Below are 144,179 nucleotides of genomic sequence, written 5' to 3'. Positions count from 1 at the left end.
GCTATACAATGTATGTGGCAAGTTCTTGCTTACGATACCTTGTAATACTTTTTGCAACCAACCGTCCCAACCTTATTGAGCACATCATTATAAGGTTGATTTCCCCCGTGACAAATTTTGTCATATATCTATGGTTTTTAAAATCTTTCCCTTAAATATGAATTGACACTGACAATTGCTCAAAAAGTTGAAAATATCTGTAGGAAGGACATTCTTGCGCAATCATAATACATTTATGTGCACTTGAGTTTTCTTTTTGGCTTGAAATAAATGCCACATTAAATACTATTTGTTCCATTTCATAAATCCCGCATTGACACTACACTGTAGGTCCCATTTCACAGGGACAATCAAGAGGGATCTGATCATTTTATACGACTCAACATCAACATTATAATTGTATTGGGAAACCCCCAAATAACGAGCCTGCTTACAACAAGGTTCTACATTTAATGAGGTGAATACGACGGTCCGGATTATCCACTGCAGTGTTCAGCTGGTCTTTGTTTTACTGTATACGCTGTATATTTCGCGAGGTTTTTATTTTCGCGAATTTCGCGAGTCGGGTGCTATTCGCAAAATTAAAGACACGCAAAAATATTAACTCTGATCCCGATGTGAATGTGACGTACGCATGTACATTTGTCCGTTCAGTACAGGACTACAAGATTGCGAAATTAACAACTCGTGAAAACGACGGGAGTGTCTGATTCGCGAAAATTTAGACTCGCGAAATGTATGGCGTATACAGTAGTTCATTCTAGTACAACAAGATATCAATTATGACGAGGTAAAAATTAAAGGGTCCTTGTAACCTCCTGTATAACAGGGTTTCCCCGTTCCTATCAACTTTCCCCGCACTACGGGGACAACTGCAGTTTGAGGCTCAGCCTGCAATTTGACACCAGAGTTCACAGATGATCACATTTGATAAACACAGCTTGGCGCTTATCAATTACACACCCAAGGTCACTCTCTCCTCCAAATTCTGTCCCTGGACCCGACATGTTTTGAACGGACAGCGTGAGAAGTCCTGTCAAGCGTCGATACTGCAGGACTTTCCCCACAGTGCGGGACGTAGTGTATACATAAGGATAGACAATTGAAGAGTTTGTTTGCAAAAAACCGATAAGTCCATATTTGCCAAATGGAGATATTTGCGATTAAAGGTCAAGAAAAATAAAGAGAATAATAAGAAATTTTTTTGCTTCTTTTTACCATAACTTCAAAAATATACCTTTATATGCAGTGACCAATATATCATTTAAAAGGTATTATTTTGCACCTTATGACAGAGATCGTACTTCAAAATCTTCAAAAATGGACTTATCGGTTTTTGCAAACAAACCCTTCAATTATTCTTAATCACTCTATCACATGTCATGTAAGTCTCATAAACCAGTATGGCTTCCATATCAGTTCTTCAGCATGGGTAATGATAAACTTGTCATTAGGCCACTTCAATATCACACAGTGAAGTACAAGGTTGTATGTTAGTTTGTAATAACTGATAGTAAAGTCCTATTTCATGCATATACATATCCATAATATTGCAATCTCCATTGGCACACCTTGCATAAACCTCTTTAAAGTTAGGCAGAGAATCTTAGTCACTGACCAACAAAATATCACAAGTCTAAAAACATGGATCTCCTTGTATGTGAAGTTTACAATGTAAAATTTTCATAGCACAGAAAATAATGTCTGATTTTTCTCTATGCAAGAGTTCCTGAATTTTTGTCTCGCAAAAACAAACAGACTGAGAAAAAGGCAAGGTAGTTTAGTCATGTGATGAAAACTAAGCATCAGGTGATCAAATTTTCACTTTTATGGTGTCTAATATGTGCAGAAAAAAAAAATGGTCAAGAACCATGACACACACAATGTACCCTTTTATCATTTATGTGATGTCTGCAACACAAGAAAAAAGTGAGGTTTAATGTGAGAAAAGAAGATAAGACGCATTTTATAATGTATGTTCCCTGCCCCCACCCCCCCCCCCCCACAACAAAAAGTCACTAAATTTCTAATAGAGATTGCACAATACACAAGGATAAAACTAACACTGGTTGCATACATTGGATCAGAGTGATAATGCCACACTGTTTATGATGGAGTGAAGTGTAACCCTGCATTCATTCCACATTCCCAAACCCACTCCTTATACGGTATGTGACAGTAGAGGGCGCCATTACCCCATTTTCCACCAACCACCTGTCCAACACACCCCATCCCCAATCCATACCACTAGGGCCCCATTCAATAAAAGAAGTTAGGATGGCAACTCTTGCTGGAATGACAACTTCCAATGGCAACAGCCAATCAGGAAGCTGGATTCTTGTTGTTACTATGACAATTGCCATTCCAGCAAGAGTTGCTTTCATATCAACTTTTTTATGAAATGGGGCCCAGATCCTAACTCACAAAGAACTATTTCAACTCAATTGCTGATTGTCTCTACTTTGCTTGTTTCATTCTTAACTTGAGACTCCTTCACAAAATCACTCACATATCTTCTTCTTTTTTTTTTTTCCTCGTAGTTGATGTTTTTCTAGGGGACATTTCACGAAGGATTTGGCTGAGAGCAAATTTGCCTTCCTGAAATACTCCCTTATGCTTTCCTTCCTAGAGGATTCACCCTTGCTCCTACATGGAATGTCGACAAGCAAACAGCATTGTGATGCTGCCAGCCCAAGGAAATTAAAAATGAACACACAAAACTTTGACTGAGCTCCTCAATGTTGCAATCTGACCATAAGGTCAAAGCTGAGATACTATTAACTCCTTGTGTGCCATGTTCGAACACCCAACTCATTCGACAGCTTGCCAATTTTGCTCAACCTCATGACCATGCACAAATCAATTGTTAAATCTCCATACAGTGCACTCCTTTATAACGAAGTCCTCAGGACTGGTGTTTTTGTTGATTTTTTTTTTTTCGTTATGTAAAAATTTCGTTATAGTCCAACGGTAGATCACATAAAGAAATATAGATGATAATTTTGAGTCTTAAATTCTTATTTCATCACATTGAAATTTTGTTATAATCGTGTTCATGATAACTTGAGTGCACTATTACACAAATGATGCACAGGATAGAGTGCGTTAGTGTAGGCGTAGCGCACTCAAGGGTATTTACAATTGTGAAACATGCACTCGGCTTCGCCTCGTGCATGTTGCACTACATTGTAAATACCCGAGAGTGAGCTGCGTCTCCACTAACGCCACGAAATAATCCTGTGCATCATTTGTTTTATAAAATGGGTTGAAAACTAACAGCATTTTCACGTACCTTTGTGGGTCAATAGTCCAGTCAGCTACATGTAGCACTCGCTCGAGAGAGTCGAGTCAAGCACGTCGCACTCGGAAATCCCGCACATGTAAGTACTGTACGTATCAGAGCATACTGTATACGTACGCCACATAATATGTTATGCACACAAGAAAGGCCGGCCCGAACTAGAAGTTATTGTTTACAGGTATTGACAGCGCGTATAGTAGCGCGCGACGCACTTGTAACAATTGATTGAGTGCGCATTGGTACTGCAGTGCAATGGTACTAAAGTAATCAAAGCCCACGTGACTCATTTCAGCGCTTCCTATTGGCTACGTTCTTGAACCCATTTTATAATATGTCACAGTACACTGAAAGCATCATAGCCATAGATTTGCCAGTAAGTTTTCTTTCAATTTTCACTACAACTTTGCTGTGCTGCATTTCTAGCATAGATGCATCTATAAAAAGTTACATGGCTTTGAGAAACAGAATGTTTTCCAAAAGCGCACGTGCGTTGCAGTCTCAGAATAATGTGGCACACTGGAGGTTTACACTGTAGTACACAGGGAGGTAACAGGTACATTTCTCAAGAAACAGATAAAGTATTAATTAATGTCATCTGAGTGTGAAACAAAAAAAAATACCAATTTCAAAGTGGCAACTTAGGCCAACTTTCTTCATCATCAGAGACTAAGTGCAATGTTAAATTTATCCCTATAAGTGAATGAACAGTCAGCACTTACATTGTCCGTTTCATGCAGCCCTCCCTAATAACACAGTTGACCCCAGAGTTTAACTTGTTAAAAGCAGTACATGTACTTCATATTGAACAAACCTGCCAACTGTATAAGTTATTCAATCACCCAATATCATGATTATCAAGTTCCAAAGTGTGAATAAACCAAGTTTTCTACTTTCACACCAAGGGAGACTGATTAAAATGTTTCAACAAAATTCTCAACTGCTGAATACACTTTCTGTGTTGTTTGTAATTGTAAGAAGGGCTAGTAACAGTCCATAAAAGGGGCTATAAACTTTTCTTTATTTTATCTCCATGGTCATCATGCACTGCTGTGGTCATCCAGGACTTCAGGCTTTGAGGAGTGCATTGACCACTGCCTGGACATTCAGGTTGCGGAGGTCACGGTAGGTCTGACCTGTCCCCACAAAGACGATGGGCTGACCTGTGGTGTAGGTCATCGAAATGGCTGCACCAACCTGGTTTGGCAAGAAATAAACATAGATTGTCAGATCTGAAATACCCTGTTTGCATTCAACTATATGATCAGTTTTATCAATTTCTGAATGAGAAATCACATAGTAAAACTACATAAGGAGGTGTTATACTGCCCAGATTCATGTTATACTTTATATCATGTTAATGTCCACAAGCAAAAAATCATATTGTCTTGCATTGAAGCAAAGGACCAAAATTACTACAAGTAGTACAATCACCATCCAAATCTTGCAAAAACAAGAGTGAGAATTTTCCATCATGACTTGATATTCTGGCAGCATAGCAATGCACTGTGAAATAGAGCTATCCAAACTGGCAAACTCTCTCGGCACACTACAGCAATGACAAATTATCAAATCAACTCTGTCATACAAACCATCATGCTCATTTGGATTGTGCAGTGTTACATTACCTGAAAAGAATTTATTCACTGGATACTACACAATTATGTAAGCTGTATAAATTGTGTTAATGTTTTGATTCAATGATATTCTACCTATTATCAATTCTGCAGCTCAGATGAGTTTTCAATCAATTTCATTGCTCCTGACTGAAAGGCTCCCTTTGTATAAAGTGCACTCATGTTATAAATGAAGCCCTTGGAATAGGCAATTTTCTTTTGTTATATCGAAATTTGTCATAGTCAAACAGTAAAGTGTATAAAGATATATACATGCAGATTGCTGATTTGGGGCCCTGAATATCTACTTCGTTAGTACCAAGAATTTTGTTATAACCATGTTCGCTATAGCGGGAGTGCACTGTACAGTTCTGGGGTACACAGAGCAGCATGAACAGTCCTTTTTCCATTCTACAAACTTACTTTGTCGTCGATGGTATCAAACTTTGTCAGGACTATTCCATCGATGAGGCGGGGGTTTTCAGAGTCGGAGTAGTCTGCCAGAGCCCTGTTGAATTTGGTCAGCTGGTCCACGGCCTCATTCCCCACCAGGGCCTCACCCACAAAGAGGACCAGATCCGGCCGGTTCACTTTGATCAGCTGGGGGCAGGAAGAAGACACATATCGAAGTCAGCAAAGCCACTCTGTTTTCTCTTTGGACTGGGAACTTTGACTTTCAGTTTGTTTTATTCCAAATTCAACAGACTTCTGAGTCAGGACTTGACACTTCAAGATAAATTCAAATTTGATCCAAACTTCACGATGCGCCAGTGGAAGAGGGCTTGTACATATTGCTACTATTAAACAATTATTATTTGTTGCCTGCCTGGTAGAAGGGCCCTAAGGCTTGCATGTGCTACAACTTGCTAGGGCCCTTCTTTTCCACAACCAATATGGCGACCACCCACAACCGTGATGTGACTGCACTTTCTCCGTTTGTGCCCCCCTTCTCTGGAACAATCTCACTACTCATATTCAGTCCTCCACCTCCATTGACATAATATTCCTAAACAAACTAAAAACTCATTTATTTCAAAAAGAGAACTCATTATTATATACTGTGGATTATTTTTATTCATAGTTCACTTACATGTTTATTCTCTTTTTGGAAATTGTAATGTGCATTGAAACATGTTCACCAAAACGTTTAACTGCAATCAGAAAATTATACAGAATCTCCTTCCACAGACTTGCTATATCAATTTTCCACATGATAATTATTATCTTCAAATAAAAGAATCTACACATAGCATTGCCAAATGCAATACAGGAGCATGCTGTCAATTATCACTGTCAAAAATCTTTTCTGTGATGTAACTGTTGACATCAGGATATAAGAGAAATTAAAAATATACATGCTGATATCATTTTTGAACGCATACTCTTGAAATCACAATTAATTCACTAATGCTAGATATTTAAACCAGCACTAGGCTGCTACATCACAGCTGGGCAAATCCCTCTACATATAAGAGTAGACTGTCAACTTCTCTTTTAAACCTATGCTATCTATTGTCACATACCTTAGACAGGGCCCTCATGAGGGGTTCATTGTCCTGCATTCGTCCAGCCGTATCAATGAGGACAACGTCGAAGCGGCAGTCGCGGGCTGCAAGAAGAACAATGCAGAGAAAACACTCAACATGCTACGCTGTACCTCCTACAAAGAATCCCTACCCCATACGACAACTTTTGTATTAATATTCTTTATCTAGCCAGATCAGATTACATGGAATTGGCTTTAAAGGGGCATAGTCCCGGTAGTGTAGATGGCGCTGCTGATGATACTGCCGATCATCGTTAGCATTGATACGAAGATTACCGAAGTTGAGCTGTCATCAAGAGTAAAGTGCGTAGGTGTTGCTAAGTAACGTTGCCTTTGTTGTCTTCTTTGCGCATTGCGCAGTCTGTAGTAATGCCAGGGTGCGTGCATATGTGCTTGTTATTGTGACATCACAAAAGAAGTTTGCTAAAGCTGTCATCCCCCTCAGCCGATTCATTAGCCGAACTGTGATCGGACCACTGACTACACTGAATCGGACTTCTTCGGACTCGGGAAAGTGGGCCAAAGCGTAAGCGCCAAAGAGAAGTCGATAGCGTAGGTCTCTATAGGAAACTTGCACCATGCGCCCGCGTACGCATTTGACTAAAACATCGAGACCATGCACCTTTAAATGGACCAAATTTTGAACAAGACTGCCATCATGGTATGTTTTTTGTTGACATACCTTGGCCTTATGAGCCAGCTATAAATCTTAACCGAAGCTCTTTATTATTTTAACCTGCTAAAAAAAAGTCAAAATTAGAGTTTTGGGATGTACCTTCTTATCAGCATCTACGCCCTTATAGTACCAATAGAGATTTGATCCTTAGCTTACTGGAGTCTACACATGGCAAGTATTTACTCTGAGGTGAATTCCCATTACTTGTAGTCAAGGGTTTAGTCATGAGTCCTCTGCTAAAAAAAGAAGAAAAAAAAAAAAAAAGAGTCCTGTGCTCAAAAACTTCGGCTGACATGAGAAAATACAACCATGGCACATTACAGGTTCAACAAGACTGTCCTGATTATTCCCCAGTAATGGTTTGTTTTTTTATATGCCTTTTAGACCTGTCAATAGAGCTAATCGACGACATATTTAAGAAAGATCCTCACCAAACTTGATGGCTTCCATGGCTATTCCTGCAGCGTCCTTCCCGTAGCCTTTCTCATAGAGCTGGACAGCTGCCTGACCGGCGTGCTTCTCTGGGGGGTGCAGGGCGTTCAGGTGGCGCATGTGGGTACGAAGCTGCTCAACAGCTCCAGCTCGGAACGTGTCACAGGCAGCTATCAGCACACGGAAGCCATTCTCTATCAGCCAGAAACAGATCTACGGAAAGGGTTGACGTAGAGAGAAAATTTTGAGTCAATTTCCATAAAAAGTTGGCAAAAAAAACTTCACGATTTCAGCTGCACTGCTTGATGAACTGTCTCTTCCATTGCTAATAGTGATTTCTTGTTTTTACAAACTCTAAGAAATGCAGCTTTGTTCTCTAAAAACTTTGCATTGTGGGCATACAAAATATTGCAGTATAGAAAAAAAAAATATCTGGATTTCAGCATCTTGTGATACCACTGATAAAAGTTTTGGCCTTAGTTGTTAGAAAGCTTTAGATTTTGACGCGCGGACGTTTGAGACGACGAGTGCGCTGGACATTCTCCTCTCCCCTGCGTCGTGTAGAAAAGTAGCTTTAGATTACGCTGGGATGCAACGTATAAAAAATAAAATCGCGCCCCCATATGATCGGTGCATGAAGTAGTTCTCTACATTGCAACCTGTGCGGACGTAAAAATAGCCCAGTACGCATACTGAAAAACTCATGCGACGCAAGCTAAAAATAGATCAACTTGACGCGCGCTTCTGCGCACGCTCAGAACATGTTTTTTTTCCTTTGAACGTTCGCGCGTATAAAATCTAAAGCTCCCTAATATAACTTTGATGCACAAGAGGAATGGTTTATGTGTCATCTACATGTATGTGTTTTCAAGTTGTGAGAATACAACCACAAAGTACTGGGATGATAGTGACCTGCATGCCACAAGCTACGATCTCCACGAAAACTAGACTTTGCACACCATGCAGCCAATCTAGAATGATCCATAATAACCTTTAAAACCACAAGTAACTTCCATAAAGTATTCTAACCTTAGCCAGATTAGTGGACTTGCCGACTCCGTTCACACCACAGAACGTGATGGAGAACGGCTGCCCATGAGACTTGGCTTCAAAGGCATCCCGGAGGATGTCCACTCGTCGCCGTGGAGACAGGATCTGGACCAGGGACTCCTGAAGGCCCTCCTTGACAACAGATGTCACTCCTACAGCAGGAAGAAAAAGGAGAGGTTAAAGGAGAAATCCAGTCCAAATATAAGTTAGTTTGATAAGATAATGTAAAATATTACGAGTTCAATGGTAAATTTTGATCGAAACTGGATAAAAAATAAGGAAGTCATGACATTTTGAAGTTTCGCTATTTTTTCGGGAAACAGATTGTGAGTGGTCAATATGAATATGCAAATGGCAAAGTGAGCATGTCATTCCCTCACAACTTACCATAAAGTTTGTACATAAACTTTTGAAAATTCCAGTTTTCCATTCAAACAAAATTATGCTCCGGCTCAAATCCTTGTATATCTAACTGATCACCATTCTGAAGTTATTCATCCAGGAATAACGTCATGTTTCATACTTCAATGACAGAAACATTGAATTTTCATCATTTTGTGTATACCATCAACAGAAAATTGTGAGGTTATGACATGGTTAGCAAACTAATTTGCACATTCATATTCACTGTACAAGAACTTTTTTGCAGAAATTAGGAAAACTTCAAAATGTCATAACTTCCTTATTTTTCATCTGATTTCAGTAAATTTTTTTGCTGTTGAACTCTTTTTTCCTGCTGCCTACCAGGGGCATTCAAAAACCACAAACAGTTCCAGTCAGCCACGTGTCAGCGATTATGTGGATCAAAGTATTGACCGATTTTGTGACGCGGTATGTGTATTTTTGGCATGGGCAGCGCCATTACGCGGTGTCTCAGCCGACCCCCCCCCCCTTCCCACTCCCCACCCCTCTCCCTACATTAGCACGCGCGCAGAATGAAAAACTGATGCATGGTTGCTTTAGCCAATGGGCGTCTCGTACTGAGTGCGCGAATGCTTGCTTAGTGCGCGAACCTTTGTTACAAGGGTGCGATAAACATGTTGCCCTGGGGGTGGGGGAGAGCAGGGGGGGGGGGGGGGTCGGCTGAGACACCGCAATTTGAGCACAAGGCTGCGCCCAGTGCCATAAAATGTCTGCTGCCCTCAACGAACCCGAATCGGTCAATACACTCATTGGTATCGGTCAACTCCACTCAAGATTCTTCAGCTGTGTAAAGATTTACATAGAGATCAGTGATAAGGCTGTAAACAATTTGTTACAGGGATTCTCAAATATATCCAAGCTGGGCCAGCCTTTCCACTCCATGGTATCCTAACACTGGATAGCATGGCCAGGGCAACATTTTCAAAAGGGGGAGGGGGGGGGGGGACCCACTTCTGGGTTTCATGAGCTAACAAGCAACAAAAAAAAAAAAGCCTTCAGCGCAAAAGTGCTCAAAGGTTTCATTCTATTTCTTTTCTACCTTTTTTTTCCCCCTACTACCACTTCTGCCATTAAAAAAGTGGGGGGGGGGGGGGGCCCAAAGTGATGACACCCTATGTATTCCTGTTCTGCTGGCCCTGCAGAGTCTTTAAGCTCTTCCCTCCCAGGTTTTGAAATCCCCATAGACTTTATACAAAACCAGCAAGGCTTCCATAGGTTATGAGTGTAGGTCATCAATGTTACAATTCATAAAGCATCTTTACCTTACAGCAACATTACCGCATCATTTCACCAGTCATGAATACATATGTACCTCATGAACAAAGGCACTGACAGAAGTTCATCTAAGGATGTTCATTATGAGCACTGACATTTTCACGAGATTTTGTTTTCACAAGTATCGTATCGATGCGTCACATTCTTTTTAAGTCTTGATGTCACAAGAAAATATGCTAAGAAATCATTTCATTGGTGAAGAAAATATTGATGCTCATAATAGTTAAAAAAAGATTTGATGGGGGATTCATTTCATACAGAAAGCTGGATTGAATCAGATCAATCTACCATCTCATCACACAAGAATCTTTTAAAATAGAATTTGGACGCTGTTATGAAAAACTATGTGTGCATGGGGGTATAAAAAACTAGAAATGTCGCTATGGCGACTGATGCCTCCGCCATAATGCATGATTCTCCCAATAGGTGTATAGTACAATGTCTTCACAATGTGTGATGACAGTTTCACATAAATGGCAAAATATTGAAATGACAGGTTTGTCAGAAATATCTTGAATGTTCACTTTCCTTGAACTGGATTTGCTATAATTGTCTAAGAGGGCAGGTACACATATTTGGGGAATTGAGGATTTTTACTTGACTTCTGACCGTCCCTTTTATAAGTTTATGCATTGAGTAATTCTCAATGTATGAAGAAAGAGTGTAAGTACAGTACAAAATAGGTTTTTTTTTTTGCATCTAAACCTGGCCTTTGACCCTTAACCTTTGACCTTCTGGCTGGAAATTTCCCAGAGAATCTCCATTAGGTAATACATGTACATATGTTAAGTTTTAAAACTAACAATGCAAGCATTGCATAATATACTAGTATATGGGGGAAATAGTAAAATTTTGAGGAGTTGACCTTGACCTTTGACCCCCTTGACTATTGACCCATGACCCCTAAGTTCCCTAGATAATCCCTGCCAGTCAGTACATGCGTATGTACCAAGTTCCATGAAAATACATTGAACCATTTGCGAGAAAAGTGAAATTGTAACATTTTCACCTAACCTTTGACCTTTTGACCTTTGAGCTTATGACATGAAACTCTCTCTGGAGAATCTTTACACAGTAGTACATGTCTACGCTAAGTTTAAAAAAAATACCTTCGGGCATTGCATAGATATGAGGAAAATAGCAACATTTTTAGCATTTGACCTTGACCTTTTGACCTTTGACCTCTTGCCAATGTCACTTAAATCTACTCAACTAATTGCCCCATCATACATCATCCTTGGACCAAGTCTGGTGAAAGCTGCTTCATCCAGTCTTGAGTTATCGCGCAAACAAATACAATTTCATGATTTGACCTTGACCTTTGACCTTTGACCTTTGGCCGATTTCACCCAAAATCTAATCAAGTAATTGCCCCATCATACTTTATACTTGGACCAAGTTTGGTAAAATTCCAGTCAATATTACTCAAGTTATCGCGTAAACGAATGCGGACGGACGTACGTACAGACGTACGGACGTACGTACGGACGGACGGACGGACGGACAACCCAAAAACATAATGCCTCCGGCACCACTTCGTGGCGGAGGCATAAAAAACAAATACTGTAAAACACGATATTTTCATGGCATAAAATTTTCGTGAATTGGAGCCGACGGCCTTTTTCACAGCATAAAATTTTCGTGAGTTGCCTCTTAATATTCAATGCATATAGTGCAGACAAGAACTTTTGCGTGCATTCTAACTTTACAAATCTTGGCTCTTGCGAAATTCGCAAAATTAAAATACACGTAAACATTTCTCCTTTTATAGTATCCATGACAACCATTGACCATGACAAGAATTCAAGACTTACTCTCGAAAGTGCCAAGAACCTTGCCCTCCAGTTTGGTGGCCACTGATTCACACAACTTCTCAGCAATGTCTCTGGCAACATTCTTAGCTGAAAGACAGAACAGGGCATCCATGTATAAAGCATTAAATAAAACAAAGAAAGTACTTATACAGAGGCCATTAAATTGAAGTCCAAATATGATAGTGTGGGAACAGAAGGATTCTAATATTGCAAGGTCCTACCAACAAAAGTTCTCCAGCACTTCAAGGAATGCAATACACCATTAAATCAGACATGACCCATAGATGAGGCTATGATGAAGATGATTTTGAAGCTAACATGAGAATGGATGAATGGGACTAAGAAGTAAATTTGACTGCAAGCATGCAATCAACAAGAGAGAAATCAGGATGTGCCCTCAGGAATTCAAGTAATCATCTAACAGAAGAGCTTGCTCTATATTTTGACTTTTTTTTTTCAGAGCCAGAAATGTTTCAATTCCACCATGCAAATATTAACAACATTTAGATCAATCAGACAAGAACTTTCATCAATTTTGTTCACAATGCAATATAATTCATGAATTCAGAAAGTAGCCTTTGAAGGAGAAAGCAAGAAGACATTGTATAAGATCTGAAGGACAAAAAAAAAAAGTATTACAATCACATCCAATCTCCCAATAACAAAAAAGCTACAAAATTTGTTTGTGATGTATGTATTTCAGTATCATATCCTGCAAGAAAGAACGCCCTCCCCCCCCCCAAAAAAAAAGAGAAATTGACATACACTGTATGCCTCAATCAGTGCAAATCGGGAGATATTCTGAATTACAGTGGTATTCAATGTTTACTACAGATAGCAAATACTTCACTGAACTGAAATGTCTGTGAAATTATTGAGAATTTGAGACACGGTATTGTAGCTTTCAAAGTTATTCACAAAGCCTCCACAAGAATCAGGAGATTTCGCAGCTCTGGGTGGTGTCTTATCACCATGTGACTCACCAGTCAGGTGGTCTCTCATCTTGTCCAGTACAGGGGCCATAGTCTGCTTGTCCAGAGTTTTAGCCCCCACAAGGCCACGGAACATGTTGAACATGCCAAAGCCTCCAGATCTATAAGCAAAATGAGAAAGTGTCTCACATGTGTGAACATGATTTATTTCGTGGCTGCCAATCTCTAAAGATCAGAAATACCGCAGAACAAAAAAAAAGATAAAACAGAAAGATCATGAAGACCCCCCCCCCCCCCAAGAAAAAAAAAAGAAGAAATGCAACTTCGTCAAGAAAATTGAGACATTGGACTATTAAATGGGAATGCTACATTCAACTTTTACACAACATTTTCCTACTCATTTCAAAACCACAATTTGTTTTATTTTCTGTCAAAAAAAAAAAAAAAAATATATATATATATATATATATATATATATATATATTATATATACTTAATATGATTACGAAAATACTAGTTGGCAGCTTGTGTTTGGTTGTAAAATGTGTGCATACTCATTGCCTTTCTGAGGAAAAATTTCACAATGAGGTTTACTTCTCCACAAAAATGAAAAAAAAAAAAAATGAGAGAGAAAATATGTACAGCAAGTCCACTAGTAAGCAGAAAAACCAAAACCATAGTCAGCAGGAAAAGGACTTTCATTCAAAACCTTGCCTTCAGTGATTATCATTGTAGAAGGGGATATTAACTCAGCTGATAGTATGTCACACTCAATACTTTTAGGATGCTACACTTGAGAACCAAGGTCACATGAACTTCCTAACGGTCACATGACCTTGCCACGAGGTAAATCAGTCTGCCCTCAGACAGGGCAGTCAATCGATGTGTCATGAATATGAGGACCACAAACATTCACACATCCCTAACGGATCCTGCTGCAATTACCACAAAAGGAAAAAGGTAACCGAGTGGAGTAGACAGTAAAAGCAGGTCTGTAATCACACCCACCACCATTTGTGGTTTCTTCTACTCAACCAGCCAGTAGTTTAATAGGATATCCACCCGAAAGTTGGCACTACACAAACACAGTCACTATCCAGTTTTCATTTTTCTCTTCCAAGTAACTTAATATTTCAAAGGATTCACAGACAAGGTTTCCAAATATTACAACTATCAGAAACATGTGATAAAAGTGATATGATGTCACCTGTGCAAAGAATTCCCTTAATTATTGAAGTAAAAACAAAAGCAATGCAAGATGCACATCTACTGCAGCAGCTTGGGACAATATTTTAAGTACTTAAAGGGATGGTACACCTTTGGTTGAGATGGGGATTTAGGTTTCAACTTTTAGTGAGATAATCAGAAACCACTTCTTTGAAATATTAAAGAGCATACAATTCTACTGGGAATTCAGAGTTTATTTGATGAAAATCCATTTTGAAATGGCTGAGCGATCCAACAACTTAGCAAAACATAATGGTCCTCATAAGAGGTGGGTCCAACCTTTTATTAGGACATCTTTGTTTTTGGATATCTCGGCCATTTCTCAACAAATTTTCATCAAATTAACTTTCAATTCCTCCTAGAATTGTATGCTCTTTAAAGGGACTGTACAGTACTAGTTGAGGTGAGGATTCAGGTTTATAACATTCCTAAGCGAGATAATGAGAAACCTCTTACGAAATATGAAAGAGCATGTAATTTTAAAAAGGATTCAACGTTTAATTGATGAAAATTGGTTTTCAAATGGCCGAGATATCAACGACAAAAAGTGATAATAATGAAAGGTGACAGGCCACGCCTTTATTAGGATCTCTTTGTTTCACCTTGTTTTTGGATATCTCAGCCATTTTAAAAGCGATTTTTCATTAAATAAACTTTTGATTCCCCTTAGAATTGCATGCTCTTTGACATCTCATGGAGCGGTTTCTGAATATCTCGCAAACGTTTATAGCTAAATCCTCACTTCAACCAGAACTGTACAGCCCCTTTAAAGGGGAAGGCTAGTAACTGATCAGTGGGAATCAGTGGAAATGCTGGGAGATGATTGTTTCAATCCTTATGGGATTCATTCAAGAGTTCATTGTATATCTATTGTTGTGTGAAAATGACTTGCTTCAGAATGGTCTCATATTCAAGTAATGTGCAGTTTAATGCTTCCAGGTTAGCGTCCCTGGTCAGTGACGGAGCATTAATCTGCACATTACTTGAATATGAGACCGTTCTGAAGCAAATCATTTTCACACAACAATAGATATACAATGAACTCTTGAATGAATCCCATAAGGATTGGAACAATCATCTCCCAGCATTTCCACTGATTCCCACTGATCAGTTACTAGCCTTCCCCTTTAATATTTCATTCAAGATTCAAGATTCAAGATTCAAGATAATTTATTGTCATGTATAAAATATACATAAAATTTGTTTTCGGACATACATAAAGATAGAGGTGCATAAATGAAGAATATAAATCATGAAATAAGTTAACATAAGTTTTATACCATACATACATAAAATATATACATTTAATACAAAAAAAAAAAAATGAAATATTGCAGGAGAAAATAAGCGTATATAAAGTATGCATTTTTTTTTTTTCCCTTCGCCCTATTCACCCCATCCAGGCACTTCCATATGCTAGAGCACTCCTCCAGTTGAGACTTTAACACATGTTCTACACACCACCACTACCCCCCCCCCCCCCCCCCGACTCTCAGAGAGTACACTTCCACATACACACCCACACACACACATACACGCACACACACATACCCCACACCCGCAAGTTACACCCATATAAACTTATACATACACACACACACATACACCAAAACTATCACCTAATCAACGTGAAAGAGCGCTCCAGCACACAAAAAGCCTGGGCAAGGATAGGAGACAGTAAATTATCTCAAAGAGAATTTGCTGCGTGACAAAGGCTATAAAAAAAAAAAAGAGACATTCATACACCATACTAAAATATAACAGGCAGTGTGACGTATTGCAAATACTCAATAATGTTATCATATTTGTATTTTGTTGAAAAGTTCTCTTAATTCTTTTCCTTCTTTCCTTTTCTGCGTATGTTCCAGTAACAAATACAATATATAATAAATTAAAAATGTTTCATCACAAAATCTAAAACATTCAATTCAGTCATAGGTCATAGGGTTGGCAAGACATGCAGCTCAAAACTTCCCAGGTGTACTGTTGGCTCATCCACAATTACACTGCTGCTGTTTACAAATTTGTGTACAGTTATTTTGCAATGAGTCAAAAATATGTAACAATTCAACATAACTAATGAACAATACAATTGTCATCAAGTGCACACATACTGGACTTTCACACCACAAATACATTGCACAAAGGGTAGTTAAGCTCAACACATACAGTCCATGTAGATAGGTCAGAGCCCTGCTTGGGCCGAGTCATCTGGCACTTGTCTTAAAAATACAACTCATGAATCATGAATCATTAGAACAGTTCACATATTTTAAACATATAACATATACTATAAATAACAAAAAAATAACCTCATCTGTTAAATCTGCTATTGAAAACTTTACATGCTGCGATCAGAAATGACCGTCATATGAGTGGTTTTGAGGTATGTTGTTAAAAATGAAAAACTGAATCCCCATCTCAACCTAAAACTACACATCTCTTTAAATCATCATCTTTGTCTCAACTTACTTTGGTTTCGTTTTCTGGCCGACAGTCTCAGTCACCTCCTCCTCCTCCTCTTCTTCCTCCTCCTCTTCCTCTTCATTCAGTCTATCGCCTTCATTGATATTAGGAAGATCTCCCTTCATGGTACCAACCCAGGACGCCTGTCCAGAGAAGAAGCAAAAGAGGTATTCCCAAGTGATACAAATTCACTTATAGTGGTCAACTGAAATTCACTTTTTAATAAGTGCAAGTACTGTATACTCTACAAGCTTTTATTTTCTCATACACATATTTTTTGCGTATGAAGAGGTCAGACATTTTTGCGAGATGTTGTTTTCACAAATTGAGGCTGAGGCTATCGTAAGTGCACTATTACTCGACTGCATGGCAACATTTTCGCCTGTTGTAAAATCAAAGTTCAACACTGATTCGCGAAATTTTTGAAAATTAAACCCTTGTGAAATAACAGATTGTACAGTACACCATACCTTGAGTGAAGAGGGACCTTGCAACAGATTTGCAAGTGGTTAAATTTGTTAAGTATCATCATGCACCTTTTTTACTATTATTATACTGCATACCAGTACATGTTAGTGTGCATGTCACATACATGTTGGAATCAGAGTCAATATTTTCATTCTTTGTTAAATTCACCGATGCACGAAAGTTGCAAAATAAAAACCCTGCGATGTATTTGCCGTATACACCAGAACAGAAGGGCACTTTACACTAAAAGAGCTACACTGGGTAAAAAGAACCATTACATACATCTTGCTCCCACAGAAGGAGCTACACTATATACCTACAAGACCACTTCATATACCTTGCAACACTTGAACAGTTACACTGGGTAAATAATAAATGATACCACTTCATATACCGCCATCTATGAGCTCAAAAGTAGCACTAACCTCATCCTTGAGGTCAAACTCCTTCTCTCCGTTCTGAGCGTCTGATGTTCCATTGGTCTCGGCCTTATTACTCCAGTCTAGTGATTCCATGTCCTTGTTGGTCCCACCTGCTGGCCATTTTGTGGCCTGCTTGGTTTTCTTGGTCGGCTTGCCCGTCACTTTACTGTTTACAAGAAAAACACATTAGTTAACGACAATGTTTTGAACAATGACACGTGTAATATACCATTGGCAGATGAAACAAAAACCTAGTTTTAGTGCTTCAAAATAGTTCTAAAATGTGAGTTAGGGATAGAAACAGCCAATGATGTAAAATTTTGAACCAGTATAATCAATGTTAAAGTATTGTTAAATATACAAAATGTGTACAATAGTTAAAACAAAAATGTTTTCAAACTAAACCGTCTACAGTTAGGGTTTAATGAGAAAAATGGTGATATCTTTATTGATAGCTTTATTGAAAAAAAAAATTATACGGCAGGATGTTTCGTGATACAACTGACCTACACATATGCATCAAATGTGATATCTTGAACATTTTTTCAAATCACTGCTCCAAATGGTAAACAGGACCTTTAATCAACTGCTGATAGTGCCATCACACCAGGGTCCTACAATCTCTATCATTACAAGTAGGACTAATGTATAGAGCATATTACAGTTGAATTTAGTGAGTCTAATATCTTGTGAATTGGAACTTCCTGACAGTTTCAGGAGTTGCTAAATTGGTGATCGTGGAGTGCAGCATGGCAGGAGAAATGTACATGTGCACATCGCATTCCAATGTCAGGATCAGAATTAGTATTTTTACGTTTAAAAATTTGCAAAAATAAAACCCACTGAAATATATGCCACATACAGTACTCCCTATAATCATTACTAGTACCACTAGCAGTAATAACTGATAATTACTGCTGCTATGAAATGCTACAGTTGCTACTACTACTATTACCATCACTACAACATCTACTACTTTCTATTACAACTTCCACTACTATTACTATTACTACAATCTACAGCTACCACATACCACACTAACATTATCACTACTACAACAACTATTATTACTACTACCATCACTAAATCATCTACCACTACTTCTCCTACCACTTCTATTACTACTTCTACTTTTACTACATTGCTGCAACTACTATTGCAACTACACATAGTACCAGTAAGTTATACCACTACCACTCCTACTAATGCATGTGCACTGCCACCTCTACTACTACAGTCAGACCTCTCCTATCTGGACATGTCGGGACCGGCGCTCATCCGGATGAGCCCCAGTCATCTAAAAGGGATTTTTAAAAATCTAAAAGGGATTTAGCATGATATGGGAGACTCAATGTTTAATATACTCAGCTGCCTACCCAATGGTAGCTACAAAACATGTACACTGTACATGTAACCTATTGCAGGTAGCATACGCTAAAACTCTTCTTTTTTATCAGCCCAGAATTTTTGGTAGCGTCCGAATGCACATTATTTAGATGAAAATTTGATGTAAATGTATGTTGATTATGTTGGGAATAATATCATATGTAATTCATGTAAGTTTGTGAAGGAATTTTGTTTGAGCATGAAATCCCCCTTTTTCCCCCATAATCATTTGATTAAAATTATATATTATTTTTTAAATCACACCGAGATTGCATTTGGATAATAGAGAGAGCAAGATAAAGGGCGGCCGGATAGGAGAGGTCAGACTGTATTACTATTACCACTACTGGGGGCGTAACTCACGGTGACTTCTCAGCCTTTTTGGGCTTGTTACGGTTGAACATTTTCTCCCTGTTGCGCATGATAGTCTCCTCATCCAGACTCCCCCCGTCAGTGCTGTCAGGCTGCTTGCTAGTCTTCTTACCAGCCTGAGGACTTGCTTCACTTTTCCCTGTCGAACAAAGACAGAGTGTCAAAAAGTACAGACATAGCAATTCCAGAAGACTGTACACATCTATATGTACACAATGTCTAAAATTTGCATCATAGAGTCCAAGCACACTAAAGGTGATCAGTGGTGGATCCAGAGGGAGGCGCACCCCCTCTTCATTTTTGGTCAAAACAAAAGAGATAAAAAGAAAAAACTAGGGGGGTGCGCGGGCCCCCTTTCATTTTGCAAAGGCGCCTCCCCTGTACGGAATTCCTGGATGCGCCCCTAGTGATGGAGATTAAAGTGTACATCTGTATGTAATATACTGACAAAACAAGGATTAACCTCTGTTTTTTTATGGTTGACTCCCGGTTTCAATGATTTTGTAAAATCACAACACAAAACACCACCCTGGCTGTCACTTTATGTCAATACAGGATAAGACATAACTATTAAAACATACAGGACTTGACCTTTTACGTTTCTGCAACATTCATTGTATGTAAAATATGTTGCTAGTCAAAATTTGATGATGACACACTCAACTCATTTTGACACAACTTACATGCACGCTAAACAGCTTTACATTTTTGGGTCTGTACCTGACTTTTTGGCTTTGTTACTGGCATTCTTCTCTTCCTTGTTGGGATCGATGATCATAGATCCCACGGTTTTCTTTGATTTCTGTGATTCTTCAAAAGTTCGCATCTGCAGTAGAAAGAAAAGGCAACAAATGTTTCCTTTCTTAGAACATATTGTCATATTCACTTGGAACTTCATACCACAGACACTAACTGGATTGTACATGTTTTAATACTTGTTACTCATGGTATACTATCACCACCCCCTAAATGTATGTGTATGTATTTTTTTCATCTCTTATCAGTTGAGAACTAAAACTTAAATGTCCTTATGTACATGAATTTGTACTACTCTGATATTCAAATATAAAACAACTTTGATATAAAATATTGTGTCAAGTTGTTTGAATTGTAACTGATAGTCAAATTGCCCTACATCAATGTAAATATCATCAATAATTCCTCCTTAGTTTGTATGCCAATTCAATTTCTATATTTCGGCTTCTACTAATTGACAAAGCAAATTGCACAAGACATTATTGTATCCATCATGCCTGATGTGCAACATCTTATTTGACATAACATTATACTACAATATCACCTTCTTTCATTCTCACACTACCATGGTTGTATGGGTAAGTTATGCATAGACTGGATCTTACATTTTACTTCAAGTTTAGACAGCTACATGTACTTTATTGGATTGCACATGATAATGCAATACCCATATTCTCCAAAATTCACAAAATTGAGGAAAGAATGTGATCTTTAGTTTGAACTGAGGTATTTTACAGCAACATATAGCAGAGCAAAAGATCAATCATAATCATGATGAAATTTGATCAGTATGACTATTAAACGTCATCCAGAGCTACATGGCTGTAGCATACTGTAGCCCAAAATGCTGTACATCGTAAATAAAATGAGAAAATACCAAAAGTACCAAAAGTACCAAACTTACCGGCTTCACTTGCTTGGTTCCAGTTTTCTTCGTCTCAGCTAGCTTAAGCAGCCGATGAAAATCTTTGTCAAAGTCAAATGGACCAAATATCCTTCCACTCTTCAAATCATCCTTGTACTTGTCTCGGAACTCTTGGTGAATATCATCGATGAACTTGTCAATGTATGACAGTGATAAAATATTTTGGTATGCCACCTGCAAAGAACACACCATTAAATGCAGAATATTCCTGACCACAGCAGGCTAATATTTATAACTTACAGTGACGAAAGAAGAAAAAGAAAGAAGAACCACACACACACGCACAAACACACACACAGCTCCACTGCAACATAATGCAAACATCCTGAAATGCAGCATTGCATCAGAACAGGAAGTTGGCTTTCCAGAATCTTCCCGCATGTTCTCCAGAACTGTGATATTCTGAGGGGTTTCATCAGGCCTATTACACGGCTATTACACTGGACAAGTCAATCTAGGGATCATACTCAATCACTGAGACTACTGAACTGTGGTAGGAGAAAAAGAAACTATCACATAATACAAATTTCTCAGTATATAACTTATAAATCTTATCACTTTTTGCATTAAAGGCATAATTTACCATTTGCAGATGAAACAAAAACCCAGCATTAGTGCTTTAAAATAGTTCTTTCAAATGTGAGTTAGGGATAGAAACAATCACTGTAAAAATTTGAATTGGTAAAATGGATGTTAAGTATTGTTAAATATACAAAATGTGATCAATAGTTATAATAAAAATGTTTCCAGACTAAACCATCTACAGTTACGGTTTATTGAGAAAAAATACAGATATCTTCTTATATTTTAGGCTTCATCACAAAAATGTTATATGATAGGGTGTTTTGTGGTACAACAGACCTACATTGTACATAGTATACAAATATGTATGCATTAAATGTAAACAGGACCTTTAAAATGTCATTCAACAAAAGTTCAGTGCAGGAGTCAGATTTAATTCATTTTGAATTAGTAACTCAGTCATACAATGTAGTTGGATTCATTATCTTTAAATGTGTCATACAGTGTAGGAGCAGCATTAAACTTACCACAAAAATGAGCTCAAATTCATTGTCAAGTTTGTACTTCAATGTCAGAGCGCCATGGCTGTAGGAGTTGCTGCCTCCCCGCTCCTATTCATCAAAAGAAAATACATGGTAACAGTTGGTCTATTTATAGGATATCAGGGCCCTGTTTTATGAACAGTTATAATTGATTAAATACATGTACTTTGATTTCTATCATAAGTCCATGGCAGCCTGTGTGGTAAGGAAATTGTAATTGATTATATCTTTTATAAAATGGGACCAGGGAGTCCATCTGTCTTTTTCTTAATGAACAATAAATTCTAGTTGTTGTATTTTTTTCCTTCTTGAAAGAGCTGTTTTCAGAGCTATGCAGCCTATCCAGCAGATGATTACTATACTCTTTATTCTCATATAAAAACAATCCACAACCAGCATAATCAAAAAACAAGGCAAGTGCCAAAATGTGTCTCGCCCTTGTGGTGACCATCCACTCCCCAAGGGACATCTACCATCCAAGTTTGGTCACAAACGGACCTATGGATTAAAAGTTATGACCCATAATAGAAATGCGCCACAAAAACTTAACATTGGGCTCTAAAAGTTCATTGACCCATACTTGTGACCATTGACCTTGTGGTGACCATCCACTCCCAAAGGGACATCTACCATCCAAGTTTAGTCACAAATGGAGTTATGGATCAAAAGTTATGACCCATAATAGAAACGTGCCATAAAAACTGAACATTGCGCTCCAAAAGTTTGTTGACCCCTGCTTGTGACCTTTGACCTTGTGGTGATCATCCACTCCCCAAGGGACATCTACCATCCAAGTTTAGTCACAAAATGGAGTTATGGATCAAAAGTTATGACCCATAATAGAAACGCGCCATAAAATCTTAACATTGGACTCTAAAACTTGTGGTGATCATCCACTCCCCAAGGAACATCTACCATCCAAGTTTGGTCACAAACGGACCTATGGATCAAAAGTTATGACCCATAATAGAAACGCACCATAAAAACTTAACAAATGGGGCCCTAAAGTTCATCGACCCCTGTCTGTGAGCTTTGACCTTGAGGTGACCTTCATATATGGTAAAATGTGAAACTTTGAATGACCCCTCTTCCCTCGAAGTTTGATAGCAATTGAAGCCCAGAGTAAAGAGTTATTGAAGTTTTTGTAGCGTTACGGACAGACGACGGACAGACAGACGACGGACGGACAGACGCTGCAGGCGATCCCTTGTACCCCATTTATAATAAGGAAAAAGGGAGTTCTGAAACCTCCTGTAGCCGCTTCGAGCAGGCTTTCAGCTCAGTATAAACAGACAGAATTCAGAAAAGGCGATCCGATCAGGTTGGGTTCTGAAACCACCTACAGGGGGAGGTTTCAGAGGCGGCTATAGCCGCCTCTAGGAGGTTCGACTGCAGTATAAACGCAAAGGGGGTTCGAGAAGCTGCTTTTTGGCCAACCCAGAGGTAATTGCTGAAGGTCATCACCTCCTTACATAAATAACCCAGCCATCTCGACCAATCCCCGCTGCAGAGAGCCTTTCAACTTGCACACTGTCACTCAAAAGCCCGCGCCATAAATCAGAGGGGAGGAGAAGGTTGGGCCTGCTAGGGCCTGATAGGGTCTGCTTTTGGCGAGCAAAGTTCTACATTTAAACAGACAAGAGGCTGCTTTTCAGAGTGGGCTTTCGAACCTCCTCGAGGAGGCTCTGAAACCCGCTAGCAGTATAAACAGGGTATTAGTCTCCCCTCACCTCCAGTGGGCTCGACAAAAATGAATAAATAAATAATAATTCAATAATTCTTCTGCAAAAGACAACTTTTTAATGTTACTAAACATCCTACGCAAGCAGGATAAGTAGGCCTATGTTACATAATGTAATAGACCTCTGGAATTCTAATTTAACCCGTTGAGGACGAGTCCCGAGTATACTTGGGCAGGGGTCTATGGGAAATGTGTGTTGTAGCAAAATCAAACCGTCCTCAACAGGTTAAGGAAACCATCCATAATTCAACCATGACGCCATCCAAAATTTGACCACCGCCTACATGTAAAACCTATGCTTTAGCAGGTGGTCAAATTTTGACACGCGATGTCAAACCTTGGTGCTGTTTTTTTTATGGCTGTGTTTATCCTCAAGTGTATTCACCCGTTGAAGACTAATCCCAAGTATACTCGGGCCGGTGTCTATGGGAAATGTGTGTTCTAGTAAAATCGGCCCATCCTCAACGGGTTAAAGTAGCAGAGTATGCAACTTGTAACTATACTGCACAGCCTGTTGCTGTACCAGGCCATGCTTTGCACGGCGTCTGGTCAGGCTAGTAGTAGTACAGTAGTAGTACCGTATTTGTGGGTACACTTGGCCTAACGGGAAAATTTGGCCCCTCATGACTCCGTTACCATACAAGGGGCAGTGTTTACTTATGAATATAAGGCCGAGCTTACCCACAAATACTGTACAGTAGTACTTAATGTTGTAATTTACTTGTACATTATAAACCATACCAAACATTAAAAACAGAAAAAAAAGATGCTACTTCATCAAAAACATGAAATTATTTCAAAACAATTCATTTTGCACACATCATTTTCATGTATTCATTGCAATCATCTGCTAAGGAAAATTAGAAGGCAAATCAGAAATAGAGCAGACTCGTTTTCATTCAGAATCCCAAGTCATTCCCAAAGACTAGGCTACTGTACTGTAGTCACGTCACGTCACTCAATGTGTCTGTCTGCGAGAGTGATGATCAATGGCCCAATGCCAGGAATGGGATTGGCCGATGGTGTGCAAAAATCCGTATTGGTGTAGATTCTTAATTCTACAGACCCATGTAAACTATGCCCTACTCTTCGTAAACCATCATCCACCAACTAACCAGTGTGTATTTACGCCTACGTGAACTGTTTGTCACTACTCTCTCCGTTTTTATTTCTTTTCTTGTCTTCCTTCCCCTCCTCCCTCTTGTTTTTTGTTTCCCACTGCAGCCTTTATTTATTTGGCAATAAACTTTACACTGTATGATCATGATGATGGGGGGTTGGTTTCCAAACACTTAAGTTCGCGCGTGAAAACTTACCTATTTTAGTAATTTACATAGAATATGCACCCTTCTTTACCTCAAAGACTTGATATACATGTAGACTCCTCCGACTGGGTGCGTCATTTTCATTTTATAGTTTTAGACGCACTTACAATACGCGCGCGTCCGGTCCCACGATGCTTGGTCATATATCACTTCCACTCATCTGCATGTAGCCTAGTCATTGTAGATCTAATATTTCTTTTTTTTAGGGGACCTTAAAAAGCTGTGCTTTCTCAACATGCTCAAGCCACAAGGTCCCCACGCAACATTCCATGCATGTAAACATCAACCATGATCAACACGGTCAACACTGTTCTATTTCTACTAACGCCTAAAAGGTTAGAATCTAAGTTCTAGTTCATTTTTTTTTTTTATATGAATTATATTTAGGCCTAGGTTCCTTTAAAATTTAATGTCATGACAAACAATGTAGGACCAGATGTACTTATCCCCACGTAATTTATGAATTATATTTATAACAAACAATGTAGGAGTCTAGGACCAGATGTACTTATCCCCACAAGGGGTTTGTGTTACATGTGAATGGTTTGTGAAAATAAATTGAAAATGAAATTGAAATTGAAATACAAAGTCCATACGCTATGTGTAAACGTGTCTATTACTGTGTGTGTAGGCCTACTGGAACAATCTGCAATATGCACGTGTACAAAACCGTATTGGCGTATAGGTCCTAGCTGTAGAGAGTGTAGGAGCCTCACAGTCTACATAAGCACATTGCATTGTACACTGTGTACCATGGCATTATACACAATCGCTCAATCACACTTTGATATGAAGAAAAGAAACGCATTTTGCGATAGTATTCTTACCTGGAGGATCACACTCTTGATGAGTGAGTTTACTGGGGTGCTGAAGGCTTGGCATGTTCCTTGGAAACACCAAAGAACGATGCCACCTTTACTAAAAATCGTGAAAAGATCGAGCATATTGTACTGTACCGACCCCTTCTACGTTGTTATTTCGCAATCTTCGCCTGTACGAACGGCGTACGGGTACGTACGTACCACGTACTAATACGTGTAAACAGCTGCACTATGCTCCGAATACCAGTACGTACCATAGAGCAACCTATGAGTACAGCTCTATGGTACGTACGTACACACTACGTACGCATAAAAAGGAACAGCGCCAGCTATCTGTGGTGCAAGTACATGGTGAAATGGACATTCAATAAAACAAACAGACACACAGACACACACACACACACACCAACCTCCTTGCGCACACACACAATACAAATGCGACATGCGTAGAATCATTGCAGCCTGTATGACTGAACCGACGCTGAACTCTATAGAGTTCATGATGGTAACATGCGAGAGGAAAGCGGAAGTTCGCAGAAAATAAATGACTGCGGAGGGAATTTTAGTTTTCGTTCCATATCTTATTTCTTTCTTCATTGTGGTATCACTCTAGATCGCCATCCTATTGAATGTGCGTTTAAAGCAACTACAACAGCAACAACAAATCATTCTGTCTGCACTATTTTTTTTATTAAGAAAACATGGAATTTGCATGATTCTACCTTGAAAGTTCCATTCAGTCAATGAAATACCAGATTACACTTTTCAAGAATCCCAACATCCTGGTTGATGTATAAACACACATGCATACACACATACATAGGCCTGCATAATCATTTATATACATACATACATACATACATACATATAGGGCCTACACGGCATTACATGAGTGATATCATAATTATTTATATACCAGTAACAGAGGTCCGTATATAGCTGATTAAACCCGAAAGTGGTCCACTTTCTTTTTATTCTTAACCCCCCCCCCCCCCCGGCATAAAATCCTACTACGGGCCTGTAACAATCATAACCAAGGGTTTGTGCAAACGTCGTTTTTGTCCATTTCTTGCTGTTTATCAGCTTTCCTCTTTTTATCTTTTCTTCGAAGGCTGTAGTTTTTATTTTCCTTGAGGACAGTCTTTCCATTGAACTCTTTGTTTTTAACTTCCGGTTCTACTCTCAAATCATTATTATTATTAAATCATGTTCACCTTCCTATCCATGAACCCTTATCTCCAACTCTTCCTTCCTTCCTTCCTTTTCTTCTTTTGTTCTTCTTCCATTCCTCGTGTTCTCCTTCCTTATATTCTTCTCTCTCTTTCCTTCTTCCTCCACCTCCATCAATCCTTCTCTAGGCCTTCTCCTTCTCCACTTCCTTACATCCCCGACCTCCTCCTCCTCCTCCTTCTTCTCCTCGCGATTTCATCTCCTCCTTCTTCTGGTCTTCTCCCTCCTCCTCCTCCTCGTACTCATCCTCATCCTCTTTCCACCTTCCTAATCCCCTCTTCCCGCTTCATCCTCCTTATCCTTCTCTTCCCCCATCTCCTTCTTTCCTTCTTTCTTCCCTTTATATCCTAGTCTTCCCCCTCCTCTTCCTGCTCCTCATTCCATACCCTTATTCCCGTTATGTGCCTCGTTGTATATAGGCCTACTCCTTGACTCCGATCCTTGTGATGGAGCCTCGTTTCATCGGAGGTCGCTATTATTTTGCAACCGCTGCACTTGTGTTAGATTACCATAGAAACAACATTGGTACTCACAGCTGATTGGTTGATTCCAGGCTTCTCCCTCAGCAACTGTTATATAATCAGATGATGCCAGTTACGATAATTACCACATACAGCAACAACTAAACTAACAATAGGTTTGCGGGTTGCTTCCCGGTTGTTTCACAGAAACTTAGTGCAAGGAATTGCAACTTAATCGCTTTATGAACGTGCAGCTAGTAATAATAGTCTCTATAAATCATTATTTTGCTTTCGCAATTTGTTTTGCTAGATATATCAGTATTGATTGGCTAACCGCAGAAAGCATATCAGTCTCGTTAGGGAATGTTTGATTACTTGTCATTGTAATTATAGGAATATTTCGGTACTTAAAGCCTTTTGTTTGAATGAAGTACTGATACACCACTTATGGATGTCATAAACTACCAGTATTATTATTATCCTACTTTAATTTAGTCTGATTAGTCATTGGTCCCATTTAGCCGCATTGTTGTAAGTGTTGCTTGTTATCTTGTCAGATAAAAAGGTGAGTTTTCCCAGGTGTAATGGAGTGATGGTTTCAGTTCTGGATATATCGCATAATCAGAACACAAGAGGATACACAATTGGATAGAGAGAGGGAGAGAGAGGGGGTTGGGGTGGGAGAAAGAAAGACGGGGGAGGAAATAATACACACAAACATAGTATACACATAAACATTACACGATCCACAATGATGCATGCACATGGGTTAGTAATGATATTAAATAATTACAACAACGCATAATGAATTAACTTCATTTTTGTAATTATCAAGTCGGGATAAAAACTGCCAAATCAAATGCAATATGGAATTTTATTGATTATAACTTCAATAATATTTCTTGTTTTGTCACAAGTGAGGTTTCATGTAATGGTTGATACTTTTTTTTATATTGCATGGGTTTAGCCCATTTTACGATGAAACGCTTCATTATGGACTATCTTACACACAAATTCACATGTATATCTGACACACGTATGCACATACTCAACGTTAACATGGTCAAGGTTATGTTATGTCGGCACAATGGCACATTAATAAGACACAAAGTGGGGGGGGGGGGGATAATAATGGTATATACACTATACGAACATCCTAACGCACGGGGATTATGCAAAATAAACAGCGATGCGGCGAGTATCAGGCATATCAATAAATAAGTCATACCAGGATACTGTATACAAAACTTGATCATAAAGACGAACATACGAACCTGGGCGTTGTTCATATTCAGATGTAGACAATGAGAAACATTGGCATTATAAAGCATCTTTATTATGTTAACTTTACGGGGCAGTATTGCTTGAAATATTGGATTAAAGGAAGCTTTTAAATGCTTGACTTCAATAAAATGTGTACAAACAAACGGACATCTTTCCTTTTTCCTGTAACATAAAGATATCACCATGCAAGCAAATTTTCGTCCAGAAATTAGCGAGTCAATTAACTCCTTTCTGAGAAGTAGGTCCACATTGCGACATCTTTATCATTCTCTCTACAAATATTAGTTTGGAGAGTTATAAGGATGTGATTTTTTTTTTTCATTTTGATATACGTTTCTTCGAGGGGGTACGGGGGAACATGTGAGCATGTAGGGGATTGTACCTGTATATAGTGAAAATAAACTACGTGAAACTTTGTGTATGATTTCTGGATAATGTTATGATTTTCCTTTTTATTGCAATCCTGTGCAGTTTCTACTTGAATGCAGGCTATACTCGTAAAAGTTACTGATGAAAGGCAAACAGCCTGTGCATTTAAAAAGAATAGTAAATAATAATTACATTTCATGGCCTATGTCCAAAGTTTAGTGGTTGGATAATGACTGGTTGCCAAAGTTAACATCCCTCATTTTGAAATCAGACATTAGCATATTATATATCATCAGTTGACATAATTTAAACGTTTATATTCACACATTGCACAAAAAATGATACATTTACATTTTACGTTATTGCAAATAATAGTATAAGAAGAATGATGAGCAGTCGAATAGCACACAAAAACAAAATCAAAAGCAGAGAGAGAGAAAAAAAAACAACTACCAACAACTAATAACAACAGCAAAGTTATCTGATATAATTACATAAATTTCTGTCAATATAATTTATATTCCCAATTCGGTGCGTGCATTAATGATAATCGGGAAGCATTTTAGAATCATGCAGTGCTTTCAGGAGAATCGCTTTTCCGTTTGTGCCTTTTTGCGTTAATGGGTGTAGTGGACACAATGTTGAAAAATTGAAGAAAATTAAGTTTCTTTTTTTTTTTTGCCCAAAATCACAAGCAGACAAAAATATACACACTACAGAGAGAAGGAAACTGTCACTCTATAATACAGATGTTATGAAAATAGATGAGGTTCGACGGGCATGAAGGCGTTAGGAGTATATAAAAAAACAAACAAACAAACAACTTATTAACCGAAGTCCTTTGCCGGTCAAAGAAAACTTTGGCTACCGTATAGTCTAGCAGCCAGAAAGGGTCCCCGTGCACCCCCCCCCCCCCCCCCCCTAAAACAAAATTCTACGATATGTTCGAAGATCGTCAGAACCTGTATTTTCCGAATCCGGTTGTCGCCAGTGGAAAAAAAGGTTGCGCGCGCGTCTTATTTGCATAATTATTTCTAAGATGGCCGCCGCCCGTTGCTAGGAGACGGATTATTTTTGAATAACTTTATTTAGGAATAACAAATTACCATAAAAATGGTATCATTTTGAAGAGAATTAAATTTCCTACAAGCTGATACCCCATTTGATGGGATAAATAGTTGTTGTCATGAAATATTAAGGAAGGAATTATGTTTTTTAGCATTTTTCTAAAAAGATACGGAATTTGGTTATAATGTTCTTTTCCATACATCTAATATGCATTTACAAATAACATTTGAAATTTCCTAAAATTATCCCCCAAACATAGCTATTATCATGTGAAAACGGCTTTCCAATACATCAATTCCTTTAAAAGTTACACGACATTAAAGGGGATAAGGTTCAATAGGTTTTACAGCAATATTTAAGGGTTATAATGTCTCCGCGCGCAATTGCGTAGGTTCTGTATGTGGGGTTTGTTGTAGATCACTGCTATCTATTGATCAAATCTCATCGAAATCGGCGAAGAAAGAAAGAAAAATTACACTTTCTATTCCTTATATGAAATAAAAATGTTTTTTTTTCTATTCTGTGTTACCAAACTCAATCCATTCAGCTTCCCATATGAACAGTTTCTTGTCTTTTTGGATTCCCTCCAAAATCACAACTTATCTGATATTAAAAAGTTAAAGAAAAAAATTTAACGTGACAGTTTCCTCTTATTGGAAGATTAAAGTGAAAAAAAAAGAAGAATCTTATGCTAAAAGCCCTAAGAAATAAAGAACTTGTTAAATGGCCTTTCAGAGCTTAAAATGAAACATGGCTATCTTATTTTTTCATAACAAAATGAAGGGAAGTATCTGTGTAGTTCATGTCGGCCCATACTGGGTTACATCATAAATTCTTCAGAAATGGTCCCCGTGCACCCCCCCCCCAAAAAAAAAAAAAAAATCTACGATGTGTTCGAAGATCGTCAGAACCTGTATTTTGCGAATCTGCTTGTCGCCAGCGGAAAAAAGGGTTGCGCGTGCGTCTAATTTGCATACTTCTAAGATGGCCGCCGCCCGTTGCTAGGATACGGATTATTTTTGAATAACTTTAGTTAAGAATATCAAATTACCATAAAAATTGTATCGTATTAAAGAGAATTAGATTTCCTACAAGTTAATACCCCGTTTTATGTAATAAATAGTTGTTGTTATGAAATACTAAGGAAGGAAGGATTTTTTTAATACATTTTTCCCAAGAAATACAGATTTCAGTAATGTTTTTTCCATACATTTAATTTCTGTTTACAAATAACATCGGAATTTTCCTTAAGTTAAACCCCATAAATAAGTATTATTCTGTGAAAGCGGCTATTAAATACACCAATTTCTTAAAAAGTTACACGACATTAAAGGGAAAAGGTTCAATACGGTTATACAGAAATTTAAGGGTAATGTCGACTTCCGCACTTGCGTAACGCGTGTAATACTATAATAATCATTGCAAGTATGAGACCCTATCACTTCTTACATCCAAATTATTGATTAAATATCATTAAATCTTGTAGAATATGAAAACAAATTAAATTTTTTATTCGCTATCACCTTTGATCTACTCAGCTTCACTTTTAGTTTACGTCTTTTTTCATCAAATAGAATGAAGGCCTTACGAGAGGTGTAATTTCATGACGGCCGAAACGGTCTTACCTGGATAGGGGTTTCCAACATATCGATATTAATCAAACTTCTCTTCATCAACTCTCATTCTTCTGATCATCTTCACACACATACTCACACCTCCAGTATCGCACACAGGCATTCATGCAGGGGAAATGAGCTCAGTCATGAATTTCGTGAATTTATTCAATACGCCATTAATGCATTCATGGAACATCAAACTTGAATGCTTTATTTAGATGTCGAAATAAGAGTTACATGTATACCGCACAAGCGAAATATTTCTCACCATGCTCTAGCATGAAATCAATTTATTTTTTAAAGATAAGATCGCACATACGTGTTCTCATTCTTTGGTGGTTCGCCTGATGGTTTTTAAACATATTGCTCATACGTTTATTATTGCCAAGAAACTAATAGATAGATTACAAATACCAAGGAATGGCATTGATAAAAACGAATAGTTGCAAGTCAAATCCAGTCGCTTTCAAATTCTGTGGGTTTTTTTTTTATAGAAAATGATTTCATGGGTTGATTTAAATGCAATACAACGTAAACTTGGTTGTTAAATCCGTTAGGAGTGACTAATAATCAATATTATACAAAAATGAGAGAGAGAGAGAGAAAAAAAATGTTATGGTTAAGTAGACCTTAATGCATGGATCTATAAAACATGAGGGAAATGTCTGAGGGAACATTAACTATGCATGCGTGTATGTATGTATGTGTGCATGTATATACTATAACTATGTATATATAATATATCTATATCTATATATAAATAGATATATATATATATATATATATATATATATATATATATATATATCACGTTTATATTTATGCAGGTTTGTATACTTTTGTGTTGTGTGTGTTTGTGTTCAAGGATGTATGTGTATGACTAATGTGTTAAACATTAGACATATTCAGAGTGTAAATGTTTAACCACAACGAATACAATATTTTCATGTTTTCCACAGAAATTAGTTGCTAAAATGATTTGAAGTGTATCTGCTATAGGCGCATCTGACGTGCAATCCACTTTTAGAGCGCATGTAAGTTCCGCTGGAATAACATTTTAACTCATGCATGAATTAAATACACCATCCAATGTTTTCAGATATCCATGCCCTACTCGTCCGCCGGTCCTTTTTAGATAGAGTAACTATAAATGTGCATTATCGATACCCAAAAGATTATTGACATTGCACGTTAAACACTTTCACTAGGTTGCCATTGTCGCGAGTCTCGATATGCTAATACATGTATACTATCTACCACAAATCGATTCTTAGTCTACGAGTGACCGTGGTGATCTTATCATGGCTTATCACATCTTGAGGTCTATGGTGGTAATCGTGTTGATCGTAGAAGAATTATTGGACTGTTCGAAAAATTACTACGATCAACACAATGTCTTTGACTGACATCAAGATTTGATTATCTGATGATCAGCACGATTAGTCCCCGAGTAAGACCACGATTTCGGGCGAATCGAGAAAGTGGACCCAGCTTAGTGAATTCCACGAGAGTGGTAACTTACCATAAGGATAATCAACACGACAGTTTCAATACCGTACATATCAATATTTACATATCTTCAAAGATTACTTCACCTATGTAATCTAGATTCTCATGCCTCCGCCAAGAAGTGGTGCCGGAGGCATTATGTTTTCGGGTTGTCCGTCCTTCCGTCCGTCCTTCTCTCCGTCCGTAATGAATTTTGCGGACAGCGTAACAAAAAAAAAAACAAACAAACAAACAAACTGAAATTTGGCATGTATGTGTATTGGGGGTGAAGTTCTGCCTATCAACTTTTGGGTGCACATGCTCAAGGTCAAAAGTCAAAAGGTCGAGGTCAAATGCTTAAAATTTCACTATTTCCCTCATATCTCTGCAATGCCAAAAGATATTTTCTTGAAACTTAGTGTATACAGGTATTACCTAATTAAAATTCACTGGTAAAAGTTTGGGGTGATAAGGTTAAGGTCAAATGTGAAAAGGTCAAGTGAAAATGTTAAAATTTTACTTTTTTCGCTGTATCTTGGATATTGTTCAAGGTATCTTCATGGAACATAGTATATATTATGCATGTACTGACTGGAAGTGATTATCTAGGGAATTTGGGGTTCATGGGGTCAAAGGTCAAGGGCAACACTTCAAAATTTTACTATTTCCCTCATATTTATGCAATGCCAGCAGGACTTTTTTTTAAACTTGGTGTATGCATGTATAACCCAAAATAGAGATTCTCTGGCAATTTCTTTTTTTTTTTGCCAAAAAGGTCAAAGATCAAAGATCAAGAGAAAGTGCTGAACTTGCTTCTTCCTCCATGTCTCGGAAGTGGCTCATGGCATCTTGAAACTTAGTACATATTTATGCATGTTCTGCCTGACAGTGATTCTCTTATGAATTTTAGGGTCAAAGGCCAGATGAAAATGGTAACAATTTTCTACACAATACAAAAATTGCACTTTTTCTCCATACCTTGAAAATTACTTAATGCATAAACTTATGAAAGGGCCAAAGTCAAGTTAAAGTCCTAAAATTCCCAAATACATGCTCTCCTATTCATCCAATTAGACCTAGGTCAAGGAAGGTGACCATTTTGAATTTTGAATGGAAACAATGTCATTATCGTTTTCAAATTCCCAGTAACAGGGCATTTAATCTTGTTGCTTTCGCGTGGCCTTTCTTTCTATAATATACAAGAAGTAAATTTGTTATTGCTTTCAGCAATAACAAATTTGGGCCCGTTTATCTATATCATGACGAACCTCCGGAATAACGAACCTTTGGGGAAAAAAAAAATGAACCTTCGGAATAATAAACTGTGACCAATATTGTTATATTGTACAAGCTTTAACGCCGACATCTATTAACCTACTATATTACTACTTTCACTCTTTGAAAGGAAACACGCCAACAACCAACGACACAACAGGAATGGAAACAATGTCATTATCGTTTTCAAATTCCCAGTAACAGGGCATTTAATCTTGTTACTTTCTCGTAGCCTTTCTTTCTATAATATACAAGAAGTAAATTTGTTATTGCTTTCAGCAATAACTAATTTGGGCCCGTTTATCTATATCATGACGAACCTCCGGAATAACGAACCTTTGGGGAAAAAAAATGAACCTTCGGAATAATAAACTTTGACCAATATTGTTATATTGTACAAGCTTTAACGCCGACATCTATTAACCTACTACTACTTTCACTCTTTGAAAGGAAACACGCCAACAACCGACACAACAGGAATGGAAACAATGTCATTATTGTTTTCAAATTCCCAGTAACAGAGCATTAATCTTGTTACTTTCGCGTGGCCATTCTTTCTATAATATACAAGAAGTAAATTTGTTATTGCTTTCAGCCGGCAGCATAGCTTTCAATGGTTTGTGATATCATTAGAATTAAAACATTGAGCTCTCCATAGCTGACAATTGTAAAGTAGTAGCCCGCCAAAGTTGGATTACCTTTTTTTGATACGCACTGTATAACCTGAAAAAAAAAACCAGATTTATTGGGTTTTTATCAATTGTACATTATAGCCACTCATATAATGATGTATTGTTTGAGTTAGTCTTCGTACACCACTTAATTACCAACTGCTAATAATAGTCGTAATCTTCGTTGTAATATTAAACTAGAAATGTCGCTATGACGACTGGTATGCCTCCGCCATAATGCATGATTCTCCTAAATGGTCTATAGTACATGTGGACAATGTGTGATTACATTTTCACAAAATTGGCAAAATATTATAATAGCATGTTTGTCACAAATGTGTTGAATGGTCACCTTCCTTGACCTAGGTTTAATTGGATGAATAGGAGAGCATGTATTTCACTTGATCTTTGACCTTTGACCTATCGTAGATTTTTTTTTTTTTGGGGGGGGGGTGCACGGGGACCATTTCTGAAGAATTTATGATGTAACCCAGTATGGGCCGACATGAACTACATAGATACTTCCCTTCATTTTGTTATGAAAAAATAAGATAGCCATGTTTCATTTTAAACTCTGAAAGGCCATTTAACAAGTTTTTTATTTCTTAGGGCTTTTAGCATAAGATTCTTCTTTCTTTTTTCACTTTAATCTTCCAATAAGAGGAAACTGTCACGTAAATGTTTTTTTCTTTAACTTTTTAATATCAGATAAGTTGTGATTAATTTCACGTTCTTGGAGGGAATCCAAAAAGACAAGAAACTGTTCATATGGGAAGCTGAATGGATTGAGTTTGGTAACACAGAATAGAAAAAAAACATTTTTATTTCATATAAGGAATAGAAAGTGTAATTTTTCTTTCTTTCTTCGCCGATTTCGATGAGATTTGATCAATAGATAGCAGTGATCTACAACAAACCCCACATACAGAACCTACGCAATTGCGCGCGGAGACATTATAACCCTTAGATATTGCTGTAAAACCTATTGAACCATATCCCCTTTAATGTCGTGTAACTTTTAAAGGAATTGATGTATTGGAAAGCCGTTTTCACATGATAATAGCTATGTTTGTGGGATAATCATAGGAAAATTCAAATGTTATTTGTAAATGCATATTAAATGTATGGAAAAGAACATTATAACCAAATTCCGGATCTTTTTAGAAAAATGCTAAAAAATATAATTCCTTCCTTAATATTTCATGACAACATCTATTTATCCCATCAAATGGGGTATCAGCTTGTAGGAAATTTAATTCTCTTCAAAATGATACCATTTTTATGGTAATTTGTTATTCCTAACTAAAGTTATTCAAAAATAATCCGTCTCCTAGCAACGGGCGGCGCCCATCTTAGAAATATGCAAATTAGACGCGCGCGCAACCTTTTTTTCCACTGGCGACAACCGGATTCGGAAAATACAGGTTCTGACGATCTTCGAACATATCGTAGAATTTTGTTTTAGGGTGGGTGCACGGGGACCCTTTCTGGCTGCTAGACTAGTAATTACGAGTCCATTCTCTTTCTTCTTATTACCACGGCTATCTCCTGAAACAAGGGTATTTTCATGGACATTATTAAACATTGACCTCCTTATGTGCATAATGCTTAGTCATTATCAATTGTCTTTATCCTGCTATACAGTCTAAGATGTGGTTCATTACGGATAAAATATCAGTTCATCGATAGTTAGCGAAGTAAGGCTTGTTTCGATGATCTAATTATGCGCGACAAAAAAAAGAAAGAAGGTATATTGTATTTCAATTAATACTCTAAATTGATACCTTCTGAAAATGATCGCATAATCACATGAAACGTGAAAATCCGGGAGAAAGTGAAGGGGATATATTCATTGTGATGCTTTCTCCCATATCGATTATATCCTCACTGATTTAAGTCCCGTTTGTAGATACTTGTCTTAACCTCTTCTTCCCTCACTTATCCCCTTTTCTCTCCGCCATCATTTCTCTTTCATCCCGTCCCTCTCTCCTCTCGGAATATCATCTACTTATCTCTATCTCCCCTTCTCTTAATCACACACACACACACACACACACACACACACATCATCCACCCACATACCTATCTCACTCTTCATTTCCTTGTGCCTAATGCCTTTTGGAAGTCCAAGAAATTGGTCAATCATAGACCTTCTACATTTACAAATAGAATATGATAATTCTCCTCATCTCTCAAAACTATAACCAAGAGGATTTGGAGAGAAGAGACTTCAGAGTATACAAGATAATATTAAGATCTATTATGCAAGAGTTTTAAGTGGAAATAATTAACATAATTAAGATGGGAGCCCACTACGGTGACTCCCCTATCTTTCATAATCTCAGATGATCTCACCAACTTATACGAATATAACATACAACCATAAATTGGGTATATAGCGCTGGTTTTAAAATTTGTATGGACTGGGATGAAAAGAAAAACTAAAAAAAAAAAAACTTTAACAAATCACAATGAACAAGAATAATGACATGGTAGCCTCACTATGAGAATGCATGAGTATAGGGGCTCAATTATTGGGACGCAGAACAAAAGAAGAAAGCATGCATGAATTCTACATAGATGAACTTGTTAAGCATGTGGTATGAATGTGAGGCTCCTATGCCATCAACACTGTTCAGTGTAATTTGGATTATTGGTTTCTCGTCTGCTCAAAGACCACAATAAATTCTACAAATCTATACATGAAGAGTTTGTTCGCAAAAACCGATAAGTCCATGTTTGAAGATTTTGAAATACGGTCTCTGTCATGAAGTACAAAATAATACCTTTTAAATGATATATTTGTCACTACATATAAAGGTACATTTTTTTTTAAAGTTATGGTCAAGAGAAGTATTTTTTTTATTATTCTCTTTATTTTTCTTGACCTTTAATGGCCAATATCTCCATTTGGCAAATATGGACTTATCGGTGTTTGCGAACAAACTCTTCACATGGAGCTTTTGATTTATGTACTCCATGATGTGAAATTATAAAAATCGTCTGTAATTCCCCTTTAAAGGGATCGTATAGTTTTTGTTGAGACCTAATTTCAGGTTTCTAACATTTTTAGTGAGATAATGAGAAACCTCTTGTGAAATATGAAAGAGCGTGTAATTCCACGAGGAATTCAACGTTTATTTGATGAAAATTGGTTTTGTAATGGCTGAGATATCCAAAACAGAGCGATTCTAGTAAAGTGTGGGACTTACACTTTATTACGATTGCTTTGTTTTACTTTGTTTTTGGATGTTTCAGTCATTCCAAACCCGATTTTCATCGAATAAACTTTGAATTCCTCTTAAAATGGTATGCACTGTACTATTTCGTAAGTGTTTTCTTGGTATCTTGCAAAAAGTTAAAAGCCCAATTCTCATCTCCACCAATACTGTACCATCCCTTTAACATTTATACACTAAAAGAATGAATAACTATTCTCCCCTCCCTCTCTCTCTCTCTCTCTCCCTCTCAATCCCTTTCTCTCTCTCTCTCTCATCTATATTCTTAGATTGGTAATTGTATCTTACATTTCGTTTTGAGTAACCTACCCCTTTCAGTGTAGCACAACCAATCTTTTTAAAGATCATAAAACCTCTGCTATTCAAGTTTATATTATTGTCAATCGATATTCGACTAATCGTAACAATAGCTTTGTACATGGCATTATTCCTCACATGGGACTTTAATTCCTATGTGGTTTGATGTGATGTAGCATAATGTCTTAAGTGAATCTTACATAATCATTGATCATATGATTTGACTGATGTTCCTCTTCTTCACATATTTATATGAAATGAAGTTTTCTTTGTAAGGTAATATAAATTGGACTATTTTTTTTAATCTCCATGTGATGCCATGGAGTCTATACGACCGTCAAGACGAAACACACTTTCACCTTTAGACTATGTAATATTATATTTGTTAAACTAATTTTATGTCTATATTTTCTGGTGTCGAAAAAAGGTACAAATCTATATGAACTGAAAAATCTAAAACACTGGAACATGCAGAATAGAAACTAGTGATCTTTACTATATCTACAATATGCCGGAAGTCTATAATTTATAGATTAGATATTTACAATTAAAGTTCAACAGCTTGTGTCTTTTGCGCTAAAAGACGTGTTTGACAGGCGTGTATATTATATCATGATGATCATTAAGCATTATCATTATTGCACAATAATTTGATGAAAAACTCACATAAATCCGCTATACATACCTATCATAAACATCTTGTGAAAGGAGCTAGGTTTACTTCAGTTTAAACTCTTGAATGCAATCAACTTTTGTTTTCTGTGATGTTAACCGTGATATCATAACATCCTTCCTTTATAAATCAGTGTTGCGGGCTAGATTTGTGTGATAAAATTTTATAATCTATCGAAGAAAAGAATAAGATCTACGATATGCACATAATCCAGTGAATATGGATTGTCATATTATAGTCATATACTAGTAGCATTTTGTTGTATACATACTATCTATCTATCTTCCTATCCCTCCATTTATCTATATACCTTCCTATCTATGCACTATCTATACATCTCTCTCTCTCCCTCCCCTATCTTTCTTTCTATCTATCTATCTATCTATCTATCTATCTATCTATCTATCTATCTATCTATCTATCTTTCTATTTATCTATCTATCTGTAATATATATGCGTGTATGTGTGTGTGTATTTTTTTTTTGCATGTGTTTTTGGTGTGTCTGGACATGTGTGCATAATGTGTGTGTATAGTTCGTAATGATATTATGCATATAAGGTTATGTAGGGCCTACACTGTAGTTGGCATTCCGCGGTTGATGACTACCACATGCAGTACACTGTTGGACACAGACACAATGGCGTGTTCTTCATATTCAATTGATCATCGAGACACCTCCAAAATACTGTCTTTCTTCTGATGCACGTAATACAGACTCGTCCATGCAACAATACTCTCAAACCCACTATAACAGATCTTTTTTATTCAGCATATTACATGCATGTATTTGTACATACATGTATATACACATACACACGCACACACACACACACACACACACACACACACATATATATATATATATATATATATATACATATATATATATATATATATATATATATATATTGTGTGTGTGTGTGTGGGTGTGAAAAGTATCTATAGGCCTGTTATTCAAACAGAAAACAAGATAAGACAGAACGACTTGTATGTATAGAAGGATGACATGCATTTTTTGATGACACTCTTGAAAATATCCTTTTTACAAAAATATATCAGCAAAAGCATTCGACACTCTTTTTGCCATGTATTATCTTTCGATTTCATGTCATTTTAAAATCGGTAATTTTGCAACCATCCCTATCTATGAGTGTTTTGTTTTCTAAACATCTTCGAAATTTCGATCCAAGATGGGAAACGTAAGGTACAGTTGTTGATGCAGTTGCACAGTTATCTATGTTTTTTGGAGGTCAGAGCGTAATGATGTGATCTGCCCATTTTTAGAACAGATTACTCAGCTTTGTTGAAATGTGGAAGAATTGTGTAAGTCCATAACATACACCTGGGTGCTGCGAAGTGTTACCTCGTGAAATGGATAACCAGGCGCGTCCAGTTCAGTGGCACGGAGGAACGACGTCATTACGAAATACGGGAAAGTCCCCTCGTACTCCCGAATCATCACCTTCCAAGCTCATTATGCACAACCAACCAATCAACGTACGAGCTCGCACCATAAACATGCATGATTCATAAATCTCTAGTATTTGCTCCGAGACCATAGCACTGAAACTACGTGCGATTTGCATCTTCCGACAGGTTTCCTGAAAAAATCGCGATTGTTTCGTCAGCTCATGCTGCCAATATGCCATCAATCGGAGCTGTAGAGAACACACATTTACGAGACGGTGCTTTTAAGCCGGTTTGCAGCATTATTTCAGAGGAATTACCACATCAAACATCGACATTGCCCACGAAGAAGTCGAACTGTAAAGACTGTACACGCAAAGGTAATGCAATTTACCCGCATGTATTGTGTAGTGTCAATATGATTTTCTTTAGGAGGCGAATCTGTTACGCAGTTCTATGCAAACTACAGTTCCCCTTCCATGCATGCAAATAACGTGGGGAATCGTGCAGCGAACTAGGAGTAGGCGTAGTGCAGTGCAGCTATGTGCGAACTTGATAACGTGCAGAGCTCATAACCCAGAGAAGCCGCGAGCCGTGTGGGGAAGAGACTGGGCCACTGCTGGGCTGTGTGTAGTTAATACAATAACTATTTATGAATGTAAACTATTTGATGTGCATTTGAATACTAGTAGCCAATAAAGGTAGATTCTAGACCATTATGGTCAGTAGCGATGGACAAACTCTCAGTGCAAAATCACTAACGGTTAGACTTCTGAACCAAACTTATGACTTAGATTGAATAACAATATTTGTATTGACTGCTCCCATAATTTAGGTCTCATTTACTCTGCAAAGTTGAAGCGTTGAATGATCTATCATATTATGATGAGTAGACATAATGAATCTTTCTAGAGGTAGATTATGTTGTTTACAGTATTGTTTGAGATGCAGACTGCAGACCAAGTCTCTACAATACTACTTTTCTAGGCTGCATGAAAGTCACGTCTTCAGTTTTAATTATTTTGTTTTTGTTTTAATTTCTCATACCTCACACTAGCTATTGGAGTCTTACATTTAGTGACAAGCTTTTTCTGACACCTCATAAAAAAATACACACAAACACACACACACACTCATAAAAACAAACAAACAAACAAACTCCCTAGTATAGCTTTCCTGCCACCAAAAGTCACACTTTGGAACAATCTTCTTTTTCATTTGAATGTGAAGTAAGATCTAAGTCAAAATAATAAAACCTTACTCAAATTCTTTAATGAAGTGTATGCACCATATTGTACAATTTACCTCTTAAAGATACCAAAGCTCCCAACCGTATTAACCCCTCCTCGGCCGACCCCATCCTCCACTCGACCCTATCCTTCAGTCCCCATGTGCAGCAAAATTCCATTTCTTGCTACTCCCTGATCTTCACTGAGCATGTACTTGTAGAGTAGAAAGAATGTGATCATGCCTATCATGTTCATGAGTTCATCAAATAGCAGCCGCTGATTGGCTAAACATGATCACATGATCATTTGTACTGTCGTCCCATGGGAGAACATTTTTGCATATTTTGTAAACAAATGGCAAACAAGGGAAGTTAGCACGTAGTAGATCTAAATTGAGGGCAAACAACATTGCACAACTGAGGTGCAAATACACCAAAGCTTCAATGCAAAATGATGCACAGCTACAATGTACAAAGCAAGCTACAGTCCAACCTGTCTTAGTGGCCACCTGTCTATAGTGACCACCTCCTTACAGCCGCCACTGAAAAATCTCCCGCATGGAATTGCTGTATTATTGACCCTTTATATAGCGAGCACCTGTCTAACACGGCTAACGGCCACTCATTTTGTATCCCGTGGTGATTGCAATATAGCAACCACAAAAATTTAGCTGAACCGTTAAATCAGTCATGAATATGTTGGCTTTTACAGTCATCGTGTGAATTCTACCAAGCCCCATCAAAAGAACAGAAGTACAGTGTAGGCTATTTAAAAAAAAAATTGAATTGAACAACACGTTTAATTGTAAAAAAAAAAAAATCCCATATTGTAGCTGCTCATGCAAGCATATGTATTGCTTCTTTTTAAGAATAGCATGTATTTTCTGCTAAAAATGCAAGTGTTGAAATTCAAAATGGCCACTGACCTGTCTGTAGTGGCCACCTGTCTACGAGTGGCCACTTTTGTCGTTTCCCTTGGGTGGCTGCTATAGACAGGTTTTCCTGTATTTGCACGGGATGGTGTGATACTGCAAAGTTTACAAAGTGACTATCCTTTGAAATGTGTTATTATCGGGGGAGATTTTGTTTCGCTCAATAGCAATTCAAACCCTTCAGATGAAACATTCTTTATGCTACATCTGTACCACCAAACAATTCAGTGGTATGGCAACACGTCATGTTAAAACATAGTTCATGTGTATGCTTTATTGCTCAGCCATGAAGTCTTGGTCTCTTTCCTTCTGTGAGTGCACTGATACTGTATAAGCTGTTATTTTTGCCAGGGTTTAATTTTCACAAATTTCGCCAATCACAGTTGGATCCTGAATTTAACAACACACGAAAATGTCTTTTATGTGCACTTTATTTATAGAGCATTATATCAGTGTAAAGGTTGGCGTCGATTTGTGAAAACAATATCTTGCGAAAATGTCTCATTATGACCTCGTCAGTCGCAAAAATATATGTACGCAAAAATATCTGTACGCGAAAATAACAGCGTGCAGCATGAGCTAGACTCAACAGGAATAGCAACTTACTAGAGTTTAGATGCTGTCTCTTTATCTTCTTTTTTTTTTTTTAAATCAACTTCCTTTATCCGTAAGTTGAAATAATAGAGATGAACCAGGTGAAGTTTCAGTGGAATAATTGTTGATGTGTAATCATAATTTTCCCCGTTTCTTCTTTGACTTTGATCAGGATCTGCACATATTGGTATGAGAGTGAAAGTCTGCAGGAATTTCAAAAAGACATTATGGGGACAGTTCAAAACAAACAAACAAACCAAATCCAGAGCACAACCAACAAGTAAATAAAATGAGAAAAAAAATGAGTGGGAGTACATTGCATTAGATCAATAAAACTTTGTAATACTTTGCATGACTTCCGCGGTGGTTTTATTTCCATTACCCTCAAAAGAGGTCATTGTACAGACTGTAGATCCCATCATTATGATAAAGAGGACATTAGGTGGGTCTTCATCAGCTCGAGCTACGAATAGCGTGCTTTTGGGGATCAGAGAAATTAAATTTGTAAGCCCGAAGTCAGCTGAAATGTGCAATTGTGTCTTCACTAGCTCGAGCTTCAAGCCCGGTCGGCTCTAGAAGCCCATTGCTGGTGCATGCGCACTTTAGACAAACGATACCCACGCGAACACACTCTGACCCGACTGCCTACATTCCTGCGTGGTGCGCAGCGCATGCAGTGCCGATGTTTAAGCTCGAGCTAATGAAGACGCGTTAAGATTAATGTGCTATTTTGCAAATTAGCTGGCTATTCTGCAAATAAGTCTAAGATTTGGGTGGTTTATTTTCCGATATGAATAGCGCACTATTTCAGTGTTCATTGCAAAATTAGCGGGCTATTTTCTGATCGAGTTAATTCTTTGGATCAGAAATAGCGGGCTATTCTTCAAGCTCGAGCTGATGACGACCCACCTTCTGAAAACAAGACCACACATCCAGGTTCCCGGAATGATTGTATTGTTCAGCAGCTCCCAATAGTAGTGTATTACCCCCTGTTCAGATGCATGCCATTTTATACCAAAACTTGATAACGAAATGACGTATTTAAAGAATCATCGTATAGCCGACAGACTGTTCAGACACTAATTTCGTCCGTTCTGGGGAAACGTTGTATAGATGTGCAGTTTCCCACTGCGCATGCTGTTATAGTCATGAGTGACAGCTGTGGGGTCACCTTTCATGCGCGCTCCCATTAAACCCCGCCCAGTTATACCGTTCTATGGTCACCATACAGTCAGACGCACACGGAATGCTGATTCGTTATCTACTGTAGTTTGAATCGATGTTCTGACCGTCGTTTTGCTATACGTCGTTTCATTATACAATATTGTATACGTTGTTTCGTTAGCGTTCAGACGTATAAATTCATCGTGTAGCTATACCGTTCTAGTATAAATTTTTTGCATCTGAATGCCCTGTTAGATGTTTGTAAGCTATCAACCACAGATCTCTTCACATCTCGTGGCAAGATCTACACAATGCACACATTCATCATGTATGTTCTGAAAAAAGCATCTAGTGATACATAATTTGTAGGAACATGCAACATACAACTTGTATTAGTTGTTCTTATAATGAGTTCATATCAAAGATTATTGCAATGTTATGTTACTTTGTGAACTTTTATTTTGACTCACGAGTAATACCCTAGAGACAACTTATTTTTTTTTTTTCAAATTTCTTTGACCTGGGTCGATATTGTGATATTATGGAATGCTTGATTAGTGAGTTGTTGTTGTTTTATTGATACACAGGTTAAAATACTTGCAGTCAGTTCGTATGAAGTACAGAAAACAGATATAACTACAATCAACGTATAGGCCTAAGGTAGTACATATGCAGTATATCATTACAATGAAACAAAAAGTGAGAAAATTTTTTTTAAAATACACGGTGTAGCAAAAAAAGCTGCCGTTTGTCTGTCCCCCCTCTTCTGCCTTTTGTCTGTCCACCCTCCCGCTCTAATCCCCCTCCCTTTACCTGTTGGGCTCCTTGCCCATGACCTCCCACCCTCTCCTTTGTTTTCTTTGTTCTGTGTACCCAGCCTGTCCCTGACTGTTCTTGTTGTGTGAAGTCCTTATACGTATGTGATTGCTTTCCCTGCCTGTTTCTCATTTTACCTCTGACGAAGATTCTGCTAGGATCGAAAGCTCAGGCCCCTTTTGACTCCACAAAATACACAGCACAAAACAAGAAAATGAGTTTATAAACTACTAGGTATCATCTGGTGAAAATAATGTTTCCTGTCTTGTCTTAATATAAATGATATTGACCTCAAGCCATTGAAAGGAGAATGGACTGGATCAAGTTGATGTTTCATTTTACAAACAATTTCTCTCCCAATGCGATAAATGCAGGATAGCAACAACATAGAGTCTCCTGACTGTTTTCTTTGATGAATTAGTATGTGTTCACTTTATGACTAATAGCTGACTTTATAAAGAAATGAAACATGATATGATTTTTATGTCTTAGAAGTGTTTGCAAAAAAAAAGTTTGTTGACAATTCTTACAATGTGTCCCATTTCAGTGAATGTGGCTCACCTATGATTTCACGAACATGAATGTTCTTTCGCTGAAGTTTCACACATGGTTTAATTCATGAAATATTGCATTTCTCTAAAGCTCAATGAAGTGCGACATGAAGAAAATGTTCATAAAAAGTGTCCTTCTATGGTGTTAAGAAATGAGATAACACTGCATATTTTTAAGTCAACCCTTTGTGTGTGTGTGTGTGAACAAAACCAAACAACGACCCTTGATGTATTCTATTAACTTGCATTTTAATTTCCATGGCACTTTATGGTAATTATCTAAACTGTAAAATACAGAAAAATTATTTAAAACCCTCTTTAAGTTTTGGAATAGAAAGCAATTAATAGTCAGTGTCATTGTATGTGCTTACAAATATGAACAGTGAAATTATGCGAGCCCTGTTCAATGACATTTGGTTTCAAGACATTGATGACCCCCAGTAAACAAACCACAATGTTATTTGGATCACAGAACAAAGGACTTGCTGTGGACAAAGTCCACTCTTAGACTGCCTGCATGTAATTCCTCAATTAATGGTTGTTATGTTTCTAAACCTTGTGAAGATGTACAGATCAGTGGTCAGACCCTAAAATAGCATTCCCACTGACTGCTTGAAATGATAAATTTCATGTAATTGCAAACGGCTACTGTGTCCGTAAGACCATGGCCAATCAATCAAAGATGCAGTTCCTAGCTATTACACTCAAAACAGAACATGTGATTCACAACGAGGCTGTTAGTCAATGGAAAAAGATGAAAGGTCAAAGTCAGGTCCACCTCCTCAAATGTAGCGTAATTTAGCTTCACATGACATTGCTAATTATCTTAAAGATTTTAATCAAAGCTGTAAACTTTGATGATTAACCTGTAGTTTCCCTCTGTATCATAGATGTAATAAGAAGTTAGCAGTCGTTAAAGGGCACCCAAACCCAAGTAGCAATGTGGATTGAGTGAAAGCAACAGCATTAGTACTGTACATTGTAGAACACATCAGTGAAAGTTTGAGGAAAATCGGACAATCGATGCAAAGTTTATGAATTTTTAAAGTTTTGGTGTTGGAACCGCTGGATGAGGAGACTACTAGAGGTTATGATGTATGTGTGGACAACAATATTTATCAGAAAATATAAAGGGAATTTCACAGAAATTCACTTTTCAAGCATTTTAATGAAAGAGCACTTGACTTTAAACCACTTTCAGAAAGCAGTGGGAATAATTGCTACTCTGGTCAGTATCAATTTGATGGACTGTGTAATTTTTCAGAAAAAAATGAATTTTTGTGGAATTGTGGTACCTCTCAAGTTTTAAAGTGTGTTGTGATAGCTGCTGGGTAACGAGATTTGTGTCCAACTTGCTGAGCCTCGAAGTCTAAGGAACTGATTCATACTTCCTAGGAAGGTGTTTACATTGTAGCACAGGAATTGATTCATGCCTAGAAGGGAAGTGTCAGTTTTACCGTTCATGGCCTTCTTTTTAGAAACAGGAACTGAACCATCAAATATCAGGTGCAGGCTCTCTGTTCTGCCTCTCTTACATAGTACGTAACATGTATGTAGCACATAGTGTATGATATTCATCGTACAGAGGGACACATACATTGGATGCATGGCATGCCAACAAGGCTTTGTAAGATCTGTGAAACTGGCAGTTAAAACTGGCAGTTGTTTTGTTTTGCTCTGTTTTTAATATCTCCAGTTTCCATTGCTACAGCTGCAGTTCAGCGATGAACTGATGTGGTATTTATAAACCATGGAGAAAAGTTCTTATCCATGGTAGTAAGATTACAAGAAGGAATGCATGAATGAAGGTTATTCCATCTTCAATTTTAAGCCATTGTTTGGAGCAAACTCAAACAGAAAACATTTCCAAATAGGTCTGACACAGGTTTTCTGTCTCAAAAGATTTTAGATAAAGAGTCAGAGGAGGCCTTGTCTGTAGACAAATCTAATCTGCCAAATGAAAACAAAAACAAAAACAGACTGACAAGGATTAGAAGGAAAACATCAGTCAATATCACGGTGACAACAACTTCAGTTGACTTTAGGTGCAATTGTACATCACTACAAAATGTGATGGTCCAAAATTTTAATTTCATTGCCAACATTATGCTCACTCATTGGTATTTACTGCATTTTTACTGTCTTGCATCTATAGTCAAATGCCCCCTTTGCATGATAATACATCATGACTGATTTCATTAATGTGAAATTGGATTTAATTTCATTGCACTCCTTATAACAAGGATTATTTGTTTCTCTTTATTCATCCCACTATCAGGTGAATGTGAGAGCAGCATGGCACCCAATAAGAATGGAGAAGTTGAAACCGACTGCAAAACTCCAACTCCAGAACAGGCTGAGAAGGGATCCTCATTGAGCAGTCCACACACTGAGGAGAATGGAGCAGCATCCCCTGTACAGGAATCTGGTAGTCATGGTGACAAGGTGATGGAGGAACCTGAAGGAGAGTCCAACTCGGAGAACAGCCAGGCCCATGAGGAGGAGAGAGACAAAGTTGCCCCTGATCCCAAGACCATGTCAGCCTCTGAGAAGCGAGAGGAATTCAAGAACAAACGTAGGGCCAGCTCCGTGGAAATACTGGGCCTGTCCAAGAAGTACGGTCCAATCAGGAACCAGGGATCGCTGGCGACGGAGATTGAAGAGCACTTTGACCACTTGATGCAGAGGAGGAAGAGTTCTCCGGCAAGGTTGGGCTCAAGACCTGCCATTTTTGGAGATGTGGTGGAGAACTTGGATGAGTCTGGGCTCGCTGCAAAGATGGAGAAGGTTAGCCTCTCTGGGGAAGGTACGGAACCAAGATTTGGGGATCGTGTCCTGAGCGAGACCAAATCTAGTGAACTGACGGCTAAGGGCCCCACCCATCCTTCCCTGTCTTACCAGAGGATCACACCCTACCCAAAGCCTATCTACATGCAGCAGCAGCAGCAGCACCATGGTACCACCTATCAACCCGTCCTCTCACCCTCCTACCTTCAGAGTCAAGTCGCCCACTCCCTGCGACCAGAAGGCAAGAAGGTAGCCATACCTGGTATGCCGTCCTGCAGGAAAGTGGTGTCCACGACGACCCTGTACAACACCCACAGCAGAGGAACTGTTGTGGAACACACGATAGACAACATGCCAAGAAGTCAGCACAATTCGCAGCGTTTGCCAATAGAGTCCGAATACAATTTTCCAGTTTCGCCAACGTCTGACATCTCGTCTGCGTCAGGTGGTAGCCCAGCCCCCTTCAGCCCTGATAATAACAGCATGCATACAGTGCCCTCTCCAGGCCAATCCCAGCCATCCCCATCTGCCATGTCAACATCACCAAACTCTCCATATTCCCTGGAATCTGCCATCAGCCCACCACCAAGTGTTGGCTCCAACATTTCAGGAGACTCCGGGATTTCCTCACCTCCCCATGAGAATCAGTTTACAACCTGTACGTCAACAAACAGTGGCACCCTCATCTGCAACCCCAGTGTGCAGCCAACTCACCCAGATGTGATTCCTTACCCCTTTGACACACAGTTCCTCATCAGGGGACAAGATGACAGGTACCCCGTCTACTCCCCACCCCTCTCAAATGACGAAGAATGCATCAGCAACATTGCACAGGCACTCAGGACCAGTGCTGACAATTACACGGCTCAGACCCAGGGTCTCCACACTGGAAACCAGGCCTACCAACAGTCCCAAGTGACCCAGCAGCCGGTACAGCAAAACGTAATGCCATACATGCAGCCTCAGCCACACCCGCAGCAAATGCCTCTTACCTACAGTCCGCCAGCCGACCCGAAAGACATCGTCAACAACATGCCACTGGATGTTTTGTGTGGTCAGGATGAGGATGAAGACACGTGAGTGGCATTGTGAATATAAACCTAGTGTGTATGGGGAGGGGAAGGGTTAGGGAAAGGTTTTATCCTTTTCTTGTAGGACCACTCATTTACCATACTAGACCAGTAAATGTGAAACCTACGCCATATATTTGTAAATTATTTTCAAAAACTTTGGCGAGTTGGATGCTATTTGTATATTTCAGAATGTTCAAAAATATCAACTCTGATCTTTATGTAGAAGCCACATCATACCCCTCCCTCCCTCTTACCCCTCTACCCTTCTCGCCCCTCCACCACCCTTCCATGCTCCTACCCTTTCCTCTTGGCATTTGAACCAATAAACTTAAAACTCATTTCTTCCCCATTTCTTGCTTTTCTTATTTATAGAGCCCTCCATATTGCCATAAGCCAAGGGGATGAGAACCTCTGTTACCTCATCCTTAAACGTCTTGTCGAATCCGGCCGTGCAGATGCTCTCAACATCAGGGACAAGCTAGGGCAGGTTAGTATCCAGGAATGAATAAACCAACTATGCAAACAACAAACAAACAAACACACGTATTGAGTAAACAAGTAAAACAGAATTCATGGTTGTACCTCTATATCTTTATAAATAGAATCCAAAGTCACTGTAACCCATGTTTGCCATTAATACAAATATGACATAAAAACAGTCACATGTATCCTGAATTAATCACTCACTAGTTTATTCTATGCTCTTAGAATTTTGAAAAAGCATGAAGTTAGTTTCCCTCTTGAAAGTATGTAGTAAAAACATTTTCACACATCCACGTCAAGGACAGACTCAGGGACTTATGAGTTTGATGATTTTTGTGCTTGTTTTATTGTTCACTGAAGTATTTCATGTTTCAAGTGACTAGCAATAAGTTTGAGTTGATGATTCTTTTAAGAACTATGAAAACAAAACATGGTTCCATATTCTCCATCGCCCTGGAAAGCTTGAGTGATTTTTTTTTTAAATTCCAGAGAACACTGCACCACTTGTCAATGTCTTGAGGTTGTAGATGAAAATTATGTCTTAAATTACGCATTGTTTGATGGATGACAGAAAATGAATTTTTGCTTGTGATCTTAAAGAAGAGACTTCCTCTTTCTAAGAGCATTTTATTCATTAATTTCAGCAGCACTTGTTTCTAACTGAATATGATTTGATGGTTGCTCCCCCATAAAACAGACTCCACTGTACATTGCCGTTGTTACCAACCAACCGAATCTGGTCTTTCGACTGGTGTTACATGGTGGTGATGTCATGATAGCTAACAAGGAGGGTTCCACACCCCTGCACTATGCTGCTACCAAGGGGTACTCACACGCCCTCACGGCTATCGGGTGTGGTCTTATCGAGGGTAACCACACTCGCTGCAACATCAACGTGGAGAACAAGAATGGTGAGTAAATACTTGTGGCGATCATGTGATATGATCAATGAACTGGAATGTAGTGAGTATGCATTTCACTGACTATCTTTCCATTTTTGTGGTGTGAACCAATTTCACTCAAATAAAGTTGATATCCTACAAAAATTTTGACAAGGGAGTATTGATGAACATGTGAGAATAAAAAAAAAATGGAAAGAAAGATCTCAAAATGAAATGTAACTTCAACTGTAGCTAAATATTTTTTCAAATAAATGGGCAATACTAGATAATTTCCTTGTCCAGTTGCTTACATTCTTTTCTTTATAGTGAATGTTATTATCATCTTCATTTTGATTTGGCATGTCATAAATAGATACATTACAATACAGCTTGGTAACTAATGTGTATCATGAAGCATTTGTTTACAGTTTCATCTGCATTGATGTGCCTTGTCAGAGTACATTAAAGGTTAATATGATAATAACGGTCCTTGGAAGTCTCTTAGGCCAACGTAAACCTAGTATGTAGTACCTAATGTGAGAGTAATATCTAATAGTAGGCCCCTATCATTTTCTTATGACATTTTGATAATCAGCACAAATTGCAATAAAAGGATTATCAATGCAATGACTGATTTCACCATATTTGCTTCACCCATCGAGGACGGACTGATTTTGCTACGACACACATTTCCCATAGACACCTGCATGAGTATACACGGGACTCGTCTTCAATGGGTTAAAGAGGACCTATCCCCCTCTGAGAATCACAGTTTGATTTTCTGATATTTCCGATTGTGCAAGAATATGAAAGGAAAGTGATTAACCCCTTGTATGCTGTGAGTGCTGATGGCATAGAAATCTCCAGAGCAGTGCACACACTGACCAAAGTCCCTGACACAGAAAGGGGTAAGAGATCGGGCCTGAGATATTCTCCTTCTCTCCCCATCAGGCATGTCACCCCTGCACTGTGCCATTCAGGCTCACGGCCGAAAGGAACAGGTGTACGACGGGAACGTGTGCCGTTATGTCACCAAGACAGTGGACAGTGTGGACACGGTCAAGAAACTGCTTGGGATGTATGCTGACCCCGCCTTCAAGGTGAGCTCTTAGTCTCTGGAATGTTGGCAGATTGCGGTAGAAAGACAGCACAAATTCTGCTATCTCTTCACAGACATATTGAATACTGTCACTTTTCAACTATGCACCCCCCCCCCCCCCAGTAAAAGTCAATCATGTGACTCCTTGAGTATTTAAACTTGAACTACGAGGGCAAATGTAATGACTAAATTGGTGTTTGAAGGTATAGGACAAAATTGATTGTAAGAATTATTTTGGACAGATTTAATTAGAAATAATTGTAAACATGTCTCTTAAGAAATGCATAAATTGCTGTGGAATCTGTGCTTGCTTAAATTATCAGCTTCCTTTCATAAGGAAAATAAAAGGTGGAACTGGATTGTTATTGTCTATAGCATAATTTGAGTTGTTTCAAAGTACCAAATTGAAAGTTAGTCATTGTAATCTAGGAGGCTCAGATGTTGCAATATGGGCTTAAAAGACCAGAGAGGTACACCTAAACTTGGGTCAATTCACTGCAGAAGTTTTAGAGCAATCGGTCGATGCATCATGATTTTTGTTTGTGTGATGTATGATCACAGGACAGTCGCAGTGGATATTCTGCCCTTCACTATGCTGTGGAGCTGCCGCCCAATCCTAATGTCACCAGCAACCTTCAAATCATCGAGATTCTCCTTGACTCGTCAAACGATGCCCAGGAACTCCTGGCGGTCAGTACGTACTCCAGCAACACGCCCCTCCACCTCATCGCTGGCCGCAACTACCCCGAGAGCCACATCGTCAGCGTCATCGACCTCCTCATCAAGTATGGCGCCGAGATCACGGTCAAGAATGAGGAGAGACAGTACCCCCATGACTTGGTGGACAAGAAGAACAAACCAATGGTCAGTGGTCATCTCATACCTTTCGTTTTACTGTCCAGATACCACCTGTTCATCTTACCCTTCTTTCATTTCTGGACAAAGGAATGGTCATAGACGAATAGCCAAGCATCAAAAACTAGTAAATACAATACAATGCAATGCAGTGCAATGCAAAGCAATACAGTGCATTATATACAATACAATACATTACAATACATTACAACACAATACAATACAATACAATACAATACAATACCATACAATACAATACAATACAATACAATACAATACAATACAATACAATACAATACAATACAATACAATACAATACAATACTGTACAATGCAGTACAATACAGTACAGTGCAGTGCAGTGCAATGCAATGCAATACAATACAGTTCATTACAATGCAATGCAATGCAATGCAATGCAATACAATGCAATACAATACATTATAAAATGGGTTCAAGAACGTAGCCAATAGGAAGCGCTGAAATGAGTCACGTGGGCTTTGATTACTTTAGTACCATTGCACTGCAGTCCCAGTGCGCACTCAATCAGTTGTTACAAGTGCGTCGCGCGCTACTATACGCGCTGTCAATACCTGTAAACAACTTCTAGTTCGGGCTGCGTATGCCGGCCGGCCTTTCTTGTGTGCATAACATATTATGTGGCGTACATATACAGTACTCTTATACGTACAGTACATTGTACTTACATGTGCGGGATTTCCGAGTGCGACGTGCTTGACTCGACTCTCTCGAGCGAGTGCTACATGTAGCTGACTGGACTATTGACCCACAAAGGTACGTGAAAATGCTGTAAGTTTTCGACCCATTTTATAAAACAAATGATGCACAGGATTATTTCGTGGCGTTAGTGTGGAGACGCAGCTCACTCTCGGGTATTTCCAGTGTAGTGCAACATGCACTCGGCTTCGCCTCGTGCATGTTTCACAATTGTAAATACCCTCGAGTGCGCTATGCCTACACTAACGCAGTCTATCCTGTGCATCATTTGTATAATACAATACAATACAATACAATACAATACAATACAATACAATACAGTGCAGTGCAGAGCAATGCAAAGCAATGCAATACAAAGCAATGCAATACAATTCATTACAATGCAATGCAATGTAATGCAATGCAATGCAATGTAATGCAATATAATACAATGAATATTTGATACACTCTTTCCACGAGACTCAGAGCACTTGCAAAATTTCACAAATAAACAAAAGATTGTTCAGCAGAAAATGAAATATAAAGTAAATACAGGCATGAACACAATCACATATTCATAGAACGAAATCAAAATCAGAAACAAAACCAATCATAATAGATGCTGAAAGATGAAGATTTGTATAAATAGAAAAAAGATATTCTCCTGAATTGCCATATTTTCTACTGCATTTTCCTAAGACAAGAAATGAAAGTAGAATCGTAAGGACCTGGAACAGAAAAATTACAGACCAACATTAGATTTTTTTTTTTGTGTGTGTGTGTGTGTGTGCCTGTGTGAAATGTTCTTCTCTCCATGGAAATTTGGTCTCTTTTTGTCCGTGTGATTTTATCATCATGAAAACGTCTTGCAACCACCCAGCAATTTGAGAACGTGAAGTACACAAATATAAAAATCTTGATACTCTAGTTGAATTTTTACATTCTTTCTGTGTATCTTGGCTTGGTTTTGATGTTTGAAATAATGTTTATTAGTGGAAAATGAGCAAAGAAAATAGGATTCCATTGGGATTCGAACCCGAGACCTCCGGATTGCTAGCCCGGTGCTCTAATGTCTGAGCTATAGAAAGCCCTAGTTCAGTTTTCATCCCAGAAACCCCTAATGCTCAATGCTTGAAAGGTCAGAAGCTATAAATAATGTTTGATGACCTAGGAAACTGAGGCACAAGAAGTCGTCACACTACGCTTGCTTCCTGATAAACTTCCAAAAGTTTTTTATGCACATAGTCACACTACCAACAAAACTACCCATAGTTTCTGTAAAGTGAAACTACCCATAGTGACAGTTTTTAACTTGCATGCTCCACGTGAACAAAAAAACGTGCCCTCCTTGAAAATAAAAACATGCAAATATGCAACAGCATGCCAAAGTATGCGTAATGTGTGTAAACAATGTGAAGTGGATCTAATCATGTGATGGGAAGTTTCACTGGTAAATTCTCGAGAATTTTGTGGTCACACTGCTCTAAACTACGCTAAGCTTCATGTAAATACTGGCTATTGAAACTACAAACACTCGTATAAGCCAGTTCACAGTTCCATTCTAAGCACGTGCAGATAAAGGTCATTGCAGACCTTCTCTTGATATGGATTTGCAACTGAGGTATTCAAAACCTAGATAGGGCTTCATGACAACTGTGTTATAAGTGAACCAGGTGCAGATTGGTATTTACAGACCTTGAATGTGTATTCTTTTCAGCAACATTAACAAAAGCCATTCATGCAGCACTGACATTCAGATTACCACTTCCTGCATGGCTGTTTTCAACTGCTCTTCTTGAAGACTATTCCATGTTTTGCAAAGTCTGTGGTTGGAGAGGTCATTGCAGGCTAGTGCTAACTGTGAACTGGCTTATTGTTTAGTGTGACAGCTGCTGTAGAGACTGAAAAGAAGGCCACTCAGTGTATTAACCCATTGCATGAGGAAATGTGCCCAATCCTGTACAATATCTCGGACAATTTCAGAATCTTGTTTAAAAGCTATACATTAAATCACACTCCATATTTTCATTAACCATTTTAGGATGAGCTGATTTTACCATAACACGCATTTTCCGTAGGTACCTGCCCAAGTATTCTCAGGTCTAGTGTCGGGGGTTAGTGCTTGTGTTTTAATCAAATGGTATTGTGAACAAAGATGAAATAAAAAAGACAACTTCAAAACAAGCTTGAGATTAAACTTTAGAGCAAAGTATAAGAACAACAACAACAGCAAAACCCAAGTGTGTCATGTCCGCAAGAGAGTGAAGTGCATCAAGAATGACATTTACTGCATGAGAAAGAACTCAGCCTGTGGTTAGTGCTTGCGGGAATAGAAGTAAGCACAGGATATTAACTGATGTCTTTTTTTCTGTGCATGTCAAGAACTGAGCTGTATTTCCTGACTTCAAGTATTAAAGGGGAAATCCAGCCCAAATATAAGTTAGTCTGATAAAAAAGAGTAAAATCTTACAAGTTCAACAGTAAAAAATTGACTGAAATCAGATGAAAAATAAGGAAGTTATGGCATTTTGAAGTTTTGCTAATTTCTGCAAAACAGTTCTTGCACAGTGGATATGAATATGTACCGGTAAAGTGAGTTAACGATGTCATACTCTTAAATTTTCCATTGATAGTGTTAAAAAAAGACAAAATTTCAAAGTTTCTGTCATTGAAGTCTGAAGCATGACGTTATTCCTGGTTGAATAACTTCAGAATAGTGATCAGTTAGATATGCCAGGATTTGAGCCTTGAGCATTGCATTTGAATGAAAAAATGGAAATTTCAGAATTTTATGTACGTACAGACTATAATATGGCAAGTTGTATAAAGGGGATGACATGCTCACTTTGTCATGCATATTCATCTTGACCATTCAAGAATTGTTTCCAGAAAAATTGACACAATTTCAAAATGTTATAACTTGCTTATTTTTCACCCGATTCAATCAAAATCTTGCCGTTAAACTCATAATATGATACTCTTTCTTATCAGACTAACGTATTTGGACTGGATTTCCCCTTTAACTATGTCTTTTTTTCTCTGAGTATGTCAAGAGCTGAGTCGCATTTCCTGACATCCAGTTACATGCAAGGCATATTGTATGTAACATGCTCATATCATACACTGAAAGCAAAGTGTCAGGTTGATTAATATCATGTTATTGTTGTGTTTGTTGAGTACACTTAATCAGGGGGAATTTGTGAGAGAGAGAGAAAAAAAAAAATGCATGAAGGTGTCTTGAATCGAAGATCTCAGAATTGGACCCTTATCAGCAGAGTCTTTGGTTATCCAAGTACAAAGATTCCTTTATGCTGGTTATATTAAAAACAAGCTTGACATCAAATTTGCTCCTACGGATATGATTAGTTGTAATTTCCAATTGTATGTCGCACAGGTACATGTCATCCAAACATTTAAAAATGATAAAGATCAGCTTTAATGCGCACAAGTATTTCACAATGTTTCATTCAAAATATCGGAGAATTATATTGAGAAAAGAAAGAGAACTCTGTGATATCCTTTTTTTTTTTTTGAAAAGCACACATTCCTTTAACTCATTACCGACATTTATTAAGGGCGATATTATTCTCTCTGCTTTCTAGAAGATGAATGAAGACAAGTGCTCTCATTTTCATTATGCTAGAAAATTACAAGTTGTAAGTTTTGCGTAATTTATATCTTCTTCCTATGGTACATGCAGTTCTGCAGTGACATGACGTACCTCACAAACAGTGGTAGTCTTCTCATCCAGCAGTGGTGGCACTAAAGCTTTAAAAATGCAAAACTTTTGAACAGGTTGTCTGATTTTGCTCAAAACATCGCTGAATATGTTCAGCTAATTTTGCTGCATTCACTCAATCCACATGTATATTTGAGGAAACTTCCCCTTTAAATGCGCCCCTCCTTCCCAACAAGAGACTGACATCCTGTTTGGCATTGGGCCAGGATTGTTTGTGATTGATGCCCCCCCCCCCCCCCTCCCCCATTTGAATTGAGATTGCTTAATGGTTAGAGTTAGTGTAATGCACTTTATGGGGAGAGTACCCTCAAATCTCAAGCTCTGATCATTTCACTTTTAAACTATACAGAGAGATGGGAGTGGAGAGGGGATATTTGTACTAGTTCACCTTTGTGGTCAATTATTAGTGTTTATTTCCTTCATCCTAGAGAGGGACTGTGCCCTCCCAGGATATGTGGACTCAGAAATCTGTGATGTTTCAAGTCCACAAATGAAATGAAAAGGTCTTTCAATTACTCCAGAATGGTCTCCTTGAGAAACATCGTTGTGATCTTTTCTTTGAACAATGGTTCATCATGTGGGTAGCTTTGTTTGAGCAGAAACTGAAACTAGTTGATACATTAAAATGCAAAATGATACATACAGTGACATTTTATGTACCCAGGTGAATGAAAACCTTAGTACTTCCCCTTCTAGGATCTATCTGTCCACTATACCAGTAAATTATTACCTTGTCAGCTTGCCTGGTACCAGTAGCACCCTTGGTAGGCTCTCCACAAAACAAGACCATTCTGGGACTTTACCCTGCTGGGATAGTCAGCCAGCACAGCTGACCGGCATACCGCCAGAGATTTGGTGATGATTTTGAATAAAGATCCTTTTGGGAGGTATGCAGAAAATTTGGTCAGATGCTGTCAATAAGGTTTCAAATATCCTTTAAAAAAAAAAAATGATTAAAATGATTGCGTTGATGAAAATTTGCCTAAGTATGCCACATTTTAGATTATTTTGGTCCAAATATGTTGGGCTTACTTTCAAATGGATTACAGATTTGATTTAGCCTGCCAAATAATGCACCAATTTCCCCATTTCATGAACAATTTTATTAATTTTGTCCTTTTTGTGAGGGGTGCATTACACAGTATAATCATTTTTTTTTTTAATTCATTTATTTACTTAATTTTCAATCTGGAGAGGTTGACAGCCCTGCTTTTACCTCAGCCTACTAACCAGGCTAAAAAAACAAAAACAAAAACAACCCAAACAAACAAACAGTAAAAACAGACAAAGGACAGTATTACACTGCTTACTAATGTCTCACTTTCTGTTTCGCTTTTTGTCTGATTTTGGTGTCACCCTGCAAAATGGTGCAGTGATTCTAGCATGCTGGAAATAATAGGGATAATTTGGACAGTGTAACACTGTTTACTAATGTCTGGAGTCTGGAGGGTATGGTGCTTTGTGAAATTAATATGAAAGATAAGTTGTTCCTTTAGCATCCTTTTCTTACTAAACATGAATACTCAACACTGAGCTTATGGCAGGAATGCATTGTGCATCTTAGATTAAAGATAATAAAAAGTTTTGGTACCTCAAAAGTTTCCCTGAATTTCTGTGTTTCAGGTTAAAGTATCTATCATATAACTAACACTGTGAGACTTATTTGCCCCAAAGTGCTCTTATTTCTTAGTAATCATGCAATTAACTGCGACCAGCAGCCCCATACGCATAGCGACCAGCAGCCCCATACGCATAGCGTAATGGGGCTTCACATTGTAGCATTCAGGATCATGACAGATTTAGTATCGCGGGTAAATATCAACTTAAAATCCACAAAATTCTTCAATTTGAAGACTTACCAATTAAGTTGAAGTCTTGAAAACAGGCTTTGGGCAACGTTTGGTTCTGCCAATAGTCCCTTTCTGTTCGAATTGATGACTGAATGTGACTCTGTCGAGAGGACCTTGGGAGAGCTACATACACTGATTACTACGACCAGCGCATACGCACACATCACATGCGAACAAATTTCAAATCCATGAACGGATAAGATGTTTGTGTGCGCATGCGCTGGCCATCAATTCAGTGTAGCTCTCCCAAGGTCCTCTCGACCGAGTCACATTCAGTCATCACTTCGAACAGAAAGGGACTATTGGCAAAACCAAACGTTGCCCAAAGCCTGTTTTCAATACTTCAACTTAACTGGTAAGTCTTCAAATTGAAGAAATTTTTGGATTTTAAGTTGATATTTACGGGCGATACTAAACCTGTCATGATCCTGTAAGCTACAATGCGAAGCCCCATTTAGTTATGCGTATGGGGCTGCTGGTCGCAGTTAGCTACACAGTATGCGTATGGGGCTGCACGCTGCTGGTCGCAGTTATCTCGCACAATACGTGTACTACCTCGCCGCCGTCGTACGGCGGCGGCTCTGGTACAAAACCATTATTGAATGATTACTAAGACATGAGAGCACTTTCGGGCGAGTAAGTCTCACAGTGTTAGTTATATGAAAGGTACTTTAACCTGAAACACAAACTAAGACAAGGAAATTCAGGGAAACTTCTGAGGTAATACCAAAACTTTATATTATCTTTAAACAGTTAAGAGCACTGGATCTCTATATAGCCCTCTCAGCACCAGTCTCCTAGGGTGCTAATGAAATTGTATGTAGACACGTTGCCTGTGGGACTAAAGGGCTTAATCTCTACCAGCCAGTGACGAGATGTATCAGTCAAACTCATGATAATAGAAAACATGTGGCTTTTCCTTGTGAACATTTTTTTTTTTTTTTTTAAGTTATTGATGGGGGTAGGGTGGGGTGGGGTTGGGGGTAAAATTTTGGGCTACTCGGGGTGTTCCCCTAAACTTCCCCAAATGGAAGTTTGTGTACTCTTCCTGGTTACCTGTCTTCACTTAGCCTCATGTCCAGGCTCTTTGTTTTGTTTTTGTTTTTCATGTCGGTGGGTGTGCTGTCTCTGTGACTTGATACATCAGTTATTATAAGATTACAACAACAACAACAACAACAACAACAACAACAACAACAACAACAGGAAATGATATGTTTAAGTTTATATAAACATCCAGGCTAAATGGTAATCTAATTTGAAAGGAACAGTAAAATAACAATGACAACAACAAACTAATAGAAATTCTGATATTTTTATCATGATTAAAATTATTAAATGCTGATGAGAATGAAGCATTGAACAAAGATTAAAAGCAATATAAACATATGTACAATAACAGAACAACGATAGTAATAAATACGAGAAGGGAAGGGCAGGAGATTGAAAAAGAAGAAGAAAAATATGATGAAGAAGAAGACAAAAGAAGAAGAAAGAAAAGAAAAAGGAGAAGAAAAAGAAATGCAAAGGTATTTTCCGCAGAAGGTTTTATCCCATGTCTGACATTGTTCAAGGTCATGAAGTGGGTAAATCAGCCCAAAGACTTGAAGCAAGACTACCTCCTGCCTAGAATGAGGAAGTACAGCAACAGGGGAAATCCTAACATTCTCTTTTATTGGATGATTCAATGCCATCAGATATTCTGTGCAGACAGTTAAGAATTGAACAAAATATAGATAGCCATTTCATCTAAATATACTGGAGATAGGGTATAAGAGTTGCACTTCAGACGGCAGTAAAACAATACTATTGTGCAGACTTCTTCTTCAGTCTTAACGGTCTATCAACAATTAAAAATTCTTACTTCTATTATTTATGGATAACTTTATTTCAGTGCTACTTGAAGCATACAGCATGCCAACAAAAATCATGTTATAATTTATGAGTGAAAGATTAAGAGTCATTAATGATTCAGTTCACTTGAAGGTGTCCATAGAATGATACCAAATAAATGTGTAGAAATAACTGTGACTGTTTGACATTTACGAGGAATTATTGACCATCTCCCTTCCTAGAAAGCCAATATCTTTCATGTATGAGCTTTGTTCATATGTCCAAAGAAGTCACATGATGAAAGCAAGATATTACTTATTAGAGGGGTGAAGATATGAGGTATTAATTTTCTTCAATTTGTTTGCCCTCTGTACATCTTTGTGATCTTACAAATTTTATTTGTACAGAGGGTGGACAAATTGAAGGACCACATGATATTAAAGGCATAATTTACCATTTGCAGATGAAAAAAAAAAAATCCAGCATTAGTGCTTTATAATAGTTCTAAAATGTGAGTTTGGGATAGAAACAACCACTGTAAACATTTGAATCCATATAATTGATGTCAAGTATTGTTAAATACACAAAATGTGAACAATAATTGTAATAAAATGTTTTCAGACTAAAACGTCTACAGTTATTGTTTAATGAGAAAAATGCTGATATCTCCTTATATTTTAGGCTTTATTGTGAAAAATGTATATGGTAGTAATGTTTTGTGATACAACAAACCTTCACATATGCATCGAATGTGATATCTTGAACATTTTTTAAATCACTGTTCCCAAAGGTAAACAAGACCTTTGATGTCTGGTAACTTTATCAGCCCTTAGTGTATCCCTTATGAGAGCCAAGTTGTGCTCAAACTCTCTCCAGTGCATTCCGATATCTTGGAAGAACTGTCAAAAAGATTATGATATGAAGAGTTTGTTTGCAAAAACCGATAAGTCCATTTTTGAAGATTTTGAAGTACGGTCTCTGTCATAAAGTACAAAATAATACCTTTTAAATGATACATTGGTCACTACATATAAAGGTATATTTTTGAAGTTATGGTCAAAAGAAGCAAAAATTTTCTTATTATTCTCTTTATTTTTCTTGACCTTTAATCGCAAATATCTCCCTTTGACAAATATGGACTTATCGGTTTTTGCAAACAAACTCTTCATATATTCTATACATTGCCAGAGATCTGTTCTTGTACATTTCTATTGAAATGATTTCAACGGATGATGTGATCGTCGAGAAATGTTGGTTAGGAAATGAAAATGGAACTGACCTTGCTGCAGTGGCGTATGCATTTTATCTTTATAATGTGTTATGTGCTAAATGTTATGCATGTGCAGTTTTGTAATTTGTGTATATCAAAGACTTAAATCCTCTAGAAACATGTTACATACAAATTTACATATTTGATGTTTTTAAAAGTGCTCTAAGAATGGATAAGATAATTGATGTTTTCAAATGGATGCACGATTCAGGGTTGAGTACATTGTGGATCAATTTGGTGTCCCATCTGCCATGATTTAAAATGCCATTCTTTGCTTTGCTTTTCTTCATTCATTGTAGGCCTGGTCCAGATTGCAGGGAAATCATCTCCAAGGAAAGTAGACCAACATCAGATCGAGTCAAGACTAGGAACTGTGGAGCAGAGAATATTGACAACCAAGCCTTTACACATAGAGGACCTATCAGGGGCTCTATCATCGGTACCTGTATGATGTTTGGGGATTGAATAATTTCATGGCACCTTGAAGAGAGGTAGCGATGTAAAGAGAATGATGAATACAGCCACAAACAAACCCATCGTATATAAGGATAATATTTTTTTTTTAAAGAAAGAAAAATATTTATTTGTTATTGTATCAAAATATATGTACAATTTATGTTGTACACCTGTTTTGAAATCAACCAAGCAAAGTTATTTTCAGTGATTGTGTGGTGCTTAGTATATCTGTTGTTTCTGCAAGTAGTTAAAAGATGTTAATTTAAAGCTGTTTGGAATTTAGAACGCACCCCACCTCCACCTAATTGAAGGTAATATGTGTACATATTCTTAACAAAGATGTTTGGGAGTGTACTATTTAAACAGCAGCAAATTTTGTATGGTGTTACTCAAAGAGATTTAACATAGTGCATACGAAATGCATTCTTTTTTTATTCACAGAGATGAACCTGGGGTGGGAAACAAATTGTGTATTCTGCATGCTGAAATAAAATGGTGATTAAAGTCGGGTGTATGTCAGTGCCACAAATAGCAAGAAACTTTACAAATCTATTTTTTTACAGAGATTATTTCTAGATATGGAACTCTGTTTCTTTGACTTATATTCCCGAGCTGTGTTAGAGACGATCTGGATTGTATAGACAAATCATAATACTGGAAAAATATGCAAGTCATATTTTTGATTCTATTTTAAAAATCTGGCAATGTGTATATATAAGTGTACAAAGTTCTGATATTTTATATGTGATATACATGTATTTTTGTGTGTGTATATGTCCTTGTCTGTGTGTGTGTGTGTGTGTGTGTGTGTGTGTGTGTGGTTGTGGATATGAGTGCATACTAGAGTAGAATGTAATCAGTTTTAAAGCAAAAAGATGCTACTTCCATGGACAATGTGTAGGGTGAATATATTTCAGTCTCTCAACTTATGAAATAGAAAACAGAAACAAAAGCAAAACTATTTTTGGTGCAACACTGAGCATTAAATCTATGATGGTCGTAATCCTGATCGAATCTGTAATTACGATTGTTGACTCATAGAGATTAGGCTCACTGAATATAATGCGTTGCTGTAAGAAAGGTGTTCTACCTCTATTGGCATCATCTTTCAAACTTCGATTCAAAGAAAAAAAAATTCTCTGATGACATCAACGTTTTAGACTGTAGATATTCCACTGAAATTGTTTTGTGGTGTTTGGAAATTTACGATTTATTAGTTCTTCCTGTAAAAAGCTTCCCAAAGTAAAGAAAGGAAAACAGGAAGAGTTATCATTGAAATGTTTACCCTGCGATACAGATGGTGGATACAATGGTATTAAATACGCTGTTTGGTTGATGGATGTGGTGTTTTGAATTCCCCATTAAAGTGAGAATTCCCGTTCTAGTTCTGTGTGCCTGTAGAGCCCTGCAGTGCAGTGTGTTCAGATATCTACATTCTATGACATTTAGTCTTGCCTGTCTGTGTATCATATATTTCTGGGGATTGTTAAATAAGAAAAAAAAAATAGATCAGTGAACTTTCATTGTACATGATTTCATTTCATAGCTGTAAAAAGAGCTTGCAGAAGCAGGTGATAGACTTTAATGAATGAAAACTTTTATGATGGTGAAATGCTGACATTTGAAAAGAAGGCAGTTGGATATTGAGCTTTGCAATCCACATTGTACATCATACTCTTGTTACAGCAGCCGTTGACGTTTGCTAGAAAGAAAATATTTTCCTGCCTGTATACCTGCCAGTTAATATGAAAACCTGACGCTAGGATGAATGGAAAAGGAAATAACACTTCTCCCAGTCCACACTTTGAATGACGTCATTGTGATTTTTAGCCCAATTAATTAGAAAATGAAATGAATGAGGGAAGAATTGACGTGGCTAGATATTAGATGGTCCAATATGGCAAGATCCTGTCAACAAGTTGATGTCACAAGTGCGCTAGTCTTGGCAAACTTCCATACTCCATATTTTATGGCATATTCTCGTCAGTGGTGTACTGCGGGTGTTATTTTTCTGCAAGCAGGTGAAGATATATCTCATATTAGCCTTCTGAGCTGTTACATGCATTCTGTATACCAGTAGTGACTGCAGTGATTATAAAGATCTCTCATACATTTGTATATATATCACCTTTCAATTCAATGTGGTGTTTAAAAAAAGGCTTTACTACATTGTATAAATATTGCTACCAATCCCTGGTGGTCCATAAACCAATTGATTGTTCTCCTCTGTTACAGTGTCTTTGTGGATTGTTAATGACGAATGTTCAGCTTACATTCAGGGAGATAGTTTCCTTTTGCTAGCCATTGTGTGAAGGGGCTATATAGACTTTGGGTTACCTGGCATTTGAAATGTCACAACACTAGGGACCAGTCGCATGAAACTTTTACTTGAGAGAAACTGAGGTTGATTTTTCAACATTAGCAGAATTTTTCCCTGTGTTAGAGTCAATTACAGCATCATGCTAACCTGAGTTCTTAGTTCTTACCACTGTTTTTCTCAGGATAAACATTTTATGCAAGAGACCCCAGATAGTGATCAATCAGAAATGGGAAGTAAACAAATAGAATGTGGATCACGTGGCCACTTGTAGACACAACTTCCACAGATCCTGACAAGAAATCAACAATTTAAAGGACAACTTTGTGGGTTTTTTTTTTAAAGACACTGTAGATTTGGATGCAGTAAAGTATGGTGTGAGCTGGGATATTAATTCACTGTGTTAAATGCCACCTTGTTACTAAAAATGTTACAAGCTGAAGTGTTTTTCAAAAAGAGCAAATGTAGCTAGACCATTGAATTCACTGTGAAGAGATATCACTTTTTTCCTCTCAAATGATAAAAACCTTATGATTCTGTCTGAAATATGCCACTTACATGTTACATTGCTTCTGTACCTTGAGTGTTAAATTACCTTGTCTTATCCATCCCAGAAATTAAAAATACAAGATGGGGAGGATACAATGCAAATGATTGCTTAACCCTTTGAGGACATTTGGATTTTGCTGTAACATGCATTTCCTGTAGACATCTGCCCGAGTATACTTGGGACTCCTCCTCAACGGGTTAAAAAAATGAAAAGAAAATGAACACACTGGCTTCTTATAGAGCAGGGGCTCCGTAATATCGAGGGTCCAGATCGATTCCTGAGTGTATTGTTTTGTTTTTAGTTTATCTTGTCAAAGGAGTGAAACAGACATTCATACTAATGCACTGCATCTCAGAAATTGACATTAATTTGCGCCGGCCTGAATAGCCGAGTATTGCTTTGCCTTTAGTTGGTGTTTTTTGGTTTAATCCTAAATGAGTTAAATTGTTTTTCAGTCAAGCAGAATTATTCCAGATTTTATCTCTTTGTCAATTTGTCTTTCTGTGAAGCACAAACATATTTCTCATGTTTTAATCTATGGAGACCCATTGTGCGTCATCAGTGTAAATCATATTTGATATATGCCCCATTGAGAAATATATTTGATAGCAAGCGATATATAAAAGACGTGTATATTATGTGAATATATCGAGTGTCACTGGTATGTTGTAACAGTATCTTACTAGTCATCGTTGTACAGTGTGTTATACTAGCAGTATGTGGTGTCCTAGCCCCTATTTTATGGACTATTGGCTTGCTGTTGAAAAGAGTTGTAAGTGGGTATAGTTCAACCTCTTTTTATATGTTTTAATTGACAAAGAAGCTATACATCTGTGAGAGAAACAACTTACGGTGCGTTCGAGCACTCTCCTAAAGTAAACCGAACCATACCATACTCAGTGGAGTGCTTGATTGCTCTTAAAGTGTACCATACTGAACTGAACCAAGCCAAAAGTGAACCACCTCCCGATGTGCTCTAAAAGGGTTCCAAATGCGCTCCAAGTTGGCATGTGAAGAATGCGCATAGCATGGGCATACATCATAATGCAAACAACTCATTCTCTTTGTTCAGAACAGCCGGAAGTAGCTTAACCCGTGCCGTACGGGAACCTGGTGGCCTGTGTATTAAGTCTATGGGCATTTCAGAATTCAGTATGGAACAGGTTAAGCACCCTGGGTGAATGACCCTGTTGCTAGGAAATGTGTGACCTCCTCTAAAAATAATTCACGAGGAAGTCTTTCTACACAGGGCGCTCAAATGCTCCAAATCTGGCATAGAATGGTTCAGTACACTTTGGTTTGGTTTGCTTTTGACTGCTCAAATGCACCCTTAGAGACTTCATTTAAGATGAATCTTTTTTTTTCCAAGGATTTGACATCTCCGTCACTATCTGATATGATGATTTTTATGACTATCAATATTGCCTTGTTACATTGAAACCAGCAAGGTGCTTTGTTAATGTTAATCTTGTGTCTTAAAAAGTATACATGATCATACTTTCTTCTTATATTGTATATATTTCTGTGATGATATCATATCAAATGTCAGGCTTTAGGCCAGTCAGATAAGGGTTAATATTCCCATGTAAATATTTCGAAAGGCTGCTCATTGCAAAATTTTGTCATGCTTCATATATATTATATATGTCATCCTGTCAAATTACATATTATTTCATGCATTCCAATGGTTAGAATTTGGCATAGGTCATACCAGGACGACAGTCAATTATAAAAACAAATTGATCACAAATAAGATATTCAAAATATGATTTCTTTGGATCTTTTGAGTCATGAGGATAAAAAAGAATGTTCCTTGTATATGTGCCTGTAGTCAGATCTTTGATATGATGTATAAAATATCAAATAGATGTGCACTGCTTAGATTTGTTGACTTAAGGACTTATTTTGTTTGTTGTTGTTTTTTTTTGTGTGTAGGTGCTTAATTATAGCGAGCTTGAGTGTATATAATTTCATTTCCTAGTGTAATAGGGGAAAATGGCTAAAGCAGAGATGCAAATGTCAGCATTCTTTGTAAAACTATTAAAGCGAGTGCCTTTGAGGCAAAAACACACACATACCCAGTACACAAAACTATGCCCTAGGACAGGAATTCGGCACACAACGTAACGAAAATTCAACAGCAGATTAACCTGTTCTGTCCAGGAACCTGGTTGCCTGTGTATTAAAGTCTATGGGCATCTCAAAATTCAGTGTCATGCAAACCCAGACAACGCGATTTGACCAGGGAGGTGGAAAAGATACTGATTTGACTCTATCATAAATACCCTGGGTCTAATTGTTCAGGTACTTAGTAGAAGGAATAATCTTTAGATGTGTACATGCCCTTTTGTCTTGATAAAAGTACTTGTGTTTTCTCTCTAGTAGTGATCATGGTGAAATAAAATGGGATAATTGAACTGTTTGTGACCAAACTGTGCAGTCTGTGGTTTCAGTTTTGAGGAGTGGTTTCTACGACAACAACAGGTGATGTGTGGAAGGATACCATATCATTGGTTTAGGACCAGAGGGGTTTTATCACAATTTTTGGGGCATGGAGTTACTGCTATCATGTTGTATGGTGTCAATATTAAATTATTTTCATTTTCAGTAAGATGTTAAAAATTATAAACCACAATGGCACTATTTTACCGTATATTTGGAACAATGCTTAAATTTACCCACTTTTGATAAAGTGAACTTTTCATTTCATGAAAATTGTTTCCACTTTTGTTTAAGCTCAGTTCTTCCTCTTCTTATTAAGTCTGCTTCCTGCAATAGGCTGAAGATTCTTGCAGACTGTGCTATTTACATTATAATTCAGTTTATTTACAGATATTTACAAGCACATAACAAATTTGACGAAAATAACTAGCCGCTTTGATCAACCGTTAGTCGGTTACGGAATGATCCCACAGATGGCACTGAAACAATTTCAGACAACAGGGAATTCCAGTTCCTTACAGTTCTTGGAAAGAACGAATGGCGATGTGATTCAGTTCTCGATTCAGTTTTCTCATTCTTATAATACGATAGCACCCTTTTGGCTCTCAGCTGACGATATCTTGTTTTCAGATCAAACATCAACGATATCAAAATGTTGTACCCAAGGCATCAATGGTACAGAAACTAAACACTACATGAAAGACTAATGACCAGCATTGTTTGAAACATGGAACTGAGTAGGTCCATGTTTGAAACGTCCAAATACATATAATGTACATGTGGAATGTATGTTTAGGGTAAGGCATAGCATCTGGCAAATACAAAGCAATTCAATATTTTCATCAGGTATGGAAATATTTTGCATAACTATCCAAACAATTTCCAAAAGAAAATTTTTGAGTGAATTCACATACATTGTATTTCCAAACTTGTAAAAAAAATAGCAAGAGATAAAATCAATTAGTTAACAGCTAGTACAATGAAGTAGCATTATTGCTCATGAACATTTATGTATCTTTTAAAAATATTTGTCATTAAGCTTCTGAGTTCTCAACCACAAGTAATTACATCACAAACAAAATGGAGTGAACAGATACAATGCAGTTTTGGTTCAGTTTTTATTTCGAATGGTGAAATTTGCATTAGCATTACGTTCCAATTGTACAATTGACAACACAATACATGTACCACCTTTGAATGAGCACCATAATTTAAGTGTGAGTGTGTGTTTATGTGGTGAGTGTATGAGTGTAGGTCTGTGTTGTGTGTGTGAGTGTGTGATTGTGTTTGTGTTGTGTCAGTGTGTGTGTGTGTGCGTGTGTGTGTGTCTGTGTGTGTTTTGTATGTATTGTATAATCATGTGCATATCCATACGACTGCTTACACAACCAAACCAAAATATGAACAGACGCATATAAACTTGCGAAGCATCAAAATTCAATTCATGGAGAAATTCACCTTCCTCCAAAGAGAAGATTAAACTACAGTAATACAATGGCAAGAAAAGGCATGGCAACCTGTCATTGTGAGCACATTGTTTCAGCTCCTGTATCAAGCACTTAATTACTGATACTGTAGTATGAAATCATGTTCAAGACCATGATTTTGAGTTGCTAAGTTGCCAAGTTGGAAGCACTGGTAGTACTTTTTTTTTCTTTATCTTTCCCTGATTCCCTATGTTTCCTGATTGGATCAATTGCTTTAGGTTGTGGGTGTCTACAAACTTAAAATTCACACCATTGTTTTTTTTTTTTTTTTTGGGGGGGGGGGGGCAAATGAAATGACTGAACATACCCTAATATAAGTACAATGTACATCAGGAGATAATTTCTCAAAACACTCTAACCACATTCTTTACTAGCATTCTATTAGTCTAGCAGCTTCAACGGCATTAAAACCGTAGCATGGCAAGTACTTCACCCAACTAGGAGGCACAGTATAATCTTGCTTTGCACACGTAGTATGCTCAAGCTTGCCTTCCAGTCTCTTGATGAGGGGCGCTACTCCCGCATGGTCAAATCTGTACCTCTTGGACATGTGCTTATCATCTACACATGTCCAGGGGATTTAATCCTCCCCCTACTCAAGCCCCTATCCTGAATAACCATTAGGTACATTGTAGGCCATCATGAGTGTGTTGTCATAGCATATCAAATGATAACTTGTCGCTGTAGTACACATGTACTTTAGAAGTGTATATTTTTACACTAGTAATTTTCCATGCTGGGCTGGGTAGGATAAACTTCGTGTACATTTTATTCCGCGGAATCGAGACTACATTCAATAGTCTTACACATAACACACAAAAATATTAATATGCTTTTATTTTCACTTTAGCTTTTCATGCGAAATGCATGAAAATTTCAACAACGCGAAAATCTCCACTATTACAGTATGTCCTGCGACAAATTTTGACACTCATACTTGACCAGCGTTAACATTTCTATCACCCCAGTGACATTTTGATGTCAATTACACTGCCGATAACAACCTCTCTGGTAGACAGGATTCCAAGTCATTTCACAAAATCTAAAGAAATGTAATTTTTGCAATTTCACTCTAGAATGTACACTGTACTTGCTTCCATTGACATCACTTTGATTATAATCAATAAAGCATTGATGAAACATTGTCAAATGAAATGAATATAACACAGCTGAATCAAATACTTTACTGGATGATGTGTCACAAATACAGTGCACTCCTGTTATAACGAACACGGTTATAGCGAAATTTCGGTTACAGCGAAATAAAAATCTAGGCTGCAACATTAACGGTCAAGAACACTTAACACAAAAATTTGATAAAGAAAACTGCTGGTCCCGAGGACTTCGTTATAACAGGAGTCCACTGTAAACAACACTTCATGAGGGTTCAGACTTCCATAATGTTTGCCAGTCAATGGCAAACAGTACTTTAGAATTTTTCTTTCATAGCTTGACAAAATGCAAACTCAAATGGAATGGGCACACCGTGAGATCAATAGGACTGATCAAAACAATCTTACAAGGCACACTGAGAGGAAAGAAAGCAAGAGGAAGACCTAAGAAGAGATGGGAAGACAACATACGAGACTGGACAGGTCTAAGATTGAGAGAGCTAGGCATAAAGAGAGGCAGAGGAGAGTGTGGGATGGAGGAAACTGGCTGTGAAGTCTTCTGTGGTGCCCAAACTGTCTTCTCGACTACGGGATATGGAAGATTTTAAGTTTGACTAATCAAACAATTGTGTCTCAAGGTCCAATTTAAAACTCTTCCCATTTGTCTAACAGAACAAACAGCATAGAGTACAGTGCAGACGGATTTTGATTGCAGCATTTCCTTTGTGTTCTACGCCAAGAACAACATTCACAAGGTCAGACATGAAACAAGTAGATTATAAACTGAATAATGTACTCTTGCTATAAGAGTTACTCTTGACAATACAAAACTAGTACTGAGCAAATATCTTTGGCTAATTAGGTTTTTAGTACTACTGTCTATTTTTCATTGCATAGGAATGTCAAATGTGCTCTGTCCAACAAGATACTGTACAGGCCATATATTTAGTGAGTCTAAATTTCTCCAAATCGGGACTTCTCAACGATTTCACGAGTGGTAATATTCGCGATCGTGGAGTGCTGTACTGAATGGAGAAATGTATACGTGTGCATCACATTCATATTGGGATCAGAGTCATTATTTTTGTGTGTCTTTAATTTTGCGAACAACACCTGACTCGCGACATTCGCAGAAATAAAAACCTTGCGAAATATTCAGCGTATACAGTACTGTCGACCTCGCTCAAGTCAACCTCGCATAAGTCAAATAATCACCTAAGTTGAAGGTGCTTTCAAGTCCTTTTCTCTTCATATTCTATTGAATTTGATCCATCATAAGTCGAATTTCCTCTAGGTCGCAGATTTTTCTTCAGTCTAAACAGATTCAACTTTATAGGCTGTAAGTACAGTGACTGTGGGAACATGAGAAACGTTCTTTCATTCTGGTCCGAATGCCAAGTCAGGTTCCCAAAGGCTCCGCAGCTTCTCTGGATGCTAGGTACCGCCTCTGTATATCCACAGCATTGTAATACATTGTAGTGTCGATCCCGTCCATGCACCGCACCACGCGTGCCTGCACCACGATGTCTGCGGGAGTCAGTATATCTGAGGGCATCTCACCAATGAACTGGAACAGTGACCCTGCTCTTGCCTGGAATGGCTCAATAAGCCGTGTGCTGACAGTCAGCTGGTGTGTTTGATTTTGTTCAGACGATGTAATAATGGCAAGCTGTTTGACCGGGTCGTACTTTGTAAGTCTAAGATAACATAGGAAAACAAACAAAAAAGAATACATAATTCATTTAAAATCTAAATGTACTTCATTCAAATCCCAAATAACCATGGAGCTTTGAGTCAGAGCTGAAAATATTGAATGACTTGCACTCAGTCAGAATGGGGTGTATGTGGATTTGAATGCAGTAAACTCTGCACAGGCCATATCTATGAGGACTGGAGAATAAGCTTCAACTTAATATTTTTAATACAGTGCACTCCCGTTATAATGAACACGGATATAACAAAATTTCGATTACAACGAAGTAAAAATTCAGGCCACAATATTATCCGCTCTATGTATTTCTACTCTTTATTTGTTTGGTTATAACGAAATTTCGATATAAAAAAAGAAAACTGCCGGTCTCTAGCACTTTGTTATAATGGGAGTCCACTGTACATACAGTGCAATGTGCCACACATTTTACATCTTGGTCCTTTAAATTTCTTGAACTTGTGCAGAGTTGACTGTACTTTGCAACCATTTTGACGACACGCTTCACTGTTCCGAACACTAACAGGCCAAAAGAGAGTAAATTGTTCACTGCATTATAAAAGGCACAGGGATAAAGTTGTTCTCTCAAACTAAGTTGATTTCACTGATGTCATTGTTATTCCAATGTTTTATAGACTATATTCTTGGATCGCATAAACATGTAAAGTCTGTACAGTATAACCACAATTTCTAGGTTTTCGTGAAGTCCATTAAAATGAAACAACCAAATTTCTCCTCTTATATAAATGTAGAAAACGCCCACCAAGGTTCGACCTAGACCTCCCACGCCAAAATTTGACCGCATGCAAAAGCGTAGGTTTTAGCACTTTTACTTAGTTTACAATACATGTAGCCAGTGATCAAATTTTGGACAGTTTAATATGGTCAAATTATGGGCAGCTTGTTTCATATTCCAGAAATTCACATGTGAAATTATTTAATCCACGCAACATCCTACAAAACAACCCCATTCTCAACTTGAATTGAACTTCCCATTCCTGTGCTGTAGCCTAGGAAAGTAGGCTGATACCAGCTGATCGTTATGTGCTAGGCAATATTTTTATCATTTTGTGTGTGTGTGTGTGTGTGTGTTTTAAAGAGGATTGGATATAAAACTTAACCCTCTTTTTGAGTTATCTCCGCATTCAGAGACGTAGATGCTCTGACATCAACAAGCATGATTTGAGCCTATGCTATTAATTGTCTGTGACATGACTTTCACTACATGTACTAAAGCACAATCATACACCCCGTCTCGATAGATGCATGCAGCTGGAAATATCAAGGTTAACTTACACCAGCAGCAGTGCTACACAAGTTTATACGACAGGGACTAAGTAAGAGCTAAAACGCTGTGTACTTTTCTTCACATCACACAAGATTGAGACACAGCACAGTAACTCGACTCACTTTCCCACGACTCTGACTGATTTCCCCTTCATACCAGTTGGCCCGAGGCTGTGAATTTCACTCAAACGAAAAATCTCTCCGTGGGGAGGTAGATGTGACGACATGGTGATGGTTTGCTGTCGATTTTGGTGAGTAGAGGAAGCGTGCATCGGGTACGCGAAACAAGTGCACGCGGCGTCGGCGGCGCGGCTGCGGCGGCAGGCGGGGGGAGGCCGTGAGGTCGTACACATGTCGGATGTATTCCAGAAGGTGGTCGTGATCAAGTAGGAAGTGTACGCACGGGGTGTTATGCAATCGCCAATCAACAGACCACGCCCTGTTACTACCGGTATTACAAGTACGAGATAACTCATCCGGTAGCAAGTTGTACTCTAATAGCTCTCCTTGTTCGGATAACACAAAATGAAGTAGATATGAAATAGATTGGGCCTATATCCACCCACCTATTTATCTTTTATCTATCTATCTATCTATCTATCTATCTATCTATCTATCTATCTATCTATCTATCTATCTATCTATCTATCTATCTATCTATCTATCTATCTATCTATTTATCTATCTATCTATCTATCTAGCTAGCTACGAACCTACCTACCTATATACAGAGACTCCAACCCAAAGCACCTTCTGATCTGGAGATTCTCCCGCCTGAAACCCCTAGCAAACGGGAGACTCCAAGTTGATGTGTGCGAAGCGCGAAATTCCTAGGGTTGTAGATGCTCTCTAAGGCTTATTTCTTCAACATACAATAGCAATAAGTAAGAAATCCGTTCCAACGGGAGACACAGAGCCAGGGCGGGAGAAATTAAATCTCAAACGGGAGAACGGGAGATTTTGCAAAAATGGGTTTTCGGCGGGAGATCTCCCGTCGAAAACGGGAGAGTTGGAGTCTCTGTATATACTCAGGTATTTATCATTATCTATTCTGTCTATCTATTCATCTATCCATCAATTGAAGAGTTTTATCACAAAACAAGCTAACTCCATTCTTGTTCGGTTGAGATATTTGAGATTAAAGCTGCTAAAAAACAAAGAAAATAATATGAAAATGGGATATTTTTAATCATGACTTCTAGAATATTCCTGATATGTCACAAGTGAGTTATTACTGGAAAGGTTTAATTTTGCTCTTATGATGGACTTACTATGAAATGTTTAAAAATGGCACGTAGCTCATTTTGCAATAAAACTCTTCAATTTTTTTATCCCCTCAACATGTGCTTATTGTATTCATTAAGAATTTCATCCATTACAAATGAAGTTTCCCAAACAGATATATATATATATATATATATATATGGATTAAGCAAAAGTGCAGAAAGACTAGTGAAACACTCAGTGAAAGCTTGAAGTAAACCAGACAATAATAATAATAATAATAATGGAGTCTGAAAAACTTATATTGCATGTTTTGGTTCATTCTATTTGACACCCCTCTCAGAGAGAAACTCTAAACAAATCTCAATTCAATGTCATATAGTAGCAGAATGACTAATTGGCCATTGAGAAAAACAAGATACAGTAATTTCACAAGCATTCACATACAATATCTAGGGTAACAAACACTATCCTATAATCTGCTTCTCCAGAGAATATTACCAAGAACCATCTGTTTTGTTTTTCTGTTTAATGATGTTTCAAAGAGGGAGGGTCAATTAATGTCAATGGTTGGAGGAAAATATTAATGTTGAGGCACTTTTCACGGCACCCCCCCCCCCCCCCCATACAGAACTTTGCACCACTTGACCCTTGCAGAACATTGGCTGTGTCTTGGAGATAAAGGTTAAAGGGTGTGTACAGTTTTGGGCGAGGCGAGAATTTAGCTTTTTACGTTTTGCGAGATATTCAGAAACCACTCTATGAGATGTCAAAGAGCGTGCAATTCTAATGGGAATCAAAAGTTCATTTGATGAAAATCGGTTTTGAAATGGCTGAGATATCCATAAACAAGGTGAAACAAAGAGGTCCTAATAAAGTTGGGGCATGTCGCCTTTTAATATTATCACTTTTGGGGATATCTCACCCATTTCAAAACCGATTTTCATCAAATAAACGTTGAATCCTTCTTGAAATTACATGCTCTTTCATATTTCACATGAGGTTTCTCATTATCTCACTTAAGAATGTTCAAAACATGAACCCCACCTCAATCATTACTGTACAGTCCCTTTAAAGACAAACCTGGCGTGACTGTGGCTGGCATTTTATATGATATCTTCCTTCCTGATTCAATTCAAGTCAAGTCAAGTTTGTAAACATTTATTTTCCATATTTTCATGTTGTAAATCACATACATAAAGTTGTACAAGGAAGGCAGAGCCTCAAAAAGCAGAGCTTGTGGTGAGCTGCCTAACAAAAACACACTACATCCCAAACACAAGAAACAACAAAAACACAATATAATAGTAGTTCCCATTAAACAAGCCAATTTGAGCAATCAGAAGAGCATTGATATGATTCAAACAATTTGCATTATATGCCTAAACAGTCAAGTTATCCTCTGTGTGGATGGCTAAAAGAAACATGGAATAAAGTATGTATATTAGATGTGGAGTATTTAACTCTTTATGTGCCAGGGTGGAAACCACCTGTGCGTCACAATATTCTGAGACACGAAGAACGTAGTCATGCTTCGAGAAAATATTGTTTTTCAAATCTATGTATTTTGCATAGATTTCTGTTGAACTGTCGATGCAGTGAGCAAAGTTGTAGAGAAAATGCCAAGCTTTGCATCGGTGTAAACTGTATAAGTAATCTATGATTGCTTTTCTCTCAAATGCCCAGTAGCTATGTTGGGACTTTTGCACACATAACAGTGACAGAAACTTAGAATTTACATGGAAATCTAGAAGGGAACACTGCTTGGTAGTCAATCGCCACATAAAATGCAAGTTATATGTTAAGAGGAATGGAATCGCAAGAAACGTTTTCATTGTACTGTGGCATTTGGCGATTTATCGATCGGTTTGGGTGGGTTTGTGCGTTTGAGCGGAATATGTGAAGTTGGCACATCGTCGACCGAATCGGGCGTGCGAATGTGGCACATAAAGAGTTAAAAAGATTACATATTCAACAACATCTGCATCATTCACCTCAGTGATCCCAAGTTTTCTTACTACCATTCATTCTGCACTAAGAAATCTATCTGCCAGTAGCTACAACACGTACACACATTCAATATGTGTTTTTTTCCAACCACAGAAGGATTAGAAATGATATACAAAGTGAAGTAGCAACATTTACAGCTTTGTGCCATTCATCATATGACACATTTAATTCCTTCTTACCACCATCACATGTCACAAAAATGCAATCTTCAAGTTGAAAGGAAATTTTTAGAACATATCTTTCTGAAAACTGAAAATCAATTACATAAATGGAAAACATGACAACATATGTTTGCACATAGTATGTTGTCTACAATAGACATCATCATCACAGGTGAAGCAATTCTTAAATAAATATCGGATCCAGCTATATGAACTTGAGAGAAAAATGACCTTCCTGATTACAAACACTTTTTAATATACTTGTAGAATATCTAAAAATTTGATACCAGGCAAGCATCTATCCTGCAAAAATAGAAAGTTTGATCAGTCTGATCTTTATTCATGATACTCTTCATTTCAAAGCCAGTCAATGTATATGTGCCGATTGTATTTTAGTGCGATCTAAAGTCATCTAACACTATAACTTTACCACTCTTTCTTTCTTTTGTTTATATAAAATACTTTTAAATACATGTACTACAAATGTCACCGTGCATCACAAAACAAACATAATGTTGCATGTGTTGATTTTGTGTGAGGACTGAAAATAGGTGAAATAGGTCAACCTAGCCAGTTTTAAAGTTTTTAATATTTTCTGAAAGAGCAAATCTTCTTCTGTATCGTGCTAAAGTTTGGGATATCATAAAACAGACAGGAAATTGTGTCTTTTAGCAGTTCTTCCAGGCACATTTTTGTAGAGCACTGTAATAAGGTGTGTCCTAAAGAGTCCTGTTTTCATTTCTTAAAAACCCTTTGAACACTCCTAACTTTAACTTTCAACTCTAATAACTTAAGAAAAGATGATGCTACTGCTTTGAAAGTTGGCAGAAATCATGGACAAAGGGTTTTAATAAAGCATGCCCAATTTCAGATTAATCTGATAATCCCTTCATTGTTGTTGCTCCGATTGTTAACATCCCGTTTTTTGTCACATTCATCGCACAGCTAGCATGGCTTGGTAAAGATTAAGCACTTGAATAGACCCTGTACTTCAGAGCCTCTTTTGTCAGTTCACACTTTTCCAGAGTGTGTGCTTTCTTTCAATATTTAGATAGGTTTAGGAATGTCTATTTGAATTGAGTTATACATCATTTTAAGTCTGCTCTTTCATAATCTGCCCTGAACTAAATTCCATGTTTGGCGACTTTTTGTTGGTTTTGTGGTGCAGGGTCACATGTCATTTTCCTCTTATGTCTGAAGATGTATCAGTAATGACATATCATTTATTATTTTGTCTTTTGAAAAAGAAGGGAAAAATCTGATCATCCTTCCAAACAAGTTGAAAGTGACATGCTGGCTGGTTACTTGCCTACATCAGTGTCAGAGTATAAAACATCATGGTCATACAATCAGGATTACCAGCCCTAAATCCTGAAGGATACCATGCTTAATAACCTACTAAGGACCAGACTGACACAAACATCTTGACGCTGATCCAGTCTTGTTGAAATTTTTAATAGCTAATTTGATTCTTCGTTTCACCATTTTTCATTCACTTACAAATTCCTTTCTTTGTGATTTCCTCTTGAAATTCATTATAACCCTGCATATCTGAGATAATGTTATTTATCAATCCAGTCTTGCTAAGATCTGTACCAAATTTATCGCTTCATTTCATCAGTTTCATTTATATACAAACTCCTTTCTCTGTAATTTCTTATTTAACCCGTTGAGGACAAGTCCTGAGAATACTCGTGTAGGTGTCTACGGGAAATGTGTGTTGTAGTAAAATCAATCCGTCCTCAAAGGGTTAAGCTCAATATTACCGTGCATTTGGTGCATTTGTATGCTGCTAAATAGAAAGGACTTACCCAGTAGGGCTATCTATCATTTTCTTCAAGTAGGTTACTCATCCAAACATTCAACACAATTCTTCAATATTGATTTGCTGTGTCTGTAAAGACTGCCAAAGTGATGATGTCAAAATCTTTTGTTCAAACATGGTTAGCAACCACTACATTCATACATATTTAGGCTATGTGAGGTTGTTTAGAACCAGTTTCCATGGCAATGAGAGGTTATGATGTCACACTTTGTTACTCTTTCATGCCAAAGTTTTCAAACATCAGATCAAAGTCTCATTCAGTGCGAACTAGACTCACTCACTCAACACTCCAACCCCTTTCCACAGATTAATGCTACGTTTACACCATGTTCCTGGTGGCCATGGCCGATCACGTTTCAGGCCATTGTGAACAAAACGGGTCAGATGTTAGACAATGCAGGGAGACAGGATGAGCAGGTGACAGGCCATGATTGCTGCGGATGCCATGTAAGATTTTTGAACTGTCAAAAAACAATTTGCCACGGCAGTCAAGCTGCTGATGAGAAACTTAGCATGCCAGAGTACAACTGGGTGATCACACCAAAATGTGACCGGACATAATAGGCTGGAACAAAACTCAGAGGCGGTCCATAGTGGGACGTGACGGGATGCCTGACCAGATGCCGTGAGAAATGGCATCTGATAGCTACATGTTCACAAGAACAAGGATACCCTCATAACAAAACTAGCATACTGAGGGGGGCGGAGGAGAATATGACACCTGCTAATAGCACACTGCATTCGGCAAACTGGGCTGCCGTGGCCGCCGGGAACATGGTATAAATGTAAGCATTCAGAAAGAGATGTCACTTTCATCCTTCCTCATAATCATCAATTTCAAATGACAACAAAACAAGTACGCAATTAGAGACATAAAATGTGAATTTTCTCTCATTTACACTTATCTGAAGCATGACTGTAACATGGCAATCAAATTGCTCTCACTGGAAACTGAATAATATAACAAAAAGATAATTCATCCTGCTTCAGCACTCAGATTTTGAATTGATTGAATCATCTGAATAAAATGACAGGGAAAATGGTCATTCTAATATTTATGCTTGGCATAGCTTTTAACAAATTTGCAGCCCTTCAACATGCCTTAACCACAGGTTGCAGCTAGTATGCTTGAGTGAATGGCGGATAGAAAAACACTCACTATCTAACTATACCAGATTCTGAGAACAAACACTGTGTTCACAACATATTTTGCAGTTGACTGATACATTTACCAAATTAACGACATGAAAAATATTGCCTCCTGTAACACAGATAAATGTCAGTCATTAGGGAGAAATGGCTAACCATGCTTCTGTAAAAGTGATAATACCTTGCATTCCATTGCCCTGATTCTCTGTAGAGAATTTTACCACTTGCAAAACTGTCTTACAAGTCTACATCCACAAAATGTTTACTGTAAGTGCACAAATTATTTGCAGAGCTTTAATTTTTGCGCATTTTGTGCTATTTTTGGCAAGTGAAAATTTGAAAAACCTGCGAAAATATCTTCACAATTTTCTCTGCACATTTTAAATGGGTTGACAATCATGCAGCGCAAATTCATGAACCCACGAATATGATTTTGAGCTGCCCAGCACGAAAAATGAATTGTGCAAAAATATGGACATTTACACTATGTGGTACAAAGTATGTGAACTACTACCACAAAAGCCTGAAGCACTCAGCAAACGTAGTATGTCCTGAGGCCCCTTTCAAGAAAGTCTTCTGAAACACTTTTTGCTAATAAGATACACTTATGAGAGACTTCAAGAAATGGACTTTACTTCTCTTTGAAAGTCTCTAATAGCTATACATGAGTGACTCTGGCCATGCGGAGATTTATGTAAAGACTTTCATGTAATGACTTCATGAAACGGACCCCTGATTTGGGAATCGGTGAATTCTCCAAGCCTGATACATTCAGAACTTGTTGTATTTCATTTCCACAAAGACACAAGATTTTGTACAAATGCTGGCCACAAGATGCATGTACCACAGTACATAGACTTCGGAAAAAATTGGTTATAATAGCTCCAGGGTGACATGCAGTAAATCATGAATCAAATAGGTCAATTCAAAATGCAAACAGTAATACAATGTATGCTTCATAAACACCTAAATATTTGATACAATGTATCTAAAAACCTTCTTGTGTGATGAAATGTGAACAGGAGGTAGTTACAGAGGTTAGAAACACAGAGATATACTAATTATAAATCTCTGTGATTAGATATTAGATTTCTAATACTTTAACAAAAGTAATATTGTCTATATATCAACTAAATCTGTCTATTCTGCTAAGGTTTTGTTTTTACCATTGGGGCTTGTGGCATCCTCCAGGTAAAAGGGTAGTAAGTCACACATTGGTTTGATCCTTTATGGTGACATGCATCCATTTGACTCTTACCAGTTGTTACAAGGTTTATTTAATCCTTGAATGGTCATTAACTTGCTGCACGTGCTTTTGTTTCAATTTTTGTTCTCGTAGACTGATTCCGTACTAACACTACACCAACAGTTTTAAGCATAGTTCATAAATAGCAGGCGTTGATATCTGAGAGACACAAATAACATTCATGTTTTAATACAGATAAATTCTGACACATAGAAAACAAATATTCAAGCACTTTTTGGTCAATTTGATACCATGAAGTGAGTGTACTAGAGAATTCCTTCATTCTTTTTTCTTACAAAATTAAATCAAAATTACAAGTGAGAATGAATCAAAAAAGCGCAGGAAAATCTTTTTTGGTCAAATATTCATACTTCTTGGACTCACCTCACATCTACTGGACAACCATGGGGCCTTGACTTCACTACTCTTACACATCAATACAAATATGACCTGTATGACCTTTGGCTCCCTTCAAATGGAGATAAAGAAATGATACACATGTTAAAAAAAAAAAAAAAAAGTCACTTTGCTCTTAGCCTTTTGTTGAGGCCCTCTCGCTGTAATGGGTGAGTAAAGCAAGCTCAGCTGAACGCTACAGCGCAAGGGTCTTTTGAGATCTGCTTCACACATTATCATTCATGACACATGAACCCTACTAAATATTCATGTTAACAGGTTCCGGTCGACCAATGGAATGGCGCGCTATCCACATCCTCTGTGTTGCCGCTGTCCTGCCTGTTCACATGTATCACTGACCACCAGTGGAGGTCTGTGGCATGCATTTGCCGTATGCAAATCGGGCAGACAGACACGCTGATTGGTCGACTTTGGCTCCCCGGGGAGCAAAAGTCTGTAATTCAAAGGGCTAACAAAAGGATGCTAAGCAGATCTCAAAAGGCCCTCGCGCAACCCCACTCAGCTGGGCTCTCTTCACTACACAGCGAGAGGGCCTTGACAAAAGGCTACTTTGATCTATACTTGAGTGACTTGCACTCTACACTGCAATTCCCATGACATTCCCCACAAATGGTTGCCATAGATACAACATTGATGTCATCAATACCAGCCAATCAGAATCAATCTGCACCAATGGACAAATGTTTGATATTTCTTTTTGCTGTACATTTGACACTAGTACTAGAATGCCCCGATATCTCTGTGATAAATAAGTGCTTCGCTTCAGCTTTCACTTGCACATTTGTGAGAATAAAGATCTCAGCATGTATCTTGCCCATTCTTACTGTCATACGATAATTGCACACGTGCAGCTACGGTAGGCCTACCATACACAAAGATGCTGGAATCATATTTCTGCAAAAGAAAACCTCAAATAATACAGACCATGTTTTATCCTTTATTAAAAAAAAAAAGAAAAAAAGCATGTCTGTGCTGCATCCTTTTTAGTTTTGCTTTGGTAAAAAGTCGTGAGCTGAAATGTCACACAAACAGAATTACGTAAGAGAAGAGGCCAACATCCATTATTTTCCCTTCATTCAATTCACACTTTCACACTAAGAAAGGTAAAGTGGGTACAAGGTAGGAAGTCCCCTAAGGAAAATCACTTACAAAGCCACATCTACATTGTACTTCAAGGAATTGGTAGCTTTCATTTACACAATCTTTGCATGCTACCATGTGACAAATAGAATGTTTGTAGATAAACCACTTTACGGGTGTCTACAGAGATGAAAACAAAACTGCCGCAGGTTATTATTAAAGGATGTCAAAAAAGTAAACGAAGGTTACAAGACATTCTCTGTAGTGTTATGTGTGTGGGTGTGTGTAGGGAGTGGAGAAGGTATAGAAAGGGAAGAATATAAATGGAACCTGTTTAGTAACAAATTAAAATGTATGCATACATAATCAAGGTTGTCTCAACAAGACAAAAAATTACAACAAAAAAGAAAGAGAAACAAAACAAAACAAAAACACCTCTTTGCAGCTGGCCAAGAATGGCAATCACAATGTACACAAGTTGAATTCCTGAAGTACTGAAATGTATTTGATCAACACAAATGGTATTGAAAAGCTTGTTTCTGTGTCCAGAGGAGGAGATTGAAACTGAACTTTGATCTGAACATCAGGGGCGGATCCAGGAATTCCATAAAGAGGGGGCGCTCTTACAAAATTAAAAGGGAGCACAGGCATCCCATTCCTAATTTTTTCTTTTTATTTCTTCCGTTTAAACAAAGTATAAAAGGGGGGGGGGGGCAGGAGCCCGATTTGACCCTGCCTGGATCCGCCACTGAACCCGCCACTGAACATGGTGGTGAACCAGTCTACTCATGAGCAGCACATCCTGTGGGCGTTTTCCTCGAGAATACCTCATAATCTAATGCAAACATATCACCAGTAAACTGAGATTAGCCCATGCAGACGTCAGTCTTGAACAAAGTACAAGTTCATTCCTGCACATTGTTTGTCTTACAAATGTTTCCGTCAAATATTGATACAACCTTATCCTTACACTGAACATCAACCTTGCAAATTTTTTCTTTTCTTTTTTTCTTCTGAGCATTGTTAACTGCTCACTGCTAGCATGCAGAATATGTTTACATATACATGTTGATGATCATCAGACAATACACTCAGAGTAATTGGAAACAATTCAACCGCTCTATGATAAAACAATGCAAGCAGATCTCCTTCAGGGAAACCAATGGGACAAGCAATATCATATTCAAACTTTCAGTTTCACTTTGCTAATTACAGAAAATATTGGAGCCCAAATTTTACCAGTTGGGTCATAAAATCTCCCGCAGCCTGCAAACAAAGGCATGCCATGGTTAGGGATGAAGAAAACATTAGTAAAACCACTCCACGAGTGAACCGCATCATTTAAGGTGAGGATTTGCTTGCAAGCATCTTTCTACACAACCTTTTATAGACAATTTCTCAAAGGTTGATTGCGAAAGTAACCCATTGAAGATTAGTCCCAAGTATATTTGGACTGGCGCCTTTAGGAATTGAGTGCTAAACCAAAATCAGCTCATCCTCAGTGGGTTAAAGTACAAGTAAGTGGTGATATATTTTCACCAAGACATCTTGATAGATTCCGGGAAATAAGTTTCATTACCGAAGCTCCTCGGCCTTTACATGACGAGGCTTAGCTCTAAGGTCATGTGATACCAATGTTACACTCACTATCTCTTTCTGTTGTGTATGTGTTTATGTCGACAGGTTACAAGGCCATAAAAAACCCCAGACACAGTTTCATGTGTGCAGTCAAAACCAAGCTTTTCAATTCTACTGAAAAATGCCCTCATACAAACACTTCCTATTTCTGTTGTGCTTGATGTAGTTTGTCTGAAGGTTATGGGGGGGGGGGGAGGGGAGGGGAAGTTGATGCGTGTAATTGTATGTAATTGTAACATGATGACTCAACTCAATTTTCTGTAGAGAAAGAAAACAGTTGTGAATTGTGAATGTGTCAATGACACAATTTTGAAGGCTAGGAAGTTGATGTAGTCAGTAAATTGGTGAAGCTATGGAATATGCAGACCAGCTGAAGTCTAATCCATGTCTCAAAAATCGGTGACTAATTTTTTAGTGCTTTATTTTTGATACGGCAAAATTTGAACATTTCATGTCGTTGTTCATTAGTGTGACACTACAGTAAATTTTGTGCTGTCTATTATTTTAATACAAATATACAAATATGTATGAGAAAGGTGTTGAGTTATTGGCTCATCAATCACTGTAATGTTGCCAGAGTACACTCACTTCATGGTAAACAATTCATAAACTTTAATAATTTACTACTACAAGTCCCCGTTTTTATGTGAATGCTCTGAGCCACCATGTTTTATCTCTTCTGTCGTTGTCGACCCTTCCGTCGGCGCTGCGTCTTCTTGTGTGGAATCTGTAGTTTCTGAAACAGACACAAAGAAATTTGGAATTAGCATTAAACCCAACATGAAAATCAATACCCTAAATGTGTTCTTGATAATGATAAATATTACAGATGGTTGGATAGAAAGAAAGAGGTACAGATAGAGAGATGGACAGACGGATAGACAGATATACAGATAAACAGATAAGCAGATTCACAGACTGAACATATAAACAAATTAGTCTGACAGATATAGACAGATGGACAGGTTGTCAGACAAACACACAAACAGACAGATAGACATATATACAAAGAGCCAGATAAAGAAAGAGATAGACAGATAGAAAAAATGGATATACAGACAGATGGATAGATAGAAGGTTAGACAAGTGTAGGAGACAGAGAAATATGATCTTCAGTGATATTAACCTCAGCATCATGATTAGTAGGTACTGAACTCGTCAAAATCTCTTAGTGCTGAGACATTAATCTCTTTGTAAGACAGCTACAAATTATTTCCTTTAAAGAGAACATCAACAAAAAATTGGGATTTTTCTTTTCTCTCCGGCATGTGCTATAACCATAAATCATTTCCCTATCAGAGTAATAAAACTGAAAAATGGAACAACACATATCCCTTTCCTCAACAAATTTTCCTCCAAATCAAACATATTCGGTGAGCAGATCTTTTTGCCCTATATTGTTAAATCCAAATTTCCTGAAGAAAAAAAATATAGTACAGAGATGATAGTGTGATTACATGCACTTCAATTACCCGTAAAATGGGTCAATAACTAGTTGAGGGAATGTGTACTGTAAAAAAAAATGCATATTATGAAGAATTTTCCTTATATTTTCTTTATACAGTTGTTCTCAATCAACATACAGTTCGACCTCGATTATCCGGCCATGTCGGGACTGGCGCTCATCCGGATAAGCGAGTTGGGCGGATATGGGAGACACAATGTTAATGTATATAGCTGCTGTCCAAGCTGCCGTCCCAGTGCACTGGCAGATAGGCAGGTAGCGTACCCCGCAACGGTGGTGTAATCTATGCTAGCCTGCGCAAAATTGTAGTCCCTTACTTTTACGATGATAATGTGGTGTGAATTTATGTTAGTTCTGTCGGGAATATTGTAGGTAAATCATGTGAGTTTTGTAGAAATTTACATTGACTTTGAAGTCACTGTTTTTTCTCAATTTTTGGATGAAAAAAAAATGTCCTTCATTGCGTGAATGCGTCCGGATAATAGAGATTTCTGTATAAAAGGAGGCCGGATAGTCGAGGTCGAACTGTACATATTTTGGTTTTATTTTCCTTTAAATGCAGCATGAGTGATGTGATATTCAGAAATGATTGTATAGTCATTCACTCTGCTATTAACCACAGGTAACATATCTGAAATGGCAAGGATGGAAAAAGGGGTTTATCTTGACTGGATTTGCACTATGGCTTCGCCTTCAAACCATCAAGGCTACCTACTCCTATTATTCACACTACATCAGTGGGGCCATACTTCTCGTTGCCAATTTGAGGATTTACCTTCTGCAGGTGCTTCTAATTGTAAAGGCTCTTCTAGTTTTTGCTCTTTCTCCCCTTCTGTGGGTGCGGCTTCAGTAGGCTCTTCCTCCCCTTCTGTGGGTGTGGCTTCAGTAGGCTCTTCCTCCTTTTCGGTGGGCGTGGCTTCAGTGGGCTCTTCCTCCTTCTTTTCCTCACCCCCTCCCAATTCTAATGTTTCTGGTATTTCTTCTGTAACTGTTTCTTTTTCTTCTTGGCCCTCTTCTGGTGGTGGTATAACAACTGTGTGGGTGTGATGCAGAAAAAAGAAATGCTATGAATATCACTGCAAAAATATGTACACTTGGGTAAGAACAGATGTTAGCAGTTAACCCGTCGAGGACGAGTCCCAGGTATACTCGGGGCAAGTGTCTATGGAAAATGCATGTTGCAGGAAAATCAGCCCGTCCTCAACGGGTTAAATTTACTCACTCTAGCTTTGTTTCACAAAACAATGAAGATGGTCACTCCATGTAATCAATGTCATACGTAGTTGTTCTTTTGTACATTCAAGTACTGTATATTTATATGCCAAATTTTGTTTAGGTTTTTGAGGGTTTTTTTTTTTTTTTTGAGGTGTTTAGTTTGGCAAATTTTGTGAATCAGGTGCCATTTGCGAATTTAAAGACAAGCAAAAATGTTGTCTCTTATCCCGACATGACTGTGACGTACATGCATACATTTCTCCATTCAGTACTTACTCCATGATCGCGTATTTAACCACTTGCGAAATCGTAGGGAAGTCCTGATTTGCAAAATAATTAGACTCACTAAATATATGGCATATAGTACATATGCTGCAACCTTAGCTGTCTGTAAAGATATCTATTACAGAGAAAATACTGAAAGAGAAAATAAGAAAAAGGGAAAGTCTTCAAACCTTTTTCATCTGTCTCTCCTTCCTTTGCTCCCGTCTCTCCGTTCCCGTTCCCGTTCCCGTTCCCCGCACCATCCTCCGTTTCCGTGGCGTTAGCCTTGGTCTTGGTCTTGGTCTTCTTCTCCTTCTTCTTCTTGGGTGGGTTCTTGGCCTTGTTGACGAGGTACCGCACCTCCCGCTCCAGAGACATCAGCTTCTCTTCCATATCACTGATGAGCATCACCGGTTTCTCCGTCAGCGGCGTCCGTTCCTGCTCCTCTGTCTTGGTGGTGAACCACTCATTAGTCTCATTGTAAATTTTTTCCAGGACATTCACCTCGATCTTTGTGTAGAGAAGATCCACCCCCGTCAGGTTCTTGGCAGCCAGTAGGAAGTGGTAGGATGCATTGAGGGCATTCTTTGATGCAGCTATCAGCTCCGGCCGCCGGCGGTACTCCTCGACGCGGAACTCGAGGTCCTTCGTGAGCTTCTTTAGTGCCTTGAGCTTGTCTTTGTACACCTGCCCGGAAAGAGAAAACTGATTTGAAGTCGGATGCAACCAAGAGTCCTTCAAAATGATGACATTCTTCCGTTGAGTGATCAGAGTTTTAGTAGTAGCCATGACAAAAGAAATCATCGGCATACATACTCAAGCAGGATTTGAACCTAAGACCTCCTGATCACTGGACAGGCATCATCTCCACCAGACCTCCAAGCTTTCGCCCCAAAGCTAGTGCTGGATCTAATCGTTACAGCATGCAGCAGGTACTGCATAATATTCAAATTGATGAAATTCTTCTGTCAGCCTGTTTTGTTGTAAATAATTGACAAATTGTCCTACATTGACGTAAAATCATTTGCGTTGATGTAGGGCAATTTGTCATTCAGTTGCAACCATAAGTTTTTCATCTAAGTGTCATGCAAACCTCATGGACCATGAAATCATATTACTAACACACACACACAAAAAAAGGATCACGCCTGAGATTTGAACCCATGTCTCCTACCACTTAAAGAGATTGTACAGTTTTGGTTGAGACCTAACTTCAGGTTTTAAACATTTTTGGGTGAGATAATGAGAAACCCCTTATGAAATATGAAAGAGTATGTAATTCCAAGAGGAATTCAACATTCATTTGATGAAGATTGGTTTGTAATAGTCAAGATACCCAAAAAACAAAGCAATCCAAATAAAAGGTGCGACCCACCTTTTATTTTTGGATATATCAGCCATTCCAAAACCAATTTTCATCAAATAAACTTTGAATTCCTCTTAGAATGGTATGCTATGTCCTATTTCACAAGTGGTTTCTTGGTATCTCGCAAAAAGTTAAAAGCCCAATCCTCATCTCCACCAATATTATACCATCCCTTTACACTATCAAATGAACTAAAGCCACTTCATGGCAGTGACATGATAAACTTGGCACAGATATCAAGTGCCTCCTCCTTTAAATCATTCTCTCTGGATTTTATTGATGATTCATTAGTGTCCAGGATGACAAATTACATTCAAGAAGAAACTTGCACAGAGACAATTACAGATTTTGCCTGTCATGGTCACATTGTGAAAGTTAAGCCCACCGCACACTATACGATCTGACCGGTTGTACGACCTTAAGACAAGAAGTGTGATATTACCAGTCTTGCCAGTTTCCAGTCATACGACTGAGTCTTAGTGCCAGTCGTAGAGATTTGACATGTTGAATTTCCACGACTGGTCGTGGGCTTTCAGCCAATCACAATACAGTTTTATGCAGAGCATAATGAAGTGCACGCAATATGCACTGCGTGCGCTTCTATACTCATTTGTAAAATGTACTGAAGCCAGAACAGTCGGAGGCCTACTTGTGTCGTCTGATCATATAATGTGTGTTGCCAGGTCATACGACTGGGTCTCATGGTCATAAGGTCATATAGTCGTGAGTCGTATAGTGTGCGGCGGGCTTAAGTATGAAGACCAAATGTTTTCCCAACCTTGGCGGTGACATCAGGCTCTTGGTCGTAGAGCCAATCAGATGCCTCGCTGAGTTTAGTCTTTAGCTCCTCCCTCTCCTCCTCAGTGGAGCACTTCTCATAGTCCTCCTCGTACAGCTTCTCCTGGGCATCGAAGATGAAGGACTCCAAGCTGTTTAGCGTCCTCTCTCGCTCCTTGCGCTCCTCCTCCTTCTGTCGTAGCTCCTTCAGTCTGGTGGAGTGAGAGGAGGGAAAGATGGTTGAATGGTGTCTGGATAACATTTAAGGTTAATCTCTATACAAAACTAGAGAAGCACTCTGAGAGCGCAGACCTCCGGCAAGCAGCTACTTTCCACTGATGATCTTGTTCTTCCATAGAGATCAGTGATTTCTGCTCACACATATGCATGCTGAAAATAACCCGATTTCCCAGTATAGAAGCCTTTTTTACGTCATACACCCTACTTTCCACCGATGATCTTGTTCTTCCATAGAGATCAGTGATTTCCGCTCACACATATGCATTCTGAAAATCACCTGATTTCCCAATATAGAAGCCTTTGTTACGTCATACACCCTCAGCTGTGTGGCGCGTCTCGCCCCAACAGAAACGTGAACACGCACTTTAGTGTAAGTATGAAAACTTCAAAAATGTGCAGCTTGACCTCCCAAGTTCATTGACAATACATGCCAAAATATCAAAAATCCTTCATAAAATCCATAAACGTTTCTGGATCACTACCAAAATTTAATTTTCTGTTCCTTATGTCATTCGCAACCTTTTCTTGCAAGTTTCATCCAAATCCGTGCACAACTTTTTGAGTTATTTTGCACACAGACAAACAAACCAACAGGAATGAAAACATAACCCTCCCTTGGCAGAGGTAAAAACAACAAAACAAAACAAAACCATTGCTTGTTTCAGTCACATGACCAAATGAGCCTGGAGAGACCTGCATACTGACTCATGCCCTGTGACTTGTGACCAAGACTCACTTGTTCTTGGAAGCTTTCTTGCTGTCCTTGCTGGGCATCTGAAGGTCAAGGGTCGCGACCTCCATGGTGATATTCTCTTTCTGGGTCACCACTTTGGGTTTGGTCTCCTTCTTCTCCTCTGCCTTCTCAGCCTCCTCCTTCTTGGTGGCTCCCTCCTCTCCCTCTCCCTCTCCCTCTCCCTCGGGTTTCTTTTCCTCACCTTCCTTCTCCTCCTTCTCCTTATCTCCTTCCGGTGTCTGAAGAGGCAAGAGTGAGAAATAATTTACAGATGCATTCATCAGGGCCCTATTTCATACAAAGCTGATACTCATGCTGGAATGGCAATTGTCACGGTAATTGATGGGTTTGCGGTGTTTACTTCCATGAAGATAACCCACACGGTGAATTACGTCTTGTCCCAATCGGATTTATTGTCAGAGTGAAACATGTTGCACAATGCACAATGTATGCATGCATGTGATATACAGTGTATTATATGAAAAGCCATTGTATGGAAAGCCATTGTATCAAAATATCTAACAGTAACGACAAAAATCCAGCTTCCTGACTGGTTGTTTCTATAGGAAGTTGCCATTCCAGCAAGAACTGCTTTAATCCTATTATGGAGCCGTATGTCAGTGTTCATATGACATGATCGATTGCAGTCCTTTCTTTGCGTATTCCTTTACCGGCTACACATGTCGAGTATTTTATGAAGGCATGACTGTATTTCCTGAAAGTTCCCATAAGAGTTAGAGATTTATCTTCACTTCCAAAAGCAGTACTTGTGAAGGATGAACGTATTTCCTCTAAGATTTACCATAAAAACTAGAAATTTATCTTCAATTTCAAAAACAGTAGATGTCATCCTCTCAAACCCTACAAATGCTGAGTTACTTGTGAAGCCAAGACTTCAACTTTCTCCAAGATTTGCCATATGAGCAAGAAATTCATCTTCACTTTCAAAAGAAGTTGAAGTTCATTGAATACCTGTTCATCTTTCCTTTCTCTTCCAAGAGGTAAATAAATTCAGGGTCTAGGGCAATTACTCCAGACCCTTTCCCTGACCTTATCCCTAATCCTAACCCTAAGCCAAACTCTAACCCTAAACCGAACCCTAATCAATTGCCCTGATACGATAAATTAAATGTCTAATAATATCTATTCAATTTGAAAGTGAACCTAAATATGCTTTCCTTCCAAGATACTATCAATAAACTGATGTCTATCCAAGATCCTCATAACATTTCTGAGAAAGACGATCCTTCATATTCATGAAATTCTTCCGTGGAGAGGTTATTTACTTTGATGTAGGGCAATTTGTAAATCAGTTGCAAAGACAATCCTTTTAACAAAATTTAAAGAACTAATTTCCACCGAATATATTGTGAGCAATCATTTTCAAAATGATGGGTGAGGAATGCATGCACACCCACAGTGTACTGTACCACAACCCAGTATCTCTACAGTAAGACAATTTTTTGGGCCAGTAACACAAAATGAAAATGCAAACAATCCACCAGCCCACTGAGGACTAACTGATTTTACAACAGCATGCATTCCCATAGACACCTTCCCGAGTATTCTCGGGAGTAGTCTTCAACACGTCAAGTACTGTGATAGGGTGACTTTTGTGTATACTTAGATATTGAGAGACGAGAGAGAGAGTCAGACATGTCTTGCTCTGTTCAGGTCTGAGAGGCAAGTCTCCTTTATTCCAGCCAACATGGCTGATTATATAACATCATACACCCCGCGTTCACATTGGTCCCCGCGACGCAGGGACAGCCACAAGAGATCTTATCTTTTTTACGACTGACCGCCTCAAGGTCACTCTCCCCTCCAAATCTTGTCCCCGTACCCGACTTGCTTCGCGGGGACGAGGGGACAAGTCCCAGCGAGCGTTCACATTATGTTTTTTGAGGAGAAAGTCCCACAGCTCGGGACTTTCCCCGCGTCGCGGGGACCAATGTGAACGCGGGGTCTGTGTATTTACAGTCCTGGGATGAAGAGGGTGGGTGGCAGAGGAAGTAAGATGAACAGGTGGTGGTGTTTATGTGAGGTAATGAAGCATGGTGGTGGCTGGAGAAAGGAATGTCAGGTTGACCGTGAGAAAGACAGGATAGAGTGACCAAAGCAGTGATGGTGAGATGAGAACATGTGATGGTACAATTCAAGCTCCTTGGTACATGTATAATACATTCACACACAGACATAACAGCGACAAACCTGTTCTCCCCCTTCTGCCTTCTCCTCTGCCTTCCCATCATCCTCTGCCTTCCCATCATCCTCTCCTTCCTTCCCATCAGCCCCTTCTCCATCTCCCTGCTGGTCCTGGCTATCACTAGTCTCCTGTCCAGCTGTTTGGTCGGTATCCCCTTCACCCTGGTCCTTGTCTGATGCACCCTCCTCTGCTTGTCCTTCCTCTGAGGTTGTCTCAGGTTTTTCCTCCTGTCACACAAAATGGAAGAGCGAAAAATTAGATTCTCCTTTCCCCTCTCAACCCCCCTGGAACAGCCCAGCCTGACAAGGGTTAACCCTATTCTAACTGTGCTATTTAAGACCAAGTTTATTACTGGGGGGGTTCAATTTGACCCCCCCCCCTTCAGATCTTGGCTGCCAATGGCGCGATCGCCGCAAAATTTTGCCTACAAACATAGAGCTGGATTTCAACTACAAGATTACATGGTCACATACATGTAATAGAAAAATATTTATTTTCTATTTTTAGTAAACTAATTATGCAAATTTATGCATGAAATCATATTTTCACTTGTAACTCCATTAAAAAGACTGAAGGATTGCTAAATTTTTGTGTCAGAATTCCTCAAGACACATCAATTTTCTTGCGAAACAAGCACAATCAATGCTAATTTCCTTTGTTTTTTATTGCTTTGTTAATTTCTTATGTATTTTTTGTTTTTTTAACCATCAGTTTTCTGTTTTCGTGGTGTGAAATCATGGCATGAAATGTCGAGGGGGGGGGGGGATTAATTTGACCCCTCCAGTTAAGATAAGGTTAGAGGAGGAACAGTAATCTCTCACCTGATCTGCCTCCGTCTCACTCTCTGATCCCCGCTCCTCTTCCTCCTCTGTCTCTGTCTTGGTATCCTCATCGTTAGTGCCGCTTGATCCTCCAGAGAAGAAGCGACTGATAGTGCTGCCAAGCTCTGAACGATGATAATGATAATGAATAACACTTTAGCAATATATACTGATGTTTCTATAAGCACAATAATCCGAAAAAAAAAAATATTGAAGTAAGATACAGCACTATGTACATATAATATAACAACAACAAAAATTAGGATTGAGTAAATAGATACGTTTTCAACAATGATTTGAGTTTATCAACACTTTCAGCATTACGAATATAGAGAGGGAGTTTGTTCCAAAGAGATGGGAAATAAGAGAAAAATCCCTATCACCATAACGGGTACAGGTGCGGGGACCAAGTGGTAATGGGAGAGTGGAGGAAGAACGGAGAGAACGGGTTGAAGTGGAGGAGCGGAAGTCTTTGAGATAAGATGGGGCAAGATTATTACATATCTTATAAAATGAGGGGAAAAAAGGAGCAGTTTTCATCTTGGGTGGCTTGATTTTTGTCTGTTGAGCTGGCAATAAAGCCCACTGAGAAATCAAAGACAGAATCATTACTGTTCACATGAGCATCAGGGCACTTTTCATGTGGAAGTGGGAAGGAAGAAGCTTTCTGAAGACTTTCAAGTGCATTTCCACAAACAGAATACATCATGTTTCTTCTAACCTGACCTTAAGCTAAAACAAAGTACTGGAATTCTAAAGTTCTCAAGATTTCACACATTGTTATATTGGTCAAACCCACATGGTGCATTTAAAAATTTGGAAAAGTGATGATGTTATCTGCTTACAACTCTCCAACTGCGTTTGTGCTAAAAGAGTATCATCAAACCAAATTTTAGATCATAAATTTTGCAACTGTAGCTCTTCACACTTAAGGCCATTAATGCTAGGCCAGTACAACACATCAAAGATTTTTTTTTCTTTTTTTTACAAAAAGAATTTTTTTATAAAAAGGAGACACTAAAAAAGTACACATTCACAATTTCTTGAATAAACAAAAAGTGGGGACATCAAAAAAAGGAAAGAAACTCTTGTTTGACTCACTGGCCAGTGTAGATTGCTCCTCTTGGGTCTCATTGTCAGTCACGTTCTTAACCGTTTCAAAGACAGATTCCACCTGGTGATAGAAAGGATCACTTTTTATTTAATCTATACACAGTAACATATAATGCATTATATCAATGATTTCTATTTATACTTTTTTTTTAAATATTCTAATTAAGATACATAAAACATTTAAGACATTAAAATGACCTTCAAAGCATACTAAATCCAGTTTGGTTTGTTTCCAAAAAGTGCTACATCAAGCTGAACACCCCCCCTTGATCTATCATTTTGACCTATTTTTGACTGAACCCTGTGCAGTGTGTGCATACATACTGGGAACATGCATTATTGATACACTGCTCAATGCATCAACTGATGACACATGAATAACAACAACCAGTTGCTGCACATTCCTTCTGATATTTTCCACCAAAGTCTTTTAAGACAAAGATTAATCTTTAAAAGCCAGTAAGCTGCTGAAGGGGGGTAAAACGTACCCCATCAAGGTGCAGTATACCACTTTCATCCATCCTAAAGTGGGCCTTGATGCCTTTGGATTCTGACCCCACATTCTTCTCCAAGGCAGTTTTCACACCTTTCAACGATACTTCAGTCAGCTTGACGGATGGGAAGGCTCTGGGGAATACAGTAAACAGACAACGAAAATCACAATCGTTAAGATGATGATATTGGTGGTCACAATAATGATACTTCAAAGGACGGTAAACAGATAGAGACCAAAACAAAGACAATTACAATGATAGTGCTGATAATAATTGGAGGAGTAGTATCAATCATCATCATCATCACCATCGTCATCATATCATCATCATCGTCATCGTCATCATCATCATAGTCGTCATCATTGTCATCATATCATCATCGTCGTAAGCATGGTCATCATATCATGGTCATCATATCATCGTCATCATCATCATTATCATCGCGATCATCCATACACTAACTGTGACACAAAATACAACCATAGGAACATTTCTAATGACTGAGACCAATTCATGATCTAGTTCTTTTTGACAAGCTGGGAATTATATGGTGCAAGTGAACCAGGTCTTAGGCAATAGAGGGCAGTATACACGCCTATTTGTTCTCGTTGCTAATATGCTGGAGCTGTATGTGAGGCACGAGCAAGATGGTTTAATATTAACTTTGACATAATTTGCCACTTTAGGTGGTTCACAGCGTGAAGATTTCTGGAAACCCTCGTTCATAAAGCACACAATGAAAGAAAGTGGAAATAGTGATGAAAAACACCATGTGAACATTTAAAACCAACATATGACATAGAGATATAAGAAGGGACTGTACATTACTGGTTGAGGTGGGGATTCATGTTTTGAACATTCCTAAGGCGTAACAGATTTAATATCACGAGCGTTCGCCCGCGTCCGGCATGCCTTCTTATCTGTTAAGTAGCCAGCTTGGCTCGAGCTTGGCATGCGCCCATGCCGTCCGCGTTCGGGAACGCCAGCTTAAAAGTCTTTTGTTTAGTGCCTTTGTTTCGAACACAATAGCGTCAACTTCACTGCACCCAATCGACCACGAAGCCATCGCTCCATGTAGCCAGCGTTCGGGAACGCCCGGATTAAGTCTTCCCTTTGTCTTGTGCTGAACACTTATACACAGTTGATTTCATGGAAGCTTAAAAAACGGACAAATTAGCAAACAAATGAAACCACCAAAGGCATCGCACTATTACGCGTTAGTAACGCTGTGATTACCTTGATTTGCGTCGACGAGAGGCGTAATCAAAAAGTATATCCGAAAGAGTATTTATTCCCCTTACATGAGCGTGAGACCACTCTTGTAAGCAGCTTCTCAGGTGAAGCAAAATGTGGGTAATGAAGTGACAAGTGCATTAAGAAAAACATTCACAATAGCAAGGTAGATTAACGGAAACTTGACACCCATGGCCGTGCCAGCCAGGCAACAGGCTGGTGGAAATTTCCAGGAACTTCAAAGCAGGTTTGCCGCCAGGCAAAACCGCAGGGTAAAAAGGAATTTGCGTACGCGCTGAATGGGTCGTAAACATCGTGTCAATTGCATGGGGCCTGGGAACAGGGGCTATGTATAGTAACCCTGTGCTGTATAATACGAGCATGCTGATGGAGACACGTGCTGGAGTTGGCGAGAGCTAGCTGATGAGAGCTGCCTGCCTGAAACCAGGGAGGTGCATACACATCTGGCTCTGCTGAAACCATGGAGCTATAGTACAGTAAAGTCGACACGATAAAAAAGTCCCGATTTTTGCCTTTGTTATTCCTTGAAAATTTCTTCGTCTTAGTCGACATTTAGAAGTCGACAACTCGCGTAAGTCGACCTGATTTTTTAGTGCCAACTGAGCTGAAATACGTGTTTATTCCCTCGTCTAAGTCGACATAATTTTTTTCGCTCGAAATCTTATCGCCATTCTCTGAAAAAGAATTGTTTTCCCGCGAGTCGGTAATTCGCTAGTGTACGGCGTGGTAGCGTTCGCGCCATGCGTCCATTGTCTTGTACGCCAGAAATGAAAGGGCATACATTCATTTACATTCTTTGGAGAATTACATGTAGTTGCCTACCCAAAGCAGTTCACTTTCCCCCTTTTCTCCTGCTCGTTATTCTCAAAACGCACAAACTGTGTACACATAAAGGTCCTAGTAGAAAATCATTATCAGAACATGATACACGTGTAGGTGTTTCTGTTTAACCGAATATTCTAACGTTAATTATTCCGAAGCGTTAATAGAAACCTGGGCCCGTTTTTAGAAAAGTAATCAAATGCAACTACATGTAATTAAATGCAACTGAAAATTGAATGCAGGTGTATCAAATCACGAGCAACTTTGCACATAAACGCAAGTGCGTTGCTGAAAAGGCTTGCGTTTGATAATCATATGAAACTAGAAAATAGTTGTACAAACCTGAAACTCGGTTGCGTTGAAACGCAACTCTTAAAGTCAAATGAAGTCCATCAAATCACGCGCAACGCTGTATTCAAACGCAAGAACGTTGCAGGGAAGACTTGTGGTTTTCGTAAGAAACTAGAAACTGTGGTTAAAAGCATCTCTTAACATCTACGGAGGTGCGTTATTGTTGAAAAGTCTTGCATTATTTTGTTTGTTTTTTTCGTACGCAAAATTAAAAATTAAACGCAGCTCTGAAAATCAAATGCAATTGCAAGTCCTTGTGATCACGCGGAACGCTGAATAGACTTGCGTTTGATAATCGTACGGAACTTGAAAATTGTAGGGAACTTCTTTAAAACTCAGTTGCGTTTCAACGCGATTCTATAAATCAAATGCAAGTCCATCAAATCACACGCGACGCTGTATTTAAACGCAAGAGCATTGCCGAGAAGACATGCAGTTTTTGTACGAAATTATAAGAAACTGCCTTTAAACGCATCTCTAAACATCTACGGAAGTGAGTTATTGTTGAAAAGACCTGTATTATTTTTTACTTCGTACGCAAAATTAAAAATTAAACGCAACCCCAAAAATCAAGTTAAAGTCCATCAAATCACACGGAACGCTGAAAAGACTTGCGTTTGATAATCATCCGACACTAGAAAATTGTAAGAAACTTAAACTCAATTGCGTTTAAACGCAATTCTAAAAGTCAAATGCAAGTCCATCAAATCACAAGCAACGCTGTATTTAAAACGCAAGAGCGTTGCAGAAAAGACTTGCGGTTTCTGTACGAAACTAGAAACTGCGTTTAAACGCATAAAAATCTATACCGAAGCGTGCTATTGTTGAAAAGACTTTAAGAATCATATTTTTTTATTTCGTAACGGAACTTTCGCCGTGACCGAACTTAGTCTGCACTAGCAGGGGAAAGACATCGCAACATTTACACGTTTCAAACTACCGAAACGCATCGTGCTTCACGAAATGTCAGTGAAAAAATAGTAGCAAATTATTGTTACTGCAGTTCGCTATTCCGAAGGTTTAAATCCCAGTCCAAAGTTAAATAAGTCCGACGATGGAAAGATATTCATCTTTACGAAGGTTAGTAATCCGAAAGATGTCGTTTCCGGATTAACAAATTTTTCTTCTTCTTTTTATTTCAGACTGGCCCGCGCCGTACAGAGCGGTAATGTTGCGAATCGGAGCGCGAGAACAATTCATTTTCAGAGTATGGCAATAGAAATTTAAACAAAACAAAATCACATGGCGACTTAGGGAAGGAAAATCACACATCCTATTTCAACTCAGTCGGCACTGAAAAATTATCTCGACAGAATCATACGAAATCACACGCATATCTTCACAGCAACGCACTTGCATTTAAATCGCAAAGTTGCATGCACTTTGGGGAATATGCGTTTGTTTTTTCAAATCAAATTTAAAACGTACAGTGTCTAGAAACGGGTCCAGGTTTCGGATCCCGCTCTTTCAAAATCTCTCAAGAGATTTGGGTTTTGTGCAATGCCGTTACTAATCCGTGTGTGCTTGTTTCGCAATAAAACTCGAATGAAGATGTACACAGCGATAGAGGCTCAGCTCAGTAGATACCTGCCTCCAGTGACAATATTCATGTATACAACAAAAGAGTTTGTGAGCCCATTAGCGCAATGTCTATTCATGACTATGTGTAGCTGGTGCCCGATCGATACTTTCATTGTTTGATGGCACATGACTAGTTGACCATGGAAAGGGGATACATGTATAGGCCTACAGCTTGACTGCTTCCGCACAGGAGGAATACCAACCTGTCCATTCTCAAGTCGACCTGCAAAGAGAATCTCGCTTTTGAGCATTTCAGGCTCTTGGAGATGTGGAATTGGGTTGTGTAAAGCTAAAAGCCGAGTTTACACCATGTTCCCGGCAACCACGGCAGTCACATTTCAGGCCATCAAGGACAAAACGGGACGGACGTGAAACAACGCTGTGAGACGAGATAGGCAAATGTGACAGGCCGTGATTGCCGTGATTGCCGTGATTGATATTCGTTGATGTGACAAATAAATACGATTCATTAATCCGAAACCGCACGAATTTTGTGATTCTAAAGGTGCATTTATCGGGATATGAAATTAATTACGTTACTCTGAAAACGAATAACACAACTTGTTCCTTTTAATTTCTGGGATTAATAAAACATCAGAAAGCAAAGCTTATTTAATTTTCGGATTTTTAGTCTGACATTGGGGGTTAGTAGTTCGGAAAAATAAGTATTGAAAATCTTTGAGGCAAGAAAATACGTTGAATTCTTATTATGGCATCGTTATTTCCTTTGCCTTATGTTCATTATTCCGAAAGAAGAATAAGGTTCGTAAATTCGATGGTTCTTTTTGCAGAACCCGCAAAACACGCAAATTTGATATGCCTTAACTAATAAATTTGTTAATCCAAAATTGTATTAGGGCTCGTTAATACCATTTGTGGCATTATTCCGAAGGTTCGTAAATGTGAGAATGAATTACGTGCATGGTACGAAACTTATATCATTTTTGGCTAAAAGAAAATTAAAAACGCCGAATCTTTTCCTGTGACGGGAATATGGGTTTATTTCTGAACGTGACATCGTTTACTTCTTTGCACGATATTCATCATTCCGGAAAAAAAAATATTCAGATGGTTCATTCATCCGAAAATGGAAAAAAGGTGGGTCGTTTATCTGTAAAGGAATTATCATATTCGTGGTAAGAAACTTCGTTTTCGAATCAGCTATATAACGTCCGAAATTTCGAAACTTATAAGAAAAGCGAACCTTCAGCATATTAAAATAGCGACTCGTAACAGTTTTTTTTTTTGTTTTTTTTTTTAATCGAGCAGTGTGGAATAACAAATATCCGACATTTATTTTAGCATGGTATGGAGCAGAATGTTACTGCTATTCACTTCCAAAAGTAAAAGCAATCATCTGACATTTATTCTGGCATCTTCTGAATGTTATTGCTATTTACTTTCGAAAGTGAAGCAAATATCCGACATTTATTTAATCACCGTATGGAATTGAATATTACTCTGATTCATTTCCGAACGTCAGAGGAAACATTCGACATTTATTTTAGCATCTTCCGGAGCTGAATGTTATTGCTATTTATTTTCGAACATAAAAGCAAACATCAGACATTTATTTTATCATCATACGGAGTTGAATATTATTATTATTCATTTCCGAACGTCAAAGCAAACATTCGACATTTATTTCAGCATCTTCCGGAGCCGAATGTTATCCTTATTCATTTCCGAATGCAAAATCAATATTATCTGACATTAATCTTAGCACCGTACGGAGCTGACTCTTACCGTTATTCATTTCCAAAAGTATAAGCAAACATCCGACATTTATTTTAGTATCATACGGAGTCGAATATTACCGTTATTCATTTCCAAAATTAAGAGCAAACATATGACATTTATTTTAGCATCTTACGGAGCCGATTGTTACCGCTGTTCCATTTTCGAAAGTAAAGGCAAACATCCGACTTTTTTAGTGGCCCGATCGGGCCACCAAAATCTTCATTTCTGAAATTTTGGTGGCCCGACGTGCGTAAGTGTCGAGCCTTGACTAATGTCATCGAAAAGTAAACCAGAATGCAACTTCTCGCTTGTGAATTATTGCTTGTGAATAATCGCAAAACTTTGGCAAAACTTTTGGAATACCAGCCCTGTTCATGACGCTTGGAAACTGCGAGTCGAGAGAATTTTGCGAACTGGTGCAATGTTACTCCGTAGCGTAGGCGACTGTACTTGACGATTAAAAATGCATGTGGAGTCGCAATCGTTTGTAAACTGTCTGAAGTGCGCGATTTCTCTCACCCTGTTTTTTGCCACGCGATTTATTTTTAACTGGCAAGAACGATGTGGAATTCTGGCGTCCACCGTAAACTGTGCACTTGCCGGCGCAAATTGTTCTTTTCATAGGTGAAGCCGTGCGCGGAAGGCACGTGGTTGGGATAATCCTTGCGTTCCTAAAGCGGAAAGGAACGCCATGAATGCGACTTGTGAGCAAGTCCGTTCTGTTGCGTCCAAGGAACGCCCTCATTAGGCTGATGAATAGAGGGATTAAGCCCCCCATTCTGCACGCAGGAGGAATAGGGGCGTCCCCTAACAAAAGGAGGAACGCAAGCGTTCCCCATGCGGCCGAACGCTCGTGAAATTAAATCTGTCACGCCTAAGTGAGATAATGAAAAGCCTGTTATGAAATATGAAAGAGCATGTAATTTTAAGAAGGATTCAACGTTTATTTGATGAAAATTGGTTTCCAAATGGCTAAGATATCAAAAAAAGTTGCTAATAATAAAAGGCGACACGCCACAACTTTATTAGGATCTCTTTGTTTCACCTTGTTTTTGGATATCTCAGCCATTTCAAAACCGAATTTCATCAAATAAACTTTCAATACCCCTTAGAACTGCATGCTCTTTGACATCTCATAGAGTGGTTTCTGAATATCTCGCAAAACATTAAAAGCTAAATCCTCACCTCCACCAGAACTGTACACACCCTATAACATTTCTATGTCACCAAAAGTCAAACGAAAAATTGATAAATGCAGTGACACAGTAAAACCAATTCTGCAGCCACTTTAGACTTTAGTAACTTACTCAAAGTCTTCTGGTGTCATGACCCTTTCTACGTCCCCATAGTTGACCCGGAACTGGAAGTCTTCAAAGTGTTTATTAAAAGTCATGACCTTCTTCTGGGGGATGGGGTTGCTGACCCCAAACAGGGTTCGCTTGACGGAGCGGGTGACCTCACGGCCATCGTCGTCTGTCAGTGATCGTTCAAAATCAACCTGCATGAGAAGAGAACATATCAGAAGGGATTATTTAATTTTAAACTAATACATGTCTGTCTCCAAAAGACTAGGAATATAATGTCGCTGGGGTGACAAGACCTCATATTTACAAAATGTCAAATGTTCAGGAGAGCAAATAAACATGGTAGCCAAAGCACGATATCCAATGGGATAGCCTTTCCTTTGTCATGTCGTGGTGGCTTCATTTTTGGGGTAAGACAGCTAGGATTTGGACAAGACATCACTGGACTGATTATCTGACCATTAATCAAAAAAGTCATTTTCATCAAAATTTGAGATACAAGGGTTGTCACCCTAGCAGCGATAAGCCAATTCGGAGTAAGCTCATGTGCACATAGGTACAAATGACCTTTCTTTCTTTTTTTCTCGGTTGGTTAAGCATGATAACTTGAATACTCACTACATCATAGATGCATATCTCACTGAATTTAAAAACCAACATATCCTGTTGGAGCAAACAGCCTTTTTCTGCTCACGTGCAAAGTGGAACCCCAATCTGGCTTCTTCATACGATTTGAGCTGAAGATACCAAGTGTGACTACTGACAATCCAAGACTGTGGAGCACATCAGGGAGTTGAGGGGGGGGGGGGGAGGGGGTTGGTGGATGATGGAAGACCAGTCTCCAGCCATTAAGATGGATGTCGACAAAGAAATGAAGCATATCTAAATCACATAATTCTGGAAGATGCTAATTCAGATATCACACACACTAATCCAGCTTGACATACTTACTAAAACAGAGGTCTTTATTGCAACTGATTGACAGATTTCCCTATATCAACGTACATGTAAATACTTAATTTGAATAAAATAGAGGTCTACCAGAGAACACACATGATTTTGACATGACCTTCTGACCTAAAACTTCAATCTCATCTGTTTGGGGAGTGATGACCTTATCAAACTTTTATGATGCACATAGACATCCTTCTGAAAAGATTTTAACCTGACAGCACCATGTGTCAAGACCTTTGACCCTACCGTGTGTCATGACCTGTGTCATGACCTTTGACACGACCCTGTATCATGACCTCTCACCTGGATGGGGTAGACATTGGCATCCTTGACAACAAATTTCTTGACCTTAAAGCCCTTGCTGAGATGAGCTGCTTGGTAGACGGCTCCCAGCGCCGCCGCTTCGTCCGCATTGATACTCTTCCCCAACTCCTTCCTGAAGCACAGAGAGAGAGGTTCATTGAGTCAGATAACATCCATAAAAAGTTTCCTCAAAAGCAGTTTGTTTTTTTTTTTTGTTTTTTTTTTTTTGGGGGGGGAATTGTTTCATCATATGAAGAGGTTTACTGCAAAATGGGCTAAGCGCCATCTTTCAAATATTTCAAAGTAAGTCCATTGTCAGAGCAAAATTAAACCTTTCTAGTAAAACCTCAGTTGTGACAGAAGACAGATTCTGAACATTCTAGAAGTTAGGATTAAAAATACCCTGTATTTTCTTATTATTTTCCTTGATTTTAGCAGCTTTAATCACAAATATCTCAACTTAACAAGAATGGAGTTAGCTCATTGTGCGATAAAACTGATTGTGAATATGCAAATGTGTCAATTTCTCCAGCACTCTCTCATGTGTTTTTGCCTACTGTTCACTCACCTACTTTGTGTTTCAACAGTATAACACAAAGTTCAGTTGAACTAAATCTGATTCAAACCATTTCTTGGGTGAAGTGTCATTTAAACAAAATTGTAAACTAGTAGCTGACAGTGATGTACAGTTGAAATTATATCCTTCATTTCATCTACAAAATACACATGCCAGTCTAACATCCCAAGTTTTAGCAGATGAATAGAAATCAGAGAAGATGATTGCCTATCACTCTTGATCATAATCCTAATCCTAATGCAGATTAGTCATAAATCTCTTTAGGTGTTACTCTAATCATATAAATGGAAAGTTTATGTTTCATATATCTAACCATTTATGACATCAACTTGTAGAAAGTGATTACACAACTATGAATTCTGACTGTTCAATATTGCTTTTTACCATCAAACTATTCTCCCCAGAGCTATAATTCCACTATCAGTCTCTAAATAATATTTGTAGCAATGCCATATCCATGTCTGACACAATATGATACCAAATGAAACACACAAAAAAAATTCACAGCCTAATGAGACTTGACTTACTTGTCGGTCACTTTGAGCAGAGTCTCCTGGACCTTTGGAATCCTGGTTCCACCACCAACCAGGATGACCTGGTCAATTTCATCCTGGACGAGGTCATGGTCAAGGAGGGAGAAGATTGAAGACAAAGGTTTGTTAACTCCAAGGAGAGTAATTCTGTGTCACTAACTAATGTTGTTCATTATTTCCAGTGAGTGATTTTAGGTATGAATAGGTTTTTTAGAGCTAATTTTGCATATTATGAAAGATGCCTTCCCTATTTCAACAAAGAATGGCGTTGTCAAATTTTCAACTGACATTGTTATTAGTCATAATAAGGTTATATCATTTCCAGACTTGCTTGATGGGTAATTCTGAATGAAATTTGTTGGGATTTTTGGTGACTGTGAACTTTAGATTGAGTATGGAACACCACAGCATTCGATACAGCAGTGATTTGTACATAGCTAATGACTCTCTTTTGACAACAGTCCTCATTGCAAGTGATTTACAACTTGCCCTTCATTGATATAAATAAATGTGAAAAAAATAAATGCTTCTTATGTACATGTATCTAACAAAAATCATTAACAGCATAAGTAAACTAACAGCCTAAACATTCTCTCAAGTTCAGCATTCAGGAATATGAGCCATAGATTATTCGACTTTTCTTTCAGCATTCAAAACAGCAATTTACTCATAAACACAAATAAATGCAGCACAGAAAAGACAAAAAAAAATTATCTAAGCCCTGAAAATGAAAGGACACTGACCATGGTCATCTCGGAGGCCTGGAGTGCTCGGTCAACGGGACCGCCCACTCTCTCAAACAGGTCAGCACACATCTCTTCCAGCTCCACCCGTGTGATGTGGGCCCGGAAGTCCTGGTCATCCAGCAGACCCTCGATCTGGTGGCGAAAAGTGACCAGATGGATAGTCAGACAAACAAACAAACAGACAGACTGAGAGACAGACATTAGGCCCGTTCACAAACAACGAAAATCGAAATTTCAATCGCGATCCAAATTTCGATTTTTTTTTCGACCGTTTATACACAGGGAAAAATCGCACTTCGCAGCAAGGAAAGAACGATCAGTGGCCAAACTGCGCATGCGCGAATCTTGCATGACCGAAGACTGACCCCGCAGTCCCAATAGAGTTTCGCACGCGCTACGAACGATGGGACAAAAAATACCGATTTCGGAATCTCGATCGCGCTCACACACACGACGCTTGGCAAAATAATCGCGATTATTCTGAAAAATCGCACTAATAGTGCGAGTTGGATCGCGATAAGGATCGCGGTAATTAGTGAGATTTTTCTGTCCACACTGGAAAAAATTTCGAAATTTTGATCGCGACAAGAAAATCGATTTTTAAATCGCACTTTTTCCCTTGTGTGTGAACGGGCCTATAGAGTCATAGAAAAACCACAGTGGGGTGTGATTGAGAAAGCTAGACCCATTACATGTAAATTGGAAGTCATGTGGAGATGTTCTTACAACATGCTTCTAAATCTTTTTTTAACCCAAAGCCCACTTTGGCTCCTTCGAAGTTTTTTGAGGCCCAGTTAGACAAAATACAAATCTTGCTACCTACGCCAAGGGAGAAGGTTATTATTTTTTTTTTTTTTTTTTGGTATTTGTTGGTTTGTGTTTTCATGTGCAAAATACCTCAAAAAGTTGTGAATGGATTTGGAGAACACTTACATGAAAGGTTCAGAATGACACAAGTAAATAACAGAATGGATGATTAAATTTTGGTTAGTGATCCGGCAATTTTTGTGGATTTTTGAAGGATTTTCAATATTTTGGCAGGTAGGGTCAATGAACTTGGGAGTTCAAGCTGTGCATTTTTGAGGTTTTCATATGCACACTAAAGTGCGTACTCTAGTTTCTGCTAAGGCGAGGCACTGTGCAGCTGGAAGTTGATGACGTAACAGCAGGCTTCTATATTGGGAAATCAGACAACTTTCGGGATGCATACATATGGGTGGAAATCACTGATCTCTATGGAAGAACAAGATCAGTGGTGGAAATGGGCTGCATGCTTGGCGGAGGTCTGCGCTCTCAGAGTGCTTCTCTAGTTTACATTGTAGTAATTTTGGGAAGACATCGTGGCCCACCTGTGAGAGCTTATCATTAGGCGCGGTCAGACTGGCAAAAGATCGCGAAGTTCAAGATCGGGAAGTCTTCCCGATCTTTTGTCGTGCAGTCGTGATTGTGACATAACAATACACACCTGTACATGACAATGGCCTCGCGCTTTGAAGACACTACCTGCAAGCAGGTGGTGGACTGGTCACGTGACAAAGATCGCGAAGTTTCAGTTTCTCGCGGTCACACTGGCAAAAGATCAAGAAGTTTGGAGGGGGAGGGGGAAAAATCCCTAGTTGATGTGGGAAGTTTCGCGAGAAGTTTTGGGGGAAGTTTCACAGGAAGTTTGCGGTCACACTGGCAAAACTTCGAGATCTTAAAGATCGTGATCTTAAATTTCTCGATCTTTTGCCAGTCTGACCGTGCCTATTGAAGGTTGTGACATTTTTTTTCAGTAACACTTCACGGTGGTAGTACATGTATTCAACTTTATCATCAAATCATCATGGTGTTAACACATAGTGCGCAGACTGAGGGCACCATTCCTCCTTTCCTACTTTAATATTGTCCTAGTCTTTTTGACTGGAGTACTTGCCATGACCTCAATCCCATACCTGTGAAGTGATGTCGGTGTTAGCACTGAGCACCTTCTTGACTCGTTTGGCCTCCTTCAACAGCTTGGCCATGGCTCGGTCTGAGCTTTCTACTTTGTTTGATGTCTTCCCTTGATCGTTGAAGAGCTTGGCCAGGTGCTGCTGCAGACGAATCTCCCACTCCAGTCCACCGAGTGTGCGGTCAAAACTTTGAAGAAGAAGAAGAAATAATCAAGAAACTGATTAGAATAGGTTATGTTACTGCTGATTCCCCTACCAAAGACACTTCACTTTCTTCAACTACTTCTGTTACTACAGCAACTACTACTACTACTACTACTACTACTATTACTACTTCTACTTCTACTATGATTAGAATACTACAAACACTTCCACTCAATGTCAAACTCTCTTTTGTTGATATTTATGAAAGAAAAACTGAGAGGACTAGAGTGAACGAAACATGAAACAAGAGCTGAATGCTGGTCTTTTGCAAAGGTAAAGCTCTTTGGCCTCCTTTGTGCACCCTATGGAAAACGAGGTGCAGCAGCACTACTCACCCAACTCCCTTGATGGAAGCCTGAGGGTTTGTCTCCACGATCCCCTTCTCCTTTGTCTTCACCAGCTGGTAGCTGACGATGGTTGCCGTGGTGCTGCCTGCCCCCATGTCGTAGAACATGATGTTGTGGGCCGTGGCGTTGAAGTCGCTGCGCCTGAATGCCCCATAGTTCAGTGAAACTACAGCGGTAATATCCAGAACAAGTCGAGAATTGTTTAATTACATCACAAATACAATAAAATGGCTCAAGTACTGAATACACTCTATACAGTTTTACACTTTGTGGTGATTTTTTTTTTTTTTTTTTCACATTTTGCTAGTCAACTGACTTTCCTGAAATCAACAGCACACCAAAATATTATAACAATAACATAAATGAATTGCACAATATCTTCATGGTAGGAAACCGCTAAGTTTTAAAAGGTATTTTACCTATTTCAAAGTCTATCATTGACGCTCTTGATTATCTGTTTGTGATAATTGTCTTGTAAGATTCAATTAGTGGAATTCTATGCTCAAGAAACATAACATATCGTAAGTGGCGTGTCTTCAGCTACACACTGCAGTGAAGAAGTGACAGAAAAATCAAAGGATTGTTGTCATTATTGTCTGAATTCTTATCGTTTTATTGGAACATGAGTAACGCTAAAGAAATGATGAATTTGATAGCAAAATGGATTAAGTGCAATTTAAAAAAAAATAAAATTGTGAAGTAAGTCCATCATCATATTGACCAAAATAAAACCTATACAGTGATACACAACTTGTTACATAACAGGGGATGCTCTTGAAGTTATGATTAAAAATATTCCTTATTCTCTTATTGTTTTCTTTGTTTTTCAGCAGCTTTAATTGGAAATATCAAAACATTAAGAAGAATGGAGATGATTTGCTACCCCATAAAACTCTACAAATGTGTTTTCAGGATACCTAGGAAATATGTTTCTGTGGAAGGGTGATACACAAACCTACAATAATACAATCATTACCTCTTTGCACTTGATTTTCATGAAATGAGTTTATGACTAAGTAAACACCTGACATTCACTGGGGTTCTGAGGGTTAATCTGTGTATACAGTGCACTCCAGTTATAACAACATTCTGGTTATAACAAAGCAAAAATTAGGGCTGCAACATTATCCATTTTATGTTTTTTTATTGTTTATTTGTTCGGTTATAACGAAATTTTGATATAACGAAAGAAAACTGCCAGTTTGGAGGACTTCGTTATAACGGGAGTCCACTCTATACACTAACCTACTGCACTGGTGTTCATATGCTGTAACACCCTGAGGCCCTGGGGTTCTAATAAACCAATCTGTGTATACACACTAACCTGCTGCATTGGTGTTCATAAGCTGTTATACCCTGAGGTCCTGGGGTTCTATGGGTTAATCTGTGTATATACACTAACCTGCTGCATTGGTGTTCATAAGTTGTAACACCCTGAGGTCCTGGGGTTCTATGAGTTAATCTGTGTATATACACTAACCTGCTGCATTGGTGTTCATAAGCTGTAGCACCCTGAGGCCAGCCAGCTCTGCAGCATACAGGACTGATCTTCTCTCAGCCTGGTTGAAGAAAGCCGGGACGGTTATCACTGCATCTTTGATGATTTGCTCTGGAGAGGAGAAATTGATGTGACGGCAGAATCCATGAGAAAGGTTTGCTGGTCATGTACCAAAAAGGCTTAAACCAAACAAAAATTTTACTCGAACTTCAGACAAATATGACTACCACTGCAAACTAAAACATAACTGAGATTTGCCTACGTCTTGTATTACACTGAGCTGATACCAAAGATAATACCTTGGATGTGGACATTTACGGTTTGAAAACTTATTTGCCTCTCGTTGACATCAGGCCGGAAACTGGAGACAGGTCGACTTACAAAGGCCACCAGGTTCCCATACGGGAACCTGGTGGCCTGCGTATTAAGTCTATGAGAATTTCAGAATTCAGTATGGAACGGCTTTACTGTACATGCAGGTAAGTTGAGTCATGTTGTTGATGGCTGAAGTGTGTCTGGCAAGCCATTTGATAAAGGGGGGGGGGGGGAGGAGAGGGAAGGGGGACGAGGGGGAGGGGGAGGGAAAACATAATAACATCAGCAGGGTGTGGCGCATTCTCTTCATACATACTAATTTGCATAAAATTGCCTCTCTACAGGTTCTCTTTTGATTAGCTAACAGGTGATTTTCACAAGAGAACTGTATCAAACTCACCAGCAAAGTCCTCGGCACTTTCTCTAGATTTATTAAGAGCAATGGCGAGCAGTTCCTCTGGATGAAATGAAAGATCACTGCCATGTTTGAAAAAGACTGTACCTGCAAAAAATCAGCCACAACGAAAAAATAAATAGTTTGTAACACAAAATGTTCTCATACTATCGTAGTGAGTATCTAATAGTCCAGTCACTATTATTATCATTCCTGATACTTACTGTATATGCAATACATTTAGCGAGTCTAAATTTTCATGAATCGGGACTTCCCAACAATTATTTTCTTTTTTTATCATTATTGTTATTCTTTTATTATGCAAAACAGGTGAAAATATGTTGAATTTTCTTTACATTTTCTTTATACTGTTGTACGCATATGACATGACAAGCTGTAGTAGTCTCCTCATCCAGCGGTTCCAACACAAAAATTTTAAAAATTCATAACTTTTGCATCGATTGTCTGATGTGTTCTACTAATATTGCTGTTTTCTCTCAATCCTTATGTTTATGAATGTGAACTTGTCCTTTACATTCGTGATTGTGGAGTACTGAACTGAACAGAGAACATGTACGTCACATTCATATCGGGATCAGAGTCAATTTTTTGTGTCTTTAATTTTATGAATAGCACCTGACTCATGAAATTCGCGAAAACAAAAACCTCGCGAAATATTTGGCGTATACAGTACCTTATACAGAAGCACTGAACAACAGACAAGAAGAGAAAATTCCTTGACATCAAACATGATGGAAATTTCAATCTCATCCTCAAAGGGTAGTCACTGGTTTTCTGCTGAAAGAGTTCATGCCTACATGACAAAATCTCTGTAGAATTTAACTCCGAATTACTTTAATTTCTGACTGAAAACCTACACCACGTGTAAGCAGTCTAATGTAAATTTTGTTGGAGTGTACGTGACTCAAATATTTCATCAACTTTTTCATCACTGATTAACTTTTATTCACTTCCTTTTCCTTTCTTTTTCTTTTTGCTTCAACTACAGTGTATGCACCTGGACTATGAAGGTACTCACCAATATATCGTCTTTACAATTCATTTTATTTTCTGTCAATCCCTGCACAAATTCTTGGCAGCGATTACTAGTCAACAAATCATAACTATGCACACTGATCAATTAATTCATTATCACATAATTAATTTTGGAATTTATTTATTTGTTGGGTTCACTGAGAAGTCATTTATTCATTCATTCATTTGATGTTCTAGTCAGTCATCAATTCTTTCATTCAATCACTCATCATGTAATCTTCTGTCATTTTTTTTTTTATTTGTTTCCGCAGTAGCTATTCTGACCACTGACCTCTTTCCTCATCCTGGTCCATATCGTAGAAGGGGAACCTCTTTTGGTGAAGCTTGACCAGTGGATTGTCCAGTGGTTTGGCCAAGAGATCTTGGATGTAAAAATAATTCCTCTTGGGATATTTCACTCCCTGTGGAAATTGAAAATATAGTAGGAAAGGGAACACACAATGTGTAGTGGTTCTTGTCATCAAACATTTCCACAGAGTTGGAGCTCATCACTTGTACTGTCAAGCATAGAAACAATTATGATGTCTTTACAGCCCTGCCCCCTCCCCCTTTGCCCCCCCCCCTACTAAATTCAATAGTAGCCTGTTGTTCTTCAGCAGAGAATCTGTTGCAAACAATGCTAAATAAAGCATAGTTCAAAACAGTACAAGATACACAATGATATGAAACAACAAACCAATCAATATTTTCACCAGGTATCAATAACATTTTGTTGAAATAAACATAAGATTACTCTGATTTTTAACACAAACCCAGTACAAACAAGTACAATATAAAAAATTCTTGTCTTGCGCTATCTATACAGAGAAACATATAACAGTGGCAGATCCAGAGGGGGGTGCAAGAGGCGCACGCCCCCCCCCCCCCCTTTATTTATCGTTAAAAACAAAAGAAATAAAAAGAAAATAATGAAATGAAACCCAGAAGTGGCACCAAAAATATTAGTTGTGCCCCCCCCCCCCCCCCTTTACAGAATTTCTGGATCCGCCCCTGATATAATGTACATAAGAATGTGCACTGCAATTAAAGATAATAAAAAGTTTTGGTACCTAAAAAGCTTCCCTGAATTTCCTTGTCTTGGTTTGTGTTTCAGGTTAAAGTACGTTGTCTGTGAGAATTACTCGCCCAAAAGTGCTCTCATGTCTTAGTAATCATGCAATAATGGTTTCGTACCAGAGCCGACGCTGTACAGCGTCGATAAATATTGTACGAAACCACTGACTGCGACCAGCAGCTTGCAGCCCATTGTACTCATAGCTAACTGCGACCAGCAGCCCCATACGCATAGCGTAATGGGGCTTCGCATTGTAGCATTCAGGATCATGACAGAATTAGTATCGCGGGTAAATGTCAACTTAAAATCCAAAAATTTCTTCGATTTGAAGACTTACCAATTAAGTTGAAGTATTGAAAACAGGCTTCGAACAACGTTTGGTTCTGCCAATAGTCCCTTTCTGTTCGAATTGATGACTGAATGTGACTCGGTCGAGAGGACCTTGGGAGAGCTACATACACTGGATACCATGGCCAGCGCATGCGCACACAAACATCTTATCCGTTCATGGATTTGAAATTTGTGTGCATGTGATGTGTTCGCATGCACTGGCTGTAGTATTCAGTGTACTGTATGTAGCTCTCCTAAGGTCCTCTCGACCGAGTCACATTCAGTCATCAATTCGAACAGAAAGGGACTATAGGCAGAACCAAACGTTGCCCGAAGCCTGTTTTCAATACTTCAACTTAATTGGTAAGTCTCCAAATTGAAGAATTTATGGGATTTTAAGTTGACATTTACTCTGCGATACTAAATCTGTCATGATCCTGAATGCTTCAATGCGAAGCCCGATTACGCTATGCGTATGGGACTGCTGGTCGCTATGCGTATGGGGCTGCTGGTCGCAGTTAATTGCATGATTACTAAGACATGAGAGCACTTTGGGGCGAGTAAGTCTCACAGTGTTAGTTATATGAAAGGTACTTTAACCTGAAACACAAACTAAGACAAGGAAATTGAAGGACACTTTTGAGGTACCAAAACTTTTTATTATCTTTAAGAGGTACAATGTGTAACTGTAACAGAGGGGAAAAATCTATACAACATTCTAGCAAAGTTTAATATCGATCCAATACAAAATACAATGTACAATGATTATTTCAGTAGCATGACAAAATACCATTGAACAGATACAGTGTACATATCTTTTTCTAGTGACTGTTCATAACTATTTTGCTACACAATCATTTTGTCATCTCGATGAAGACAGACAATTATTTTTACACAGCCACTAATGGTATGATATGAAACCTACACCCAGGAAGTATAAATTCCTAGGAAGTGACTCATTTTGATGATAAAAGAAAAGAATTATCATATCACTCCCTTGTAAAAACACAGACTTCAAGAGCCTACAATTGTATGAGCTCTCCACACTGACTGTATTTTACAAATCATTTTGGCATACAATAGAATGCAAGAGTATACACTGTGTGTGAAATACAATAGAATGCAAGAGTATACATTGTTTGTGAAATGAATTAATAATATGCTTCTCAGACACAGAAAAGTATTCTCCATCAAATTTTCATTTCCACAGTAAAGAAATTGCAGTTATACCCAAGTCACCAGTTGATGTTGATAGCACATCATATTGCATCTCTTTCTAAGCTCTTCTAAGAATTCTAAATGGAATACATTTTGTTTTCAGTGTGTATGTGTGTGTTTGTTTGCTTTGGTCTAACTTGCCATGCACGTCATTTTCATGAGAAAAAAAAGCAAATCATTTTAGCTTAACATGTTTTTCCAATATTTCCCTAATGGACAATTAAGGAAATTAATGCACTGCCATTCCTCCAAGGATCGAGTGAATATGGGGGCACATGCCAGGGTTCATGAATAATTCATGCAGACTGAGAGCTGACACAAGCCTTGCATATTTTATGACAGTGTTAATTTCTTGGCAGGATGGGGTCATAGCTAGCCTGGTAATGGCACTGGCATTCTGGTTTCTTGTTTCCTGTCACAAATTTGTGCACATGACAGTGATTTCACATGTGGAACACAGTTTCATTCTTTCTGCCTTTAAAGAATGTTTTACTGAATATGTGATGATTAAATGATCTACTGAAATCACCTTGTACACAAATATCTATACTGCCATGCCAGGCAACCTTTAATATTTAGTCTTCCCAATGTTAACTGCTTGTCAAAAGACAAGAGCATAAATCTCCATAGCCATGAGAGAGAAAGAGATCAAATTGGGCCCAAACCTAATTCATGATGTCAATCTGAATATTGTAGCAATTTGAAACATGGCTGGACCAATGTTTGATAAGTTGGTATTAGATTTGATGCTGTGGTTTGATGATTTATGCTTTTCACTGAAAAGACATTAAAACTGCATAGAATTTCACCAGCGACAGATGTTACAACCTTGCCTGTCACTACACAGACTCAACACCCAGACAATTTGCACTTAGCAGGACTGTACCTTCAATACACCAACATAATAGTAGGAAAAAAAATCAATTAATTATGGCACAGTCCACTGGAAGCACATACAGTTTGTATGTGTGTAGTTTCATACATGTGAAAATCAAATATAATGGGTAGTTTCAGTTTCATAAAAAAAAAAATGCAAAGCAAAATTAACTGCAGCATGGTTGTTGAGGACACCTTTAATATCCATTATGCAGAAATTTCAACAGTGCATTAATTTTTGTGTATTTCGAGTTACTTTTGGCTATTACAAATTCTACAACCCGCGAAAAATATCTTTACAATTTTTCTCTGCACATTTTGAATGGGCTGACAATTGTGCAACAATTCAAGAATCTTCGAATATGTTTTTGAGTCGCTCAGCACACACAAAAAATAATAATCTTGCAAAAAATTAGGATTTACACTTACATGTATTACTAATTGATGTTCTGAAGAGAAGCAAGATGAACATTCACAGTAGGTGGAGAGGGAAAAAAAACCCCAACAGCATTCAGAATATTTGGTAAGCTTCACTTTCACCACATCACTACTGGTCATTGGAAACATCAAAGACAATCAGGATAACTTGATGTTTTGACTCATCCTGATATAATTTCCCCATACTGCATTATTCAACATGACACATCATCCTGGTAGTATATCAGTGTGAAGATACTGTAAAACATGATATATTCGCGGCATGAATTTTTCACGAATTGGAGCCAATGGCCTTTTTTGCGGCATGAAATTTTTGCGAACTGCTATTGGCATTCAATGCTTATAGTGTACAATGTAGACAAGAACTTTCGCGTGCATTTCAATTTCGCGAATCTTGGTGCTCATGAAATTCGCGAAATTAAAATGCACGTGAACATTCCTTGTTTTACAGTATCAATAAATCCATAACAATAAAAATCAACAAAAGAAAGCATTGAAATGACCATCAATAAGCTTAAAAATAAGACGTTGAATCCGAATCACATATTCTGAGGTGTGACCTTTGAATTTTCTATTATTCCATGCCACCAGTCTTTCATCGGTCAGAAGATATTTTACAATGCACAAAAAGTGTCAAAACGACTTTCATGTTATTGCAAAAACCATGAAATATCAGAGCGTAGGGCCCTGTGCCATTTGAAAAAGACAACTTGCCTTTTCCAAAAAAAAAAAAAAAATCATGTGCCATCACTGGGGTTCTCAAATAACGTAGTGTAAAAGTGGATATTTTCACACAACTAATTTTTCGTGCTCAGCCAGGTAAAAAGAGTTTTGCGTCTTTTTAATTCCTCGGAATCAAGACATCAACTACTGGAACATATGGGAGGCACAAATATTTGCATGTTTTGTTTTTTTGTGCACTAGTTTCTGGTGGCACGAACTGTGAAAAATTGTAACACTGCGAAAGTTTTCACTTTTACAGTAATTTGATCCATGTTAACAAGTTTGATGAAATCACATGAATAGTGAAGACATTTACATTCACAGCTGTCCTGACTTTCTGTTGATATACCAAAAACAGGATACTGAACAGACCCATGGCGACTTAGGATACAGTATAATTCTTGAGATTTTGTGTAAATCAATAAAAGAGCGTGTGAAGCACATGAATGACATGACTCTAGCACCTGCAGCAGGAAGACAGAAAAACACCAAAATCAAAACTAAACAAACCTTGGTCTGTGTGAAACCAACAGAAAACATCAGCTCAGTCTATGTTTCAAGCCCAATACATAATATGTATCTGCTCATCTACAAAACGATCAAAAAAGGCTTTGCTCACATTCATGTACACAATGCTCCAGCAGAGAACTCTGTAATATTTGGTTACCTGTAGATAATTTGTTTTGATCCTCATGGTTAATGAATACCATTACCCACTATGTGTATGTTATGCTGTTTGATGTAATTTACATTTTTGTTGTTTTTGTTGTTTCATTTAGGCCAAAAAAAAAAAATTGTTGCATTGGCGTAACATGAGATTTTCAAATAGGGTCGGTCGGGCGGATTTTTTTTTTTTTTTTTTTTTTTTTTTTTGCTACCTGCATTTTACGTGTAAAACTCGTGCTCAGCTCAGTAAACAGTAACCCCGTCGCGGGGCGCTGTAACACACGTATTTGTCCGTATGGGGTCGCTGCTGCGGTTAAGTAAACAGTTACAACTGCTGCACCGAATGTGCTGTGTTCATCTATTCTACAAATCATTTATGAGGCCGATATTACTGGAATTATACCCCTTCACAGAATTTAAAGATGTTGAAATCCCTATCCTGAATGTTTTCACTTCATATTTTACTATTTTGACTTAGATAAGATAGATGCAAATTGACCCATATGTACGATCTTTTCATCGCACACGGCGATCTCTATTACAGTCCCACATATACAGATTCGTGTAAGTTCTCCACACAAGAAACCTACGGCAAAACTGTGCACAATACATCGCAGTCTGAATGCTACGTATACACTGAATAAATCTTGTTAGAGTACGTGTCCGTGTTGGAAACAGATGACGTACTGATCAAGTAGTCCATGGGCCAAGACCCGAAAAATGGCTTGTTGGTACCATCTGAGGTGGCACAACCTTTTTGGTGTCAGTTTGTTTGTCGGGCATAGATATGCTTATCAAGCTATGATAGCATTTTCAAATGAGTAGCTTAGTCATAATAAATGAATTTTTAACCAATTTGGTCTCATTTTTAAATCCCTATACTTCTGAATCGAAACTAACCGCTATACAAAGAAGAGCACTGTCTTCCGTATGTCCACAGGTGTTCTGTTGTAAACGCGGTGCGGTTAGTCTTTATTCAAGGCAGCGAAGGGAATATCCAAAGGGTTATGATGTCCACAGCTGTCACGCGGTGCGCTTAGTCTTTATCTAGACCAATGTGCCGTTATCATATCTAAAGTTCCTCATAAAAGGGATTATCTATACTGTTTTTATACTATCCTATCAACAAATACATCAGTTTTAAACAAAAATCACTCTGTTCATTTATAATATTATTCATTGTAATGTATCGTAGGGTACCGGTTCATTGTTTTTGCATTATCTTATATTGTTGGATGGAAATAAAGCGACATTGGCGTGGTATTACTGTTTTCACCGTAGCGTTTTCGCCGGAAAATGAAAAATAATTGAAAAATACGGTAAAATTCACGAGGAATTGTTTTTTTCTTTTTTTTTTGTTGTTGTTTTTAGATAAAAGGATATACACTGTATCATATGCTTTGGATATTCCTTTTGCCGTCTAGAATAAAGACTAAGCGCTGTGGACATCATAACCTTTGGATATTCCCTTCGCTGCCTTGAATAAAGACTAAGCGCACCGCGTTTACAACAGAACACCTGTGAACATACCATAGAGCTGCATTTTACAGCTCTATGGAACATACAGAAGACAGTGCTCTTCTTTGTATAGCGGTTAGTTTCGATTCAGAAGTATAGGCATATTACAACGAAACCAAATTGGTTAAAAATTCATTTATTATGACTAAGCTACTCATTTGGAAATGCTATCATAGCTTGATAGGCATATCTATGCCCGACAAACAAAATGACACCAAAAAGGTTTTGCCACCTCAGATGGTACCAATATCTGGCCTGGCCCATGGACTAAAGGAAGGCTTATGCGAGGCGCTAGATCTCTCCCTCGTACATCCGATATCCCCAGAGCCGTTTCCACTTCCGGGTTTGTGCGATTGCGATCGCAATCAACAAGATATTTGATATCGATAGCAAAAAAAAATAATAAAAAAACATGGGGTCGGCGGAATTTGTAGGGTCGGGCGGGTTACGCCAATGCAACAATTTTTTTTTTTTGGCCTTATGTTGTGGCATGTTGATCCTTCTGTATAAATTCATAATATTGGTGTTGTTTTGATGGACTCATCAAATATCTGAACAATAAAAGGTTTCAATAGAAAAAAAAACACAACGCTATAATATTTCCTTTACAAAAACCTGCTTTTGTTGGTCTGTTCTTTACAAGCTCTCTCTCTTTTCCATCATACTCCAAATCACCAGCTCAAATTGGCAACAATCAAAAGCAGGCTGCACTGTTATGGTTAGTAAGCAAATAATCAACGTTGGTGAAGGTGATGGGACAAACTATCACTTCCGAGGCAATCTGGATGTAGCTATCTTTCCAAAGCGCAGCTGAGGAAAGATGGCGTACACATTCAGATCGCCGAGGAAGTGATAGTTTGTCGCATTGCCTGAAACTAAAAGTTGATTATTTGCTTTATATTCCACATCTAGGGTCCTAGATATTCCCATTTTATTCCACATCTGAAACCGTTTTAGCTGTCTTTAAGTATCCTCAGGGATTAAGCTACATTGTTTACTTTCGACGTATGCGCGTAGATGACAAAACAACCAATTTGCTCCGCGCCCCGCGCATGGCCGGCACCGAAATAAAAGTGCGTTGCACTGTGGTCTATCACTTGACCCAGGTCAAATGATAGACCACAGTGCAACGCACTTTTATTTCGCGCGTACTCAAAATTGTAAGTTATATCACGCGTTAGGACAGTGTGGACTAAGAGATCAGCGAAACAAAATGACTATCATCAGAGAGTGTCATGAACTTTTCTTCTCAGGTGATGTGATGGGCAAAACTAGGCTTCATCACGTCATCAGCTCTCGACCAATCCTATAGCAAGATTCTTAGCATGTGGAATATAAAGGCATTTAATAGTTATCAAGCAGTCTGATGACAGAACTCATTCTGGGCAAGAAACACTCACCATTGAAAGAGCTGGGTCTCCAAAGAGTAGCTCGTCATCTCGAAGGCCGATGCTTACTGGCGTTTTCCTGCGACTTTCTCTGCATACGCACACATGGAAAACATTGAAAGGCCACTCAGATAGAAATTGGACTGAGTACAAAAAAGAAGATGTCAGAAATTGCTTTAATGATAATTTCATTTACTTTGAAATGTAATGCTAACCGTGTGATTAAGTTCTGCCTGGACAGTGAATTATGATGACATAAACTATCGGCAACAGGATTTTAGTCAAAACTACTTGTAGGATTCATTCATTTCATAACTTTCTGATAGAAGGTCTTTGGTAGGCTATCAAACAAGGTATATTCAATAAGTACATTGTGTTTATGTATTTGCTTACATGGGCTTAAGGACAAGTACCCTAAACGGTTAAGCTTTTCTGTGCCAGGGACTTTGGACAGTGTGCTGAATGCTGGGGTTTACTGAACCAATCAGCACTCAAAGCCTCAGTTAAGTTATCGTATTTGATTACCGTATGGTTGTAGCTGTATTGTTCATGTTGGTTATATTACAGCAACATGAGCGTCATTTTTGATGGACTTCAGCGCTTACAAGAGACCAATACTCTTATTATCATTATTAAAGCACACAGAGGGTTAATTGGCACTGATGTCTGTTCACTTAACTTGTCCTACAGCGTGTTTCAGTCGCCCTTGGAAGATCAAGGTATTCATACCAGCTGGGTAACACTCACTTGTTAAGAACAATTTCCATTGGAACACCTGGCTTGACTATCGCCACCTTGATCCATTCACTGCCCAAGTCTACAGACATGACGGCCAGACCACTGGTCAGCTTGGGTTGACTGGTCAGAAAGATCAGACTGACCACCGACAGCAGCCCAACTAAGCTTGGTACCCTCATGGCTGGGGGAAATCAGAAGGTAAGGAAAAATTAATGTTATGACAAGTCATCAAGAGATCCATCATATCTGACAATTGAAATAAAAAAAGAAACAGAAATAACTAACCACTTGTACATCTACAGTATGCAGTAAATACCAAATAAGACTTGCTTTTTCTTTTCTAAAATGACACATGATTGACTTTTAAAAAGGGCTGACTAATGGTAGCACTTCTGAAAAAGAAATGTACAAGTGTATTTAATAAATAAAACATATTCCTCATGGAGTGAAATGTGCATTGTGGACTTAAATAGAGAAATGAAATTAAAAATGTTAGATTATCATAAAATGTACTGATAATTCTACAGAACTAAGACACCTATCAATTTCTACGGAACTGAGACATATCTATAAAAGCAAGTGGCCCTTGATTCGACAGGGTTCCATGAATAGACCACTCTTACGTCTCAGATAAAAATTCACTGAAAAATCATGAATAAAAAATGGCGCATATCAAGTGTGAAATTCAGACTATGCAACTACCTCCACACGTGTTCCGAAGAGCACAACAGTGGGCCACGTCGCCGGACCCCGAAATCATTGTCGAGTCCCTCCCAGGTCAACTCGCATAAGCAGTTCAACGGGTAAGTAAACAGGTAAGTAAAGTTGCATAGCAACACATATAGACTCGTTTCATTCCAAGTTTCGAAGTTACTAGTCCATTTATCTGCATTGAATCTGTACTGCGTGTACACCTACAGCCATGATAGCAGCCGTTTCTGAGATAACTTGAGCGTTTACACGATATTTATATTTTGCATGCCACCAGTGCCAGAATTTGCGGTATCACCATGGTTCGATTGCAACGTGTTGTGTATAAATGCGTTGAATCTCTCGCACAACGTGGAGTACATGGAGTACCACGCTCTCATAGTGCGATGTACTATGTATGCAGTTTCGCCCGTGTGTGGCATGCGCGCTAATACATTCACATAGGCAGGGCGAACGCACGGCGCGGTACGTCGCGAATGTTGAACCACGGACACCCGGTGCCGGACAATAATAGTCACAGGCGTTCGAACGATGGTTGCAGCGCAAGCGTTAGGATCATGCACGCTATTTTGCTTCCGCAATTTAGGATGTCGAACATTGGGTTACTTGCTTTACATTTCTCAACATATCATTAACTCATTCCGAGAGATCTGTTTGGAAGACAAAAGAGCGGTTGGCAGTTCCACTAGTACCAGTTGATGCAACTATACACAGCCCTGTCGCTGTACACAAGTTAAGTCGCGACAGGGCTGTACGGTGTGGACACTACGTAATCTCAGGATTCCGGGGCGCCGACTCAATTTTGAATTAACTGCACCATATTTGCTACTAAAACTACATAAGGTGAAAACTTTATCTACTTAGCTACCGTTTTCAGCTATTGATATTGATATACTCATTTTACAACTTACCAAAAATTGCACCTTTTTTAATCCTGTACGCCGCAAAAATCGTAGAAATCGCAGAAATGATCCGAAATGTCGGCGCAGCACTGGGCAAAGAGGGCGCTGTCGACTTGGCGGATGTACAAACCCTAGCAAGCAATTTGCATCGTTCAAAGCTGGGAAAGGTTTATTTTGAATGGCCCAGTGATGATCACAGCATTCCGGGTTAAGATTGGACTTTTTGCTTCATTGCGTGAGGGCTCACTATGGACTGAAATACCATGCTCATCATAGTCCAAGCATCTCAATTCACGTGAGTGATTCGTAAAATTTGTGATAAGAATGTAGAAATTTTCAACAGTTTTGTTGTTGTGTGGCCGTGTTCGAGGGGTTTAGTAGATATGTGTATGGGGTTTCGTAGATATGTGTATCACACACCGTCAGATGCTGTGCTAGCGCTAGCGCACGGCGTCTGGTCGGGCTACAGTTGATGATGAGCGAGTCAACAGCTTGTAAACGGATGCAAAACAATAAACATTAAACAAATGAAGGCACAAATATAGTCACACTAAACTGCAATCTCTGCAAAGTGTAGTGCTGAACATGGCTGAACTATCTACAAATTAATGACAATATTTTATTATCATTATTGACATAATGTCAATAATCTCTACAAATTTTAATATAATAATGACAATGAAAAAAGGAGGAAAAGAAGAATAATAAGTATTTTCAATCGAGGAACTTGCCACATTGACTTGCTTGTGTGGAATGGCGAGACACACATTTCTTAGCTATATGCATATAGCACAAGTTAAAAATCAGTAGGCCCTATATAAAACCGAGTGTGTGTGGGGCCCCATGGCATGGCCATGCCATTCATGGGGCCAGGCCATCAGTGCATCACATGGCTGGCATGGCAGGACTGCACTGAACATTCATTCCACTTTCTTCCAGTCAAACGTTAGTTAATTTATATGGCTTTATCTCAAGATCTTGAACAATTATTCATTCATAAATGGTTAGCTACTCTTAATTCATTAGCCAGTCGTTATCAAACAAGTAAGTTTAGAGTACTAGTCTAGTCTAGCTCTTGATATGTTAGACTCTAGACATTTAACGTTATTAAGAGCAACAGTGCATATTTGATCACACAGAATTGTGCGTATGGGACTTAGGGTTTCTTTTTGCAATTCGAAGCTCGTGTCTGCCAACGCGTTGTTTCTACTGTAGGAAATCGAGAATACAATATGATTCACAGAAACTTACCCTATTGTATGTACTTCTTGTATTGGTAGATTCTTCTTAAAAACTGGGATGCATACACACTGGATTCATTAAATGAAATGTACCGGCTACTAGATTCTTCTCCGGTGAAGTCTGATCAAACATGTGTTTAGTGAACGTGTACAACAAAGGGTCACGATTTGACCTCAACTTGTGCAAAGTGGCGTACAGCGATTGGGTACGGAAAAAACTCTAATCACACGTCATCGCTCCTGGCTATAACAACAGTCTGTAACGCTGTCATGATTTGGGAGTGAAAATTTCATCATTCTTGGCTCGCTCGGTAAAATTTATTTCCCCCAAATAGTCATGTCTTCCAGAGCGAAACGGGTATAAAAGATTCAAATGATCGATGTGATATGAGAGTGGAGGTCAAATTGTTTCACGCGACTGAGAGTAGAATCGCCGAAAGGTACTTTGGACAGATCGTATTTCGGTATTTCTAGTGTCATGTTACAAGTTTGCAGAATCAGAAAAGCAAATGAAGAGAGAGAGAGAGAGAGAGAGAGAGAGAGAGAGAGAGAAAGAGAGAAAGAACAGATATATTTGATAATGATTTATCCTTTAAATGCATGACAACTATTTTTTTCATAATGTCTTTGCTATAAATTACTGTCTATAATTTTGGCAAATATTACGTTTTCTGATATGAAACTCATGCAGATTTATTTTCTTCTGAAATTCGTGGACCCACAGGATATGTTTTATTTAAAACTAAAAAAAAAGAAGAGTTTTGTCGGATTTCTCCACTTTATGAATTATCTTAGCCAGTACAGTTGGTATATCCCTGTATATTATTTATCATTTTAGGGAGATAAACTGAAGTAATATTCAAACTAATATGAGATATCAAGGATGTAGAAGATGCAAACATTTTTGTGTATTGACTATTCAGACACCGTCACCTCTGGGGCCCGTTGCATAAAACTCCAACCGGATTTTTTTTTTTCCGGTTGAAATCACAAAATTCCGGTTGAAAGCTCCCAACCAGAGTTTTTATGCAACGGATTTTACATTCTTAGATTAGCAACCTTAAAAAATTCAGGTTGGGCAAATCCCAACCTGAATTTGTTAAGGTTGCTAAAAAAATTTTATGCAACGGGACCCTGATGTTCCTCCCGGGAGATCCCAACATTTTTGTATTTTCAGTCACTACTGTCACCCTTTGGGGGTTTCCGACTACATGAATATTGAACATGCGAACAATAACGTATTAAACGTAAATTAGAAGTCATGGACTTTAATGGAAAAGTTCAAAATAGCCCAAAAACGAATATGCCTATAAAGTGAGGAGGATAGAAAAGGAAACAGAACAAGGGGTGAGAAAAATTAAAAAATTTTTAGGAGGTAAATGCTCGAACAACCGAGTTTCCAAGCATGTGTGTGAGGTGTGTAAGTTTTGCTTGAGTGTTTCTTTCTTTGATTAATTATGAGATCTCCGTGGAGATCCGGAAAAATTGCTACAGCCGACGGTATTTCACGTCGTCAGAGCGGGGTATTGGGATAAGTTTTCAACTAGCAATAATCGCGCCTCGGATAAACCTCATTGGCTACGATACTGCCTCTGCGCAAAGATAACCTTTCAATGTGCAAGCGGCAACTTATCATTTCAAAGATACGTTGTAGTCCTGGTTAGAAATGCAGTGCCTTCACGCTTATTACCGTTAGCGTAGTGTCAGATGATGTCAGATTTTTTTAGATAGAGTGGTCATAAGCATACTATATATTAACTAATTCTGTTTCTTTGAATGATCAGATATATAAAGACAGGGAAATAAAGAGAATTTAGTTTGTTTGACACACTCACTAAGACTCGCAGCGCGGCATCACTCGTGTATGCAAATTAGCATGTTTATTCATATCGCCGCGTACTATCATGCGCCCTCTGTTGGCTAGTTGGTGGTCATTTTTACAATGCTGCACGAAAATACTTCCAGCCCACTCACTAATCCATCTGCAGCAGTTATCTTTACCGAATTTGAACAGAATTTCTTTATTAACAGGTATTCTGCCTTTAAAATGTAAAATGAGAAGAAGCGTGTCAAGAAGATTACTTTGGAGGGCGCGTGCCTTGCGTAATCCGAATCCACCCACCCATTTTTTTTTTTTTAATCTGTTTGTTGGCGGAGATTGTTTACGTTACCCCCTCACCAATCTATCATCACTTTACGAGTACCGGTAAACGACCTTGCGTTCTGTGCTGTTCGAATGTCGAGCTTGAATCACTCGTGGGTAGAAAACAGAGGTCAGATGAGGTCATATGAGGTCACTGAACTTTCTTATGCAGCTGAGATGCAGCCGAGATGGAAGAGCTGTCTCTCCTATTACTACACGTAGCAAACCACCTGGTGGAAGACTGCACAATAATATTCATCGCCTGGCGGGAGGATGGACTGCCGTCCGTAGCCTCGATCCTGCTGCCAGGTCCTGAATGATTTCATTGCATAGAAATCAGGATTTACATCACACTCGAGATGGACATGATGGTCTCTTCATCCCCATCCCCCCCCCCCCCCGCTCCCACTGCCAATACCGTTGATTAGAGAGTCGAAATGATTATGATTCATCACAGTCTCACATTTGGCTTTTCTCCGCTTTCTATGTATCTTGGCTATTAGATATGCCTAATACACGTATTTCAACTTAATTATTCTCTTCTACGTTGTACTGTGTTGTAGTGTTCTGTTGTAGGATCCCAAGGAATAAGTGTATAAACTACTGATGGGACTACCCTGGGTAAAGAATTCTGAATAAATAAATGAATAAATAATAATTAAATAAATAAACAAATAAACAAATAAATTAATAAATAAATAAATGAACAAATAAGTAAGTAAATGAATTAATTAAACAATTAATTAATAATACAAAAAAAAAATAATCTATTTTACTACTGCTGACCACGTACTCTCTTTCGCACTGCGGCCAGCTCACGGATTAATGTCCAGTACCCGACAGTCGCCACTTCACTTTGATCAGTTCCATTATAGTTAATATTATAATAATGATAATTGTTATTATTATTATTATTATAATTACTATTATTTTATCATTATTATCATTACATGTATAATGTCATCATCATTTTACCACTATTTTATGATTACAATACGTGTCGTCATTTTTATCAGTATTCAGTATCTTTAATCTTTGTCACATTCTCTTTGTGACTCCTCTCTCTCTTTTACTCTCATCCCATTTTTCCTGTTTTTGTATATTAATATTTCTTTGTTTTCTTTTCCTAGGTTTGCAAGACGCTTGTTGGCAAGCACAAGGACCCAACATAATAATGCATCATCTGAGAGCCGATATAATAGGAGTATTGTGTCTCTCTCCCATCGTGGTCCTCCCTGCACATACAATAGGCACGCACACTTTCGTTCTTTAAAACAATAACAAGGCACGCACACACACACACACACACACACACACACACACAGACAAACACACAGACAAACACACACAAATGCACACAGACAAACACACACACAAACACACAAGATGCTAGAATATAAAAACCACGATCTATACATGGGTCATCGTGGATTCATTCAAACACTTCTTCATCACTTTAAGGCAGACAAATTATAATAATATTGTCTTCAGACAAATTGGTTAAGTTCAGCATTATTATGAAGAGAAGAAAATAATTATGACATAGTGTAATAGCAAAATATTAATCACTTAGAGATCTTGATAATGATTCATGTCGTATTAATCAACATTTTAGAACGAATATTATAAACTATGAATCTTTCATAGTGATATCAAGGCCTATACATGCTGCATACATTATTTCATTGAGTTTTGTGTTGGTTTCTCCTTGCTCCTCACAAAAAGGGAAAAAAATATGAAGTCGTATTCATCCTCTTCAAAAGAAAATATGCTATACTGTTTAGTCTCAGGTTACCAGACCCTTTCGAGTTTGAAAGCCACTGAGACACTTTCACTACTGAAATATAAGTTTACATCAAATCAGGTCTAGGATTTTATAGGGGGGGGGGGTTCAGAATAGAAAAAGTGGACCACTTCCAGGTTTAATCAGCTGATAAGCACACACAAAAAAAGCGCAATATATTTCTGGTGTCACTGCAAGCCCCCTTTCGTTTTTGTTTTTTTTTTTTCATGGGGGGGGGGGGGGGAGGGAGGGGTTCCGTGCATGAAACACCCTGAACACCTCCCCCCCCCCCCCCCCTATACAGTTACGGGCCTGTCAAATTCCTGGTACAGCCTGATGATGAAGAATAATGGGGGAAATGTTGTAATCATGGGGTCTCTCCTAGAAGGTGTGTAATTTATAGGATTAACGTATCTGGATGAATTAAATTTGATCTGACTATTGTTATTGATAATTATGATCTAAGCTGCAGTATAATAATAGACCTATAGCCACAGAAAATTATAAACAGTAATGTTGTACAAGACCTTTTAAACCGACTGAATTTCACTATAAGACACTCTCCAAAAGTGATGTTTAATGAAGTGATTGAAGTTGATCGGCAAGAATACAGAAAAGGGCAATTATGCAGGTCGCAGAATGGGAAGTATCTAATTTCTTATTGTTTACAACGACTCTTGAACTAAGGCTAATCCGTCAGACCCATGACTCTGTCAGTGCAGCTGAGCAGCACCTCCAATCCCAGATTTGTTTGGGTTGTTGCTAAGGAACGCTCGATCCCCTTCGCTGTACTTTCATTGTGACCGTTTGATCGTACACGGGTTAGCATAACAATAGACTTTAATGCCCTATCAGTTCTATGAATGGATCTTAAAATCGGCTATCAATTGTTCCCTCCCCTTGCAAGTGTATTGGAAAACTGGGGCAGTGTAAGGCATGTACCACTCCTTCTTCCGAAGGGGGTTGCCGAAATCGGAATGAGGAATACTTATGGTTGCTGAGATCAAATCCCCTGTTACCTTTCTTGTTAGATAAAGGTTTGAATATCAACAGATAAGGTTGATGTTAGTTGATTAGCACATAATGGCTTGATAAGAAGGAAATAGATCTGCATAAACCTTTCAAAAACAGTAGCAGATAACGATAACGGAGAGGCATACAAAGTAAGGGGGGGGGGGGGCTTACCCCAGGACACACCTGCCATAACCCTGAGACTGGGGTCATGTTATGAATTGGCAGCGAGTGTCTGTAAACACGACGAACTCGTGTGACTCCTACTGTTTATCAGTTGAGTGTGTTCTGTCGTGAAGGAAGTGGGTACACGCTCAGATTGTCTTCACTGGCGAATCAGTCGAGACAGACGTTCTCTCTTTCTCAAACTCTCAGGAATATTTGGTGTGTGAATTTTCTAGATAAAATGAAGACGAGGTTACAGGTCAACTGTATTTCTTAGCGATATAATTCTGGAATAGAAGAAATTTGTGCCAACAGCAACACAAAGCCAGAGATCAGCGTGTGAGGTAAGAGATATAGACTCACTCATTATAATAAAATAAATGCTTTCGTTGCATTAATGCATGTACAATGTATCATTTCTCTTCACAATATCGAGTCTACAGGGCCTTTACTACCTTTCATAGAAAAAATTAAACACGTTTCATTGATATTCGTCACATTTGCTTCATCTATACTGTCCAAAAAAAAGAAAGATATGTCTATGATGCTTATTGCCAAAATGAAATATGAATTCCAAACATTATGTAGAAGGGATATGAATATCATAATGTATTACAATGACGTGATCAAACTGAAAGTCATTTTGAACCCGATTTGACATAGATTATATTCGACAATCCTCTTATAGTTTGTCAAATTGCTTGATATCATTACAGTAATTAGTCTTAACGTGTCAATATCTGTTTGTCAAAGTATGGGATCATAACATGTTTATAAAATTAATGTCAATATATATTGACGGCATCGCTTTGCCAACATGCTTGAAGCGGACCTGTATCTGATCCACATCTCTCTCTCTCTCTCTCTCTCTCTCTCTCTCTCTTTGTGTTTTTGTAATAATAAAAGCGCTACATAGAGAAATCAGCGATTTCCGCGGTCAATGTACAACGTGTATGACTATGAAGAAAAACTTATTGTCTAAAGATTATACAGGAAATATACAGGAGCATGCATGGAAGTCTACACACTTTGTGAAGTTGTTGATAATCATGTTAATTCAGAGTCCAAAGTGCAATTTCGACTATCACTCATTAACAGAACCTTTACGCGTGAAATGTTTGTGAAATGTTTGTAATCAAGTGTTTTCTATTTCATTTGCTCATACTTGTCTTTTAGGGAGTCCTACACGTGTACACTGACAGCTTATCTTTTTATATTGAAGTTGGATATTTCCTAATCGCTCGACATGCCGAGAGACGGTGATGCTACGTCGTACTACAAGCTAAATTCACATATCCCTGTTCAAGCACCAGAAGGTATGATATACATGCACCTATTGATAATGATTATAATGATGATGATGATAATATTAATAATAATAATAATAATAATAATAATAATAATAATAATAATAATAATAATAATAGTAATAGTAATAATAATAATAATAATAATAATAACAATAATGATAATAACAATTGCATTTATATGGCGCTTTATACTGGTGTTTCTAAGGGAACTGGTGCTATTTATACAAAAAGACGTTATGAGAAAACAGAATAACATAGTTACAATACAAATGCAACATTACAGTCACAAAAGAAGAAGAAAAAAAAGCAATACATGTACGTGCGATACAGTGATACAAAAAACAAAAACAGTGATAAAAAAAATATAACAACTGTCGATATCAATGGCGCATACCTATGATATAAAAAGGTCCATGGTGATCCACTCTGTCGTGGTGGTCCTGTCGAGAGCTATGAAGATTTTTTTTTTTTTTTTTTTAACAGAATATTCAGAATATACATATTAGCAGATTGAAAATATCTGACTGCTATACCACAGGTATTTATACAGAAGCAGCAGCAGCTATATTGAATAAGTTGATAATAAAAGGGAAGAAGTAGGGGATAAAGAAGAAGTTGGTGATAGAGGAGAAGAAGAAAAAATGAGGAAACCCATTTACACAATGGTACAGTTGTATATTTGTATAAACCATGAAATGGAAATACAAAAATGTATATATTTTTTTTTTTTTGGTAAGAACTTTTCGCATTCATGTGGTGTACTGTATCAAATGCAACGAAAGAAAAGGGACGGTGTCTATGGCTTGAAAATACTCGGTATCGGAACTCTCCTCTGTAACATTTAGTGACATTATTTTGTTATTTACGGTATCAATGCAGCAAAAGAAATACGGTGAATAAGAATGGCATTATTAGATGACAATTTAAACAAGCTTAATGGTGTGTTTTATATCTGGCCTTGTCTGTTTGGGCGTATTAATTATCGCATGCCCAAATGTAGGCCCTACTTCAGTTTACAAAATTTGTACTCCACGATAATGCAGTTTATGCTGTTTTGAAACTCTTTATAGACCCTGACGTGTATGTTATGTTGCAAATGATATTACTGTTCTCTGTTATTATTAGTGTAATCATTTTCATCAAAATGCATGTCCATATGCCACTATGGTTTTTAAGATTATATCCGTACATGTAAGTATAAAAATGATAATGTTGTTTTATTCACACAATATCACGATACCACAGGACCGTTAAGCGATCAAGTACTATGGACTATCGCCACGAACCTCAGCATGTCTTGGGTGGATCTTGCGTGCAGTTTAAACTTATCCAACTCGGAGATCGACAGAATCGATCGACTCTACCCACCCCATCCTTCCTATGATCGATACTTCGGAGCTCTGAGGGACTGGCGGTATATATCGTTGAAAAGGATACCTCCCCACCAAGCTGCAATGGAATTGTCCAATGCGATGATGGTGCTAGGACGACCTGACCTCTCGCAGTTTGTTGTGTATAAATACAACGAGGCGTTGCAATGCTCATGAACTTTGACCTCTTCCGGGTTTTTCTTTTTTCATGATCGATGAATAACTTGAAGAAATGATTGCAATAATTCATGTGATTTGTACATCGTTCATTGTATGGTGAATTGTGTGTGTTTGCACCCCACCCCCGAAAGTGCTTCCAGTTAAAATATTATGTCTGCTATAATTCAAATACCAAAGTATTCCCTGTTCCTTGTTCGTAACTGATTTCCGTATAAAGAAGCAGAAAAGAACACTGTCTTCATTGGTACAGAGAGAACGATAACCTATCAGATTAACCAAAAATTAAACACGCGATGACGTCAACAGAGAACTTGTAGAACATAATAAACCCTATTTGCGTGTGATGAAAATATATGTACTTTAGGTAAAGAAAGCAATGATATATTTACATACACTCTATTTGTTTCAAAAGAAATTGTCTCTGTAAAATATTCAACCGTGTCATGTTTCCGGACTATGCACATATCTCAATCTGCATTTTGACTGAATACGAGCTCAATGTATCAAGATTAATGTGACTCCCAGATAATGTATTTATATATGCCAACATCAAAAACAATATCAAAAGCATTCGTTTCTCTACTTTCTGCTGAGATGTCAGTAATTATACTGAATTAATGAAGTTTAATGAAATCACCTCAATATCACGCATGGATTGTGGAACATTTGTCACTTTGGATACATCATATTTATAGGCCTATAAGCCGAAATGCATAATAGTTACTATACCCCTGTGTGTCTTGTTATGATGGTCGGTGCATGCTTAAAGGTCCTGTTTACCTTTGGGAGAAGTGATTTCAAAAATTTTTACCATGAGGTGATGACCCTTAAAGGTCAAAGGTCTTGTTTCGTTTTGTCGTTGTTTTTTTTTTTGTATTGAGATTAACCTTAATTAAGGATTGTGTTAGTGCGTGCATGTGAGAGACGGAGAGAGAGAGAGAGAGGGTGAGAGAGCTAAATTATTATGCATGAATGTGTTTTAATGTGTGCGCGTACACTGTATGTGTATGTGCCGTATTGAATGTGAAATGATCGAACGTCTCATGTGCACACTGTACTCAATTTATTAGATCGATGCAAGAGGGTGTAAACAGGCACACTCGGAGTATGTGATGATTTATGACGATTGACCTGTATATTAGTGCTGGTAGGATATTACTTCCATTGATTTATTGTTGATGAGAGCATTGTCTAGTATTGTTGTATTATCTACTCCTTCTTCATGAATGATAGTTAATGTCTGAAAACTGCCTCTAGCTGAATGTTTCGTTTGCTGCCCTTTCGCCAAAGAAAGGCTTATCGAATATCTTGATATAATCAACGATATAGTGATATAGTTCATAAGACGCCGTTCATATGCATTTCCTGGGAAAAGGTATACTATCTTTGCTCATCCGCGCGATGGATACTGAGTATACTATATCACTGTAACAGCGAATATACCATACATTTTGTCTATAGAGTAACTAATCTCCACTCAATTTTACAGAGAGGTTTAATTTTCTATTACGTGTATTAAGAAAGCCATCATGCACATTTCAGTGAGTGTATATAATCTTATCTTCACATGCTTAAAGCTGACATTAGCTAAGAATAGAAATGAACCTCCTTTTCTCGTTTATTTCTTGCGAATACATGATAATTATTATGAAATACGACATTTTATACGTTTAATAAGTAATCAGACTTTAATCAATGTAGCTGTTATGTAGAGGTGTGAAAAGCTGAAATGCTATCGATATAGTTGTGTTTGCATCAGGTTCTATCAATCTTGGTTGGTATTTATGTCTTTGGGGCTGTATGATGCCCCTGTTGTGAGATTTAGCAGCTTCGTGCATTCATGCGCCAACTCTTCTCCCACGTTCAGGTCAATATACTGAATTTCTATTTATGATTCATTGTACAATTTGACAATCTTTGTATGCGCTTTACATCAAACGGCTGGAATGATATTAAAATGTACACTGACCAATGATGTTAATACTTTGCATTTATATAGTAATTCTATCACCATGTTTATCGACTCTTTTTTTTTTTTATAATGATCCGTTCTCCATCAAAGTTTTCATAATTCGATTTGGTGATGGGTGCACTCGAGATTGCATGACTTCCCGCATAGAAGGGTTGGAAATTGTATATGATATATATTATTCTGTGTTCAAGGAAGTGGTTAAAGAGTCAGACTGCGATATAATATCGATGATGATGATGATGATGAGGAGGAGGAGGAGGAGGAGGAGGAGGAGGAGGAGGACGATGGTGATGATAATGATAATGATGATGATGATGATGATGACGATGATGAAGAGGATGGTGATGATGGATATTGTGATAGGGACGGTGATGACGTGTGATATTTGCTCTCAGTAATGGCAATAAAAGGAAGAAATTGATGTAGTGCTTTGCGCGACATGTTTTATGTAACTTGCTATATATGAACAATAATATAGTCCACAAGGCGTGACATTTTAAGTATCAATATCATGCATACAAAATAATGCTGTGCACTATAATATACAAGACAACCTCATGACTTTGGTGCACTGTAAAAACATCGGTGTTAGATTTAACACCACGGATGTTAAATCTAACACCGATCAAACTTCAATAAAGGACCACACCCACAGGTGTTAAAAATGCACTGTGATGGTGTTGAAAAGTGTTCACCTGACACTTCGTGGTGTTAATTTAACACTGTACCTGGTGTTATTTTGACACTGTACTGGTGTTAATTCAAAAATGACACCACATGGTGTTGATTTGATATTTGCTGGTGTTAATAACAATGGTTTAACACCCGTCCAGCTTCAATAAGGGACCACACCAACTGGTGTTACTTTGGTGTAAATTTATTTTCACATTTTTTCAAAAATCTAGTATTTTAATGTAAAATTCTTGATCGTCTTGTTTAAATTAAAAATCAACAAGAAGTGCAGTTACTAAGAAACTCTTCAAAAAACAGTTTAAAATTTGGAAATGACACCCGTAGGTGTTAATTTAACACCATAAATGAGCACCGAAAATTTAACACCAGCTCGGTGTTCACTATTTAACACCGGACTTTTTGCAGTGTGGTAAATCTGTGAGTGGCGGTAAAAATGAAAATTCTAAATATTTTGCTTTTCATGCACGATGATAAAAAAGAAGCTGCTTAAAAGCAAGAGAATATTGACCAGTGTGGTGAAGGTTGAGGTGTGATTCTTTTTCTTCAATTTTGTCTCCTTCTGCTACATTTGTAGAGGGCGAAAAAACTGAAGAAAATTCACACCTCAAGAAGCTGTTTATTGTGGTGTTTGCGGACAATGTTGATCATGGCTATGATTTTCTTCATGATGACAACTGTTGGTAATGTTGCGAAGATTGTAGAGAATGCTGGTGTTTGGCGATGTCTATGGCATAGTGGTGGCGCTATGCCAAAATAATGATGATTATGATGGTGACGAAGGAGACAGCGTTGTGATTATGATGATGAGGAAAACGATTTATGGTAGCACGTGATGAGATGATGAACAGATGAATGTAAAGATTACAACGGACATTTTCTTGAGTATCAATCATTTCGGTGATATTGATGATGATGATGATGATGATGACGATGATGATCCTAATGATGATGATGACAATGATGATCCTAATGATGATGATGATGATGATGATGATGATGATGATGATGTTAATGGTGGAGAGACATGAAAGGTTTTGAAGACGCGGGACAGGGCCTACGCTTATATTGCTTCTAATTCTCTGCCTTCCTCTCTCCTCCCCCCCCCTCTCTTCATCATTTTGTTCCCTCTCTTCTATAGACACTTTAAGTTCCTTGTCTCTCTCTCTTGCTCCTTTAATCACCCGCGTTCTTCTCGTCGTCCTACTCACATCCATCATCTTTCTTAAAGGGGAAATTCATTACAAAATATAAGTTAGTTTGATAAGAAAGAGTAAAATATTACAAGCACAAGGCTAAAATTTTGATCAAAAAACGGGTGAAAATAAAAGGAAGTTATGATGACATTTCAAAGTTTCGCCAATTTTTCAGGAAACAGTTCTTGAACGGTCAATATGAACCACAAAGTGAGCATGTCAGCCACTCACAACCTGCCATATTATAGTTTGTACATACAATTTTAAAATTTTCAGGTTTTCATTCCAACGCAATAACAAAATATGCCCGAGGCTATAATCCTGGTACATGTATATCTATTGATCACTCACTATTCCGAAGTTATTCAACCAGGAATGTACCATGTTTCAGACTTCAATGACAGAAACATTAAATTTTTGTTTTTGGTACACGATCAATGGAAAATTGTGAGGGTATGACATGGTTAGCTCACTCATTTGCATATTCATATAAACAGTTACATGAACTGTTCTGCAAAAAATTAACAAATCTCCAAATGTCATAACTTCCTTAATTTTCATCCGATTTCAGTCACATTTACCGTACGTTGAACTCATAAGATTTTACTCTTTTTTATCACACTAAATTATATTTGGACTGGATTTCCCCTTTAATGATGCATTCTCCGTCCCTCCTTCTCCTCCTCCTTGGTCCTCCGTCTCGTTCTCCTCATCCTCCTCTTCTCCGATCCTTTCAGTCGCCTGTGCAGTGGTCTCCCTTCGAACGCTTAGGGCCTACACAATGTACGCAGGGACCTCCCCGATGTATACGCCACCTAATACGAAAATGGACTCCACATCACCATGTATATCCATGCACGATCACAATCATACGGTTCCGCACATAATATAGGCCTACAAGTACAGCTATATTGTGCATAAAATGCATAATGATTATCATTCTGTAGGTCCTACATCTCTCCTGATTATGTTTCGCACTAACGCTACCAGTCTGTACACTGTGTGTTTGCGTGAATACTATTTTTGTATTCCCATCGCTGTGTGTGTAAGATGTATTAGTACGCACGGCACGCGACCAGGGAGTACCAGAGTACAATTTGTACATGTATCGTAAACGTATATTTTATAATTACTACTCAGTATATTATCATTTTTTGAACAGATTATTACACATCATCTCCTACACCGCCACCAACGTTCGACCTATACATTCATAAAAAGCTGAATGAATAACCAATATTACGTAATCGGTGTCGATCTATTGATCTTACCTATATAGACGCTAAAATCACTACAATGGTGCTGGCCAGGCAGTGTGGTTACTTCGTTCTTTACCATTCAGCCTACTTGAAATAGACTATTCTTGAGAAAACACTTGCAACCACATGCGCAATCCAGCATTTTTCGGTAATACATAAATTTCAAACTTTTGTTTTAACTGTGATATATCTCAATGGGATACATTTATCAGCAAAACGTTAAGGCTATTATTGTCTCATATGCTAAAACAAGCGTCTATATATTGCCAATCTGTCCGTCAAACACATGATGCTTATCCTGCCGAACATGACTGTCTCTATTTTTATTTCTTTATTTTCATTGTCCAGTTGGAAATTCCTTTTGTTTACAGTCTTACACTTAAAACAGACAGACAGACACACACACACACACACACACACAAGTTTTTTGTTGTGTGATATTAATTATTTGAATTTCATTCATATATCAGACCCATGTTTACAATGAAATCAATATGAACAAAAATAAGCAGCTGTATTCTTCTCTCTTGTGCTGTTAAATCACACACTTTTTTTTGTTTTTCCTTGATATTTATTGATTTCATTCAAATCATTCATAAATCAACCCATTCTGGGTGTAACATGAACAAAACTGTACAAATGCAATTCAAAACACAAACAAATCCATTTGTCAATCTATTTGTCAATCTATATTGCAAATAATCTTTCTTCAACATAGATAATTCTATTATAAATCAACCCTATACTAACAGTTTCTTCACGAGAAAGCATTGGCATGCACCAAACCTATATCCCTTGAATATATTGAATCATGTAACTCATTCTCACTTACAAGGGAATATGCATAAAAAACAACAAATTCATTATACAAATCTAGAATGAAATCATTCATAAAAATTTAATAACCCCAACCAACCCTTCCCCTCTCAACCAAAACAAATCTACATCTATCCTAGATATTAAATCCTACCAATGTCTTTCATACAATTTATTTATAACTAACCATCAAATCAAATCCCCATCCCATCAACCCCCATTCACCAAAACCTAAACCACACCCACAATCACCCCCCCCCCACACACACACACACCCGAACCGATACCCCCTTCCTTCCTGATGAAACGACTTCCAAAATATACGTAAAAACATAATGGACCTTATGCATAAAAGCAGCATCCGCCCGCACGCAAGCACCGCTCCGAATTCAAATACAAATCAGTCAAACAAACTCATCAAACTCAAAGCTGCTGATAAAATCAATATAACCTTTATGCCAGCAACAGCTTACCCCTCCCTGCGCGCGGCCAATATTATAACACAATGTCATAATATTGCCTTCACCAATGATAAATACTAAAGAAAAATGTTTAGGCCCTTATTTCAGAAACATTTTCCCATTTCAGCTAATGTAATCCCAACTTATTATTTCTTTTTAAAGCAATTTCTTTTTCTTCATCCCGAAATCTTATTATTCTCAAATTTCCACACAAACACACACACACAAAATATTCAACAAACATTTTGTTATAAATCGCATGGACATTTTTAAAATACAGTTTGGACATTGTGCAACATACCAAAAAATCTGACATTTCATCGAACGTCGGTATAAACATTGTCCAACTCAGAACACAAAAATCACAATATCTCATAATGAATAATCAAACAAAACACAATATTGAAACAATATGTGAAATAATCTATTGTCATATTGTGCACAAAAACGGAATACTCCATCCAGGCCACAACATGAAGAAGCGTATAGCAACAACAATAAACTTCAACTACGAAACCTGTGGGTCACTCGAGAAATCGGCCATGGTCTTGTTTTCAATTCAATAATTTAGTTCTATATCAAAGTCAAAATGGATGAACTTTCGGTATAATTGTGTTACCTAAAATGTCCATTATTGTGTAACTGAAGATCTCTTTTTTTTTTCATTTGCAAAGGAAAGTAATTATAATATAATGATGATACTAACATTTGTATGATAGTTATAATGAATAATGATAATAATAACAATAATAATAATAATAATAATAATAGTAATAATAATGATAATAATAATAATAATAATTTATTATTATTATTATTATTATTATTATTATTATTATTATTATTATTATTATTATTATTATTATTATTATTATTATTATTATTATTATTATTATTATTATTATTATTTTATTATCATTATTATTATTATTATTATTATTATTTACAACGTGTATAATGAATTCATTTGTTGAGCTCAGAAACTTTGTATTTTAGTCCTCACCACTCGCGGCACTGCACAGCTTGTCCCGTTATACCTGACCGCCCATATTCGCACATTGCAGGTGAAACTTTTTCGATCAATTTAAATAAAATGATCACAAGAAAAAAATAAAAACAAAAAACACATTGTCAGTGATATTCACATTAAAAATTGATAGTCATCAAGAAATTTTTACTCAAAGTCTTTTATATATTTTACAGTAGGAGCCTACATCGTGGCTCATCATTGTTATTATTATTCTTGCTGTCATCATTTTCAATAATCATTATCATTTCGTTGTATCAACTGTTTTTGATGGGGAAGAAGGGCAAGGAGGGAAAGAATGGGGAGGAGGAGGAGGAGAAGGAGGAGAAGAAGGAGGAGCCGAGAAGGAGGGAGGAGGACAAGGAGGATGAGGATCGGAGGAGGAGGAGGGGAGCCCGAAGACTGAGGAAGGGGAGATTACATCAGTATAGGGATATGAATCAAACGTCTTGAAATCAGACTAATTATAACACACACATGCGGAAAAACCAAGCAGTCAAGGGAGCTCGAGCTGGCACTGGATTAAACGCGAAGAGACTTGAAAATACTGTAGGCCTATACTAAAACTAGTAATAGGCCTATGCCATCTTATGTCGCAGAGCACGCGTCCGAGCCTGAGTTACTTCTAAAATCTCTTTCCAGGTTGCTTCTTCTCTAGAATCGTGTGCTATATCCCCCACTTTGCACCTAGCCTAGCGAGCTGGCCCTGTCGCAGTGGCCCAGCACCGTCGGCCTCGGAGATCGCATCGCAATCCCCTTTCCGGGAATTCCCCGACGCTGGTCCTGATTAGTAACAACGTAGATTCTACTGGACGTGGAAATTATGGAGTGTGCGGCTGTTGTTGAGGAACCGCTGTTGGCAAACCAACCCGGGCCTCAACCCGTATCTTCGACAAGAAGAAAGCGAAGATGCGAAAATGCCACAATCCCAGAAAAAATTCGGGTAAGTAGAGTGCTATCTGAATTTCTACATCATGACTCATCATGCTCATGCCGACTCATGTGTGTAAAATTTACGTCGACAGAGCATGGACCTACAAGTCACAACGGTCCATGGTCAGAGGATGTGATTGTCTCAGAGTTTTATCATATCAGAGGCTTGTTAAAACTCCTTAAAAGTAAAAGGTATACTGCCACCATCAGCTAGTCCCTATGAACTAAATTTTACACAACAGGAGTTAAAAATTGAACTAATTCTACGTATTCAAATTAATGATCATGACTTGATCATGATCTGATATTCAGATTTCAAGTTGGATTTAACGGGCAAAGCCACCATACACGTACGACTCTAATCTGGTCGCAGTTTAGATAAAAGGTACCATAACTCCAGGGTGCTGTATAACCCGAATGTGCAGCGTTTAGGTCGGTGCGGTTAGATTTTACAAGGTAACAGTACAACTACAAGACTTTCTTCTGTAAGTTCCCCGTGGCCATGATGAAATTTAAAACCCTTTTTTGACCCACAAGTGTAGAAAATCCAGGTTTAGAATGTTCTAGTTCTCAGTAACCCAAATTATTAATTTTTGGGGGGGTCTTTTTGTTTTTGTCCATGGTGACCCCAAGGGCAATTGTATGATGTCAGTTTCACTATTGATCACAAACCGTAAATACCAGGTACCTGTTGAGTGTTACCGTACTTTAAATGTGACCGTGCACCTCAAAACGAACATAAAGTCGCACACACTGATTTTGCTTGAGGACTGAAAATAAGTGAAATGGGTCAACCTAGCCGAACTTGACTTTTTCATATTTTCTGAAAGAGCTGGTCTTCTTTTACATTATGCTAAAATTTGGCATCATAAAACTGGCAGGAAAGTATGTTTTTTTAGCAGTTTATCTCGAACATTTTTAGTAGAATATAGTGTGATTAGGTGTGTCTTTAGAATCCCTTTTTCATTTCTGAAAAACCTTGTCCACACTCTTCACTTTCAACTCTAGTAACTTTTGAAAGGATAGTGCTACTGCTTTGAAAGTTGGCATTAATTATGGACAGAATGTGTTAATGAGGCATGCTTAATTTCAGTTTAATCTGATAATCCCTTCATTGTTGTTACTCTGGTGGTTTACTTCCTGTTTTTTGTCCCATTCATCGCACAGCCAGCACGGTTTGGTAAAGATTAAGCGCTTGCATAAACACTGTACTTCAGAGCCTCTTTTCTCAGTTCACACTTTTCCTGAGTTTGTGCTTTCTTTCCAATATTTAGATAGGTTAGGAGAGTCCATTTGATTTGAGTTATACATCATTTTAAAGCTTAAAGTCTGTTCTTTCAGAATGTGGTCTTAACTAAAAATTCATGTCTGGCGACTTTTTGTTTGTTTTGAGGTGCAGGGTCACAAATGTACTTTTTATTCTGGTCATTAGGTATCCTAACATAGCATTTTGTGCAACTTCCCATACTTCCAACATTGGCAGGATATTCTACCCGTGGCATACGAGCACCATGCATGCTGTGTCGAGGAATCTTCACAAACCGACAGCGAGGTGGAGTTCACTGCGACCCTGCGGCTGGCTCTCCACACTGAGGAGGAGTTTAATGTGTGGCGTCAGGACTTTCAAGATGCGTCGCACGCAACGTGGCGAGTGAGCCGAACACGTCCAGTGGACGGACGGAAAATACTCTTTAAGGTAATTTTGATACTCTGATCAACTGGCTACAGCTACAGCTGGATTCAATGTGCAACGCATCAGCCCAAACTACCTTCGTGAATAGTGGATCGAGACATCTGTACTAAAACAACATTTTGTTTAGATATTCTCTTCTGAGGAGGAATTATTAGAATTAGCTGTGTCTTTTATACTGCAGCATTTTGAGTGTTAATTCTTGTCAGATGCAAAGAAAATTATAAAACCAAATACAGTAATACACTGTACATACAATATCAAAAGCAGTTTAGTTGTGGCAAACATACATCTTCTGATCCATAAGCTGGTCCATTTGGCTATTAAAGAACGTTCATGTGAATGCTACTGTGAATCTGCTCTTTCTGTACCAGTTATGAAAATTATAATGAAATTAAAGAAAACAAATTGACAAGCATCAACAACGTTTACTGAACAGTGATAAAGGCAATTTTACCTCACATTGACTCGGTGATTTCTGTTTCAGATACTGGAAATGTATTTCATGCATTATAATAGTACTCCTATATCCCAACTGCTCGATTTTTATTCCAGAAAGAATTCCGTTGCCAGCATAACACGCGCCCAGAGAAGGCCTCAACAAACTCAAAGCAACGCAACCAGTCCAAACATACAAACTGTCAGGCTAAAATGATGGTGACACTAAAAAAAACAAGATTCGAGAAACGGTCCACCAGGTGCAGTATGTGTTCAAATTTAACATTGCCTCTAGTGGTTGGTGAAATAATGATTTTTTTATTTTTTTTTTTCAGTAACATGCAGGCCCTAATATTGTGCTATTTTCTGGAGTTTAAATATGATGATGCTCATTGATGTATAAATCAGTTGCATGCATGGCTTGTTATCTAATTGTCACTGATGCCAACTGTTACTTTATCGCAGCATTTTGGAACTAAGTTTTGCCAGAAATATGTATGATGTTTTCCCACGTTACATTACTACATGTGTGTATTGCAGGAAAGGTAGAAATAGTGTTTTCCACCTAATATGCCTTTTCAGCCCTTAGAATACTGCTGTGCTGTTTCTGTCTTCTGGCATCCTTATATTACAGTGTTATTTTCACCACTTTAGTACTTGAAGTTGAAATTACAGCATTTAATATTGAGGGAATTCAACTGATGTAGTACTTGTGCCCCCCACCACCCAGGAGTCAAGACAAACATTTGCCGAAGTATGCTACAGAAGTTTTTCTCAGCTACGTCCACAACCATCCCATCATGTGTGAGGACAGCCTCAAGTTCAGGGATGTCTCAGCTGAGACCAGAGCATCACTGTCGTCCCTCTTCAAGCGGGATTTTACACCAAAGCAGGCGTTGGAGTCCCTACAGCAGGAATTAAAGAGTCGTTGTGGAGATGACCACCATGTGAAGACTGCAGACAGAGCTATCTGTCCAGACATCCAATTTGCTCGAAGGTATTCTAATTTATTCATTCATTCAATTTTATTCAGAAAATGAACAGGGTACTCACGTTCAGGGCTCAAGGGCCTGCTTTTAAAGTGAGCCTTGTTACAAGTAGCAAGTACTGTATACGCTGAAATATTTCACAAGATTTTTTTTTTGATTCGCAATTTCGCGAGTCAGGTGCTATTCGCAAAATTAAAGACACACGAAAATATTGACTCTGATCCCGATGGGGATGTAATGTATGCGTGTACATTTCTCCGTTCAGTACAGGACTTCATGATTGCGAATTTAACCACTCGGGAATTTCTGATTCGTGAAATATGCCGTATACAGTATTGCAAATAAAAATCACATAATGCAATAGCAACAAAAAGATACAAAAATAAAAGATATGAGCTGTAGGATATAGTCAAATGTAAGGTGGAATAAAACACAAAATGTACAAGACAATGAACAAGAAGTGATTTGGTAACAAGTTAAAAGTACACTTTGTTGAGAATATTGAAATACTGCAAATAGGTTTACACAGTGCAACATCAACAAATTATTAAGTATTTTTATTTCAATGGTGTACACTATCTGTGATCAATCAACTAATGACACTCGATATACTACTTGCTCATTGACTTGTAAGTCTTAAATACTTCCAAAATGATTTCAGTAATGCAGTGAGTAATGCAGTGAACGTCTCAATGAAAGCTTGCATTCCAATGATAGTATGCAAAACTGCATCAATCTGCTGCTATATCAGGCAACTGCAGGGAAACATGATACACTATTCTACAATGCCGTGGCCCTGTGGGAACTCTTTGTTGTTGAATTAAGCATGACTTGGAAACATGTTACATAGAAATAACTACAGAAGCATTCTGAGAGCGCAGAACTCTGCCAAGCATGCAGCTCATTTCCACCACTGATCTTGTTCTTGCATGGAGATGATCAGTGATTTCCACTCATACGTATGTGTGCTGAAAGTCGCTCAATTTCCCAATATGGAAGCCTGTTGTTATGTTATCAACTAGCTGTGCAGCGCGCCTTGCCTTTGCAGAAACTAGAGCACGCACTTCAGTGCGCGTATGAAAACCTAAAAAATGCGCAGCTTGAAATCCCAAATTCATTGCCCCCACCTGCCAAAATATAAAAAAATCCTTCATAAAAATCCACAAAAATTGCCGATCACTACCAAACTTTAATCATCTGTTACTTGTGTCATTCTCAATCTTTCCTGTAAGTTTCATCCAA

The 144,179-nt window shown here is 38.2% G+C and overlaps 5 protein-coding genes and 1 non-coding gene across 6 annotated transcripts; 2 read left to right on the top strand and 4 right to left on the bottom strand.

Moving 5' to 3' along the window:
* Positions 1 to 3,870: 3,870 nt before the first annotated feature.
* LOC140230242 (signal recognition particle receptor subunit alpha-like) lies at positions 3,871 to 26,191 on the bottom strand. Its single transcript, XM_072310422.1, has 14 exons — positions 26,042 to 26,191; positions 22,134 to 22,217; positions 21,064 to 21,258; positions 20,124 to 20,229; positions 19,395 to 19,542; positions 17,649 to 17,811; positions 16,762 to 16,898; positions 13,114 to 13,223; positions 12,131 to 12,217; positions 8,598 to 8,770; positions 7,568 to 7,781; positions 6,438 to 6,523; positions 5,338 to 5,514; positions 3,871 to 4,495 (listed from the first exon to the last, which is right to left on the bottom strand). Exons 1-14 carry the CDS (start codon positions 26,156 to 26,158, stop codon positions 4,367 to 4,369), a joined length of 1,926 nt encoding a protein of 641 aa, XP_072166523.1. The 5' UTR covers positions 26,159 to 26,191; the 3' UTR covers positions 3,871 to 4,366.
* A 15,080-nt stretch (positions 26,192 to 41,271) lies between these two features.
* LOC140230240 (uncharacterized) lies at positions 41,272 to 64,198 on the top strand. The gene is made up of 7 exons (XM_072310420.1): positions 41,272 to 41,494; positions 48,678 to 50,262; positions 50,632 to 50,746; positions 51,440 to 51,653; positions 52,575 to 52,723; positions 53,284 to 53,586; positions 63,285 to 64,198. Exons 1-7 carry the CDS (start codon positions 41,350 to 41,352, stop codon positions 63,324 to 63,326), a joined length of 2,553 nt encoding a protein of 850 aa, XP_072166521.1. The 5' UTR covers positions 41,272 to 41,349; the 3' UTR covers positions 63,327 to 64,198.
* Positions 64,199 to 70,058: 5,860 nt separating this feature from the next.
* On the bottom strand, positions 70,059 to 74,618 carry LOC140230239 (CST complex subunit TEN1-like). The gene is made up of 2 exons (XM_072310419.1): positions 74,468 to 74,618; positions 70,059 to 73,046 (listed from the first exon to the last, which is right to left on the bottom strand). The coding sequence occupies exons 1-2, from the start codon at positions 74,614 to 74,616 to the stop codon at positions 72,749 to 72,751; spliced, it is 447 nt and encodes a 148-aa protein (XP_072166520.1). The 5' UTR covers positions 74,617 to 74,618; the 3' UTR covers positions 70,059 to 72,748.
* A 10,297-nt stretch (positions 74,619 to 84,915) lies between these two features.
* LOC140230237 (hypoxia up-regulated protein 1-like) lies at positions 84,916 to 120,829 on the bottom strand. The gene is made up of 20 exons (XM_072310417.1): positions 120,660 to 120,829; positions 119,925 to 120,003; positions 111,973 to 112,102; positions 110,652 to 110,753; positions 109,919 to 110,047; positions 108,427 to 108,604; positions 107,888 to 108,074; positions 105,951 to 106,085; positions 105,202 to 105,284; positions 104,098 to 104,230; positions 102,844 to 103,034; positions 95,783 to 95,921; positions 95,283 to 95,355; positions 94,182 to 94,306; positions 93,351 to 93,587; positions 91,158 to 91,393; positions 90,183 to 90,393; positions 88,230 to 88,725; positions 87,335 to 87,592; positions 84,916 to 85,830 (listed from the first exon to the last, which is right to left on the bottom strand). Exons 1-20 carry the CDS (start codon positions 120,827 to 120,829, stop codon positions 85,721 to 85,723), a joined length of 3,402 nt encoding a protein of 1,133 aa, XP_072166518.1. The 3' UTR covers positions 84,916 to 85,720.
* A 4,138-nt stretch (positions 120,830 to 124,967) lies between these two features.
* Positions 124,968 to 125,108, bottom strand: LOC140230298 (U4 spliceosomal RNA). The gene has a single exon (XR_011901387.1). It is a non-coding gene; the product is annotated as a U4 spliceosomal RNA (small nuclear RNA).
* Positions 125,109 to 129,810: 4,702 nt separating this feature from the next.
* On the top strand, positions 129,811 to 131,463 carry LOC140229802 (uncharacterized). Its single transcript, XM_072310036.1, has 2 exons — positions 129,811 to 129,922; positions 131,162 to 131,463. The coding sequence occupies exons 1-2, from the start codon at positions 129,853 to 129,855 to the stop codon at positions 131,461 to 131,463; spliced, it is 372 nt and encodes a 123-aa protein (XP_072166137.1). The 5' UTR covers positions 129,811 to 129,852.
* Positions 131,464 to 144,179: the final 12,716 nt, after the last annotated feature.

This window comes from Diadema setosum, chromosome 6, assembly GCF_964275005.1.
Source record: "Diadema setosum chromosome 6, eeDiaSeto1, whole genome shotgun sequence".
Classification (NCBI taxonomy): Eukaryota; Metazoa; Echinodermata; class Echinoidea; order Diadematoida; family Diadematidae; genus Diadema; species Diadema setosum.
The sequence above is the reverse complement of the archived record's forward strand: the minus strand, read 5'-3'. Positions and strand labels throughout refer to the sequence as shown.

Coding starts and splice junctions, on each gene's coding strand:
- LOC140230239 (XM_072310419.1), bottom strand. CDS start 74,616: ATGCACGCTTCCTCTACTCACCAAAATCGACAGCAAACCATCACCATG. Junction 73,047..74,467: donor TCAGTCAGAGTCGTGGGAAA/GTGAGTCGAGTT, acceptor ATGTTATCTTAG/ACTTACAAAGTACGACCCGG.
- LOC140230237 (XM_072310417.1), bottom strand. CDS start 120,829: ATGAGGGTACCAAGCTTAGTTGGGCTGCTGTCGGTGGTCAGTCTGATC. Junction 110,754..111,972: donor GGACCAGGATGAGGAAAGAG/GTCAGTGGTCAG, acceptor GATTTTTTGCAG/GTACAGTCTTTTTCAAACAT. Junction 88,726..90,182: donor AGCCTGATGTCACCGCCAAG/GTTGGGAAAACA, acceptor CTTTCCGGGCAG/GTGTACAAAGACAAGCTCAA.
- LOC140230240 (XM_072310420.1), top strand. CDS start 41,350: ATGCCATCAATCGGAGCTGTAGAGAACACACATTTACGAGACGGTGCT. Junction 50,747..51,439: donor TCAGGGACAAGCTAGGGCAG/GTTAGTATCCAG, acceptor CCCATAAAACAG/ACTCCACTGTACATTGCCGT. Junction 53,587..63,284: donor ACAAGAAGAACAAACCAATG/GTCAGTGGTCAT, acceptor CATTCATTGTAG/GCCTGGTCCAGATTGCAGGG.
- LOC140230242 (XM_072310422.1), bottom strand. CDS start 26,158: ATGCTCGATCTTTTCACGATTTTTAGTAAAGGTGGCATCGTTCTTTGG. Junction 12,218..13,113: donor GATGAGAGACCACCTGACTG/GTGAGTCACATG, acceptor TCTGTCTTTCAG/CTAAGAATGTTGCCAGAGAC. Junction 7,782..8,597: donor AGTCCACTAATCTGGCTAAG/GTTAGAATACTT, acceptor CCCTTTCCGTAG/ATCTGTTTCTGGCTGATAGA.
- LOC140229802 (XM_072310036.1), top strand. CDS start 129,853: ATGCCGAGAGACGGTGATGCTACGTCGTACTACAAGCTAAATTCACAT. Junction 129,923..131,161: donor CCCTGTTCAAGCACCAGAAG/GTATGATATACA, acceptor ACGATACCACAG/GACCGTTAAGCGATCAAGTA.